We start from the raw sequence: 144,179 nt of genomic DNA, 5'->3' as shown, positions 1-144,179 counted from the left end.
ACTGGATTTCAGTTTGAATTTCCACAGTCTAGTGGATGCAGCAGAAGTGCCCTCAGGGGGCGGGGCCTCCACTGAACTGGGAGGTGGCTTGGTCTGCACGTTCCCATTAGCTGGCAGGGAACGCGAGCCCGCCCCTCTGACCCTCCGCGGGAAGGCGCATTCAGCCTGCGGACTTGGCGCCGCGCGCAGCTGACGGGAGTCCCGCCTCCTCAGGACCCGCTGGGGCTTTGGCTTCCGGGACACGCGGGCCCGAGTCCATACTGACAGCCGGGCTCCGGGACAACCCGGGGTCAAGTCCACACTAACCGAAGCCGGGTCTTCTCAGGACCCACTGGGGCTTCAGCTTTGGGACACTGTGGGGTCCAGTTCATGCTGACGGGAGCCTGGTCTCCTCAGGACCTGCCGGGAGGTGATGCCGCTGAAGGAGAAGGTGAGGAAAAGTGGGGAGAAGGTTCCTGTGCGTGGCTGACCGCTGAGGGTGTCTGTCTTCAGAGGACCCAGGAGAGGAGGGGCTTGATGTGGAAAACTGGGTCTTTGGCCCCTTTTGTGTGTGTGTAGTGTTCTTTGGCATGTGGCGTCTGGTTTTCCCAGCACCGTTCACTGAGGGGACTGTCCTTTCCCTGGTGTATGTTCTTGGCGCCTTTCTTGTGAAGGAACTGACCACATACCTGTAGGTTGATTTCTGGGCTCTCTGCTCCGTGTGCCTGTTTTTGGGACAATTCCACACTTTTTTGGGACTGTAGCTTCGTAATGAAGTGTGGAGTCGGGGAGCGAGATGCCTCCAGCCTGTTCTCCTTCCTCAGGGTCGCTTTGGCTCTTCTGGGTCCTTTGTGGCTCCACACAGATGTTAAGATTGTTTGTTCTGTTTTTATAAAATGTCATTGAAATTTTGGTGGTGGTTGCGTGTATGTGTACATTGCTTTGGGTAGCATGGCCGTTTTCACAGTATTTTCACCCATGCGCACGGGATATCTTTCCACTGATTTGTGTCTGTTCAGTTTCTTTCATCAATGTCTTAGTTTTCAGTGTGCAGGTCTTTCAAGCCCTCGGTTGAATTTATTCCTAGTTTTTTTGGGGGCTGAGATTATAAATGGAATTGTTTTCTTAATTCCTCTTTCTGATAGTTCATTATTAGTGTATAGAATCACAAATGATCCTGCAGTTTTACTGAATTCATTTTTTTAGTTCTGACAGTTTTTTTGGTGGTTTTATGTAGAAACCTAGAATTCAGAAATCCCACTGTTTTCCACTCCATCCAGGTCATCCACAGCACCCAAGACCTAGTGGCTCCTAATATTATCTCCCACGGTGCCTCTCAATACCATGTGGACAAAGTGATTAGCATCACCACTTTGCTTGAATTTGGTCTGGGTAAGTCTTGGCCTCTCTAGCAATGTTTGATGTCGTCTCTGATTTTCTGGCATGTTACTGACATGGTTGCATTGAAAGGTATTTTCTAGTAAATTTCAAATGTTTAAACTTTAAGTAACAGTACAAAGTTTTCTACATTCACACCAAATACTGCAGTGTGTTTTAGCCAAAACAGGGCCAGTCTCCCAGGGAACCAGGACATAACCCCCAAATGAGGGATAAGTATGGTCTCCACATTATAATCCTACCCACAGGACCACTTCAGCTTTCACCAGCTGCCCCAACTTTGTGGAAATGTCTTTTTCCATTATAATCCAGGTTTCTTTTTCTGGAACCATCACTGGGCTTTCCCTCATTTTAAAAACCTTCATGGATTTAAAGTGTACAAGATGAGTATGACCTCGGTGGATTTTCCTGTATGGCTTCTTTCACTTAGGATGCTTTCAGTGTTTATCCATATTGTAACATGTATCATTTTTCTTCATTGTGATTGAAAACACATAGAATTTATCATTTAAGTCATTTTAAGTATACACTTCTATAGCATTAAATACATTCACATTGTTGTAAAAACATCCTCACCACCCATCTCCAGAACTTTATCATTTTCCCCAAGTGAAACTGTAACCATTAAACACTTATTCCCCTCAACCCCTGGCAAACTTATTCTACTTTTTGTCTTTGAATTTGACTTATCTGGATACCTCATACTAGTGGAATCATAGAATGTTTGTCCCTCTGTGTCTGGCTGGTTTCACTTAGCATAATGACTTCAAGGTTCATCCACATTGCAACCTGTGTGGGAATTACCTTAGTTTTAAAGGTTGAATCATATTCCATTGTGTATATACTACACTGTACTTATGCATTCATCGGTTGAAGGACACTTGTGTTGCTTCCACCTTTTGGCTATTGTGAATAATGTTGCTGTGAATATGGGGTACAGATATCTGTTCCAGTCCTTGCTTTCTAATATTTTGGGTGTATACCCTGGAGCAGAATTGAGGGATCATATGTTAATTCCATGTTTAAGTTTTTGAGGAGCCGCCATACTGTTTTCCACAGCAGCTGCACAATTTTACTTTATTCCTTTATATGACAGAATAATGCAGCTTATGGATCTACCTTATTTTGCTTATCCATTCACCCGTTGGTGGACATTTTAATTGTTTCTACCTTGGGCTATTGTGAACAGTGCTGATATGAATATTGCTGTATGTTTTTTTGTTTGTTTGTTTGTTTGTTTTGCGGTACGCGGGCTTCTCACTGCTGCGGCCTCTCCTGTTGCGGAGCACAGGCTCCGGACGCTCAGGCTCAGTGGCCATGGCTCACGGGCCCAGCCTGTCCGCAGCATGTGGGATCCTCCCGGACCGGGGCACGAACCCGTGTCCCCTGCATCGGCAGGCGGACTCTCAACCACTGCACCACCAGGGAAGCCCATTGGTGTATAAGTTTTTATTTGAACACTGTTATCCGTTCTTTGGGTATATATCTAGGAGTGGAGTTGTTGAAACATATGATAATTACATTTTTATATTTTTGAGAAAATGCCAAAGTTTTGTACACATAGATTGCACCATTTTACATTTCCATAAGTAAAGTTTAAGGGTTCCAATCTCCCTACATTGTTGCCAACATTTGTTATTTTTATTTATTTTTAATATAACCATTCTAGTGTGTGTGAAGGGCTATCACATTGTGGTTTTAATTTGCATTTCCATCATGACTACTGATGTTTGACATCTTTTCATGTGCTTGCTGACCGTTTCTATGCCTTGTGTGGAGAACAGTCCATGCAAGTCCTTTGTGCATTTCAAAAATTGGGTTGCCCATTTACTGAGTGGTGAAAAGTTCTCGATATATTCTGGATAAAGACTCTTATTAGATATATAATGTGCCTATGTTTTCTTCCATTCTGTGGGCTGTCATTTTACTTTCTGGATAACCTCTTTTGATGTACCAAGGTTTGTAATTTTGAGGAACTCCAGATTATCTGTTTTCTTCTTTCATTGCTTGTGTTTTAGTGTCAGATCTGAGAAACTATTCCTAAATGCAAGGTCATGAATCCCTTGGTTTATTCCAGAGTACCATCATCCCTCGGTATCCACTGGGCTAGGGTTTAGGTCTGGGGTTTGAGTCAGGTCAGGGTTTAAGGGCCAGGGGTCAGGGTTTAAGGGCCAGGGGTCAGGGTTTGAGAGTCAGGGTAGAGGGTCTAGGGGTCTGGGATTAGGGTGTTAGGGTTAGAGGTTAGGGTTCCTTAGGGTTAGGGTGAGGTTTAAGCATAACTGGGCCCCATTGCCCTTCCTTTCTCTTCTCTGAGGTCTCCAGGATGGATAGGATTTGCCCAGGGTCACACATGAGTCAGGGAATTGAGCTGGACCACTGTCTTTCTACCCCGCAGTCCTGGGCGCTGAGAGAAGAATGAAATGTCTGTACTGTCTCTGAGTGTTTCACATTGAACTCGATGTCAGTCACGGGTTGTGGAGGGTGTCTGGAGTCATGCCTGGTTCCTTCCTGCCCTCCCATCTGGGAAAGGTGGTATTGGCCCTGCTCTGCCTGGGCAGGCCCAGTTCCAGCAGAGTGCCCAGACAGGAGGGTGCTCAGTGGACATGTGTGGATTAATGCAGGACTGGGTGTAGCAACCTGCCAGCCCCCTGACTACTTGAGGGCTGGTGGGGCCCTCCTGGGGCTCAGGCATCCTTTGTCCCATCTGAGTGGGTAGCAATAGACAATCAAGTCTCAGGCAGGACAGTCCTTGACCTCTGACCATTCAGGCAGGCATCTGTGGTCCTCTAGCTCAGTTCAGCCTGGGCCCTGTCAAGACCCCACGGACAATTAGTGAGCTGACCATGCTACTGAGCAATGGAACAGCTACCTGGGCAGTGTAGACATTCCTTTGAGATGTTTCAACTACCAGCATCCATGTGGTTGAGAAAAGGGCCTCCCCTTCCCAGCCTTCACAGCCTCATAGCCTGCCAAGAGAGGTAATAACCCTCTAAATATTTGAGTGTGTCCCTGACGCAACAACCATACAGCACACCATGGCCCTTTAATCCTTTGTCCTTTTAGGTGTTAGAAAATTTTCTTTAAATTATAATGGAATTTTATTAAGAATTTATGTTCATCAAGACAATCATAATAGTGTCTAAAAGCAGCCCATGGGCAGAAAAATATATTTATAGTATATTTATCTGACAAAGAACTTATACCCATGATATATTAAAAAAAACTCTTACAAATCAGTAATCTCTTGCAAATTACACAACACATAAAAAACTGTACAAAAAGAGTTGAACCCTTCACATAAGAGAATGTCCAAATGCTTACTAAATATCCAAAGATGTTGAACTTCATGGGCCACAAAGGAAATGAAAATTAAGACACCCACAATGGAAGATGATATATTTGCAATATAGTTGCATGGCACAAAACTAGTACCCAGAATATAATACAGTATTTCTGAAAAGCAAATCAGTAAGACAGACTACCCAATAGAACAATTGGCAAAAGACTTGAACAGGCTTTTCACAGCGAAGAAAATCCAAAGAACCAATAAACCAGTAAAGGTGTTCAACTTCCCCCATCATCAGGGAAATACAAATTAAAAACCACAATGAAATATTATGACATAATGACTAGGTCAAGTAAAGTCTACCAATAAAAAGTGTGTGTAATAATTTAGAACAAGTTGTTAGAAATTTTGACATTCATATTCATTAAGAATCAAAGTTATGGGAGAAACTGGGCCTCCCAATGGGAGGTTTACACTGACACTGCATTGTCTTGGAGAGCCATATGCATCCATGTGGCCTCTGGAAAGCCTGCCAATTATGGGTTCCATGGCATGGAATAATTTTTGAGCCTCCCGTTACTTCATTGCACAAGAGTTTCCTTACCACCCTAGCATTTGGTTTCTTCCCTTAGAAAAGGAGAGAGAAGAAACTGGAAAAGGAGCAGTATTGTTTTTCAGGGATGGGTAAGTTAATATGGCCAGGGAGGTGGCATAGCTCAAGGGCTCCCACCTCTTAGGGGCAGGAATGAGGTCTGTGTATGTTCTGAGGGCACATGGGCTGATCTGGGCCAGCCTCTGAGATGTGAAGGCCTGATGCCCAAGGCAGGAGACTTGAGTTTACCAACAAAAATGATCCTGCCTTTTCAACAAGTGAAAGAGCTTCTTGCAGTCTTGGGAGGACAGTAAGAGCACTGGATGAGTAGCTGTAGCCCCTGAACCTAAGTGAACCCCTTTCTTCCCTTTGTGTCAGATTCTGTGTTGTGCTGTGAGCTGTCATGGACATAGAATCTGCTGCTTTCTCCCAGCCAGCATCTGTCCTCATGTCCAAGTCTAGTGCCTCAGTTTTCCTTTGGGAATTACATCTCACCTGCTTCCAGTCCAGATAGTTCCAGAAGGATGAGCCCATGTTCCACCCAGCTCGAAGATGGGTTTACAACCCACATCTAGCCAGTCCCATTTTCCATCTTCTGGTGATGGGTCAAGGATGAGAGTGAAACCCAAGCCAGGTCAAAGGTATTCAAAACCATGACTTTTCTTAGAACCCAAGAAAAGGAGAAACTTTTTCTTGGAAAAAGAATGGTGAGTGGTTGTCAGCCTAGAATTTCTGTTGGCCCGAGGGCAGTGAGAGAGCCTGTGCCTGTGAATGGGGTCCCCCAAAGGCACTGAGCAGGACAAAGGTTTGGAGAGAAATAAGGTCACCCTGAGACAGTGTGAGACACTGGACCTGCCAGGTCCAAACACATTCTTCAACTTGCCACTTGCAAGTATTAAATTATTTCTACCCTTACAATAAATACTAATTTATTTTACTTCAATAAGTGTGTCCAGTCGCTGAGAATAAAAAAAGTCCTAGTTGAAACATCAAAATCAATAATCCCTGACCCTTCCTCAGGTGTCCTCACTGGGTAGGCGTGGCTGGGGGAGGTGAAGACACTGGGTGGGGTCATGTACTAGGGGAGCTGCCAGACATCTCTGTCCCTGCTCCTTCCCTGTCCCGGGAGAGGGAAAGCCTGGAACAATGGTAGGATAACCAGTAGGGGAAGAGGTTCCTCAGTGATTAATTGGCCTTTTTGTGTTTTCCTTAATTTAGGGACCATTTTGGTAATGTGTTTTTACAAAGAAATCCCCCTTTTCCTCTAGGTTTCCAGTTTGTTACAGTAGATTTCTCTTATTTGACGTTTACTTTTTCCTGTCTAATTTTCTACAGAATCATGACAAATAATGAACAAATACTGATACTTCACTATTAACTGAAGTTCCTATTCACGTTCCCTTTGTTATACCTTTCCTTGTTCCAGGGTCTCAAAAGACATGGGGTCATCATGTCTGTTTAGTCTCTTCTGGGCTTTGACAGTTGCTCAGACTCTCCTTGTTTCCATGACCTTGACAGTGTGGAGGAGGACTGGTCAGGTATTATATAGACTCCCGGGCACTGGGATTTGCTTGGTGTTTTTGTCGTGGTTAGACTTGGCTTTGAAAAAGCAGATCACAGAGGTGAAGTGCTTCCTCTTCACCATATATCAAGAGGACAGGCTCTTAAGGAAACTTCTCACTTATATTCTTAACTTTGGTCACCAGGCTGAGGTAGTGTTTGTCAAGTTTTCCCACAGTGAAGTGAATTTTTTCCCATGTCCATCCTGTGTGTCTTATTTAGGAGGAAGTCATAATGCAGAAGCCACACTTGAGGAGGGAGGGGTTAGCTTCACATCCTTGATGGACAGCTGAGTGTCTATATGAATTGTTTAGAAGCCTTCTGCATAGGAGATTTCTATTTAACACCATTCATCAAAAACTATGTAATTTATTTTTACCAGTTTGGACACATGAATAATTATTGTAAACTTGTTTATAATCCAGCACTACATTATCAGACTGCTTAGTTCATTCTTGCTTTGGCCGTTGAGAGCTTTTTCCATTTGCTCCTGTTTTCATTTTACATAATTTTCCTTTTGTGGGTTTTTAAAATTTTGGGTACTTCTTTACTTTCTGATATTTTAAGATTATCCTGTTTCATATATTTACTGTCTCAGTCCTAGCATCGGCCCTTTCTTCAAAGAGCCCTTGTTCCTTTCATTAGAGAATGGTATTAAAGACTTACATGTTGGAGCTAAATATGCTCAGCTGAAGGTGCATGGAATTATATGCATGTATCCCAGCCTCTGCATATACACATAATTATAAAGATTTCCATGTGGATCTATGTGTATCTCTGTTAGGCTAAAGATAGTTTATACTGATGTCTCCAACCTGATCTGTTATGACATGGATATTGTAACCTTCCTTTGTTTGTGACTTCTCACTCCAGTGGTTAAGAAACCTGGCTTCCACCATTTGTCATTAAGTTCAGTGCTTGTTCCGTTCGATTACTGATATAGTAGTTTCAGTACTGTGAGCTGCTGCTCCCCATGGTAAGGAGCTTACAGAGTCCTCTGTGTATGTCCGGCATATTTCGCCTTTGGCCTACAGAGTCCTCCCATTTCCACAGTTGACTTAGGTCAACCCATTCTGTCCCACCACCAACAGTGAGTTTTTTTCATACTTTTCTAAATCAGTTAGATTGTTTGTTACATTCTGTATGCCAGTCTTTGACACTCCCATATCCGAAGTAACTAAATTTGAATAGATTATAATTTACTTGTTGGGCTGTAAAAAAAAAAAAGTCTGTGGGTGTAGACAAATGCATAGTGACAGGTATTCACCACTAAAGTATCATATGGACTATTTCAACCACATATTCCTTAAACTGTTTACCAGTGTCAGTTTTACCTTTTCTAGAATGTCATATAAATGAGGTCATACAGTGTGTAGCACTTCAGACTGGATTCTTTTACTTAGCAATATAAGTGTTAGATTCATCTATTCTTTTTTGCACGGGTTGATGATTCATTCCTTTATATATCTGAATATTATTGCATTGCATGTATAGGAGAGGAAAAATCATTTTCCCCCTACCCTTCTGTGTTCTTCATTGAGATCCCCCTTGTAATGAAAGGGAGATGAACTGGAGAAAAACAATCAGAAGATTAATATATACCATGCATACCTCCTGTATACTTGAAAGATACCCAGGAAAACTTAGTCTGGCCCAAGCCATTACCTTAAAGGCTACCTTCAGCTAAGAACAGAAGAAAGATGTTAAGGAATGGAGGAAGCCATTTAAGGGAGGTTTTAGGCAAAGCACAGTAAACAAGGGTATGGTTGTTATGCAGATTTACATCCAGACCTATTTCATTGACAAGCTTTTTTTTTTAAATTTTAAATATTTATTTATTTGGCTGCACCAGGGGTTAGTTGTGGCATATGGGATCTAGCCCCCTGACCAGGGATCGAACTGAGGCCCCTGCATTGGGAGTGTGGAGTCTTAACCACTGGACCACCAGGGAAGTCCTGACAAGTCTTTCTTGATATTTAGTCATCATTCAATTCCTGGTCCAGAGAGGAACATACCCTTACAAATGGAGATATCCTTAATAAATGTAAATTTACCTCATAAAAGGGCATTTTCTACTTGGTTTTCAAAAATTCTCCTGGGTCTGCTCTTTCTAAAATTAATCAGTCCAAAATAATCCTTTTGTCAAAGGGACATATATTGGGGTGGTGTATTCTGCTCCCCTTGACATGGATGTGCCCTAATTTGTTTATGAATTCATCTACAGAAGGACATCCTGATATCTTTAAGCTTTTAACCATTATGAATAGAGCTGCTGTGCATTACTTGATCCTAGTTTTTGTTTGAACACAGGTTTTCAAAGCAGTTGTCTAAATACAAGAGGTACGCTTCTTGGATCCTAAGGTAAGACTATTTAGATTTGAAAAAAACTGCCAAACCATCTTCCGAGCTTGGTTGTACATGCATTCCACCAGCATCTTGAGTATATTCTTGTATGCTTTTTTAGTATCTGTTTATCTTCTTTGGTCAGGTGTGTGTTTCAATCTTTACCAAATTTTGATGGCATTGTTTGGTATAATTTGAGTACAAACCTTTTATCAGATATGTGTTTTGGAAATAGTTTCTTCCAGTTTGTGGTTTGTCTTTTGGTTTTCTGAATAAGTTCTTTCATAGAATAGAAAGTTTTAATTTTATAAAGTCCACATTATCAATTATTTTTCTTTTGTTGATTGACTTTTGGTGTTGTGTGTTTAAAACGCATCACCAAAAGAAGATGTGGCACATATATACAATGGAATATTACTCAGCCATAAAAAGAAATGAAATTGAGCTATTTGTAATGAGGTGGATGGACCTAGAGTCTGTCATACAGAGTGAAGTAAGTCAGAAAGAGAAAGACAAATACCATATGCTAACACATATATATGGAATTTAAGAAAAAAAATGTGATGAAGAACCTAGGGGTAAAACAGGAATAAAGACACAGACCTGCTTGAGAATGGACTTGAGTATATGGGGAGGGGGAAGGGTAAGCTGTGACAAAGTGAGAGAGAGGCATGGACATATATACACTACCAAATGTAAAGTAGATAGATAGTGGGAAGCAGCTGCATAGCACAGGGAGATCAGCTTGGTGCTTTGTGACCGCCTGGAGGGGTGGGATAGGGAGGGTGGGAGGGAGGGAGACACAAGAGGGAAGGGATATGGGAACAGATGTATATGTATGACTGATTCACTTTGTTATAAAGCAGAAACTAAAAAAAAAAACACATCACCAGACCCAAGGTCATGTAGATTTTCTTTTTTTAAAAAATTTATTTATTTATTTATGGCTGTGTTGGGTCTTCGTTGCTATACGTGGGCTTTCTCTAGTTGCGGCGAGTGGGGGCTACTCTTTGTTGCTGTGTGTGGGCTTCTCATTGCGGTGGCTTCTCTAATTGTGGAGCATGGGCTCTAGGTGTGCCGGCTTCAGTAGTTGTGGCACGTGGGCTCTAGAGCACAGGCTCAGTAGTTGTGGCGCACGGGCTTAGTTGCTCTGCGGCGTGTGGGATCTTCCCGAACCAGGGCTCGAACCTGTGTCCCATGCATTGGCAGGCAGATTCTTAACCACTGCACCACCAGGGAAGTCCTAGATTTTCTTTTTTCTTTTTTAAAATTATTTATTATTATTTTTTAAATCATTTATTTATTTATGGCTGCATTGGGTCTTCGCTGCTGTGCGTGGGCTTTGTCTAGTTGCAGTGAGCGGGGAGCTACTTTTTGTTGCGGTGCGCGGGCTTCTCATTGTGGTGGCTTCTCTTGTGGAGCATGGCTCTAGGCACACAGGCTTCAGTCTTTGTGGCTCGTGGGCTCTAGAGTGCAGGCTCAGTAGTCGTGGTGCACAGGTCCAGCCGCTCTGCGGCATGTGGGATCCTCCCGGACCAGGGCTTGAACCCATATCCCCTGCATTGGCAGGTAGACTCCCAACTGCTGCGCCACGAGGGAAGTCCCAGATTTTCTTTTTTCTTCTAGAATTTTTATAGTTTGGTAATTTAAACTTGTCTATGGGCACTTTTGAGAGAATTTTGGTTTACACTGTAAAGTTTGTGTCTACATTCATTTCATTACATACAGTTTCTAATTAATTGTTCCTTAACCATGTTTTGAGAAGATACAGTGAGATACTTGGCTCCATTTCAGTTTGGATTTCCAAACTTAGTACATACAGCAGAACAGCATTCGGGATGAGGCCTCTGGGTTTGTGAGTGTGGCGCTCCCGGCACTTCTCTGATGTCCCACAGTGGGCAATGAACACACCTGTCTGACCCTGGGGGCACAGGTGCATCCGGCCCACAGACTTTGCTCTGTGACAAGCTGACGGGAGCTTTGTCTCCTGTCAGGGCTTAGGTTTCTGGACCACGGGGCAGTGTCTATATTGACTGGAGCTGGCTTTTCTCAGGACCCACTGGTGAGGAGATGTCACGAGAGGAAAAGATGAGCAAGTGTGGAGCATCTTCCTGTGCAGCTGACTGCGGGGTAGGTTGGGTGCATCTTCAGGGGACTCAGGAGAGAAAGGGTTTAATGTGGAATACTGTGGGCTTTTAGTTAGTTTTATGTGCAGTGTAGATGGTGACAAGTGTCGTTCTTTGGAGTCTGGTGTCTAGTTTTCCTGGTTCTGTTTGTTGATGGCTTTGGGCAGAATAAACATTTTACTAATAGTCATTTTTCTGATGCATGAGCATGGAGTATTGTTTTCTATTGTGTCTTCAACTTCTTTATCAGTGCTTTATAGTTTCCTGATTATAGGTCTTTCATGTCCTTGGTTAAATTTATTCCTAAATAGTTTGTTCTTTTTGATGGAGTTGTAAATGGGATTGTTTTCTTAATTTTTCTTCCTGATGGTTCGTTAAGTGTATAGAAACAAAACTGATTTGTGCATATCGATTCCATATTTTGCAACTTTACTGAATTTATTTTTTTAACATTTTTTTGAATGTGAAAAATTTTAATGCTAAAATCTCACTGTTTCTACTGCATCCCAGGTAATCCGCAGGACCCAAGACTTGGTAGCTACTAATATACTCCTCTCACGGTGACTTTAAAAAATATATTTATTTTATTTATTTTTGGCTGCGTTGTGTCTTCGTTGCTGTACGCGGGCTTTCTCTAGTTGCGGGGAGCGGGGGCTACTCTTCATTGCAGTACGTGGGCTTCTCATTGCAGTGGCTTCTCTTGTTGTGATGCATGGGCTCTAGAGCGCAGGCTCAGTAGTTGTGGCCCATGGGCTTAGTTGCTCTGTGGCATGTGGGCTCTTCCCAGACCAGGGGTTGAACCCATGTTCCCTGCATTGGCAGGCGGACTCTTAACCACTGCACCACCAGGGAAGCCCCATCCACTGTGCCTCTTAATACTATGTGGACTCCTACAAAGGAAATAACAGTCACAATTTTGGTTGAACTTTGTCTGGGTAAGTCTTGGCCTCTATAACAAAGTTTGTTGACTGCCTTATCTGATTTTCTGGCATAGTACTGACATGGTTGTTTTGAAAAGTAATTTACTTTCCAGTAATTTAAAATGTACAGAAAAGTTTCAGTAATGGCAAAAGTACTCACATTTGCCACTTCACACAAAATTCTCACAAAACCATGACTAGTTTTGGAGAAGTCGTGGGATAGGGAGAGGGACACTCTCCTGAGGAATCAACACATAACCCCTAAATGAGGAAATCATGATGTCTACATTATAATTTAATACTCAGACCCACTTCAAATTTCGCCTGTTGCGCCAACTGTATGAAAATGTCTTTTTCCATCCCAATCCAGTTTTCTTTTTCTGGAACCGTTACTGAGTTTTCCCCTCATTTGGACAACCTTGATGTATTTAAAGCAGACAAGATGAGTATGGGATCTGGGTGGCCTTTTCTGTATGGCTTTTTTCACTAAGGATGCTTTTTTTTTACATCTTTATTGGAGTATAATTGCTTTACAATGGTGTGTTAGTTTCTGCTTTATAACAAAGTGAAGCAGTTATACATATACATATGTTCCCATATGTATATGTATTTCCCAGGAAATTGAGTAACACCCTGACATGGCCCAAGACATCACCTTAAATACCACCTTCATCTAAAAGGAAAAAAAAGGAAGGGTATAGTTGTTTCTGTCTACATTAATTTAATTGCATATGGTTTCCAGTTGATTGTCATATGACTAGTTTTGGACAAGTCATGGGATATTTGGCTTCATTTCAGTTTGAATTTCCAAATTTAGTGGATTCTGCAGGCTTGATACAGATTTACAAACTTGATATTAGATCAGGACATCCCATGGTGTAATTAGTATTAATGGTTTGTTCAACAATTAAATTTCTGTGTGATATGAGTTCAAAATGGAGTAATCCTGGTTAGTTTCTATCTGTTATACATTTGACCCAGGATGAAAGGACAAGAAAAATAAGGCCTACTTTATAAAAGTGTCTTCACACTAATTGATGGTATAATATCAACCTAGTTTTCTAAAAAATTATTTCATTGAAGTATAGTTGACTTACAATGCTGTGTTAATTTCTTCTGTACAGCAAAGTGATTCAGATATATATATATATATATATATATACACACACACACGTACTGTTTATTACATATATACATATGGTTTATTACAGGGTACTGAATATAGTTTCCTGTGCTGTACAGTAAGACCTTGTTGTTTATCCATCCTGTATATAATAGTTTGCATCTGCTAATCCCAAGCTCCCAATCCATCCCTCCCCCATCTTCCCCTTGACCACCACAAGTCTGTTTTCTATCTCTGTGAGTCTGTTTCTGTTTTGTAGATTCATTTGTGTCTCTTTTAGATTTCACATATTAGTGATATCATATGTTCTTTGTCGTTCTCTATCTGACTTCACTTAATATGATAATCTCTAGGTCCATCATGCAGATACAAATGACATTATTTCACTCTGTTTTATGGCTGAGCAGTATCCCATTGTATGTATTTATCACCTCTTCTTTATCCATTCATCTGTTGATGACATAGAGGTTGCTTTCATGTCTTGGCTATTGTAAATATGGCTACAGTGCATGTTTGCCTGGCTGTGTTTTTCCGATTCTGGTCTTCTTAGGTTATAGGCCCATTAGTGGATCAGCCGGATCATGATAGCTCAATTTTTACCTTTTAAACGCAGCTTCATTCTTTTCTCATTATTAGCTGTTACCAGTTTATATCCAGCCAACAGCATATAGTGGATATGCATTTCTCCACAAATCCTTCAGCATTTCTTGCTTGTAGATATTTGCTGATGGCATTTTGAATGTTGGGTGGTGATACCTTTTGGTAGTTTGGATTTGCATGCGACCAATAATTCCTGATATTGAGCTTTTATCCATGTACTTTTATTAAAAAAAAATAGAGTGAGTAAAACTTACGTCTTCAAATTATTTTCTTGAAAAATTTTAGCTGCTTTGAATTTTTTTCTGGCCATTACATATGCCAGGACACTTTTTGAGGGCAGGTGTCATTTACAAGCCATGCAATAATTATGAATATTAAGTGACCATTAGCACTGGGTTTAAAGCTGCTGTGGTGGGAAAAGGCCACAAGGCAGCAGCATTTCTCCATTCCCAAATCTGGTTACTATGGCAGAAGAGCCTTCCTAGAAGTTGTGTTCCTAGGTGGTAAATTAGAAATGAACGTGCCAGGAAAAACGTCCATAAGTTTATGTCTCATTACTTGTTGTCCGTTGTTCTATTTTTTTTTTTTTTTTTTTTTTTTTTGCGGTACGTGGTCCTCTCACTGTTGTGACCTCTCCCGTTGTGGAGCACAGGCTCCAGACAAGATGGCTCATGGGCCCAGCCGCTCTGCAGCATGTGGCATCTTCCTGGACAGGGGCACAAACCCGTGTCCCCTGCATTGGCAGGTGGACTCTCAACCACTGCGCCACCAGGGAAGCCCTAATTTAATTTTTTTAATCGGGGTAATGATTACAATATTGTTTGTTCTAGGTGTACACAATCTGGTTTATTTGCACATTATATATATATCTATTCATGTACAGATCCTCTTCCCATGTACATTATTAGAGTGTTCCGTAGACCTCCCTTGGTATATGGTCGGTCTTTTTCATAAATGTATTTAATACGTATTTGTATACGTATGGTAAACCTAATCTTAATTGATCCATTCCTCCCACCTTTCCTTTTAGATAACCATAGTTTGTTTTCTAAGTCTGTGAGTGTCTTTCTCTGTGGAAATGTGTTCATTTGTGTCAGTTGTTGGATAACACCTATAAGTGATATCACAGGATATGTATCTTTTCCTTTCTGACATACTTCATGTTCTGTGATTATCTCTAGACTCATCTATGGTGCCTCAAAGAGCAGTGTTTCATTGTTTTCCATGGCTAATATTCCACTGTGTACATGGACCACTTCTTCTTTATCCATTCACCTGTTGATGGACATTTTAGTTGCTTCCATGTCTTGGCTATTGACAATATGGACGCAGTGCAGCTGTTGCAGCCTGTGTCTTCTTGATTCTGGTCTTCTCAGGTGAGAGGCCCAGAGGTGGGCCTGCTGGATCAAATGGTAGCTAAATATTTACATTTAAATGCAACTCCTTTCTGTTCTCATTATTGGCTCTTACCACTTTACATCTCACCAGCAGCTAGATAGGACACAGTTCTCAAAAACCAATTCAGCATTTAATGTTTGTAGACATTTTGCTGATGGTCTTCCCAGTGGCGTGAGTTGACACCTTTTGTAGATTAGATTTACATGAGTCTAATAATTCCTGATGTTGAGCTTTTATTCATTTTCCTTTTTTTTAAAGAGTAAAACTTTCCCCTTCATAGGATCTTCTTGAAAAATTTGCTGTATGTTGAGGTTTTTTTGCCATTCCCTACCTCAGCACAATTTTTGAGGGCAGGTGTCCTTTACAGCCCTGAGTCCTTGTGAATGTTAAGTGACCCGTTAGCTGTGGGTTTAAAGCCGCTCTCGCGGGAAACGGCCACAAGGCGGCAGCATTTCTACATTTCCAACTCTGGGCTTTTGGGCAACAGAGCCTTCCTGGAAATCGTGTTAGTAGGCTGCAAATTAGAGAGGAATGTGCCAGGGCAAACCCCCAAGAGCTTGTATCTCTTTACTTCTTGTTTGTTATTTAAATTTAATTTTTACTTATTATCAGAGCAAATTTGATAAAAATGTTGTGTGTGTTCTAGGTGTACAGAATCTGGTTCATTATATCTATGTATCGATCAATTCATCTTTGGATCCTTTACCGTGTAGGTTATTACAGAGTGTTCAGTAGACCTCTCTTGGTATTCCATAGGTATTTTGTGATTATATATTTCATATGTATCAGTACATGTCTGTTAACCCCCATATCCTAATTCATACATTCCTTACACCTTTCCATTTGGTTAAACATAATTTGGTTTTCTGAATCCGTGCGTGTCCTTCTCTTGGAAATAATTTCATGGGTATCAATTTTTAGGTAACACCTATAAGTGATATCATAGGATATCTGTCTTTTGGTTTCTTTCTTCATTCAAGTTGGGTGATTATTGCTAGATCTTTCTATGATGTTGCCAATGGCACTGTTTCATTCTTTTCCACGGCTAATATTCCATTGTGTACATGGACCACTTCTTCTTGGTGCATTTTTCTGTTGATGGACATTTTGGTTTTTTCCAAGTCTTAGCTATGGTACATGTGGCTGAAGTGCAGGATTGCCAGCCTGTGTCTTTTTTTTTTTTTTTTTTTTTTTTTTTTTTTTTTTCTTTTTGCGGTATGCGGGCCTCTCACTGTTGTGGCCTCTCCCGTTGCGGAGCACAGGCTCCGAATGCGCAGGCCCAGCGGCCATGGCTCACGGGCCCAGCCGCTCCGCGGCATATGGGATCCTCCCAGACCGGGGCACGAACCCGTATCCCCTGCATCGGCAGGCGGACTCTCAACCACTGCGCCACCAGGGAGGCCCAGCCTGTGTCTTTTTGATTCTGGTCTACTCAGGTGATATTCGCATCAGTGGGCCTACCAGATCACATGGTAGCTCAATTTTTACCTTTAAACGCACCTCCATTCTTGGAGTTATAAGGACTTCCGGGTAAGATGGCGGAAGAGTAAGACGCAGAGATCACCTTCCTCCCCACGGATACACCAGAAATACAGCTACACGTGGAACAACTCCTACAGAACACCTACTGAACGCTGGCAGAAGACCCCAGACCTCCCAAAAGGCAAGAAACTCCTCACATACCTGGGTAGGGCAAAGCGGAGAGATTCCTGCACAGAGGATCGGTGCCGAGCGGCACTCACCCGCCCGAGAGGCTTGTCTGCTCGCCCGCCAGGGCGGGCGGCGCTGGAAGCTGAGGCTCGGGCTTCGGTCAGAGCGCAGGGAAAGGACTGGGGCTGGCGGCGAGAACTCAGCCTGAAGGGGGCTAATGAGCCACAGCTAGCCGGCAGGGAGTCCGGGAAAACTCTGGAGCTGCCGAAGAGGCAAGAGACTTTTTCTTCCCTCTTGGTTTCCTGGTGCGCGAGGAGAGGGGATTAAGAGCGCTGCTTAAAGGGGCTCCACAGACGGGCGCGAGTCACGACTGAAAGCGTGGAGCCCAGTGACGGGCGTGGGACGCTGGGGCTGCTGCTGCCGCCGCCAAGAAGCCTGTGTGCGAGCGCAGGTCACTGTCCACACCGCCCTTCCGGGAGCCTGTGCAGCCCGCCACTGCCGGGGTCCCGGGATCCAGGGGCGGCTTCCCTGGGAGAACGCACGGCGCGCCTCGGGCTGGTGCAACGTCACGCCGAACTCTGCCGCTGCAGGCTCGCCCCGCACTCCGTGCCCCTCCCTCCCGCCCGGCCTGAGTGAGCCAGAGTCCCCGAAGAGGCTGCTCCTTTAACCCTGTCCTGTCTGAGCGAAGAACAGACGCCCTCCGGCGACCTACACGCAGAGGCGGGGCCAAATCCAAAGCTGAGACCCAGGAGCTGTGAGAACAAAGAAGAGAAAGGGAAACCTCTCCCAGCAGCCTCAGAAGCAGCGGATTAAAGCTCCACAATCAACTTGATGTACCCTGCATCTGTGGAATACATGAATAGACAACAAATCATCCCAAATTGAGGAGCCAGGAGTCAGTGCTGTGCCTCTGAGGTGGGAGAGCCAACTTCAGGACACTGGTCCACAAGAGACCTCCCAGCTCCACATAATATCAAACGGCGAAAATCTTCCAGAGATCTCCATCTCAACACCAGCACCCAGCTTCACTCAACGACCAGCAAGCTACAGTGCTGGACACCCTATGCCAAACAACTAGCAAGACAGAAACACAACGCCACCCATTAGCAGAGAGGTGGCCTCAAATCATAAAAAGTCCGCAGACACCCCAAAACACACCACCAGACGTGGACCTGCCCACCAGAAAGACAAGATCCAGCCTCATTCACCAGAACACAGGCACTAGTACCTTCCACCAGGAAGCCTACACAACCCACTAAACCAACCTTAGCCACTGGGGACAGACACCAAAAACAACGGGAACTACGAACCTGCAGCCTGCAAAAAGGAGACCCCAAACACAGTAACATAAGCAAAATGAGAAGACAGAAAAACACACAGCAGGAGAAGGAACAAGATAAAAACCCACCAGACCTAACAAATGAAGACGTAATAGGCAGTCTACCTGAAAAAGAATTCAGAATAATGATGGTAAAGATGATCCAAGATTCTATTTCCCAGATCCAAAATCTTGGAAATAGAATAGACAAAATGCAAGAAACAGTTAACAAGGACCTAGAAGAACTAAAGATGAATCAAGCATCGATTAAAAACACAATACATGAAATAAAAAATACTCTAGATGGGATCAATAGCAGAATAACTGAGGCAGAAGAACGGATAAGTGAGGTGGAAGATAAAATAGTGGAAATAACTGCTGCAGAGCAAAATAAAGAAAAAAGAATGAAAAGAACAGAGGAGAGTCTCAGAGACCTCTGGGACAACATTAAACGCACCAACATTCGAATTATAGGGGTTCCAGAAGAAGAAGAGAAAAAGAAAGGGACTGAGAAAATATTTGAAGAGATTATAGTTGAAAACTTCCCTAATATGGGAAAGGAAATAGTTAATCAAGTCCAGGAAGCACAGAGAGTCCCATACAGAATAAATCTAAGGAGAAATACACCAAGACACATATTAATCAAACTGTCAAAAATTAAACACAAAGAAATCATATTAAAAGCAGCAAGGCAAAAACAACAAATAACACACAAGGGAATCCCCATCAGGATAACAGCTGATCTATCAGCAGAAACTCTACAAGCCAGAAGGGAGTGGCAGGACATAATTAAAGTGATGAAGGAGAAAAACCTGCAACCAAGATTACTCTACCCAGCAAGGATCTCATTCAGATTTGATGGAGAAATTAAAACGTTTACAGACAAGCAAAAGCTGAGAGAGTTCAGCACCACCAAACCAGCTTTACAACAAATGCTAAAGGAACTTCTCTAGGCAAGAAACACAACAGAAGGAAAAGACCTACAATAACGAACCCAAAACAATTAAGAAAATGGGAATAGGAACATACATATCGATAATTACCTTAAATGTAAATGGACTAAATGCTCCCACCAAAAGACACAGATTGGCTGAATGGATACAAAAACAAGACCCATATATATGCTGTCTACAAGAGACCCACTTCAGACCTAGAGACACATACAGACTGAAAGTAAGGGGATGGAAAAAGATATTCCATGCAAATGGAAATCAAAAGAAAGCTGGAGTAGCAATTCTCATATCAGACAAAATAGACTTTAAAATAAAGACTACTAGAAGAGACAAAGAAGGACACTACATAATGATCAAGGGATCGATCCAAGAAGAAGATATAACAATTGTAAATATTTATGCACCAAAACATAGGAGCACCTCAATACATAAGGCAAATGCTAACAGCCATAAAAGGAGAAATCGACAGTAACACAATCATAGTAGGGGACTTTAACACCCCACTTTCACCAATGGACAGATCTTCCAAAATGAAAATAAATAAGGAAACACAAGCTTTAAATGATACATTAAACAAGATGGACTTAATTGATATTTATAGGACATTCCATCCAAAAACAACAGAATACACATTTTTCTCAAGTGCTCATGGAACATTCTCCAGGATAGATCATATCTTGGGTCACAAATCAAGCCTTGGTAAATTTAAGAAAATTGAAATTGTATCAAGTGTCTTTTCTGACCACAATGCTATGAGACTAGATATCAATTACAGGAAAAGAGCTGTAAAAAATACAAACACATGGAGGCTAAACAGTACACTACTTAATAACGAAGTGATCACTGAAGAAATCAAAGAGGAAATTAAAAAATACCTAGAAACAAATGACAATGGAGACACGACGACCCAAAACCTATGGGATGCAGCAAAAGCAGTTCTAAGAGGGAAGTTTATAGCAATACAATCCCACCTTAAGAAACAGGAAACATCTCGAATAAACAACCTAACCTTGCACCTAAAGCAATTAGAGAAAGAAGAACAAAAACACCCCAAAGTTAGCAGAAGGAAAGAAATCATAAAAATCAGATCAGAAATAAATGAAAAAGAAATGAAGGAAACGATAGCAAAGATCAATAAAACTAAAAGCTGGTTCTTTGAGAAGATAAACAAAATTGATAAACCATTAGCCAGACTCATCAAGAAAAGAAGGGAGAAGACTCAAATCAATAGAATTAGAAATGGAAAAGGAGAAGTAACAACTGACACTGCAGAAATACAAAAGATCATGAGAGATTACTACAAGCAACTCTATGCCCATAAAATGGACAACCTGGAAGAGATGGACAAATTCTTAGAAATGCACAACCTGCCAAGACTGACTCAGGAAGAAATAGAAAATATGAATAGACCAATCACAAGCACTGAAATTGAAACTGTGATTAAAAATCTTCCATCAAACAAAAGCCCAGGACCAGATGGCTTCACAGGCGAATTCTATCAAACATTTAGAGAAGAGCTAACACCCATCCTTCTCAAACTCTTCCAAACAATATCAGAGGAAGGAACACTCCCAAACTCATTCTACGAGGCCACCATCACCTTGATACCAAAACCAGGCAAGGATGTCACAAAGAAAGAAAACTACAGGCCAATATCACTGATGAACATAGATGCAAAAATCCTCAACAAAATACTAGCAAACAGAATCCAACAGCACATTAAAAGGATCATACAGGGGGCCTCCCTGGTGGCGCAGTGGTTGAGAGTCCGCCTGCCGATGCAGGGGATACGGGTTCGTGCCCCGGTCTGGGGGGATCCCATATGCCGCGGAGCGGCTGGGCCCGTGAGCCATGGCCGCTGGGCCTGCGCATCCGGAGCCTGTGCTCCGCAGCGGGAGAGGCCACAAGAGTGAGAGGCCCGCATACCGCAAAAAGAAAAAAAAAAAAAAAAAAAAAAAAAAAAGGATCATACACCATGATCAAGTGGGGTTTATTCCAGGAATGCAAGGATTCTTCAATATACGCAAATCAATCAATGTGATACACCATATTAACAAGTTGAAGGAGAAAAACCATATGATCATCTCAATAGATGCAGAGAAAGCTTTCGACAAAATTCAACACCCATTTATGATAAAAACCCTGCAGAAAGTAGGCATAGAGGGATCTTTCCTCAACATCATAAAGGCCATATATGACAAACCCACAGCCAACATTGTCCTCAATGGTGAAAAACTGAAACCATTTCCACTAAGATCAGGAACAAGACAAGGCTGCCCACTCTCACCACTCTTATTCAACCTAGTTTTGGAAGTTTTAGCCACAGCAATTAGAGAAGAAAAGGAAATAAAAGGAATCCAAATTGGAAAAGAAGAAGTAAAGCTGTCACTGTTTGCAGATGACATGATACTATACATAGAGAATCCTAAAGATGCTACCGAAAAACTACTAGAACTAATCAATGAATTTGGTAAAGTAGCAGGATACAAAATTAATGTACAGAAATCTCTGGCATTCCTGTACACTAATGATGAAAAATCTGAAAATGAAATCAAGAAAACACTCCCATTTACCATTGCAACAAAAAGAATAAAATATCTAGGAATAAACCTACCTAAGGAGACAAAAGACCTGTATGCAGAAAATTATAAGACACTGATGAAAGAAATTAAAGATGATACAAATAGATGGAGAGATATACCATGCTCCTGGATTGGAAGAATCAATATTGTGAAAATGACTCTACTACCCAAAGCAATCTACAGATTCAATGCAATCCCTATCAAACTACCACTGGCATTTTTCACAGAACTAGAACAAAAAATTTCAAAATTTATTTGGAGAAACAAAAGACCCCGAATAGCCAAAGCAATCTTGAGAACGAAAAACGGAGCTGGAGGAATCAGGCTCCCTGACTTCAAACTATACTACAAAGCTACAGTAATCAAGACAGTGTGGTACTGGCATAAAAACAGAAAGATAGATCAGTGGATCAGGATAGAAAGCCCAGAGATAAACCCACGCACATATGGCCAACTTATCTTTGATAAAGGAGGCAGGAATGTACAGTGGAGAAAGGACAGCCTCTTCAATAAGTGGTGCTGGGAAAACTGGACAGGGACATGTAAAAGTTTGAGATTAGATCATTCCCTAACACCATACACAAAAATAAGCTCAAAATGGATTAAAGACTTAAATGTAAGGCCAGAAACTATCAAACTCTTAGAGGAAAACATAGGTAGAACACTCTATGACATAAATCACAGCAAGATCCTTTTGGACCCACCTCCTAGAGAAATGGAAATAAAAACAAAGATAAACAAATGGGACCTAATGAAACTTCAAAGCTTTTGCACAGCAAAGGAAACCATAAACAAGACCAAAAGACAACCCTCAGAATGGGAGAAAATATTTGCAAATGAAGCAACTGACAAAGGATTAATCTCCAAAATTTATAAACAGCTCATGCAGCTCAATAGCAAAAAAACAAACAACCCAATCCAAAAATGGGCAGAAGACTTAAATAGGCATTTCTCCAAAGAAGATATACAGACTGCCAACAAACACATGAAAGAATGCTCAACATCATTAATCATTAGAGAAATGCAAATCAAAACTACAATGAGATATCATCTCACACCAGTCAGAATGGCCATCATCAAGAAATCTAGAAACAATAAATGCTGGAGAGGGTGTGGAAAAAAGGGAACACTCTTGCACTGCTGGTGGGAATGTGAATTGGTACAGCCACTATGGAGAACAGTATGGAGGTTCCTTAAAAAACTACAAATAGAACTACCATATGACCCAGCAATCCCACTACTAGGCATATACCCTGAGAAAACCATAATTCCAAAAGAGACATGTACCAAAATGTTCATGGCAGCTCTATTCACAATAGCCCGGAGCTGGAAACAACCTAAGTGTCCATCATCGGATGAATGGATAAAGAAGATGTGGCACATATATACAATGGAATATTACTCAGCCATAAAAAGAAACGAAACTGAGCTATTTGTAATGAGGTGGATAGACCTAGAGTCTGTCATACAGAGTGAAGTAAGTCAGAAAGAGAAAGACAAATACCGTATGCTAACACATATATACGGAATTAAAAAAAAAAAAAAAAGTCATGAAGGACCTAGGGGCAAAACGGGAATAAAGACACAGACCTACTTGAGAATGGACTTGAGGATATGGGGAGGGGGAAGGGTAAGCTGTGACAAAGCGAAAGAGAGGCATGGACATATATACACTACCAAACGTAAGGTAGATAGATAGTGGGAAGCAGCCACAGAGCACAGGGAGATCAGCTCGGTGCTTTGTGACCGCCTGGAGGGGTGGGATGGGGAGGGTGGGAGGGAGGGAGATGCATGAGGGAAGGGATGTGGGAACAGATGTATATGTATGACTGATTCACTTTGTTATAAAGCAGAAACTAATTAAAAAATTAAAAAAAAATTAAAAAAAAAAGAATACATATACATATATGTGTGTGTGTGTAAAAGAACCTCATCTTGCACACCTAGAACAAACAGAACAGTGTAATCAAACGTGCTCTGATAACAAATGAAAATTAAAGTAAAAACACGAAGAATAAGTAATGAGACATAAACTTAAGGGGCTTTTTTCTGACACATTCCGTTCTAATTTACAAGCTAGGAACACGACTTCCAGAAAAGCTCTGCTGCCCTAGTAACCAGATTTCGTAATGGAGAAACGCTGCCTCCTTGTGGCCGTTTCCCACCAGAGCAGCTTTAAACCCAGTGCTAAAGGTCACTAAATATTCTCAATAATTGCAGGCCTGTAAATAACACGTGCCCTCAAAAAAGATCCTGGGGTCGAAAATCGACTAAAAAATTTAAAAACGGCAACCTTCCAAGAAGAAAATTTCAAGAGATATATACTACTCACACTATTTTTTTTTTAAAATAGAAAATATAAAGGTGTGGGAAAATGCTAAACATTAGGAATTACTAAGGACATGCAAATCCAAATTACAAAAACCTATCAGCTAACACAAGTCAGAATGGCCATCGGCAAAAATTGTGCAATGAATGCTGAAGGGGTTGTGGAGAAATGCGTACCCTCGGTGCTAAGTGGGACGTGGTAAGAGCCACTAATGAAAACACAATGGAGGTGCTTTGAAAAGGTAAACATTGAGCTTCCAGTCAATCAAGCATACCCACTGCTTTGCCTATCACCTGAGAAAATGAGAATGAAAAAGTCACAGGCTGGCAAACCTGTACTCCAGCAATATTTACCATAGCCAACACTTGGAAGCAACAAAAATGTCCATCTACAGAGGAATGCACAAAGAAGAAGTGGCCCATGTACACAATGGAATATTACTCCACTAAAAAGTATAAATTAAATTTTTAAAAAAACAAGCATAAGTAAGGCGACATCAGCTTTTGTGGGTTTATCCGGGCACATTCCGCTCTAATTTATAACAGAGCAACACCACTGTCAGGAAGGTCTGTTTCCCTAGTACCAGCATGTGGAATGTAGAAATGCTGCCACCCTCTGGCCGTTACCCGAAACAGCAGCGTTAAAACCTGTGCTAATCGTCACTTCATATGAAAAAGTACTGCAGGGCTATAAGTGAAACCAGCCCTCAAAATGTCTTGTGGGAGGTAATGGCCAAAAAATTTCAAAATGTAGCACATACTTTAAGAAAAAATTTGAAGAAGTAAGTTGTAATCACAGTTTGAAAAAAAAGGATATGCCTTAACGCTCAATTTCAACGGATTATTAGACGCATGTAAATCCAACCACAAAGAGGTATCAGCTCACACCAGTCAGAATAACCATCAGCATGAAAACTACAAACACGGAATGCTGAAGGTGTTGGGGAGAAATGCATACACTCAACTTTAAGTGGGCCGTAACCTGGAAAGAGCCACTAATGAGAACAGAATGGAGGTGCCTTTAAAAGGTAAATATTGAGCTACAATATGATCCAGCAGGCCCATTCCTGGAACTATAACCTAAGAAGACAGAATCGGAAAGACACAGGCTGGCATATCGGCATTGCAGCAGTATTACAATAGCCAATATATGGAAGCAACCAAAAAGTGCATCAACAGATGGGTGGACAAAGAAGAACTGGTACATGTACAGACGGAATATTAGCCAAGGAAAAATATGAAACAATGCAATTTGCAGCACCGTAGATGAGTGTAGAAGTAATCACATTACTTGTAGTAAGTCAGAAAGAGACACATATCCTATGATATCACATATAGTTGTTTTCTAAAAATGATACCAGTGAAGATATTTCCATAGAGGAAGGCAACCACAGATTCATTAAACAAACTTATGGTTCACCAAATGGAAAGGTGTGAGGATTGGATACATTATGATATTGGGGTTAATAGAGGTATACAGACACATGTGAAATACGTAATCACCAAAGATCCACGGAATACCAAGAGAAGACTACTCAAGATTGTGTCATAACCTACATGGGGAAAGGATCCAAAGAAGAATACATGTATGTATATGTGTAAAAGAACCACATCATGCACACCTAGAAAAAACAAAACATTGTAATCAAATTTGTTGTGGTAAAAAACAAAAATTAAATCAAAAAAACTAATAAGAAGTATTGAGACATAAACTTAAGGGGCTTTTTCCTGGCACATTCCATTCTAATTTACAACCTAAATATTCACAATCATTGCAGGCCTGTAAATGACACCTGGCATCAAAAAAAAATCCTGGGGTCGAAAATCGACCAAAAAATTCAAAAGAGGGCCATCTACCAAGAAGAAAATTTCAAGAGGTATATTGTACTCAAACTTTTTTCTTTTTTTTAATAGAAAAGAAAAGGGTGTGGAAAAATGTTGAACATTAGGAATTATTAAAGACATGCAAATCCAAATTACAAAAACCTATCAGCTTACACCAGTCAGAACGGCCATTGGCCAAAATTGTTCAAACAATGAATGCTGAAGGGGTTTTCGAGAAATGCGTACCCTTGTTGCTAAGTGGGACATGGTAAGAGCCACTAATGGAAACACAATGGAGGTGCCTTGAAAAGGTAAACACTGAGCTACCATTCAATCAAGCATACCCAGTGCTGGGGCTATCACCTGAGAAGATGAGAATCAAAAAGACACAGGTTTGCAATCCTGTACTCCAGCAATATTTACCATAGCCAACACTTGCAAGCAACGAAAATGTGCATTAACATAGGAATGCACAAAGAAGATGTGGTCAGGTACACAATGGAATATTACTCCAATAAAACATAAAAATTAAATTTCAAAAACAAACATAAGTAAGGATACATAAGCTTTTGAGTGTTTATCCGGAAACATTCCACTCTAATGTATAACCCAGAACACCACTGGCAGGAAGGTCTGTTTCCCTAGTTACCAGAGTGGGGAACGTAGAAATGCTGCCGCCCTCTGGCTGTGAACTGCCACAGCAGCTTTAAAACCTGTGCTAATGGTCACTTCATATGCACACGTATTTCAGGGCTGTAAATGAAACCTGCCCTCAAAATGTCTTGACGCACGTAAAGGGCAAAAATTTCAAAATGTGGCACATACTTTAAGAAAAGAAGTTGAACAGATAAGCTGTACTCAGAGTTTGAAAAATAAAAAGACATTCCTGAAAGCTCATTTCAAAGTATTATGAGACACATTCAAATCCAACCACAAAGAGGTATCAGCTCGCACCCCTCAGAATAACCATCAGCAAAAAAACCTACAAACAATAAATGCTGAAGGGGTTGTGGAGAAATGCATACCCTCAATTTGAAGTGGGACGTAACCTGGTAAGAGCCACTAATGGGAACAGAATGGAGGTGCCTTTAAAAGGTTAACATTGAGCTACCATAAGATTCAGCAGGCCAACTCCTGGGCCTATAACCTAAGAAGACAGAATTGGGAAAACACCGGCAGGCAAATCTGTGTTGCACAGTATTACAATAGCCAAGACATAGAAGCAACCAAAAAGTCCATCAACAATTGAGTGGACAAAGAAGAACTGGTACCTGTTCAAATGGAATATTAGCCAAGGAAAAAAATGAAACAATGCCATTTGCAGCACCCAAGGTGAGTCTAGAGGTAATCACGCAACTTGTGGTAAGACAGAAAATGAAAGACACATATCATATGATATCACCTATAGGTGTTAGCTAAAAACTGATACCAATGAAGATATTTCCACAGCAAAAGGCAAACACAGATTCATTAAACAAACTTATGGTTCAACAAATGGAGAGGTGTGAGGATTGGATACATTAGGATATTGGAGTTAACAGAGATATACAAACACATGTGGAATATATAATCACCAAAGACTTACGGAATACCAAGAGAAGACTACTCAATATTGTGTCATAACCTACATGGAAAAAGGATCCGAAGAAGAATAGATACATGTATATGTGTAAAAGAACCACATCACGCATAGCTAGAACAAATAAAACATTGTAATCAAATTCGTTGTGATAAAAAATAAAAATTGAATTTAAAAAACGAACAAGAAGTAAAGAGACATAAACTTAAGGGGCTTTTTCGTGACACATTCCATTCTAATTTACAGCCTAGGAACACGACTTCCATAAACGCTCTGCTGCCCTAGCAACCAGATTTGGGAATGGAGAAATGCTGCCGCCTTTTGGCCGTTTCCCACAGCAGCAGCTTTAAACCCAGCGCTAATGGTCACGTAATATTCAAAATAATTGCAGGCCTGTAAATGACAACTGCCATCAAAAAAAAAAAAAAAAATTCTGGCGTCATAAATCAATCAGAAAATTCAAAAGACGTCAACATTTCAAGAAGACAATTTCAACAGGCATATTTTACGCACACTTTGTCTCTTTTCTTTTTTCTGTTTGTATAAAATAAAAAAGAGGCATGGAAAAATGCTCAACATCAGGAATTAATAAAGCCATGCAAATCGAATCTACAGAAAGGTTCACCTCACAGCCATCAGAATGATCATCAGCAAAAAGTTTACAAAGAATAAATGCTGAAGGGGTTTCAGAGAACTGTGTACCCTCTGGCTGCTGGGGGATGTGAACTGGTAATAGCCAGTAGTGAGAAGAAAATGGATGTCCGTTTAAACGTAAAAATTGACGTAGAATGTGATCTGCTAGGCCCTTTGATGGGCCTATCACCTGAGAGAGCAGAAACAAAAAGACACAGGGTGGCAGTACTGCACTGCACGAACATTTCCAATAGCCAGGAATTGGCAAAAAACAAAATGTCCATCAACAGAACAACGCACAAAGAAGAAGAGGTCCATGTACATAATGGAGTATTAGCCATGGAAAAGAATGAAACAGGGCTTACCTGGTGGCGCAGTGGTTGAGAATCTGCCTGCTAATGCAGGGCACATGGGTTCGAGCCCTGGTCTTGGAGGATCCCACATGCCATGGAGCAACTAGGCCCGTGAGCCACAACTACTGAGCCTGCACGTCTGGAGCCTGTGCTCCGCAACAAGAGAGGCCGCAATAGTGAGAGGCCCACACACTGCAATGAAGAGTGGCCCCCGCTTGCCACAACTAGAGAAAGTCCTCACACAGAAACGAAGACCCAACACAGCAAAAATAAATTAATAAACTCCTACCCCCAACATCTTCTTTAAAAAAAAAAGAAAGGAAATGAATGAAACAGTGTGTTTGCACCACCATAGACAGAAATTAAGATCATCACCCAACTTGAAGTAAGAAAGAAACCAAAAGACTGATAATCCTATGACATCACTTCTAGGTGTTACCTAAAAATTGATACCCAAGAACTTATTTCCAAGAGAAGGACAGGCATGGATTCAGGAAACAAAATTATGTTTAACCAAATGGAAAGGTGTACGGAATGGATGAATTAGGATGTGGGAGTTAACAGACATGTACTAATACATATGAAATATATAATCACAAAATACCTATGGAATACCAAGAGAGGTCTACTCAACATTCTGTAATAACCTACATGGGAAAGCACCAAAGATGAATAGATAGATACATAGACATAAAAAACTGGATACTGTACACATCGAACAAGCACAACATTTTTATCTAATTTGCTCTGATAATAAATAAAAAAATTAAATTTAAAAAACAAACAAGAAGTAAGGAGATATAAGCTCTTGGGGATTTGCCCTGGCACATTCTACTCTAATTTTCAGCCTACTAACACGATTTCCAGGAAGACTCTGTTGCCCAAAAACCCAGGGTTCGAAATGTAGAAATGCTGCCAACTTGTGGCCGTTACCAGCAAGACGAGCTTTTTTTTTTTTTTTTTTTTCTTTTTGCGGTATGCGGGCCTCTCACTGTTGTGGCCTCTCCCGTTGCGGAGCACAGGCTCCGGATGCGCAGGCCCAGCGGCCATGGCTCACGGGCCCAGCCGCTCCGCGGCATATGGGATCCTCCCAGACCGGGGCACGAACCCGTATCCCCTGCATCGGCAGGCGGACTCTCAACCACTGCGCCACCAGGGAGGCCCAAGACGAGCTTTAACCCCACAGCTAATGGTCACTTAACATTCACAAGGACTCAGGGCTGTAAAGGCACTTGCCCTAAGAAAATATCCTGAGCTAGGGAATGGCCAAAAAAATTCAAAACAGGCAGGCTTCCCTGGTGGCGCAGTGGTTGAGAATCTGCCTGCTAATGCAGGGGACACGGGTTCGAGCCCTGGTCTGGGAAGATCCCACGTGCTGTGGAGCAGCTGGGCCCGTGAGCCACAACTACTGAGCCTGTGCGTCTGGAGCCTGTGCTCCGCAACAAGAGAGGCCGTGACAGTGAGAGGCCTGTGCACCGCGATGAAGAGTGGCCCCTGCTTGCCACAACTAGAGAAAGACCTTGCACAGAAACGAAGACCCAACACAGCCAAAAATAAATAAATAAATTAATTAATTAAAAGAAGGCTCAACATTAAAAAAAAATTCAGAACAGGCAAATTTTTCAAGAAGATAGTATGACGAGGTAAGTTTTACTCACTCTTTTTTTAAAAACAGGAAAATCGATAAGAGTTCAACATCAGGAATTATTAGACTCATGCAAATTTAATCTACAAAATGGATTCAGCTCACACCAGTCAACTGACCTCGAGCAAAAAGTCTACAAACAATAAGTGATGAAGGGGTTTTAGAGAACTGTGTACCCTTTAGCTGCTGGTGAGCTGTAAAGTGGTAACAGCTAGTAATAAGAACAGAAAGGAGCTGCGTTTAAAAGTAAAAATTGAGCTACCATTCGATGCATTAGGCCCACCGCTGGGCCTCTCACCTGAGAAGACCAGAATCGAGAAGACAGGCTGAAACAGCTGCACTGCAGCCATATGCACAATAGAGAAGACATGGAAGCAACCAAAATGTCCACCAACAGATGAATGGATAAAGAAGAAGTGGTCCATGTACACAATGGAATATTAGCCATGGAAAACAATGAAACACTGCTCTTTCAGGCACCATAGATGAGCCTAGAGATAATCACGGAACATGAGGTAACTCGGAAGGCAAAAGCCATATATCCTATGATATCACTTATAGGTGTTATCTAACAACTGACACTAATGTACATATTTCCACAGAGAAAGACAATTACAGACTTAGAAAACAAACTATGCTTATCTAAAAGGAAAGGTGGTGGGAATGGATAAATTAAGATTAGGGTTATCATACGTATACAAATACGAATTAAATACATATAACAAAAAGGCTGACCATATAGCAAGGGAGGTCTATGGAACACTGTAATAATTTACATGGGAAGAGGTTCTGTACATGAATAGACATAGATAGTGTCCAAATTAACCAGATTGTGTACGCCTAGGACAAAGAATAATCATTACCCCGATTTAAAAACTAAAACAAACGAACAAGAAGTAATAAGACAAACTCATAGGGGTTTTTCCTGGCACATTCCAATCTAATTTACAAACTAGGAACACGACTTCCAGAAAGGCTCTGCTACCCTAGTAACCAGATTTGGTAATGGAGAAATGCTGCCGCCTTGTGGCCGTTTCCCCAAACCGCACCTTTACACTTAGTGCTAATGGTCACTAAATATTCACAATCATTGCAGACCTGTAAATGACACCTAACCTCAAAAAAAATCCTGGGATCTAAAATCGACCAAAAAATTCATAAGAGGGCAACCGTCCAAGAAGAAAATTTCAAGAGGTATATCGTACTCACACTTTTTTTTTTTTTTTTTTAGCGGTACGCGCGCCTCTCACTGTTGTGGCCTCTCCCGTTGCGGAGCACAGGTTCCGGACGTGCAGGCTCAGCGGCCATGGCTCACGGGCCCAGCCGCTCCGCGGCATGGGGGATCTTCCCAGACCAGGGCACGAACCCGTGTCCCCTGCATCGGCAGGTGGACTCTCAACCACTGCTCCACCAGGGAAGCCCAACACACTTTTTTTTTTTAATACAAAAAAAAAGGCCTGGAAAAATGCTGAACACGAGGAATTATTAAAGATATGCAAATCCAATTTACAAAAACCTGTCAGCTAACACCAGTCAGAATAGCCATAGGCAAAAATTGTGCAAACAATGAATGCTGAAGGGGTTTTCGAGAAATGCTTACCCTTGGGAAGCAGCCGCATAGCACAGGGAGATCAGCATAGCACAGGGAGATCAGCTCCGTGCTTTGTGACCACCTGGAGGGGTGGGATAGGGAGGGTGGGAGGGAGGGAGACGCAAGAGGGAAGGGATGTGGGAACAGATGTATATGTAAAACTGATTCACTTTGTTATAAAGCAGAAACTAAAAAAAAAAAAAAAAAAAGAAAAAAAAAGAAATGCTTACCCTTGGTACTAAGTGGGACATGGTAAAAGCCACTAATGAAAACACAATGGAGGTGTTTTGCAATGTAAACATTGAGCTACCAGTCAATTAAGCATACCCACTGCTGGGCCTATCACGTGAGAAAATGAGAATCAAAAAGTCACAGGCTGGCAATCCTTCACTCCAGCAATATTTCCCATAGCCAACACTTGGATGCAACGAAAATGTCCATCAACAGAGGAATGCACAACGAAGAAGTGGTCCATGTACACAATGGAATATTACTCCACTAAAAAATATAAATTAAATTTAAAAAACAAACACAAGTAAGGAGACATAAGCTTTTGTGGGTTTATCAGGGCACATTCCACTCTAATTTATAACTGAGGAACACCACTGGTAGGAGGGCTGTTTCCCTAGGTACCAAAGTAGGGAACGTAGAAATGCTGCTGCTCTCTGGCCCTTACTTGCAACAGCAGCTTTAAAATCTGTGCTAATGGTGAGTTCATATGCAAAACTACTGCAGGGCTGTAAATGAAACCTGCCCTGAAAATGTCTTTACACAGGTAAAGGACAAAAAATGTCATAATGTGGCACATAACTTCAAGAAAACCATTTGAAGAAGTAAGCTACACTCAGAGTTTGAAAAATAAAAGGACATGCCTGAAAGCTCACTTTCAAGGGATTACAAGACACATGCAAATCCAACCACAAAGAGGTAACAGCTCGCACCCCTCAGAATAACCATCAGCCAAAAAACTACAAACAGTCAGTGCTGAAGGGGTTGTGGAGAAATGCATACCCTCAATTTGAAGTGGGACGTAACCTGGTAAGAGCCACTAATGGGAACAGAATGGAGGTGCTTTGAAAAGGTAAACATTGAGCTACTATAGGATGCAGCAGGCCCACTCCTGGGCCTATAACGTAAAAAGACAGAATTGGAAAGACACAGGCAGGCAAATCTGTACTGCAGCAGTATTACAATAGCCAAGACATGGAAGCAACCAAAAAGTCCATCAACAGATGAGTGGACAAAGAAAACTGGTACATGTACAGGTGGAATATTACCCAAGAAAGAAAATGAAACAATACCATTTGCAGCACGGTAGATGAGTCTAGAGGTAATCACGCAACTGATAGTAAGTGAGAAAGCGGAGGATACCTATCCTATGATATCACATATAGTTGTTTCCTAAATCGACCAGAAAATTCAAAAGACATCAACATTTCAAGAAGACAATTTCAACAGGCTTATGTTACACAAACTTTGTCTTTCTTTCTTTTTGTTTGTTGAAAGAAAAAGAGGCATGGTAAAATGCTCAACATCAGGAATTAATAAAGCCATTCAAATCCAATCTACAGAAACGTTCACCTCACAGCCGTCAGAATGATCATCAGCAAAAAGTTTACAAAGAATAAATGCTGAAGAGCTTTCAGAGAACTGTATACCCTCTAGTTGTTGGGGGGATGTAAACTGGTAACAGCCAGTAGCGAGAACAGAATGGATGTGTGCTTAAACGAAAAACTTGAGGTACTATGTGATCTTGTAGGCCCTTTGATGGGCCTATCACCTGACCAGAGCAGAATCAAAAAGACACAGGCTGGCAATCATGTACTGCAGGAACATTTACCATAGCCAAGACTTGGAAGACACCGAAATGTCCATCAACAGAACAACATACAAAGAAGAAGAGGCCCACGTATACAATGGAATATTAGCCATGGAAAAGAATGAAACAGTGCCGTTTGCACCACCATAGAAGGACCTTAAGATTATCACTCAACTTGAAGAAAGAAAGAAACCAAAAGACAAATATCCTATGACATCACTTCTAGGTATTACCTAAAAACTGATACCCAAGAACTTATTTCCAAGAGAAGGACACGCATGGATTAACAAAAGAAAATTATGTTTAAGCAAATGGAAAGGTGTAAGGAATGTATGAATTAGGATATGGGGGTTAACAGACATGTACTAATACATATGAAATATATAATCACAAAATACCTATGGAATACCGAGAGGTCTACTCAACACTCTGTAATAACCTACATGGGAAAGGACCCAAAGATGAATAGACAGATACATAGACATAATAAACTAAACTCTGTACACCTAGAAAAACACATTTTTATCTAATTTGCTTTAATAATAAATAAAAATTAAATTTAAATAACAAACAAGAAATAAGGAGATATAAGCTCTTGGGGATTTGCCCTGGCACATTCTACTCTAATTTTCAGCCTCCTAACACGATTTCCAAGAAGGCTCTGTTGCCCAAAAACCCAGAGTTCGAAATGTAGAAATGCTGTTGACTTGTGGCCATTTCCCGCAAGAGGGGTTTAAGCCCACAGCTAATGGTCACTTAACATTCATAAGGTCTCAGGGTTGTAAAGGACACCTGCCCTCAAAAAGTATCCTGAGCTAGGGACTGGCCAAAAAAATTCAAAACAGGCAAATTTTTCAAGGAGATAGTATGAAGAGGTAAGTTTTACTCTTTTTTTAAAAACAGGAAAATCAACAAAAGCTCAACATCAGGAATTATTAGACTCATGCAAATCTTTTCTACAAAATGGATTCAACTCACACTAGTCGACTGACCTTCAGCAAAAAGTCTATGAACAATAAATGCTAAAGGGGTTTTAGAGAACTGTGTACCCTCTAGCTGCTGGTGAGATGTAAAGTGGTAACATCCAATAATGAGAACAGAAAGGAGTTGCGTTTAAAAGTGAAAATTGAGCCACCATTCGATGCAGCAGGCCCACCACTGGGCCTCTCACCTGAGAAGACCAGAATCGAGAAGACACAGGCTGCAGCAGCTGCACTGCAGCCATATTTACAATAGCCAAGGCATGAAAACAACCAAAATGTCCACCAACAGATAAATGGATAAAGAGGAAGTGGTCCATGTACACAGTGGCATATTAGCCATGGAAAACAATGAAACACTACTCTGAGGCACCACAGATAAGCCTAGAGATAATCACAGAACATGAGGTATGTTAGAAAGCTAACGGCATATATCCTATGATATCATTTATAGGTGTTATCTAACAACTGACACAAATGAACATATTTCCACAGAGAAAGACACTCATAGACTTAGAAAACAAACTGTGCTCATCTAAAAGGAAAGGTGGGGGAATGGATAAATTAAGATTAATTTTACCATACGTATACAAATACCTATTAAATACATATAACAAAACGACCGACCATATAGCAAGGGAGGTGTATGGAACACTCTAATAATTTACATGGGAAGAGGTTCTGTACACGACTAGACATATATAATGTCTAAATAAACCAGATTGTGTACACCTAGGGCAAACAATATTCTAATCATTACCCCGATTAAAAAAAATAACGAACAAGAAGTAATCAGACATAAACTTATGGGGGGTTTTCCTGGCACATTCCATTCTAATTTACAAACTAGGAACACGACTTCCAGAAAGGCTCTGCTATCCTAATAACCAGATTTGGGAATGGAGAAATGCTGCCGCCTTGTGGCCGTTTCCCTCACAGCAGCTTTAAACGCAGTGCTAATGGTCACCAAATATTCACAATCATTGCAGGCCTGTAAATGACACCTGCTCTCAAAAAAGTCCTGGGGTCAAAAATAGACCAAAAAATTCAAAAGAAGGCAACATTCCAAGAAGACAATTTCAAGAGGTATATTGATTGGACTCACACATTTTTTCTTCTCTTTTTTTTTAAAGAAAAGGAAAAGTCCTGGAAAAATGCTGAACATTAGTAATTATTAAAGACCAGCAAATGCAAATTACAAAAATTTATCATCTCACACCAGTCAGAATGGCTATCAGCAAAATTTCTGGAAACAATGAATGCTGAAGGGGTTGTGGAGAAAGGCGTACACTCGGTTGTATGTTGGACGTGGTAAGAGCCACTAATGAAAACAGAATTCGGGTGCCTTGAAAAGGTAAACATTGAGCTACCATTCCATCTAGCATACACACTGCTGGGCTTATCACCTGAGAAGATGAGAATCAAAAAGACACAGGCTGGCAATCCTGTCCTCCAGCAATATTTACCATAGCCAACACTTGGAAGCAATGAAAATGTCCATCAACAGAGGAATGCACAACGAAGAAGTGGTCCATGTACACGATGGAGTATTACTACAATGAAAAATATAAATTAAATTTAAAACACAACATAAGTATGGAGACATAACCATTTGGGGGTTTATCTGGGCACATTCTACCCTAATTTATAACTGATGAACACCGCTGGCAGGAAGGTCTGTTTCCCTAGTTACCAGGGTGGGGAACACAGAAATGCTTCTGCCCTCTTGCCGTTACTTGCAACAGAAGCTTTAAAACCTGTGCTAAGGATCGCTTCATATGCACAAGTACTGCAGGGCTGAATATGAAACCTGCCCTCAAAATGTCTTGAGGGAAATAATGGCCAAGAAATTTCAAAATGTGGCACATACTCAAGAAAAGAATTTGAAGAGGTAAGCTCTATTCACAGTTTGAAAAAGAAAGGACATGCCTTAAAGCTAAATTTCAATGGATTATTAGGCACATGCAAATCCAACCACAAAGAGATATTAGCTCACACCAGTCAGAATAACCATCAGCAAGGAAACTACAAACAATAAATGCTGAAGGTGTTGTGGAGAAATGCATACCCTCCACTTTAAGTGGGACGTAACCTGGAAAGAGCCACTAATGAGAACAGAATGGAGGTGCCTTTAAAAGGTAAACACTGAGCTACCATATGATACAGCAGGCCCGATCCTGGGCCTATAACATAAGAAGACAGAATTGGAAAGACACAGGCAGGCAAACCTGCATTGCAGTAGTATTACAATAGCCAAGACATGGAGGCAACCAAAAAGTCCATCAAGAGGTGAGTGGACAAAGAAGAACTGGTACATGTACAGATGGAATATTAGACAAGGAAAAATATGACACAATGCCATTTGGAGCACCATAGATGATTCTAGAGGTAATCTGGCAAAGTGTACTAAGTCAGAAAGCAAAAGACACATATTCACTTACAGGTGTTAGCTAAAAATTGATACCAATGAAGATATTTCCACAAAGAAAGGCAATCACAGATTCATTAAACAAACTTATGGTTCACCAAATGGAAACGTGTGAGGATTGGATACATTAGGATATTGGGGTTAACACAGATATAGAAACACATGTGAAATATATCATCACCAAAGACCCACGGAAAACCGAGAGAAGACTACTCAACATTGTGTCATAACCTACATGGGAAAATGATCCGAAGAAGTATAGATATATGTATATTTGTAAAAGAACCACATGTTGCACACCTAGAACAAACAAAACATTTTAATCAAATTTGCTTTGATAAAAAATAAAAATTAAATTAAAAAAAGAACAAGAGGGGCTTCCCTGGTGGTGCAGTGGTTGGGAGTCTGCCTGCGAATGCAGGGGACACGGGTTCGAGCCCTGGTCTGGGAAGATCCCACATGCCGCAGAGCAACTAAGCCTGTGTGCCACAACTACTGAGCCTGTGCGTCTGGAGCCTGTGCTCCGCAACGGGAGAGGCCGCGACAGTGAGAGGCCACCGCACCACGATGAAGAGTGGCCCCCGCTTGCCGCAACTGGAGAAGGCCCTCGCACAGAAATGAAGACTCAACACAGCCAAAAATAAATAAATAATTAAAAAAAAAAAAAACGAACAAGAAGTAATGAGACCTAAACTTAAGGGGCTTTTTGCTGGCACAGTGCATTCTAATTTACAACCAGAACACGACTTCCATTAAGGCTCTGTCATCACTAATAAAGCAGCTTTATAAGCAATGTTGAAGGTAGCTTAAAAGAAGTCTAACTATTGATAGTAACAAGAAAACAAACAAAAGTAAAAATCTCACTGCAAAAAGTACACATAGAGTAAGGGTAGTAGATCTAACACTTATTAAGCTTCTGTAAAGAATAAAAAGACAACAGTAGTATGTTTTTTTAAAAATGGAGGGCCAAAATAAATCAGAAATGAAAGAGATGATGTTACAACAGACACCACAGAAATACAAAGTATCCTAAGATACACACAGGGAAACTCAGAGCTCAGACTGGACAGATCCCACTCTCCATTCCCCTGTACATGACTTACAGGAGCCTCAGGAACTGAGGAGGGGGTCCCTGAGGGGAGGCACGGGATAGAATATGTTAGGTATTAACATGACTGCATTCATCTTAAACGTGCCTGAACTACATTAACACAAGATGATTTTGTTCTGTATGTACATCGGCACCTCTAGTCAGAACTGCGGATCTTTGGCTTCACCATCGCTACTGACAGCATTAGCTTCACCTGCTTTGGACCATCTCCTATAGGATTTCTAGAACCACAAAGCATCGAAGCGTCACAGGACCCAGAGTCTGTGTGACTCCACTCAGAGTCTCAGAGTCTCAACTCCACTCAGAGACTCAGATTCTCAACAGAGACTTTACTCTTGGAGGGCACACACAAAGTAGCGTGCATATCAAGACCCAGGGGAAGGAGCAGTGACCCCATAGGAGACTGACCAGACCTACCTGCTAGTTTTAGAGGGTCTCCTGCAGAGGCGGGGTGTGGCTGTGGCTCATCGTGGGGACAACAACACTGGCAGTAGAAGTTCTGGGAAATACTCCTTGGCACAAGCCCTCCCAGTGTAGCCTTTAGCCCCACCCAGAGCAAGGTAGGCTCCAGTGCTAGGTTGCCTCAGGCCAAACAACCAACAGGGAGGGAACCCAGTCCCACTCATCAGCAGACAAGTGGATTAAAGTTTTATTGAGCTCTGCCCACCAGAGCAACACCCAGCTCTACCCACCACCAGTCCCTCCCATCAGGAAGCTTGCACAAGCCTCTAAGATAGACTCATCCACTGGAGGGCAGACAGCAGAAGCAAGAAGGACTACAATTCTGCAGCCTGTGGAAGGCAAACCACATTCACAGAAAGACAGACAAAATGAAAAGGCAGAGGACTTTACACCAGATCAAGGAACAAGATAAAACCCCAGACAAAAGACGAAATGAGGTGGAGATAGGCAACCTTCCAGAAAAAGAATGGAGGCAAAGATCAAGAAGATGCAAGAAATGCTTAACAAAGACCTAGAAGAATTAACGAACAAACACCTAGAAGAATTAAAGAACAAACAGAGATGAACAACACAATAACTCAAATGAAAAATACACTAGAAGGAATCAGTGGCAGAATAACTGTGGCAGAAGAACGGATCAGTGACCTGGAAGACAGAAAGGTGGAAATCACTGCCATGGAACAGAATAAAGAAAAAGAATGTAAATAAATGAAGACACCTTAAGAGACCTCTGGGACAAGGTTAAACGCAACAACATTCACATTTTAGGGGTCCCAGAATGAGAAGAGAGAGAGAAAGGACCAGAGAAAATACTTGAAGAGATTACAGTCGAAAACTTCCCTAGCATGGGAACGGAAATAGCCACCCAAGTCCAGGAAGCACAGAGAGTGCCGGGCAGGATAAACCAAAGGAGAAAAATGCCCATACACATAGGAATCAAAATGACAAAAATTAAAGACAATGAAAAATGATTGAAAGCAACAAGGGAAAAATGACAAATAACATACAAGGGAACTCCCATAAGGTTAACAGCTGATTTCTCAGCAGAAACTCTAGAAGCCAAAAGGGAGTGGCATGATATACTTAAAGTGATGAAAGGGAAGAACCTACAGTCAAGATTACTCTATCCAGCAAGGATCTCATTCAGATTTGATGGAGAAATCAAAAGCTTTACAGACAAGCAAAAGCTAAGAGAATTCAGCACCACGAAACCAGCTCTATAACAAAAGTTAAAGGAACCTCTCTAAGTGGGAAACAGAAGAGAAGAAAAGGACTCACCAAGACAAACCCATAACAATTAAGAAAATAGTAATAGAAACATACATATCGATAATTACCTTAAACGTGAATGGATTAAATGCTCCAACCAAAAGACACAGGTTTGCTGAATGGATGCAAAAACAAGACCCATATATATACTGCCTACAAGAGACCCATTTCAGACCTAGGGACACATACAGAGTGAAAGTGAAGGGATGGAAAAATATATTCCATGCAAATGAAAATCAAAAGAAAGCTGGAGTAGCAATACTCATATCAGATAAAAGAGACTTTAAAATAAAGAATGTTACAAGACACAAGGAAAAACACTACATCATGATCAAGGGATCAATCCAAGAAGAAGATATAACAATTATAAATATATATGGGGCTTCCCTGGTGGCGCAGTGGTTGAGGGTCCGCCTGCCAATGTAGGGAACGTGGGTTCGTGCCTTGGCCCAGGAGGATCCCACGTGCCGTGGAGAGGCTGGGCCCGTGAGCCATGCCCCCTTAACCTGCGCGTCCGGAGCCTGTGCTCCACAGCGGGAGGGGCTGCAGCGGTGAGAGGCCCGCGTACCAGAAAAAAAAATATATGTATGTATGTATGTGTGTGTGTGTGTATATATATATATATATTCCCAACATAGGAGCACCTCAATACATAAGGCAACTGCTAACAGCTATAAAAGAGGAAATCGACAGTAACAAAATAATAGCGGGGGATTTTAACACCTCACTTACACCAATGGTGATCATCCAGACAGAAAATTAATAAGGAAACATAAGCTTTAAATGACAGAAGAGACCAGATAAATTTAATTGATATTTATAGGACATTCCATCCCAAAACAGCAGATTACACGTTCTTCTCAACTGCACACAGAACATTCTCCAGGATAGATCACATCTTGGGTCACAAATAAAGCCTCCGTAAATTTAAGAAAACTGAAATCACATCAAGCAGCTGTGCCGACCACAATGCTATGAGATTAGAAATCAGTTACAGGGAAAAAAACGTAGAAAACACAAACACATGGAGGCTGAACAATACGTTACTAAATACAAGAGATCACTGAAGAAATAAAAGAGGAAATCAAAAACTACTTAGAGACAAATGACAACAAAAACACGATGATCCAAAACCTATGCGATGCAGCAAAAGCAATTCTAAGAGGGAAGTTTATAGCAATACAAGCCTACATCAAAAAACAAGAAAAATCTCAAATAAACAATCTAACCTTACACCTAGAGAAACTAAAGAAGAACAAAACCCAAAGTTAGTAGAAGGAAAGAAATCATAAAGATCAGAGCAGAAATAAATGAAATAGAAACAAAGAATACAAGAGCAAAGATCAATAAAGCTAAAAGCTGATTCTTTGAGAAGATATACAAAAATGATAAACCTTTAGCCAGACTCAAGAAAAACAGGGAGAGGACTCAAATCATTAAAATTAGAAATGAAAAAGGAGAAGTTACAACAGACACTGCAGAAATACAAACCATCACAAGAGACTATTACAAGCAACTCTATGCCAATAAAATGGACAACCTGGAAGAAATGGACAAATTCTAAGAATTCTTAGTCAGTTCCAAGACTGAACCAGGAAGAAATATAAAATATGAACAGACCAATCACAAGTAATGACATTGAAACTGTGATTAAAAATCTTCCAACAAAAGCCCAGAACCAGATGGCATCACAGGTGAATTCTATCAAACATTTAGGGAAGAGCTAACACCCAACCTTCTCAAACTCTTCAAAAAAATTTCAGGGGAAGGAACACTCCAAAACTCATTCTATAATGCCACCATCACCCTAATACGAAAACCAGACAAAGATACTACAAGAAAAGAAAATTATAGACGAATATCACTGATGAATATAAATGTAAAAATCCTCAACAAAATACTAGCAAACAGAATCGAACAACACATTAAAAGGATCATACACCATGATTAAGTGGGGTTTATCCCAGGGATGCAAGGATTCTTCAATATACACAAATCAATCAATGTGATACACCATATTAACAAATTGTAGAATAAAAACCATATAATCATTCAATAGATGCAGGAAAAGCTTTTGAGAAAATTCAACACCCATTTATATAAAAACTCTCCAGAAAGTGGGCATAGAGGGAACCTACCTCAACATAATAAAGCCCATATATGGCAAACTGACAGCAAACATCATTCTCAATGGTGAAAAACTGAAAGCATTTCCTCTAAGATCAGGAACAAGATGAGGATGTCCACTCTCGCCACTATTATTCAACATAGTTTTGGAAGTCCTAGCTGCAGCAATCAGAGAAGAAAAAGAAATAAAAGGAATACAAATTGGAAAAGAAGAAGTAAAATTGTCACTGTTTGCAGATGACATGATACCATAGATAGAGAAGCCTAAAGATGCCACCAGAAAACTACTAGAGCTAATCAATGAATTTGGTAAAGTTGCAGGATACACAATTAATGCACAGAAATCTCTTTCATTCCTTTACACTAACAATGAAAGATCAGAAAGAGAAATTAAGGAAAAAATCCCGTTACCATTGCAACAAAAAAATAAAATACATAGGAATAAACCTATCTAAGGAAGTAAAAGACCTGTACTCAGAAAACTATAAGACACTGGTGAAAGAAATCAAATATGATATAAACAGATGGAGACATATACAATGTTCCTGGATTAGAAGAATCAATATTGTGAAAATGACTACACTACCCAAAGCAAATTACAGATTCAATGCAATCCCTATCAAATTACCGGTGGCATTTTCTACAGAACTATAACAAAAAATCTTAAAATTTGTAGGGAGACACAAAAGACCCCAGATAGCCAAAGCAGTCTTGAGGGGAAAAAAAAGAGCTGGAGGAATCAGACTTCCTGACTTCAGACTATACTACAAAGCTAAAGTAATCAAGAAAATATGGTACTGGCACAAAAACAGAAATACAGATCAACAGAACAGGACAGAAAGCCCAGAGATAAACCCATGTACCTATGGTTAACTAATCTATGACAAAGGAGGCAAGGATATACAATGGAGAAAAGACAGTGTCTTCAATAAGTGGTGCTGGGAAAACTGGACAGCTACATGTAAAAGAATGAAATTAGAACACGCCTTAACACCATACACAAAAATAAACTCCAAATGGATTAGAGACCTAAATGTAAGACCAGACACTGTAAAATCTTATAGGAAAACATAAGCAGAACAATCTATGACATCAATCACAGCAAGATCCTTTTTGACCCACCTCCTAGAGAAATGGAAATAAAAACAAAAATTAAAAAATGGGACCTAATGAAACTTAAAATCTTTTGCACAGCAAGGGAAAGCATAAAAAAGATGAAAAGGCAACCCTCAGAATGGTAGAAAATTTTTTCAAATGAAGCAAATGACTAAGTATTAATGTCCAAAATTTACAAGCAACTCCTGTAGCTCAATAGCACAAAAACAAAAAACCCAATCCAAAAATGGGCAGGAGACCTATATAAACATTTCTCCAAAGAAGATATACAGGTTGCCAACAAACACATGAAAGGATGCTGAACATCACTAATCATTAGAGAAATGCAAATAAAAACTACAGTGAGGTATCACCTCACACCAGTCAGAATGGCCATCATCAAAAAATCTACAAACCATAAATGCTGGAGAGGCATTTATTGGAGAAAAGAGAACCCTCTTGCACTGCTGGTGGGAATGTAAATTGATATAGCCACTAGGGAGAATGGTATGGAGGTTCCTTAGAAACTAAAAGTAGAACTACCATAGGACCCAGCAACCCCACTACTGGGCATTTATCCTGAGAAAACCATAATTCAAAAAGAGTCATGTACCACAATGTGCATTGTAGCTCTATTTACAATACCCAGGACATGGAAGCAACCTAAGTGTCCATCGACAGATGAATGGATAAAGAAGATGTGGCACACATATACAATGGAATATTACTCAGCCATAAAAAGAAAGGAAATTGAGTTATTTGTAGTGAGGTGGATGGATCTAGAGTCTGTCCTACAGAGTGAAGTAAGTCAGAAAGAGAAAAGCAAATACCGTATGCTAACACACACATATGCAATCTAAAAAAAAAAACTTTATGAAGAAACTAGGGGCAGGAAAGGATGAAGGACACAGACGTAGAGAAAGCACTTGATGACACAGGGAGGGGGAAGGGAAAGCTGGGACAAAGTGAAAGAGTGGCATGAATATATATACACTACCAAATGTAAAATTGATAGCTACTGGGAAGCAGCCACATAGCACAGGGAGATCAGCTCGGTGCTTTGTGACCACCTAGAGGGGTGGGATAAGGGGATGAGAGGGAGGTGCAAGAAGGAGGAGATATGGTGTTATATGTATACATATAGCTGATTCACTTTTTTATACAGCAGAAACTAACACACAATTGTAAAGCAATTATACTCCAATAAAAGTGTAAAAGAAAAAAAATAAAGAAAGCCCAGAAATAAACCTACACACCTATGGTCCACTAATCTATGACAAAGGAGGCAAGGATATACAATGGAGAAAAGACAGTCTCTTCAATAAGGGGTGCTGGGAAAAATGGACAGCTACATGTAAAAGAATGAAATTAGAACACTCCCTAACACCATACACAAAAATAAACTGAAAATGCATTAGAGACCGAAATGTAAGACCAGACACTATAAAACTCTTAGAGGAAAACATAGGAAGAATACTCTTTGACATAAACCACAGCAAGATCTTTTTTGATCCACCTCCTAGAGTAATGGAATAAAAAACAAAAATAAACAAATGGGACCAGACGAAACCGGAAAGCTTTTGCAAAGCAAAAGAAACTACAAACAAGACGAGAAGACAACCCTCAGAATGGGAGAAAATATTTGCAAACGAATCAACAAAGGATTAATCTCCAATATATATAAACAGTTCATGCAGCTCAACAGTAAAAAAACAAACAACCCAGTCCAAAAATGGGCAGATGACCTAAATAGACATTTGTCCCAAGAAGACATACAGATAGCCAAGAAGCACATGAAAAGCTGCTCCATCCACATCACTAATTATTAGAGAAATATAAACCAAAACTACAGTGAGGTATCACCTCACACCAGTTAGAATGGGCATCATCAGAAAATCTACAAACAACAAATGCTGGAGACAGTGTGGAGAAAAGGGAACCCTCTTGCACTATTTGTGAGAATGTAAATTGATACAGTCACCTTGGAGAACAGTATGGAGGTTCCTTAGAAAACTAAAAATAGAATTACCATATGATCCAGCAATCCCACTAATGGGCATATACCCAGAGAAAACCATAATTCAAAGAGACACATTCACCACAATGTTCATTGCAGCACGATTTACAATAGCCAGGTCATGAAAGCAACCAAAATGCCCACAGAAAGACGAATGGATAAAGATGTGGTACATATATAAAATGGAATATTACTCAGCCATAAAAAGGAATGAAATTGGGTCATTTGTAGAGACGTGGATAGATCTAGAGACTGTCATACAGAGTGAAGTAACTCAGAAGGAGAAAAACAAATATCGTATATTAATGCATACATCTGTAACCTAGAAAAGTGGTACAGATGAACTGGTTTGCAAGGCAGAAATAGAGACACAAATGTAGAGAACAAATGTATGGACACCAAGGGGGGAAACTGGCAGGGTGGTGGTGGTGGGATGAATTGGGAGACTGGGACTGACATATACACACTTATATGTATAAAACAGATAACCAATAAGAACCTGCTGTATAAAAAAATAAAATAAAATTCAAAGTTAAAAAAATAAATAATATTAAAAAAATAAAACCGAAAAAATGTTCTTTCGTTCACATAGACGTATTTATATGAATGGATTATTTCCATGCTTGTATCTATAAATACAAAAAGAGGAATAAAACCTACCTTGAACCAAAAAAGGAAAAAAAAAAAAAAACCAGAACCCACCAGTCATACAGAGGATAACCCTACCAGGGCACTTGCTCCAGCGGTAAACAATTCTGAAGTTGGCCACAGGTGGGGAATAGTCTCCCATGCAGCCAGCAGCTCCCCCGCAAGGAGCGTCCTCATTGCAAAGCTGGGGGACCACGCCGAGGCGTCTGTGAGTAAACTTGAGCTGAGCCCCAGGACAGGTGCTGCTGAACTGTTCCCACCCTTCCCAGGTAAAACACCTGAATGTGGGCAAGGACTTGAAAGCCTAGAGGAAGGGCCGTGGAGCCACACCAGCGACAGCACGCAGGCCGACTTGGTGCCTGCAGGCCAGCCAGGATGGTCCTGGCCCTGGGCGCTCTTCTGGAAGCTTTCCACTTCCCTGCCTGAGGTACCCCTCCTGTCCCGGCCCCCACTGCTTTTTTCCCTTCCTACCTCTGCCCGGGGAGAAATTCCAGCGACAGGTACGGGTAACACATCCTCTTCTTTAGCAGGTGGCAGCCTGGAAACTCCTGCGGAAAGTCCAGAAGAACCCCACTCACACTGGGCTACCCACAAAGCCGTGGGCCCTCACTCCCTCCCACCAGCCCAGCCCCGACACTGCTGACGGGGCAGAGAATATGGCGTCAGGCACAGCTGCAGGGGCTCTTGCTGCCTGGAGGGATGTTTATATTGACCTCAACCCAGGCACACCTGGGGAGGGCTAGCCGGCAGGGTCAGCCTGCCCAGGTCAGCCAATCCTCGCCCCTCAGGGGCTCACGGTTGCAGGAAATGGGCCTTGCTGCACCGGCCAGGTCCAAAGAACAGGTGTGGGCTCCTGAGAGTCAGGATAGACAAGGGGCTGCAGCCCTGGCTTGTTTTCTAATCATTTTATCTGGCCCATGAGTGGGAGACAACTTCGAAAAGACCCTCTCCTAATGAGAAGAACCCAGGAGTCAGGGAGAGGAGGGGTGGTGGGTGGAGACAGAGGCCTGGTGCCCCGGCTGCAGTGGAAGCCTCTGGAAGACCAGGCGGAGGGAGGCCGCACAGAGTGAAGCCCAGGGTCACAGACCTGTAGGAGGTACTGCTTGTTAGGTAAAGTCCTGCTCTGAGGTGCTCTGGGTCAGCTCTGACCAACAGGTGAGCTGGGGGTGCTCTGCAGTGACGTCTATGTAAATGGTTCCTGTGTGCCCAGCCCTGCCGGGGTAACTGCCCAGGGGGGCTCCGTATCAACGGAGGGGCCTGACCACGAGAGCCCCGTGGGCTGCTGGGTACCTGCCCAGGTGAGCTCCATATCCTGGGAGTGGCTTGACCACGAGGGCCCCGTGGGCTGCTGGGTACCTGCCCAGGGGAGCTCCATGTTCTGGGAGGGGCCTGACCACGAGAGCCCCGTGGGCTGCTGGTGACCTGGTAAAGGACTTCAGGACAGTCAATGAATCCACCGAGGATATACATCCAGTAGTTCCTAATTCCTACACCCTGCTGGTCATTCTACCATCCACCAGGACATGGTATTCTGTATTAGACTTCAGTGATGCCTTCTTCTGTATTCCATTACTCCCAGAGTCACAAGAAATTTTGGCTTGTGAGTGGCAGGACACAACATACAACAAAATCAATACTGCTGGGCCGTCCTGCCCCAAGGGTTCAAAAATTCCCACACCATCTTTGGGGAAACGTTAGCTAAAGACCTAAAAGTTCTACCTCTGGAGAAGGGAACCCTCCTTCAATATGCAGACGAGGGCTTCCCTGGTGGCACAGTGGTTGAGAGTCCGCCTGCTGATGCAGGGGACGCGGGTTCGTGCCCCAGTCCGTGAAGATCCCACATGCCACAGAGCGTCTGGGCCCGTGAGCCACGGCCGCTGAGCCTGCGCGTCCTGAGCCTGTGCTCTGCAACAGGAGAGGCCACAACAGTGAGAGGCCCGTGTACTGGAAAAAAAAAAAAAAATTAACAATATGCAGACGACATTCTGATCACCAGCCCTACTAAGGAGGCCTCTGAACTACCTAGCCAATAAAGGATAGAAGGTGTCCAAGAAAAAGGCTCAAATATCACAGGCTAAGGTGACCTGCCTGGGCTTCATTCTCACAGAAGGTCGGAGAAGCCCATCCCAGGAAAGGGAAGAAGCCATTTGCAGCCTTACCCCTTCTAAAACTAGAAGACGGCTTAGGGGTTCCTGGGGAGGCCGGGGTTTGCTGCATCTGGATCCCTAACTACAGTCTAATAGCTGGGCCTCTATATGAAACACTGACATGAAAAGAGGATGATCCTTTTGAATAGAATCCAGAAGCAGCCTTTCAAGAACTAAAAGAGCAGTTAATTCAGGCCCTTGCCCTGGAACTCCCTAATTTAGCTGAACCCTTTGACCTTTACATTCCCGGCAGAAGGTGAATCGCCCTTTTAGTATTAGTGCAAAAACTGGGATCACTTGAAATGGAACAACGAAAGAATGCCCTCCAGGTAGGAGAAACTACGGCACAAAGGGCTTGGCCCGCCGCCCCATCCGGCCAGGATACTGGGGGTATCTAAAAACCTGGAAATCAGCAGCCTGCAAGGCCAGCTCCCTCCCAAGGGAAAAGGACCCCACGTGGTGATCCTAACCACCCACCATGCCCTGAAGTTGCAGGGGTCGCTCGGTGGACACACAGACCTCGAGAGAGGAGGCCCTCCAACTTCAACCTCCAGAGAGACAACCGGGGGCAACGGGCCCCAATGATGACTCATTTGACCATCACTTGACCTGGAGTTTCTCTCAGAAAACAAGAGTGTGCCCCGAAAGAGCAGACTACTGCTTGCAGGACTTACTGCACCCAGAGGGGAGCTAATAAGCTTGGCGGGGGAACCGTATATCACGCTGTCACCATAGAAAAGCCTACAGACACCGCGGTGACGGCGGCCAATGAGTCCGGCTGGACTCCTGGCTACTTCAAAAGGCCGTTGACTCAGTGGCCGTCATGGTCCTGGATCACCACCGGCCCTGGACTGTCTGGGAGTTGAGCAGGCAGGGCTCCGACACCTGGTGCTGTTTGTACGTTAATTGAGGGGCCTAATTGAAGAAAGCGCACACTACTGGTCAGAGCATCTAGGCTGGCAGAAACCGTCAGCCTAAGGTGGCCGAACAAATGTGGGGCGGGGTGAAACCTGCCCCCCCCCCAGCGTCTCTGCGCATCTCTTTCCTGGACCCTTAGAGGTCATTAGAATCTATAACACTTCCAATGCTGGTGCTCAGGCGGACAAGCAGTGAGGCAGGAGCCCTTGGGACAATCAACCTCACCTGGAGGCTGCTGGGGAGAAGTCCTGCCCCTCCCCCCGGGTATGAGGACTCCCAACTCAGCACGAAGCACTTACAGAAGAGGGGTCTGCACCCTCAGCACCCCAAGAGTGAGGAACGGGACAAAAAGCAGAGGAGGTGTTTGTCTCCGGCAAAGCCCATTCAAAATTCCTGGGAGATAAAATTAGAATCTGGGCAATAAAATAAAGTCTAACCTTTTTTTCCTTTGTGCTTTGTCTAATTTCACGTGCTCCTAGGTTTCCACATGCAGAGGTCCTACACCCGGCACTTCAGACCCGATTTCCTGTGCAGAGTGGCTGGGCCGACACCTCAGCTCGCGGGGCCCCTGCAGACTCCGCGACATAGAGCCTGAGCTCCAGCCAACCCGGCCCTCGAGAGCTCCGCCCCCTCCCTCCCGCTGCCGGGATCCCTACACAGGAGCCCCGCCCACAGCCCGCGGGGGAGTGCACGCTCTCACCTGTCCATTCTCTGATCAAAATGTAAAGTTTTCCTTTGCTTCTGAACCAAACTCAGTCTCGTTCTTTTGGCTCCAACGACACTGGGCAGGGGGACCCTTGTTGGGGTCCGCTCTGGAGGATCAGTAACAGAAATTGAGAACATTGTAACTTCAATGAACAGATGTGTGAGCCAAACTGTAATTAACATAGAGCAGTGTATAAGGCTCGGGTAAAATAAGATGTTTCTAAGACTTCCATTTGATATTTCCATCACTTTCCTATAAGCAAGTTCAGTAGAGGGGTTTGTCTTATTTGTCAGGTCAATATTAGAGAAATGACGTGATATCTTTCCAAGGACGGACATCTAATAATCTTGGCTGAAGCTTCAATCTTGTTTCGAATGCTTTTCCACTGAAAATGAGACCTCTCTTTCAGCTCCCCCATTTCCGAGAAGTATAAAACCTTATACCGTATTACCAAACGGAAAACGCGGGAGGAGGGATAAATTAACAGTTTGGGATTAACACATACACACTGCTATGTATAAAATAGATCATCAACAAGGAACTTCTGTATAACACAGGGAACAACATTCAATATTCTGTAATAACCTATAAGGGGAAATCATCTGAAAAAGAATACATATCTATATCTACATCACGTATCAATGACAGATAAAATGTAACCTAAGGGAGGCCGATGGTGAGCGCTTCTGACCCTGGAGATTTCAATCAACTAAGCTCGGACTCTGACTACTGCCTAAGGCCCTTAATGGACATACGTGTACCCATAGCTTAAAAATTTCCCAGTTTGGGGTTCGGGGAGACACTGATTTGGAAAAATCCCTGGTGTCCTCCTTACATGAAAGGGACTCTACCTACAGCTAAAACATGCCTGACACCCAGAGGATGGTACACCGTTTTGACCCGGAAGAGTTTGGAAAAGGCACCTCATCTCCTCCTCTCCTGGTAGTCGGGTTCACCCCTCCAGCCTCTTTTCTAACAAGCTCCCCACTTGCAGAATCAGCAGCTTTAACCTCCTGTTTCGAACAGTTAGAAATTTGTCCGGAGGATGAACGGGAAGAGGGGGAACCAATGAGAGACCAGCCCTAGGTGTTTGGACAGACACATGTCACTCTAATTTCCAAGCAGGAAGAAGAACTAACTAAAGTCTCAGCCTGCACCCCGGAACAAGAGCAGGGCCTGAAGCAATCCTGGGGTTTTGTGGCCAGTGCCCAAAAAAGGGACTTAAAAAATGGAGCTCAGGGGCCCTGCAATTGACAAACCTGCAGGGTTATAAATGATAACAATCTTCCAAAAATATATTGAGGTAAGGCAACGAAAAGGATTTGAGAGCAAGGCAGAATTGCAGGAAACAGTTTTCAAGAGATAGTTTGGAGTCGCCTTTAAAGCACATGAAAAGCGGCAGAACTTAGACAATGGTGCAGTTAGCCAAAAAGGGCCTATGAGTTTTTCCTGAATATATTTAGTAAAAAACGCATACGCCCTTTTTGGCCAACCAAGCAAGCGGGCAATGCAAATCAGCACTACAAAGAAGTCTCACTCGCATCTGTCAAAAGGGCCATCCTGGAAAAGTGTAAAAACCAGAAATGCAGGACAAGCCATGGAGAAAAGGGAGCCTTGTTACACTGATGGGTGGGATGTAAAATGCCAACAGCCACTCTGGAGAAGTGTATGGTGTTTCCTAAAACATCTAAAAATCAGAGCTACAGTGCATAGGGCACTTCCGCTCATGGGCGTGTATATTCGGAAAACCATAAATCGACAGGACACAGGCACCCCAAAGTTTAGGGCTGCTCGGTTTACAAGGACCTCGACTCGGGTACACCTTAAATATCCCAGGAAACAAAAAAATGGGTAGGGCTTCCCTGGTGGCGCAGTGGTTGAGAGTCCGCCTGCCGATGCAGGGGACACGGGTTCGTGCCCCGGTCTGGGAGGATCCCACATGCCGCGGAGCAGCTGGGCCCGTGAGCCATGGCTGTTGAGCCTGTGCGTCCGGAGCCTGTGCTCCGCAACAGGAGAAGCCACAACAGTGAGAGGCCCATGTAACGCAAAAAAAAAAAAAAAAAAAAAAAAAAGTGGGTAAACAAGTTGTGGTACTTATGTACAATGGAATATCACTCGAAATCAATGTCCTAAGGCCTGTAGCAGCATAATGAGTGATTTAGGTACGATGATACTAAGAGAAATAAGTCACACAGGTAACGAAACTTATAACACTTATAGATGGAATGTAAAAATCTCTACACATGAACTGTACAAAACAGAACAGAGTCACACATTTAGAAAACACACTATGGCTGCTTACGGGGAAAGATGAGGTGGGGTGATGCATAAAACAAGAGTTTGAAATTAGCACAGATACCGTTCCATCAACCAAATATGTAATAGACAAGACCTACTCACTGCTCAGTGAACAGGACTCAACACACCCTATTCACCACAGAAGAATATATCCGCGTAGTAAGAATCTTAAAAAGTATTTATTGATATCTCTCTGTAAGTGAATCAAGTGGGTGTAAAGTGGCATAAACACAGCATTGAAAATCAGCTAAACCCCATTATAAATATAAATTACAAAAAGAAAAAAGAAAAAAAAAGATAGTGAAAGAGAAATTCTTACAAAATTCGTTCAGGAGCTGTGATGCAACCTGGATTGACCACATCTAGACCCACAGCTGGAAGAGACATAAGGCTGGACACTCTTGGGTCCGACAGGATTGGTGAGGTTGGGTGAGCAAATGCAGACCCTTTAAAGTAATACTGTGCGCTACCCATTCCATGGGTCCCAAATCTCCAGGTTCAAGGGAATCTTCCGACAGCTAAAACATGCATGGGAAACCCAGAGGATGGTACACCCAGTGATCGGGAAAGGTTTCTAAAACGCACGTTATTTTTCATCTCCTGGTGCTCGGGTTTGCCATTCCAGCCGCTTTACTATCAATCTCCCCACTTGGAGAATCAGCACCTTTAACCTCCTGTTTCGTACAGTTTGCAAATTGTCCAGAGGATGAACGGGGAGAGGGGGAACCAATGAGAGACCAGCTCTAGGTGTTTGGACAGGCACATGTCACTCTAATTTCCAATCAAGAATAAGAATTAACCAAAGGCTCAGCCTGCCCCCCGGAATCAGAATAGGGTCTGAAGCAATCCTGCGGTTTTGCAGCCAGCTCACAAAAAAGCGAGTTGAAAGATGGAGCTCAGGGGCACTGCAATTCACAAACCTGTACAGTTATAAAGGACAACTATCGTCCAAAAATATATTGAGGGAAGGCAACGAAGAGGATTTGAAAGCAAGGCAGAATTGTAGGAAACAGTTTTTAAGAGGTAGATTGGAGTGGCCTTTAAAGCAAGTGAAAAGAGACAGAACTTCGACAATGATGCAGTTGACCAAAAAGGGCGTATGCATTTTTTTCCTGAATATAGTCAAGACTGAGTCCCCAGAAGGGCCCTCCTACTGCCAGGCACAGCCCAGTTTGGGTCCCTCCTCTTGCACCAGGGAGTTGCAGGTGTAGACAGTTCGAAAGAACCTCTTTCTAGGCTCTTGTAGCAAAGTCATGGCCACCAGTCAGACTGCCTCCTGGCCATCCTTCAGGGCACAGAGCACAGCAAAGGGTATCCACCCCTTCTACAGCAATGTCAGTTGGCTCACCGGCTTGGCAAGGTAAGTACCCGGGTTCCATACCCTGCCCCACATGAATGTACAGCCCCGCCTGTTCCCTACAGATAAATGCACACAAGATAAATGCAGCCCTGATGCCCTCTCCTCATCCTGTTCCTGTAGAAGGCGGTGGCAGAAATGAACCGCCTGGGCATGATGGTGGACTTGTCCCATGTCTCGGATGCTGTGGCATGGCAAGCCCTAGAAGTGTCACAGGCACCTGTCATCTTCTCCCACTCAGCGGCCCGGGGTGTGTGCAAGAACACTTGGAATGTTCCTGATGATATCCTGCAGCTTCTCGTGAGAGACTGCCCTGGCACTAATCCCTAAAGCAAGAGGTTCAAACCAGGAGCCCTTGAACCTGAGCCTCTTCTCCCTCAGTTTCCTCAAACCCCAGGTTAAATATCTTCTGCCCCCAAAACCCACGGTCCACAGCCCCTGAACTCTTGAGCCCTAGGTGGGGGTCTAGGTGGTAAGATACTACTCCAAACCCGGAAACCCAGGGCCAAGACACCACCCAGACCCGGGCTGCGGCTCCTCCATTCACACAAACCCAGAGAGGAGACGACTCTGACCTCAAGGCCAGGGCTGAACACCTTTCTCACAGGGGCCGAGAGAGTGAACAGGCAGGTGGCTGCGCTGGGAGCCAAGCTGACTGTCCACCGGTCCGCCCCTGCAGAAGAAGAACGGTGGCATCGTGATGCTGTCCTTGTCCGTGCGGGTGCTGCAGTGCAACCCGTTAGCCAACGTGTCTACTGGGGCAGGTGAGCCTCGCCCTGGGCTCTCTGAAAACTGATTTGGAGCTGAAGCTGGGTCCAAATTTGGGGAGGACTTCAGAAGAGCCCCAGTGGTTTGACCCACCTGTTGGCAATTAGGTACAGCTCCCCAAAACCCAATAATGGATGGTACACAGCACCTTGGTGCCATGTGGAACTGGAGCCATGGAATCAAAACTGTGATAATGATGGGTATCAGGGAGGCTGTCAGACACAGAGCCCGGGTGTTGCCCATCTGTGCCTCTGCAGGGGCTCCTAAAGCACACTGCCCCTACCTCTGGCCAAGGGACTGGACAGCTCCTTAGGTCTCTGGGGTCTTCACCAGTTGTACTCTTGTTGCTCTCTCATCCTCCACACCCGGGGAAAGGAGCCCCCACAGGTTCTCAAGGAGACTGGGAGGCAGGGTGAATCTTGGGTGGGAAATGGCCCAAACAGGGGGCTCTGGGGTCCACTCCAAATCTGAAGTCCAGTTCTAGAGCCAGCTGGGATCACTTCAGATCAAACCTCAGGGCCCTCTAGTTGGTACTCTCGGTGCCAGGCCATGAAGGAACTGGCCTGTTTGGCCTACAGGCTGCAAAAAGGGGAATCAACAGAGGTCAGTCATCACCCCACCCCTGCCCTGGAAGCCCCACACTGCTGCCTCTCCATTTTTCAGATCACTTCGACCACATCAGGGCAGTCATTGGATGCAAGTTCATCGGGATCGGCAGAGATTATGACGGGGCTGGCCGGTGGGTGCTTCCCTGTGGCTTGTCTCGGGCTGGCTAGGCAGCAGTGGGGCTTTCACAGCCACTGTGCCCACCACACTGTGGTCCTCATGGCCTTGACCATAGCCTCAGGTGTGCTGGCCCAAATGGTATCTCCCCTCTCCCATGGTCTGCTTCCTGGGCTCTCCTGTCTGTTTGACCCTACTCTAGGTCATCATATTTGTCTAAAACACCACACAGAGATCAACTGCCCAGCATCTGCGCCCATCCAGTGCCAGCAGACCAGACCCATGGCCCTCTGAGAAGACTCTTAGCAAGGTCTGGGCTGGGCTGACCATCTTCTCTGCCTGCGGTTGGGTCTATGCATGCAGGGGGCTCAACCCAGTTCTTAAAAAGCTTTTCTTCTCTTTATAAATGGAGACAAAAAGTGCATTCAGTGAAAGGCATAGATCTTAACAGTACAACTCAATGACTTTTGATGAATAGTCGAGGCGCTTTTGGGGTCTTCCTCTGAAGGATGAAGAGCAGGAGTGAATCATTTACTCTCTCCAAGTCTCCATTTTCCATATCTGACCAAGGCTGGGGTTCAGTGGACCCTGGACACATAGGGCTTTGGTTCTGACTCAGGACCAGGGAACAGGTCTGGGGCCCAAGAGCTGGCTGGCTGGCAGCCACACAGGTTCCCACAGGGGCTGGAGGATGTGTCCATATACCCGGTACTGATAGAGGAGTTGCTGGGGCGTGGCTGGAGTGAGGAAGAGCTCTGGGGTGTGCTTCGAGGAAAGGGGCGGCGGGTCTTCAGACAGGTGGAACAGGTGTGCTGGGCTGGGCAAAAGAGTAGCTCTGAGCAGGTGGTCTGAGCAGGTGTCCGCGGGGGTGCTGTGAGAGGTGCTGCCCGCTGACTGCCGCCTCCAGGTACGGGAGGAGGACGAGGGACAGAGTCGCTTGGAGGATGAGTTCCCAGACGAGCAGCTGGGCAGCTCTTGCTGCTCCATCCTCCCACGTCTGCATCAGAGAGAGGATCTGGCTCCAGACCAGAAACTAACCAGAGCTGCGGTTCGTGGGAATCCCATGTTGTCACCTAAGTGGTCATTCTCAAAATCTTGCCCCCACATGGGCCCAGGCCTCACAGTTATTGCTGCTTTCCCAGTCCTCACTGTTTGGTTCTGGTGATCCAGTTAATCCTGCCAGATGTCACTTTGGCAGCCACAGATACCCCACAAAGTTTCCTTGCATACGAGCACAAACATTTCCTGAAAATAAATGTTTTAGAAATGGAATCAACATGAGTGTCCATCTCCGTGGTGGGGTCTGTGGTGCAGGCTCCCAATACTGGGGTTTGGTGGGGGACCCTGCAGTTTAGACACCGGATACTAAAGGAAGACCTGTTGGCAGTGGCCTGAGGAAACCCAGGTGGCTTGCCTCAGCACTGGAAGAAGACAGTGGGTGGCTCTGGCTGCGGGAGGGTGGACCTTACTCGGTTCCCTCTGTGTAGCTCACCTCCATCCACATCCTGACCCACTGAGTACCACCTGGGGATCTTTCAGGGAATTCTGGTTCAGATGCCCAAGAAGAGAACATGCCTAGATCACAAATGATCTTTGTACCTATTTGGACACAGACCAGAATCTCAGGCTACTTAATGAGCCATGGACCTCCAATGGCTAGACTGCTCTGGATGTGGGCACACCTCCTCCCCTGTGCCTCAGGGACTTTCTCTCTAGTCAGTTCAGGCTACTTAGACAACCACCTGATCTTCCCCCAGTTCATTAATGATAATAGAAACTGCACTAATTATAGCCAAAACTGAGTTAATACATTGAGTTAATAATGAGAGGTAGGGCTTCCCTGGGGGCGCAGTGGTTAAGAATCCACCTGCCAATGCCGGGGACACGGGTTCGAGCCCTGCTCCGGGAAGATCCAACATGCCGAGGAGCAACTATGCCCGTGCGCCACAACTACTGAGCCTGTGCTCTACAGCCCATGCGCCACAACTACTGAGGCCACGTGCCGCAACGACTGAGCTCACGTGCCGCAACTACTGAAGCCCACGCACCTAGAGCCGGTGCTCCGCAACAAGAGAAGCCACCACAATGAGAAGCCTGCGCACCGTAACGAGGAGGAGCCCCCGCTCACCGCAACTAGAGAAAGCCCACGTGCAGCAACGAAGACCCAACACAGCCAAAAATAAACAAACAAATAAATAAATGAAATGAAAAAAGAAAAAAGATACAATACAGTATTGTTAACCATAGTTGCCATGCTGCACATTACATCCCAGAACGTATTTGTCTTGTAACTGGAAGTTGGTATCCTCTGACCACCCTCACCCATTTCCACCCCACCTCATCCCCATAGGTTAAAATTTTAAATAGAGAAGCCCAGATAAGCTTCAATGAGAAGATGACATCTGAGCAGAGATTTGAGTTAGCCAAGTTGGTATCTAGTGGAAGAGCGCACAGGAGAGGTAAGGGCCGGTGCAAAGACCCTGGGGCAGGAGCTTGTCTGGTGTGTTGGAAGAACAGGAAGGAGGCCACTGTGGTTGCAGCACAGAAAGGAGAAGAGGGTAACGGAAGTCAGATACACAATGGATGGAGAGCAGTGAGCAGGTAGGACACAGTGGCCGGACCCCGAATGGCCTTGTCGGACGCTCTGCGGGCTGTGTTAGCGCTTCACGGTAGGAGCCAGTGAAGGCTTTTAAGGAGAGGAGTGGCGTGACGGATCACATTCCCCATGATCACGCCGACGGCTGTATGAAAAACAGGCTGTGGGGGCCACGGTAGACACTGGCAGGTCATCAGAAGGCTCTTCTGCCACCGATGTCAGAGATGATGGTGGCTCCGGATGGAGAGATAGTAGGGGAGGTGGTGAGAAGTGGTCACATTCTAAAAATATTTTGAAGGGAGAGCAACAGGAGTAAAACGAAGAAAATCAAAATCCCACGTCCCAGAGATAACTGTTACTTCATTTATTCTAAGCAAACTCGGTCCCTCCTAAAAACCACAAAGCTTGCCAAGGATGCTCTTCTCAGAGGTACTACGTTTGTACTACTCAGCCCACTCCGGCATGCCCTCCCCCTCTGCCACTCTCCCAAAACTGCTCTGATTCAAGTCACCAATTACCTCGAAGTGGCTCAGTCTATGAGACACTGACCTGTCCTCAGTCGTGTTCTGCCAGCAGCACGTGGCACGGTGAAGCCTCCCCTCTTGCTTGATCTCTCTCCTCCCTGGGTTCGTCGACCGCACACTCTCCCAGTTTTTCTCTCTACCCCTGCTTTTCGGTCTCTTTTGCTGGTTTCACCTCCTGCCCTCACATGTTGAGATTGCTCCTCAGTCGTGGGCCCTCTTCCCTTCTAATTTCACACATCCTCCCTCACAAATTTATTCACTCCCATGGTTTAAAATATTGGCCATGATCATCTCCAAAGGCATCCCAACCTCACACCAACTGCTCAAAACACATCCCCACTCGGATGTGTTAAGGGCATCTCCTACTCCACATGTAGAAAACAAAGCCTTGATCTCCCCTCCTAAGCCTTGTCCTCTGTCTCCAATTATTTATTCAACAGACACTTACTGAATCCCTAAGATATGCCAAGCACTGCTAGGCACTAGAGACAAAAAGATGAGGCAGGAGGGTAAGGTTCAATAGAACAGAGGATTATAGAAAGGGAACTTACAAATATGTGTGAAAATAAAAGTGTGCATGGTGCTATGACGGAGCACTTACGTAAGGCTGTGGGAGTCTAGCTCAGCAGGGAAGAGACTGATGGGGGTTGAGGAGGGTCTCCCTTAAAAACTAATCTCTGTGGACTTCCCTGGTGGCGCAGCGGTTCAGAATCCGCCTGCCAGCACTATTTACAATAGCCAGGACATGAAAGCAACCTAAGTGTCCATCAACAGACGAATAGATAAAGAAGATGTGGCACATATATACAATGGAATATTACTCAGCCATAAAAAGAAACGGAATTGAGTTACTTGTAGTGAGGTGGATAGACCTAGACTCTGTCATACAGAGTGAAGTAAGTCAGAAAGAGAAAAACAAATACCATATGCTAACACATATATATGGAATCTAAAAAAAATAAGATGGTTCTGATGAACCTAGGGGCAGGACAGGAGTAACGACGCAGATGTAGAGAATGGACGTGAGGACACAGGGAGGGGGAAGGGTAAGCTGGGACGAAGTGAGAGAGTGGCATGGACATATATACACTACCAAATGTAAAATAGATAGCTAGTGGGAAGCAGCGGCGTCGCAAAGGGAGACCAGTTCAGTGCCTTGCGACCACCTAGAGGGGTGGGATCAGGAGGGTGGGAGGGAGATGCAAGAGGGAGGGGATATGGGGATATACGTATGCATATAGCTGATTCACTTTGTTATACAGCAGAAACTAACACACCATTGTAAAGCAGTTATACTCCAACCAATATACTAAAAAAAACCCCACAAGAATCCGCCTGCCAATGCAGGGGACACGGGTTTGCTCCCTGCTCCGGGAAGATCCCACATGCCTCGGAGCAACTAAGTCCGCGAGCCACCACTACTGAGCCCATGCGCCACAACTTCTGAAGCCCGTGCGCATAGAGCCCGTGTTCCGCAACAAGAGAAGCCACTGCAGTGAGAAGCCCGTGCACCGCAACGAAGAGTAGCCCCTGCTCGCCGCAACGACAGAAAGCCCAGGCGCGGCAACAAAGACCCAACGCGACCAAAAATTAATTAATTAATTAATTAAAACTTATATTAAAAAAAACAAAGAAAAAATCTCTGCTGGGAATTCCCCGGTGGTCCAGTGGTTAGGACCCTGTGCCTCCAGTTCAGGGGGCCTGGGTTCAATCCCTGGTTGGGGAACTAAGATCCTGCAAGCTGGCATCGCAGCCCAAATAAAAATGAAATAAAATAAAATATATTAAAATAAAAAAAGAAAGAATCTCTGATTCAAGGTCTAAAGGGTGAGAAGGTGTTTATCAGGCCAATATGTGGGGAGAAAATTTTTCCCATTTCAGTAAGTAGTGCCTCCATTTACCCAATTACACATCCTTAACCCACATTCCCCACATCCAATTCATCACTTACTCCTATTCGCCTCCAAGCCATCACTAACCTTCCAAATATGACTCTAACCTGCCTGCTTTACTCTATCTCCAAGGCCACCACTGTGCACAAAGCCAGTCTCATAATGAGTCTCCCCAAATCTTCTCCTGCCCGCTCCTATCCATTCTCTTACAATAGCCAGTATGGTATCTGAAAAAGGCATCTCTGCTAACACCACTTCTCTGTTTATACCCTGCAATGGCTTCCCAGCAAGTGTAGGATAAATCCCAAACAGATGAGGGACTGGAGGTTGAAAGACCAGAAGGAGGTAAGGTGTTAGGTTAGAAAGAGGGATAAAGGGTCTAGGCAAACAGCGAAAAGGGCTGAAAAGAAAATGATCGGCACTTGTACAACAGTCCTGATGCAGGCAGGAGAATGCAGGAATAGCGAAGGAATACCAATAGCCACTTTTTATTTCTGCAATGCCTTTGCAATTCCCAAAGTGCTTCACTTATAACTGTGATTCTCAAACCTAGTTGTACATTAGAATCATGTGGAGAGATTTTTAAAAGTACCAATGGCCAGGCCTCACCCCAAGCCAATTAAATCAGAATATACAGTTCACTAGGGCAGGAATTTTGTCTGTTTCATTCACTGTCCATATGAAAAGTACCTGACACATACATAGTGCTCAGAAAATATATACTGAATGAATAAATGAAGGAAGGAATGTACCACTATCACCTGAGATCCAAGGAAGAATTCTTTTCAAAACTTAGGGGTTAACCAGGCAACGTCAGTTACCATGGCAGCCCTGGGAAAATCATTACCAAGTGACACTAACACTCCCAGGGGCCTACATTTGTTTCCACAATAAGTAAACCTTTCTCATTTCTAAAGTACTATACTGTGAAATATGCATCTCAGTCACAACCAGAGGTTACTCAATGTCTGCTGTGAGTGGGAGGAAAAGAGAAGGGCCTTACACAGTACCTAAAGCAAAGACAAGAAGAAACTAGGGGCCACGGGCAGAGACAGACAGGCTCAGACAGGCTCCAATCCCTATGACATTCTGAGGTGATCACGTTGTAAGGACTCGAGCACAAGAAAGCAGCCACTAACCAGCTACCCTGTCTCAAATACTTGGAGAAAGTCAATGCAAATACATACCTATGTATTATTCTTTTCTGATCATTCTTTCAGTGTATCCCTTCTGGCTTTGTGCAAAGCGATTCTTTGTTTTGTACCTGAAAGATGAGTGGCACATGTAAATGGATGAAACATGTCAGAGCAGATATCCAACGGGCACTTCAGCTAACGAACGAGGAGCTCCGAGTTCTGGGAAAGAATCGTAAAAGTGGTGTAGAATCACAGTGTCTTAGAGCATCCTTTATATCAACTCCCCTCTATCATATCACCAATCAGTGGTCATCAGCCTATACATGAACTTTGCAGTGACAGAAAACCCAGCACTCTCTAGACAGGTCTAGGCATTTCTAGTTGCTACAGCAGTCTATATCAAATTCAGAATCGGACTCCCTGTCATGCATCAGTCCCAGTCTGCCTTCTGCAATGGTACACCCCATGGCACACCTCATCGCTTTTCCATCTGGCACATTTCTCAAACACATGAGGACAATTTTGTTCTTCCTAAAGCTCTCTTCTCCCACGTCACCCTCCTAAATCACTCCTTCCTGTGTTTATGACTCTGAGGAGCCCCCACGGTTTTCTCATCCCAAGGACATGACAAGCAATGGCATCAGTGTGCCTGCTACACATTCTGGGAAAGGCGCAGGGCCACACAAGAGTCTGGCAAATGTGACTGACAACCTGAAGGGAGAGTACATGTGAGAACCTCAGCCTCTCTTCAGTCCTCAGCCTCTATCCAAGGTTTCTCCATAGCACGCTATTGACATTTTGGGCCAGATAATTCTTTTGGGGTGGTGGGGAGGGCTGTCCTATGCCTTGTACGATATGTAGTAGCATCCTGGCCTCTACCCACTAGATGCCTGCAGCACCACCACCCTCCCACACCCCGGATGTGACAAAGAAAAATGTCTCCAGCCATTGTCAAACATCCTGGAGGAAGGGTGAGGGCAAACTCACCCTCACTCAAGAGCCACTGCTCTATCCAATGGGTGACTATACATGGGTGACTCTGTTCACCCATGAGTACTCAAACCTCTCTTCTCTGCTGGCTTAACAGGTAACTCTCCAGAAAGTCTATCGTGTATCAAAATGCTATTTGAAATTTAGTAGTATTTATCTCTATAACGGTATCTGATGAAAGTAAAACTCTTTCTCCAGATGTTAAGAACCTCCCAGGTGGTTAATCCACGTTTACCTTATCTCCTACCCCAGGCACTGGAAATTACAGAAATGATCGGACACCCATTTTCGGGATCCATTCAAGAAGTACCAGTAGTGTAAGGCTTTTTGGCAACCTGAACAACTGAATTCAAGTAAAATATTCTGCCTGACCATGGCTTTGTGAGACAAGCCACAAACCTGTAGCAGGACCCTCCTCGCTGCTATTTACGGAATTGAGGTATCTGACTGGAAAGCCGGTGGAGGTGAACTACCCAAGAAAGCAGTGGGTTCAGGATGAGAAGTTGTTAAGGGTGACAAGGGAGGGGAGAATGAACCTCAGCTGAAAAGAAAGGGGAAAAGCACCAAGAGATGAGTTCTCTTGACTTTAGAGAAGATACGCTGAAAGCCATCAGCTTGCCCTCGGGGCCCTCAGCTCTCTGGGGAGCTCTAAGGGAAGGGTGAGCCTGGACCTACGACTCCGGACTCCTGGTCTCGGCCCCCAGGCCTGACCATTCACTCAGACTCTCAATAAATACTTGTATTCAAAGACCTTACACGGGGACCACATCTGGGAGAACATCGCCGCACCCTCATAAGTCACAGGGGGAGACCCGAACTGGCCGAGCCATGACAGGAGCTGTGAGGGCGACGAAAGAGCACGGCAGGGATCGGACATCGGATCGCCAGAAGCCCTCCGCCCTCCTGGTTCGTAATGCCAGGGCCCCATCGCCGCGTATCGCCAGACCCCGGTCCTGCCTCCGCCGCGCACCCTTCCCCAAGGTTGGCCGGGGTCTGGAGTCATCATCCCCTGTTCGGACCTACAGACCTCGCCGCTGCTGAGCTCTACAGATCCCGCTCCTTCCACACAGTTCGCCGATTCCGCGGGCCTTACTGAGCCGCGCCGGCCACCGTCCGCGAGGCCTTGGCGCGCCCGTGACGTCACTGTCGTGCGCCTCTCCCGCAGCAAGGGGAGTGTGGCTCTGGCACGGCGGGTGGGGCTGTGGTCGCTCGCGGTTCAGTTGCTTCTGGCGCCTCGCCGGGACCTGACGGTCCGCGGTCCCAACGAGCCCCTGCCCGTGGTACGCATCCCGCGGGCTCTACAGCGGCGGCAGGAAGAGCGGCAGAGCGGGCAGCGGAGCCCCTCGCGGCCGGTGCTGGAGCGACCGGGGCCGCTGCTGATGTCAGCGCGGCGACCGGAGTTGAACCAACGGCACACCTCACGCTGGGCCCTTGGGAGCCCGCGCCACTCGCTTCGTGCGGCTGGAGGAATCGGCGCGCCCACGCGGACCATTTCTCCATCGAGCGTGTGCAATATGAGACTCCAGCGCTGCGGAACCTCTCGCCCAACGGCAGCTGAACGGAACTGGGTCTGGAGCTCCGCGTTCTGAGCGCACTACAAGAGGCTGCTCCCGAAGTTGTTCGGCCCACAACCGTGCAGTGGAGTATCATTCCCCCACTCCTTCGCGGCAGCCACATCCTCTGCGCCGCAGAAACCGGCAGTGGCAAAACTGTCAGCTACATGCTACCTCTCCTTCAACGGCTCTTGGGCCTGCCAAGCCTGGACCCCTGTCGTATCCCTGCTCCTCGAGGCCTGGTTCTTGTGCCTTCTCGAAAATTAGCCGAACTGGTGCGGGCCGTGGCCCAGCCCTTGGGCAGCTCCTTGGACCTCCAGGTGCGGGAGTTAGGGAGAGTCCATGGCATGAGGAGGATCAGGCTGCAACTGTCCAAACAACCTCCAGCAGATATTCTGGTGGCCACTCCGGGGGCTCTGTGGAAGGTCCTGAAAACTCAACTGATCAGCCTGGAGCCGCTCTCCTTCTTGGTGTTGGATGATGCAGACACGCTGTTGGATGAAAGCTTCCTGGAACTGGTGGATTACATCTTGGCGGGGAGCCATATAGCAGAAGGCCCAGCTGACTTAAAAGACCCCTTCAATCTCAAAGATCAGTTAGTGCTGGTGGGGGCCACATTTCCCGAAGGTGTAGGCCAGCTGCTGAGTAAAGTTGCCAGCTTAGACTCTCTAACCACCGTTACCAGTGACAAGCTCCACTGCATCATGCCTCATGTCAGACAGACATTCATGAGGCCGAAGGGAACAGAGAAGGTGACTGGGTTGGTGCAGATCCTCAGGCAGCATGACAGAGCATATAGGATTGGCCCCACAGGAACTGTTCTGGTGTTCTGTAATTGCTCCAGCACTGTGAACTGGCTGGGGTATATATTCTGGATGACCACAAAATCCAACACTTAAGACTGCAGGGACAGATGCCAGCCTCAATGAGAGCAGGCATCTTCCAGTCCTTCCAGAAGGGCTCCCGAGACATTCTTCTCTGCACAGACATTGCCTCTCGGGGCCTGGACAGCACCCAGGTGGAGCTAGTCATCAATTATGATTTCCCTCTCACCCTGCAAGACTACATCCACAGAGCAGGGAGGGTGGGCTGGGTGGGGGGCGAGGTGCCAGGCACCGTCGTCAGCTTTGTGACCCATCCCCGGGACGTGAGCCTGGCTCAGAAGATTGAACTGGCAGCTTGCCAGAGGAGAAGCCTTCCAGGACTGGGGTCCTCAGCGAGAGAGCCTTTGCACCAGCAAACCTTATTGCAGCAGGCTTATATATGATGCCATAACAGGGACCTTTCCCTCTGTGCTGGATGGGTGAGCACACTTGTCAGCAGGGTGCTCTGGGCTGCCTAGTCACCTTCTGAAGACCCGGGCTGCAGTCTGGCTTCAAAAGGTGAGTTGCTGGCCAGCACTTGAGGGTGAACTACTGCGCTTGGCTCTCTGCAGTCTTTCACGTGAAGAATAATGTCGATCTTGGCTCTGTATTATGTCGTGGTTTCTAACAATAAGCGATGTTTCTATGGGTGCCCCTTAATAACAGTTTCCACTGGGGCAGAATTCAGTAGACTCTGAGAAGATGCACACTCCAAACTACCACACTTAGGACGAAGGCTCTTTCAACTGATGTTTTAGTTTAAATTTTGTTTCCTGCCCCCAAACATCCATTAAGCCCCCAGGAGAAGGAAAAGGGGATGTGACTAGCAATAGAGAGAAACTTTCTTCACAACAATGGCCATGGCAAGCTTAGGCACTTTTGGTGAAATCTCTCTGGGAAGTACTGGCAGAGGAATAAAAGGCAAACTGACACCGAAGTATTGCTTGGTGTGCATTTCCAGGCTCTGCCTTCTTTCTCATCTCTTGGTGGCAGGTGGAGGAAGAGGAGAAAAGGTTAAACTTTTTTATAAACCGGCAGAATAAGCTTATAACATCCTCTCACTATCTCTGCATAGGTTCTAGTCTCTGCAGCATTATATAAGCTTTGCCCAAAGTAATGAACTGTTGAAAGTCAAATGTAATACTTTACCAAACAACTTAAAAATGCTTGCACACTGGAAAGGGTTAAGTTGCAGAGAACACAAGTGGACCCAGAGCAACCTTTGCCGAGAGAGAATATTGTGCTAAATGTACAGTCATAGCTCTATTCCATATGAAGAAACAGTCAGAAGGATAAAAGAACTTGGTCAAAATCACCCAAGTAAGTAGGAAAGAATCTGGTCTGTCTGTCCTAAGGGTTGTGTTCTTTAACCACCAGGCTAGCTTTTCTCAAATCTGATTCATGCATAGAATAACTATACACCTCTGCTTGCCTTGAATATTTCCTGTTTATACGTATGCCTGCTGCAGTTTTTAATATTGCCCACTTTGACTCCCAAAAGCAACCGAGAATACACAATAATGTGGTCGCTCTATCCATGGACCACTGTGGTGGGACTGCCCAGGAAGCTTATTAAAAGTGCAGCTTCCGGGCTTCCCTGGTGGCGCAGTGGTTGAGAGTCCGCCTGCCGATGCAGGGGACATGGGTTCGTGCCCCGGTCCGGGAGGATCCCGCATGCCGCTGAGTGGCTGGGCCCATGAGCCATGGCCGCTGAGCCTGTGCGTCCGGAGTCTGTGCTCCACAACGGGAGAGGCCACAACGGTGAGAGGCCCGCATACTGCAAAAAAAAAAAAAAAAAGAAAAGAAAAGTGCAGCTTCCTGAGCCCTACTCCAGATCTAGATAAGTTTTCTGAGGGTTGGCTCAAGAATCCAGGTACAAGGCTTTTTAAGTGGTTTTGTGGAACCCCCCAGGTGATTCTCTTGTTCTCTTAAGTTAATAAACCGCTTATTCTGCCTCCCCCAGATGCCCAGCCAGGTCCTGTTAAGGTAGGAGTCCCCACACCACATCAGAGGGATGCTCCCAGCCATGTAATCTCTGGAGCCTTGGAGATTCTAAATGGTCTCATGCTGGCCCACCTGCCGTGACAAACCTCCGCCAGAGCAAGCATTCCCCTTCACATTTACCTTCTACCACTCCCAAAGGCAGTCTGCTCCAATGAGGCCTGACTTCGTCTGTCCTAACGGGCACCCAGATTCAAGCAGTTTAGGGATAGAAGGTGCTGTGGTTCTCGACCAGGGTGGCCCAACCTCTAAAAGGGTAGTCCAAGCAGTCTCTACCTCCTGGGCACATCCCCTCTGCAACAGCCCTAGTAAACGAAGGTCCCATCTTTGCTTTTTCAAGGTCGGCAACAGGGAGTCCCCTCCTAAAGAAGGTTCTCTCTCATTACCACACTATCAAAGGCTGCCCCAGTTGTGGTTCCTTCCTGTGGGCCTGATCAGGCTAAGGGCAGAGTTGTCTCTTTCCTTCTCTGAGTCGGACCAAGTCGTCTTACTAACACCTCTTCACAGTGTTGACCATGTTTTTCACGGGGGCTGCTGCTGAGCCTTTATCTCATCCTTTCATGGTGGAGAGAGAGAGGATTATAATGATTTTTACTTCTAGGGGAGAGGGGAGTGTAATGATTATGTTGTCATTTTGTATTATGTCCTTTTGTCATGAATTTGTTTTGAATTTCATATTAAAATGGGCCCACCATTCCCACTTTGTGAGGTCATTCAGCACCCTCATTTTGAACGTTTAACATCTCTCTCAGTATCACTTGGAAATGTTTGAAATGGCATGAGCTTGTTCTCACATTCCTATCGGCTGTAAATCCGGTGCCCCAACATGAACGTAACCATTGAGCAGAACCCCTCTCCACTACCTGTGTAACACTGGGTAGGCCCCTTAACATCTTGGTTTTTTAAAGCCCTCAGGTGTAAAAATGTGAGGGTTGTATGAATTTATATTTGGGGCAGGACAAGGTCGAGAAGAGTGTGTCTTTCCTTTTATTCTTCCAAACTGGAATGTCTTCTCTCTCTTCCCCATGGGTCCAAATCTCACTTGTCCTTCAGGCCCACTGCCAAGGAGCCTTCCCTGATTCCCCAGTCCACACAATTCTCTGCTTCTTAGGGTCAGTGCCATACAACCTAGCTGTCTCTTAACGTTAATCTTGCCTCTCAAGCCAATTTCAGAATGTGGGTCTCTCTTGCCCTCCTGGGGCCCCTGGGGCTGTACCAGCCCACCTGCACGCCCCACGTGGGGTGTCTACTAGACTAGGGCATGGGTGGGGAAGCCCAGGTGTGAGGGGCCAGGCAGAGTACCTCTGCCTCCACCCCGCTCTCCTCCACAAAACTGCCCCTCCTCCTGAAGCCTGACCCGCAAGTCACAGGTTCCTTATTATGACCTCACTGGGTAGTGATGACCTCACAGGCCTTCTCACAGTTTCCATGGCAGCATAACTATGGAAATGTGCTGCCCTCAGAGAAACTTCCCTACCAGTTCTCCACCAGATACCAATCTCTTTGGTTGTCTGAGAGAGAATGTCTGACCGGATCGTCTATATTTACTCAAACCTGTGCTCTGTTCCCTGGCTGGGCAGTGCAGCAGGTACACCGAGACCGGGCATCTGTAGAAGAGGCATGGTGTACACACAACCTCACCTGGCTGCCACATGTTCCTGTGGGGCTTGCCCACTACGTAAACCTCAGCACTTTCCCAGCTGTAAGTAATACCAGTGACCTGGGACACCTTCAGGGTCCCACAGTGCTCACTGCTGAGGACAAGTGAAAGGTCATCCCTGAACTAGTGTTCAGGAAGCTTCTGATCTTTATAAATGTTGCCTTCCGCTTTGGGCTACAGGATGCTTCCATTCAGACCCTTTCCTGATTGGCCTCTTAGCAAAAGGCAAGTGCGTTTTTGTTGGCAGATGGTAAACGGAGCAGTTTGAGGAAGACGGCCACTCTTGAACCGCACCTTCAAACCCAGGCACCTCTGTGTTGTCATGTACACATCTATATCGGTCCCCTCAGACACATCCCATACTGAGCTGCTGAGTACTAGGGGAGAGGGTGGTGCCCTATTCATGGGAAGACCGGAAGGACCAAGGGGCGTGATGAAGCGCTAGTGAGACTGGAGGGCTGAGCAGATGGTGTCCCAGGAGGCTGGGTGGATGTGAGCCTACACTTGGTACCCAGAACCCGGTTCTGAGTCTCCTGATCACTGTGCCTCAGTATTTGGCCTTGTTCTAATCTAGATAAAAGTATCAGAGGGCTAGAGTTCAGTGTGGTTGTAACAGGCATTATAAATGGGGCCCAAGAGGGGTTGCCAAAGTGGGAGGGGTCCTTAACCAATTTATATTAGATTATCTTTTTCCAAAACTTGAAAGACGTTTCCATTAAAGCCTCAGAAGTGACACACTGCAAGAAATGTTTTCTCTGTTGTGGGAGAGATGGAGAGGATCATGATTGCAATTACTTTCGGGTTCTACTGTTTTCCCTGGAAACGGTGAAGAGACTACCTCACCTGATGCAACTGTAGGCTCTAGGAATTGCTTTTGTAGCCAGTGTCCCTTCTCTAGGGACTCATAGAGGTGATGGGCCAAGGCTGTGTTTCGGATGTCAAGTAGATTAAAGGTCTTCAGCCAGAAACTGAGAGAGACATGAGAGAGGGAAATTCTGGCAGGAGACTGTGTACAGCAGAATGACTGATCAGCTCTGCTTTTCTTTGCAGCAGCTGTGGCTCCCGTTTCTCCTCCTACACCTGGTCACTACCATATCCTCAACTGAGGGTGTGGAGAAACGCAGTTGGGCTGGCATGGGGAGACATACTGCCTGGTTGGTGGCTACCGGGCCTACGGGGATGCTCCTTTGGCCATGCCAGCAAAGGTGGAAGCCGAGAAGCCAGTCCCCAGATGTGCTCCCGAGAGAAAGCACACTCCAGAAGAGTCAGACGAAGATCTCGGTTGCTCCAGACCCCAAATCCGGCGATTGTAGCATGATGCCAGGAGGTGGACTCCACAGAATCTTGCTGGCTGAACCATTCTGAAGACAGGGCAATGGTTTAACTGCCTAAGGCAGTGAATGCCTCTTCCTGCAGTGACCCCTCCCGCCCCCCCCCCCCACTGCCCACTACCACAGATTAGAACCTGCGTCGTTCTGTCTGAGCCTTCCTCAGCCAGGAGCCTCCTTGCACACTCAATGGCCATAAGCCAGGAGCCTCAGAAAGTGAGGTTTGAAATGAGAGTCTGCCCTGAACATCCCAGGGCGGAAGCTGGCCTGGAAGAAAACCTGGCATTCCTCTGCTCAGTCCTCATGGGCCCCTTTGTGAGCTGAAGAAAGTGAAGTCTGCACTCTGCGAGCCGAGGAGGATGCAGGAGCAGATACAGGGTGCAGAGAAGCCTTAGCAGTCTACCACATGGGCTCCTGCCCTGAGCCATTGTCAGTGGCCACCACCACAAACCAGGGGGGAGCTGGGCTTTTTGAAACTGAAAGCAGCAATCTGTGGCTTCCCAAAGAGCCTCCTGCCTGGGGCCTCAGGAGGCAGGATAGAGAGGCCCAGGAAGCCCTGCTCCCTGAAGCAAGAACAGGATGGAGAGTCAAGCAGCACGCACCTTGCCCCGAGGTTCACATGCTCCTTTATTGCCAGCCCTTTCTGTCCCCAGTGGGGTCCCTTACTGCTCAATAAAATGTTTTTCTGTAACAGATTTGTAGGGTCGCCAGTGCTCAGACTTAGGTCACTACCCCTGTGCTAGGCACTCCTGCCACCCGGGAAAGGTTCCAAAGGTGGAACAGCTCCAGGGGGTGCCAGGGATCAGAGCAAAAACTTGAGAGGCTGGGGATGCAGGAGTTTGGGCACAGTCCCTAAATCATCTCAGTGGTTGAGCTTCTGTGAGAAGGCACATCCCCAGTGTGTGTGTGTGTGTTGGGGGGGAGGGGGTCCCTAGAGGAGGCAGCTAGCGGGAGGGCCTGAGGCTGGAAATGGGGAATGGCGTGCGGCCTCTGAGCAAGCACAGGCACTTAGCCCTTGAGGTTTCTGGGAAAGCTAGAGCCACAAGGGCCACGAGATAAGGCAAGTGTAGCAGCAGAACCCAGGTGCCAGGTCTTTCTTCAGAACCTACACTTCTCCACGAGGCCGGGCCTTCCACGCTGAGGTAGGAGGGATCCTGGCCAGAAGGTCAGCCAGCAGCTCTGGGACGAAGGTTGCTGCAGCGGGGGCTCTTCTGCCATGGAAGCGACTTCATTTCCTTCCACACAAATAGCCTACTGACTGAGTTCCTGCTCTGTTGAGTAAAAGGGTCGTTGACTCTCCCCAGAAGGTTGTTCAGTTCACATCCCAAAAGTCCCTCTATTCAGGCCCTGGGGAGGTGTAGCAACTCCTGAGGGCGCTCTCCTGAGGCTGGCTGACAGAAGTGGGGGAGGTTCCTGATAGTTCCCAGGTGCTGGTTCAAGTCCCCAGAGAATGGTCATGCAGGTTGGGGAGTCAAGTAGGAGGAGAGAGAAGGTTGGGGGCAGAGGGCCCCCTCCTGAATCCAGAGCTCACAAGGTTACCCCCCCATTTCCAGAAACTATCTCTTCCCCCACACCAGCCCCCATGGCCCAGTCCCGGGAAACCGGGAGCCCAGAGCACTTGTGGCCACAGAGACCCTTGCACGCAGCCCTCGGGGTGGGCGGGGCCGGCTGCAGGCAGATGGGGACGAGGTGTGCTCCTGGGAGGCCACGGGCTGCAGGTGGCCTTCTGAGAGAAGCACCCCAGCTTGGACAGGAAGGTTAGAGGCGGGGGAGAGCAACCTAGGGCGCCCCCTCGGAGCAGTGGGAGTGGGAAGAGGGGCGGGGGTGGAGGGAACCCGCGATGGGAGGCGAGTGGGCTCTCAGCAGAGGCCAGCTTAGCCCGCGGGAGCTGCCTCTGAGCAGGGGGCGGGAGGGCAGTGCCGCCCTGTGGCTGCCGGGCTTCCTGGATCCGGATCGCGGGTCTCCGCACACGGGTCAGGGTCCTGTGACTCTGTATCCCCTCCCTCACCCCGCCCCCCTCAGGAGGCCGCGCCGCTGGGTGGCCTCTGTCGACGGGCAGAACCCCATCGCCCGCCCCTCTCAGACCCACCTCTGCCCGCCTGCCTTGCCCTGCACAGCTTGTGGCCCGGGGGCCTCGAAGGTCCCCGTGCATGCAGCCAGCGGCCTCTGCTGTGCCTGCTGCTCCTGCTGAGTCTGCTGCTGCGGCCGGTAACCCGCGTGCAGACCACGCCGGGCACCTCCAGCACCCCAAGTCCGCGGGAGCGCACGCGGGCCCTGATGCGGGACTTCCCGCTTGTGGAAGGGTGGCTGCAGTGTGTGCGGGCTGCTGGGGGCCGGTGGGGGCCTAGCCTGGCCCTGAGCAGGGGAGGAGGTCCGGAGCATGCAGCGCTAGTGGGGAGGCTCCCTCACACCAACCCTGGATGTCCTCTCCATCATCTATGGATGCCCTTCCCCTTCTCTGTCATCCCCTCCCTGGCGGGAACCCCTCAGCCCAGGGCTCAGCTGCTCCTAGTATAGTCTGTGTGACAGTGTGAGGTGGGGGACCCCCAGGCTGGCCCAGGCCAGGCAATGTGTCCTGCCTGATCCCAAGACCTAAGGAGCCCACCCATTTGCCTTGACCTCCCTCCAGCCACACCAACATGCCCCTGGTCCTGAGGCAGTTTTACCACAATGGGCTACAGCATGTTAATCTGCGCAATTTCAGCCATGGCTAGACCAGCTTGGACAGGCTGAAAGACAGTCTCGTGGGTGGCCAGGTACCAAAGGGACACACAAGGTGCCACCATGGCTGCTGGGGAATGTGGGGCACTTTGGGGGCCTCAGAGACCACAGGTTACTCACATTGGAACGAAGTTACCATAGTGACCTAGAAAGTGCCATGCCATGGATGCTGGGGCCTACAGGGGTCACAGTGAGCCCACCTGACGGGCTGCCAAGTACCACAGAAAAAGCAACGCATTACATGTGACTTCTGGGCACAGTGAGTGCTGTGCCAGCTGAGGAGGCTATGAGAAGCCCAAGGAGTTCCAAAGCCCAAACTAAGCCCTGGCTTCCCTCAGTTCTGGTCAGCCTACGTCCCATGCCAGACCCACGAACGGGATGCTGGGCACCTCACCATGGAACAAATTGACCTCATCCGCCTCATGTGTGCCTCCTATTCTGAGCTGGAGCTTGTGACCTCAGTTAAAGGTAGACGGGGGACTTCCCTGGTAGTCTAGAGGTTAAGACAACACGCTTCCACTGCAGGGGGCTCGGGTTTGATCCCCGGTGGGGAAACTAAGAGCCCTCATGCTGCGCGGCATGGCCAAAAGAAGAGGTAAACAGACTGGTGGTGGTGGGTGTTAAGGACTTCAGTAAGCTACTCCTGCCTCTGAAAATGATCATCTGACCTACTTGCCCCCAGCTCTCAACAATACCCGGAAGTTGGCTTGCCTCACTGGTGTGGAGGGCGGCCACTCACTGGACAGTAGCCTCTCCATCCTGCGTACCTTCTATGCGCTGGGTGTGCGCTACGTGACACTCACCCACACCTGCTACACGCCCTGGTGAGCACCTGAATATATTCAGGAAAAAACGCATTCGCCCTTTTTGGCCAACCAAACAAGCGGGCAATGCAAATCAACACTGCAAAGAAGTCTCACTAGGCATTGGTCAAAAGGGCCATGCTGAAAAAGTGTAAAAACCAGAAACGCAGGACAAGTCAAGGAGAAAAGGGAGCTTTTTTACGCTGATGGGCGGGATGTAAATTGCCAACGGTCACTCTGGAGAAGTGTATGGTGTTTCCTAAAACATCTAAAAAACAGAGCTACAGAGCACAGGGCACTTCCACTCATGGGCTTATATCTTGAGAAAACCAAAAATCGACAGGACACAGGCACCCCAAATTTTAGGGCTGCTGTGTTCACAAAATCCTCGACTTGGGTACACCTTAAGTATCTCATGAAAGAGTAAAATGGATAAACAAGTTGTAGTACTTATGTACAATGGAATATCACTCAGCCATGAAATCAGTGTCCTAAGGCTAGTAGCAGCATAATGAGTGGATTTAGGTACGATGATTCTAAGAGAAATACGTCACACAGATAAAGAAACTTATCATAGATATCAGTTATAGACGGAATGTAAAAATCGCTACATGAACTAAATTACAAAACAGAACAGAGTCACACATTTAGAAAACACACTTATGGCTGCTTAAGGGGAAAGGTGAGGTGGGGTGATGCATAAAACAATAGTTTGAAATTAGCACAGATACCGTTCCATCAACCAAATATGTAATAGAGAAGACCTACTCATTGCTCAGTGAACTGGACTCAACACACCTTATTCACCACAGAAGAATATATCTGCATAGTAAGAATCTTAAAAAGTATTTATTGATATTTCTCGGTAAGTGAATATAGTGGGTGTAAAGGGGCACAAACACAGCATTGAAAATCAGCTAAATCCCATTATAAATACAAATTACAAAAAAAAGCAAAGATAGTGAAAGAGAGAGAAATTCTTACAAAATTCGTTCAGTGGCTGTGATGCAACCTGGATTGACCACATCTAGACCCACAGCTGGAAGAGACATAAGGCTGGACACTCTTGGGGGCGACTGGATTGGTGAGGTTGCGTGAGCAAATGCAGACCCTTTAAAGTAATACTGCGTGCTACCCATTCCATGGGTCAGAAATCTCCAGGTTCAAGGGAATCTTCCTACAGCTAAAACATGCATGGGAAACCCAGAGGATGGTACACCATATGATCGGGAAACGTTTCTAAAACGCACCTCATTTTTCATCTCGTGGTGCTCGGGTTCGCCATTCCAGCTGCTTTACCAACAGTCTCCCCACTTGGAGAATCAGCACCTTAAACTCCTGTTTCGTACAGTTTGCAATTTGTCCAGAGGTTGAACGGGTAGCGGGGGAACCAATGAGAGATCAGCTCTAGGTGTTTGGACAGACACATGTCACTCTAATTTCCAATCAGGAAGAAGAATTAACCAAAGGCTCTGCCTGCCCCCTGGAACCAGAATAGGGCCTGAAGCAATCCTGCGGTTTGGAGGCCAGCTCCCAAAAAGGCGAGTTGAAAAATGGATCTCAGAGGCACTAAAATTCACAAACCTGCAGGATAATAAATGATAACTTTCGTACCTTATTGAGGTAAGGCAACGAAGAGGATTTGAAAACAAGGCAGAATTGCAGGAAACCGTTTTCAAGAGGTAGATCGGAGTCGCCTTTAAAGCACATGAAAAATGGCAGAACTTCGACAATGATGCAGTTGGCCAAAAAGGGCGTACGTTTTTTTTTCCTGAATATATTCAGGAAAAAACGCGTAGGCCCTTTTTGGCCAACCAAGCAAGTGGGCAATGCAAATCAGCACTACAAAGAAGTCTCACTTCGCATCGTTCAAAAGGGGTTTTACCATGTTTGAAATTCCAATATTTTAGCCTGACACGTTTTTGGATTTTAGAAAAAAATATATTTTAAATGAGACAAAAAGTCTTTTTTATGACCCAAAAAGACAGCAATAGTTTTATATTTTTATCTATTTCACTTGCACACAAAAGTCTCATGGGGTTATGTAAAGCAGTCCTGTTGGATGCTGTGCATGGTGCAAATATGGATTAAAGCTTTGGAATCTTAAGCTTCACTCACCTGAAACTTTTAAATTAGGATGCAAGCAATCCTTTCCAACATGTGAACAGAGAAAGACACTGTCTTTATTTTATTTGTCAGGTAATTAATCTGTCTTTTGCCCCAAGGAGAGAAACACCTGGCACTTCTTTTTTTTTTTTTTTTTTTTTTTTTTGCGGTAGGCGGGCCTCTCACTGTTGTGGCCTCTCCCCCTGCAGGGCACAGGCTCCGGACGCGCAGGCTCAGCAGCCATGGCTCACGGGCCCAGCCGCTCCGCGGCATGTGGGATCTTCCCAGACCGGGGCACGAACCCGTGTCCCCTGCATCGGCAGGCGGACTCTCAACCACTGCGCCACCAGGGAAGCCCACACCTGGCACTTCTATCAATGTGTTGTACAAAAATCTTTGAACACAGAGTGCAAGCAGAGGCTGATACAAGATGTGAAAGAAAAAAAAAAAGAGAGAGACCCCTGTGGCATTTTCTCCTAACTTATTGCAATCTCCCATTTAAAATGTGGGAATAATCAATCTTCTGAGGAAAAAGGCCCAAGGAAGCTTTTTGCTTTTGTGGAATAATGCAATGCCTAAAGATTTCATGAGGCAAGAAGAATTAATGAGAATGACCATGAGAAATCAAGAAAAGTCAGATCCATGGATGAAGTGATGTTTACCTCTGTGAATCAATGAGAAGTAGGAGCAAATGAAAAGAAAGCTGAATACAACATTTTCTGAATAAATGTAACCTTTCAGCTGTCATAGACAAATTAATGCTCACTATGATACAACATATTTATTTCAGAAAGTTAACTTAAATTTAAAGCTTATCAATTAGTTTTATTGAAGAAACGAAAGCATATTTGTGGATTAGAATATATGTGTTCTGCAACAGATAAGAAGATTATATAAATAAATAGAAATAAGACTAAATAGAGGAAAATAACAAATTAGATGCTATTAACATTAAAAACTGACACTCATCTAAAGAAAGAGGAGAGACAGAAAGAGAGAAAAACTTATATCAAGTATATATTTAAAACTCCTAAATAAGAAGTCTTCAGATGTTAAAAAAAAAAAAGTCTTCAATAAGAAGATAATGTAATAGCAAAGATGGGAAAAATATACCAAAAGATATTTCAAGAAAGAGAGTACAGAACGTTAAGTAAACATATCAAAAGATGCTTGGCTTCTTAGTAGTCAATTAAATGCAAAAAAGTCATACCTGGAATTATCACTCACCAACCAGAAAGTTCAAATGAAAATGACAGGTATTATCAAGTTTGACAGGAATGTGTGTAATCCTTGAATCTCATTCACTGCTGCTGAGGATGAAAAATCATACAAATGTTTTGAAAATATTTAGAAATATCTAAAAAGATAAACAGATGAAAGCTATGAGTCAAAAATTTTACTACTACATGTATATTGAACAATAATTTATACACATACCACCAAAGCTCAAGTTCTAGTATGTATATACCAGTGCAATTCTCAATAGACCCAAACTGAAAATCACTCATATTGTAATACATTTTGGAAAAAATTAATTAATAGTTAAATATTTACACTATGGAATCCTATGCAACAGTGTCAGTGCATGACGACAACAACAGGCAACCATATAGGCGTATTCATAAACAACATAAAATAAAAAAGCCCAAGCCAAAAGTGATTTTACTGTGCCATTACATTTATATAAAATACAAAATACAGGTAAAGTGATCTTTTTGTTAGATACCAGAACAATATTAAACCTTAAGGGGAATCACTAGAATTGGACAAGGGGGGCTCTGAGTATCTGGCAATTTTCTGTGTCTGTATCTAGAAGCTATGTATAGAGTGTATGCAGATTCTGAATTTTCTGAAATTTGTCATTTCCTTACAAACCATGCATATTTTTAGTTGTTTTTTTATACATAACAAAAAGTAAAAATGATAGACTAGGGAAGGTAATTATATTAGCACTTTAATATCCATGCTTTTCAAGGTGGAAGTGAAAGGTATTAAATACTTGACATTGTGATTACTTCTTAAAAGTAAGGTGAAAATTTCAGATTAATAAATAAGACATACTTCTTCATATATCATCCTCAAAGAGGAGGGGTAGAAAGGAGTATTATTATTTTTTATTTAATATAGAACAGTTAAGATAGAAAATAATGAAAACAGACTAGGTTTAAAAAAGAGCACACTGGACTTCCCTGGTAGCTCAGTGGGTAAGAATTTGCCTGCCAATGCAGGGGACAGGGGTTCAATCCCTGGTCTGGGAAGATCCCACAGGCTGTAGAGGAACTAAGCCTGTGTGCCACGACTACTTGGCCTGCATTCTAGAGCCTGCAAGCAACAACTACTGAGCCTGCGTGACACAACTACTGAAGTCCATGCACCTAGAGCCCATACTCCACAAGAAGAGAAACCACAGCAAGGAGAAACCCATGCACCACAATGATGAGTAGCCCCTGCTCAACACAACTAGAGAAACCCTGTGCAGCATCGAAGACCCAACACAACCATAAATAAATAAAATTAAGTATTGTGACTGATGAGATGACTCACTCATGTGGCTGTAAGTAAGAGGCCTCAGCTCCTTGCCACATGAATCTCTCTTAGGGCTGCTTGAGTGTCCTCATGACATGGCAGCTGGCTTACCCTAGGATGAGTGATCTAGCAGAAACCAAAGCAGAAGCTCCAATATCTTTTATACCTTTGGAAGTTGCACTTTGTCATTTCTGCAATGTCTTATTAGTTAAAACATCAGCCCTTTTCAACTGTGAGGAGGCACACAGGTGATGACTGGGAGATAATTAGGGTATGATTAGGGCCTTCTTGGAGGCTGGCTACCAAGGTGGCTGACTCACCGAACACTGAAATTTGTTTTCTTCACTGATGGAGAGAAAATGGTGAGTGAATCTCATTGGTGTTCTTTGAGATGTACCAAAGCTAGCTCTTGCTCTCACCCCCAGCTGTGTGGCTGAGAGGGTCTTGGTGCTCCAGCCAGGTGTCAGGCCTGTGCCTCTGAGTTGGGAGAGCAGAGTTCAGAATATTGGTCTACCAGAGCCCTTGGGCACCTTGTAATATCAAAACGGCGAAAGCCTCCAAGAGATATCCGTCTCAATGCTAAGACCCAGCTCCACTCAAAGACCAGTAAGATCCCGTGCTGGACATCCAATGCCAAACAACTAGCAAGACTGGAATGCAGGCCCACCAATTATCAGAGAGGCTGCCTAAAATCATAATAGGTCACAGACACCCCAAAACACAACACCGGATGTGGACCTGCCCAACAGAAAGACAAGATCCAGACAAATCCACCAGAACACAGGCACCAGTCCTCTCCACCAGAAAGCATACACAACCCACTGAACCAACCTTAGCCACTGGGGGCAGACACCAAAAACAATAGGAACTACGAATCTTCAGCCTGCGTAAAGGAGACCTCAAACACCGTCCACAAAGCCAAATGAGAAGACAGAGAAACACAGAGCAGATGAAGGAACAAGGTAAAAACCCACCAGACCAAACAAATGTAGAGGAAATAGGCAGTCTACCTGAAAAAGAATTCAGAGTAATGATACTAAATATGATCCCAAATCTTGGAACTGGAATGGAGAATATACAAGACATGTTTAACAAGGACCTAGAAGAACTAAAGAGCAAACAAACAATGATGAACAACACAGTAAATGGAATTAAAAATTTTCTAGAAGGAAACAATAGCAGAATAACTGAGGCAGAAGAATGGATAAATGACCTGGAAGATAAAATAGTGGAAATAACTACCACAGAGCAGAATAAAGAAAAAAGAATGAAAAGAATTGAGGACAATCTGAGACACTTCTGGGACAATGTTAAACACACCAACATTCGAATATAGGGGTCACAGAAGTAGAAGAGAAAAATAAAGAGACAGAGAAAATATTTGAAGAGATTATAGTTGAAAACTTCGCTAATATGTGAAAGGAAATCGTTAATCAAGTCCAGGAAGTGCAGAGAGTCCCATACAAGATACACCCAAGGAGAAACATGCCAAAACATATATTAATCAAACTATCAAAAATTAAATGCAAAGAAATAATATTAAAAGCAGCAAGGGAAAAACAACAAATAACATACAAGGGAATCCCCATAAGGTTAACAGCTGATCTTTCAGCAGAAATTCTGCAAGCCAGAAGGGACAGGCAGGACATATTTAAAGTGAAGAAAGGGGAAAAGCTACAACCAAGATTACTCTACCCAGCAAGGATCTCATTCAGATGCAACAGAGAAATTAAAACCTTTACAGACAAGCAAAATCTAAGAGAATGCAGCACCACCAAACCAGCTTTACAACAAATGCTAAAGGAACTTCTCTAGGCAGGAAACACAAGAGAAGGAAAAGATGTACAATAACAAACCCAAAACAATTGAGAAAATGGTAATAAGAACATACATATCAATAATTACCTTAAATGTAAATGGATTAAATGCTCCAACCAAAAGACATAGACTGGCTGAATGGATCTGAAAACACGACCGGTATATATGCGGTCTACAAGAGACCCACTTCAGACCTAGGGACACATACAGACTGAAAGTGAGGGGATGGAATAAAATATTCCATGCAAATGGAAATCAGAAGAAAGCTAGAGTAGCAATTTTCATATCAGAAAAAAGAGACTTTAAAATAAAGACTATTACAGGAGACAAAGAAGGACACTACATAATCATCAAGGGATCAACCTAAGAAGAAGACATAACAATTGTACATATTTATGCACCCAATATAGAAGCACCTCCATACATAAGGAAAAGGCTAACAGCCATAAAAGGGGAAATCGAAGGTAACACAATCATAGTAGGGGACTTTAACACCCCTCTTTCACCAATGAACAGATCATCCAAAATGAAAATAAATAAGGAAACACAAGCTTTAAATGATACATTAAACAAGATGGACTTAATTGATATTTATAGGACATTCCATCCAAAAACAACAGAATACACTCTTTCTCAAGTGTTTGAGGAACATTCTTCAGGATAGATCATATCTTGGGTCACAAATCAAGCATTGATAAATTTAAGAAAATTGAAATTGTATCATGTATCTTTTCCGACAACGCTATCAGAATAGATATCAATTACAGGAAAAAATCTGTAAAAGAATACAACCACATGGACACTAAACAATACACTACTTTATAACCAAGAGATCACTGAAGAAACCAAAGAGGAAATTAAAAAATACCTAGAAACAAATGGCAATGAAAACATGACGACCCCAAACCTATGGGATGCAGCAAAAGCAGTTCTAAGAGGGAAGTTTATAGCAATACAATCCTGCCTCACAAAACAAGAAACATCTCAAATAAACAAGCTAAACTTACACCTAAAGCAATTAGAGAAAGAAAGAAAAAAAAAAACCCAAAGTCAGCAGAGGAAAGAAATCATAACGGTCAGATCAGAAATACATGAAAAAGAAATGAAGGAAACAGCAAAGATCAAAAAAACTAAAAGCTGATTCTTTGAGAAGATAAACAAAAGTGATAAAACCATTAGCCAGAGTCATCAAGAAAAAAAGCGAGAAGACTCAAATCAATAAAATCACAAATGAAAAAGGAGAAGTAACAACTGACACTGCAGAAATACAAAGGATTATAAGAGGTTACTGCAAGCAACTATATGCCAGTAAAATGGACAACCTGGAAGAAATGGACAAATTCTTAGAAAAGCACAAACTTCCAAGAGTGAACCAGGAAGAAATAGAAACTATAAACAAACCAATCCAAAGCACTGAAATTGAGACTGTCATTAAAATCTTCCAACAAACAAAAGCCCAGGACCAGATGGCTTCAAAGGCAAATTCTATCAAATATTTAGAGAAGAGTTAACACCTAACCTTCTCAAACTCTTCCAAAATATAGCAGAGGGAGGAACACTCCCAAACTTATTCTATGAGACCACCATCTCCCTGATACCAAAGCCAGACAAAGATGTCACAAATAATGAAAACTACAGGCCAATATTACTGATGAACATACATGCAAAAATTCTCAGCAAAATACTAGCAAAAAGAATCCAACAGCACATTAAAAGGACCATACACCATAATCAAGCTGGGTTTATCCCAGTGACGCAAGGATTCTTCAATACATGCAAATCAATGTGATACACCATATTAAAAAACCTGAAGGATAAAAACCATATGATCATCCTCAATACATGCAGAAAATGCTTTCAACAATATTAAACAGCCATTTATGATAAACCTCTAGAAAGTAGGCATAGAGGGAACTTTCCTCAACATAGTAAAGGCCATATATGACAAACCCACAGTCATCATTGTTCTCAATGGTGAAAAAGTGAAACCATTTCCACTAAGATCAGGAACAAGACAACGTTGCCCACTCTCACCACTATTATTCAACACACTTTTGGAATTTTTACCTACAACAATCAGATAAGAAAAAGAAATAAAAGGAATCCAACTCGGAAAAGAAGAAGTTAAGCTGTCACTGTTTGCCACTAGATGACATGATACTATATATAGAGAATCCTAAAGGTGCTACCAGAAACCTACTAGAGTTAATCAATGAAGTTTGTAAGGCTGCAGGATACAAAATTAATGTACAGATATCCCTTTCATTCCCATACACTAAAGATGAAAAGTCTGAAAGAGAAATTAAGGAAACACTCCCATTTACCCATGCAACAAAAGGAATAAAATACCTAGGAATAAACCTACCTAAGGAGACAAAAGACTTTTACTCAGAAAACTATAAGACACTGATGAAACAAATCAAAGATGACACAAACAGGTGGAGAGATATACCATGTTCTTGGATTGGAAGAATCAACACTGTGAAATGACTATACTACACAAAGCAATCTATAGATTCAATGCAATCCCTATCAAAATACCAATGGCATTTTTCAGAAAACTACCACAAAATATTTCCCAATTTGTATGGAAACACAAAAGACCCTGAACAGCCAAAGCAATCTTGAGAAGAAAAACAGAGCTGGAGTAATCAGAATCCCTGACTTCAGACTATACTACAAAGCTACAGTAATCAACACAGTATGGTACTGGCACAAAAACAGAAATATATATCAATGGAACAGGAAAGCCCAGAGATAAACCCAGACACATATGGTCACCTTATTTTTGATAAAGGAGGCAAGAATATAGAATGGAGAAATCATGGCCTCTTCAATAAGTGGTGCTGGAAAAACTGGACAGCTACAGGTAAAAGAATTAAATTAAAAGACTCCCTAACACCATACACAAAAATAAACTCAAAATGGATAAAAGACTTAATGTAAAGCCAGACACTATAAAATTCTTAGAGGAAAACATAGGCAGAACACTCTATGACATCAATCACAGCAAGATCCTTTTTGACCCACCTCCTAGAGAAATGGAAATAAAAATAAAAATAAAAACATGGGACCTAATGAGACTTAAAAGCTTTTGCACAGCAAAGGAAAACGTAAACAAGATGAAAAGACAACCCCCAGAATGGGAGAAAATATTTGCCAATGAAGCAACTGACAAAGGATTAATCTCCAAACTTTACAAGCACCCCCTGCAGCTCAATATCAAAGAAACAAACAAGCCAATCCAAAATGGGCAGAAGACCTATTAGACATTTCTCCAAAGAAGATATACAGATTGCCAGGAAACACATGAAAGAATGCTCAACATCACTGATCATTAGAGAATTGCAAATCAAAATTACAATGAGGTATCATCCCACACAGGTAAGAATGGCCATCATTCAAAAAATCTACAAACAATAAATGCTGCAGAGGTGTGGAGAAAAGGGAACCCTCTTGCACCGTTGGTGGGAATGTAAATTGATACACAGACACTATGGAGAACAGTATGGAGGTTCCTTAAAAAACTAAAAATAGAGCTACCATATGACACAGCAATCCCACTACTGGGCATATACCTGGAGAAAACCATAATTCAAAAAGAATCATGTTCCACAATGTTCATTGCAACTCTATTTGCAATAGCCAGGACATGGAAGCAACCTAAGTGTCCATCAACTGATGAATGGATAAAAAAGATTTTGCACATCTTCAATATAAAATGGAATATTATCAGCCATAAAAAGAAATTAAATTGAGTTATTTATAGTGAGGCGGATGGACCTAGAGTCTGTCATACAGAGTGAAGTAAGTCAGAAAGACAAAAACAAATACTGTATGCTAACACATATATATGGAATCTAAAAAAAGAAAAAAAAATGGTTGGGAAGAAACTACGGGCAGGACAGGAATACAGACGCAGACGTAGAGAATGGACTTGAGGACATGGGGAGGGGGAAGGGTAAGCTGGGACGAAGTGAGAGAGTGGCATTAACTTATATATACTACCAAATGTAAAACAGATAGCTAGTAGGAAACAGCTGCATAGCATGGGGAGATCAGCTCAGTGCTTTGTGACCACTTAGACGGGTGGGAAACGGAGGGTGGGAGGGAGATGCAAGAGGGAGGAGAAATCGGGATATATTTATATGTATAGCTGATTCACTCTGTTATACAGCAGAAACTAACACACCATTGTAAAGCAATTATAGTCCAATAAAGATGCTAAAAATAAATAAATAAATAAATAAATAATTTATACCTCCCCCAAATTAAGTTTTTTTAAAAATAAATAAATAGGGCTTCCCTGGTGGCGCAGTGGTTGAGAGTCCGCCTGCCGATGCAGGGGACGCGGGTTCGTGCCCCGGCCTGGGAAGATCCCACATGCCACGGAGCGGCTAGGCCCGTGAGCCATGGCTGCTGAGCCTGCACGTCTGGAGCCTGTGCTCCGCAACGGGAGAGGCCACAACATTGAGAAGCCCGCGTACCGCAAAAAACAAACAAACAAACAAACAAACAAACAAATAAAAAAGGGTACTCAATAACATGGTAACTCTAAACCTAAGTATTTTCAATACTACAGCAAAGGTAAATGGATTAATGTCTCCTATTAAAGTGTAATTTTTTATATTATGTGCAACTAAAATTTTTTCCCAATATACAGGTAAAATAAAATAATTACTTTAGAAAGGTGAAAACATTCCATGTATTTAAAAACAGTAAAACGATAAGCATATGATATGCATCTTAGATAAAGTAGTGTTTAATTTCAGAACAATTTGTCATTATTGTAACTAGTACTATTATCCCAATTTCTTAAAAATATTTCAATACTTTTTCTATTTGAAAAAATACTTTAATATTTTTTTCTTTGCTCTTTTGTGGTCTAATACATGGTAAGTATTTAGCTGCTAACATAACTTAAAAATATATGTTAGGGCTTCCCTGGTGGCGCAGTGGTTGGGAGTCCGCCTGCCGATGCAGGGGACACGGGTTCGTGCCCCGGTCCGGGAGGATCCCGCATGCCTCGGAGCGGCTGTGCCCGTGAGCCATGGCCGCTGAGCCTGCGCGTCCGGAGCCTGTGCTCCGCTGCGGGAGAGGCCACAACAGTGAGAGGCCCGCGTACCACAAAAAAAAAAAAAAAAAAAAAAATATGTTGTTTTTTACAGCCAAACAAAACTGAATCAAGAAGAAATAGATAACTTGAACAGACTGATCACTACAAGCAAAATAGAAACTGTAATTTACAAAAACTCCCTACCAACGAAAATCCAGGATCAGATGGTTTCACAGGCAAATTCTACCAAATATACAAAGCAAAACTTACACTGATTCTTCTCAAACTCTTCGAAAAGATTGAAGATTAAGGAATACATCCAATGACATTCTATGAAGCCACCATCACCCTGATATCAAAACCAGATGGGGGGGGGACTTCCCTGGTGGCACAGTGGTTAAGAATCCATCTGCCAATGCAGGGGACATAGTTTCCAAGCCCTGGTCCGGGAAGATCTCACATGCCGTGGAGCAACTAAGCCTGTGTGCCACAACTACTGAGCCTGTGCTCTACAGCCCACGAGCCATAACTACTGAGCCTGATAGCCACAACTACTGAAGCCCACGCACCTAGAGCCCATGCTCTGCAAAAAAGAAGCCAGTGCAGTGAACAGCCCGCACACCACAACGAAGAGTAACCCATACTCGCCACAACTAGAGAGAGCCCGTTCACAGCAACAAACACCCAATGCATCCAAAAATAAATAAATAAAGAAATTTACTGAAAAATAAAAAAACACAGATGGGGACTTTTCTGGTGGTCCTGCAGTTAAGATTTTGCCTTCCAGTGCAGGGGGTGTGGGTTCAATGCCTAGTGGTGGAGCTAAGATCCCACATGCCTCACAAATAAGAAACCAAAACATAAAACAGAAGCAATACTGTAACAAATTCAATAAAGACTTAAAAAAAACAACAACACAGAGAAAGACACTAGCAAAAAAGAAAATTGCAGGCCAATATCTCTGATAAATATGGATGCAAAAATTCTCAACTGAATATTAGAAAACCGAATCTGACAGCACATAAGAGGATCATACACCATGATCGAATCTGATTCACCCCCGTGTCACAAAGTTGTTTCAACATATGCAAATCAATCAACACGATACACTCCATCAACAAAGGAAAAACACAAAACAAATGATCATCTCAATAGATGCCGAAAAAGCATTTGAGAAACTTCAACATCCATTCATGATAAAAACGCTTACTAAAATGGGTATAAAGGAAACATCTCAACATAATAAAAGCTATTTATGACAAACCCACAGCCAATATAATATTCAATGCTCATGACAAAATATCAAAGAAGCACGGAAAAGTGATGGAGGAGATGGAGAAACTTCTCAGTGTGCAGGTGCAGGATCAACATCAGCGCTAAATCCTGCTCAGCTTATGGTGATTCAAGAGAAAGCTAAAAGCCTTTGTGAAGACTTGAAGAAGAAACACGGGGAAGAATCAGAGGGCATATTTTTTAATGCCAGCCATGGCTGTTTTCATCGGTTCAAGAGTAGAGGCAACCTCAACAAGGTAAAAGTAAGTGGACAGGCAGCAGGTGCAGATAGGGTAGCTGTCCAGGAACTTCCTGAAACACTTTGAGAAATTATTGATAATGGTGTGCATTTACCCAACCAGGTGTTTAATGTGGATGAGACACAACTGCACTGGAAGAGGATGCCAGACCGAAGCTACATCAGTAAGAAGGAAAAGTTGATGCCGGGCTGTAAAGCAGCAACAGACAGGCTAACTGTTGTTTGGTGGCAATTCTTCCAGTGATATGAAGCTGAAGCCTCTCTTAGTCCATCATTCAGAGAACCCAAGAACCCTTAAAAACATAGCCAATGACTCTCTTCCTATTGTGTGGAAGTGTAACCCCAAATCCTGGATTACACAGCCACGTTCCAGGACTGGTTTTGCCAACACTTTATCCCAGATATAGAGAAATATTGCTCGGAGAAGGACGTCCCAGAAAAACATTCTTTTGCTGCTCAACAATGCTCTGGGCCACCCCCCATTCATGGATGACTTTTCCCAACGTCAAAGTAGTGCATCTGTCATTGCTCATCCATCCTATGGACCAGGAAGTTATAGCGACTTTCAAGAAATATTATTTATGTCACACTTTTTGTCAGGCAGTAAAGGTAAGTGAGAAATCAGGAAGAACCTAGGGACAATTTTGGAAGGACTATAACATCTACAAGGCCATAAAAAACATTGACTTTGCATGGTGTGAGTGTATGTTGGTCACCATGAATGGGGTTTGGAAGAAACTTTGCCCACAGTTTGTTCATGATGTTTGTGGATTTGAGAAGGCAGATCAGAAGTCTGAAAAGGTCTTCAGCAACGTAGTGACCCTCAGCGAGAAGCTGGAGCTAGATCTGCAAGAGGACGATTTCACTGAACTCCTTGCTGTGCAACATGAGGAGCTTACTGATGGAATTGGAGGCGCAGAGAAAGGATGAAGAGGGACAGGAGGAAGAAGAAGTAACTGAAGAACTGAAGAGATTCACGACACAGAAAATGCCAAGGGCATCTTCTAAATTGGAGGAGGCACTGTTAGTTTCTGAGGCACAGGGCTCGAACCTACAATGGTACCCAAAGGTGGCAGCAGCCATTCAGAAGGCAAACCAGTGCTACCGTGTCATCATCTATGATGAGAAGAAACGAGCTACGACCCAGACATCAATGGGTCAGTTTTTCAAGAGTGTAGATAGAATTAAATCCAGCAAGGAACCAGAACCTGTGTCATCAATGTCAGGTATGAGTGAAATTGGAGCTTGCCCCCTGTCTCCCACTGCTGATAATCCTTCACCTCTACCATCTCCCACCTCCTCTCCCTCCTCCAATCAGTAACTCTTCTCACCTGTTCCCTCGATGCCAGCCCCAGTATCCCAGCTGTTGTACTGTATTACTGTACTTTTCAAGTTACTGTACTGTAAGACTAAAAATGTCTTCTTTGTTTTTGTGTTTGTTTCTTATATACTGTTTGTGTGAAAAGTATTATAAACCTATTATGGTACAATACCATATAGCCGACTGTGTAACCTGGGTACCTCGGCTAACTTTGTTGGACTTACAAACAAATTGGACTTACAAACGCACTCTTGGAACAGAACTTGTTCATACGTAGCGGACTTACAGTAAAAGCAAAAAAGAAACAGGAACTAATCAAACTTATAAGCTTTTGCACAGCAAAGGAAACCATAATCAAAATTAAAATACAACCTATGGGCTGGGAGAAAATATTAGCAAATCATGAGACTGACAATGGCTTAATTTACAAACTATAAAAACAGCTCCTACAACTCAATAACAATATAACAAATAACTCAATGGAAAAATGGGTAGAAGACCTAAATAAACATTTCTCTAAAGAAGACATACAGATAGCCAATAGGCACATGAAAAGATGCTAATCATCACTAATTATTAGAGAAATGCAAATCCAAATTACAATGAGGTATCACTTCACACTGATCAGAATGGCCATCATTAAAAAAAATCTACAATTAACAAATGCTGGATGGGGTATGGAGAAAAGGGAACCCCTCAGCACTGTTGGTGGCCATGTAAGTTGGTGCAGCCACTATGGAAAACAGTATGGAGGTTCCGCAAAAAAACTATAAAGAGAGTTGCCATATGATCTAGCAATCCCACTTCTGGACATATATCTAGACAAAATTATAATTCCAAAAAATATATAAAACCCTATGTTCATAGAAGCACTATTTATAATAGCCAAGACATGGAAACAACCTAAATGTTCATTAAAAAATGAATGTATAAAGAAAGTGTGGTATACGTATACAATAGATATTACTCAGACATAAAAAAGAATGAAATAATGCCATTTGCAGCAACATGGATGGATATAGAGATAATGATACTAACTGAGGTAAGTCATAAAGAGAAAGACAAATACCATATAATATCACTTACATGTGGAATCGAAAACAGGACACAAATGAACATGTCAGCAAAACAGAAACAAACACACAGATATAGAAAACAGAGTTGTGGTTGCCACGGAGACAGTGATGGAAAGATTGGGAGTTTTGGAATAGCAGAAGCAAACTATTCTACATAGGATGGACAAGCCACAAAGACCTACTGTACAGGAGAGGAAACTATATTAAGTATCCTGTGATAAACCATAATGGAAAAGAATATATATATATGACTGAATCACTTTGCTGCACAGCAGAAATTAATACAATAATGTATAAAGGCTGCAGAGGGTGTGGAGAAAAGGGAACCCTCCTGCACTGTTGGTGGGAATGTAAACTGATACAGCCACTATGGAGAACAATATGGAGGTTCCTTAAAAGCTAAAAATAGAACTACCATATGACCCAGCAATCCCACTACTGAGCATATACCCGGAGAACACCATAATTCAAAAAGATACATGTATCACAATATTCACTGTAGCACTATTTACAATAGCCAGGACATAGAACCAACCTAAATGTCCATCGACAGATGAATATAGAAAGAAGATAATGGCCTATATATATAATGGAGTATTACTCAGCCATAAAAAGGAATAAAATTGAGTTATTTGTAGTGAGGTGGTTGGACCTAGAGTCTGTCATACAGAGTGAAGTACGTCAGAAAGAGAAAAACAAATACTGTATGTGAACACATATATATGGAATTCAGAAAAATGGTACTGACGAACCTAGTGACAGGGCAGGAATAAAGACACAGATGTAGAGAACGGACTTCAGGACACAGGGCTGAAGGGGACACAGGGACGTAGTGAGAGAGTAGCACTGACATATATACACTACCAAATGGAAAAGAGCTAGTGGTAAGCTGCCGCATAGCACAGGGAGATCAGCTCGGTGCTTTATGTCCCCCACAGGGGTGGGATAGGGAGTCTGGGAGGGAGCCTCAAGACGGGGGGATATGGGGATATATGTATACATATAGGGGATTCACTTTGTTGTAAAGCAGAAACTAATACAGTGTTATAAAGCAATTATACTCTAATAAACATGTATTTTAAAATACCACAACGTTGTAAATCAACTACACTAGAAAATATTTCTTAAGTGAAAAAGATTTTTTGAATGTATGCTTTATTGTGTGTGTGTACCACAGGTTCAATATATATGAATTATGTCAAATTGATTACATTGTTTTTCAAAATAAAGAATTTTTGATATTCTACATCAGCTGCATAATATAAATGCAGAAAAACTATATTATTTTTTTCTAAAGTTCAGAAATACCCATTTTGCTCATTCGGTATACTATAAACCACTAACTGTTAAAAAGGGATTCATGACCTCTTTCTTCCAAAAAAATATTTCTGCACTCACACAAGTTTAATAGAATGTTCCACCATGAACTGGCTTCCCACCTTAGAGACACGAGATTTGCATCCTGAAATCTCTTTCTTGCAAAAATGTCCAATTAGCATCCTAGCATTACAGAAAAGAAATGCTTTTTGCCAGATCTCAAATTACATACAACTTTATCACGACATCATGCATGTTTTTTTCCACACACACAGACTGCATTTTATTTTTACAAGAGAAAAATCAACTGACACCAAACATTGTAAATGGATGACCACAGCAAAAGCAACAATGATAGTAATTACCAAACATGAAACATACTCATACTATTGTCATAATATTCACATTCATTCCAGGAATCCTCCACAGCTCCTTTATTTTGCAGTGAAAGACACCATGTTTTTTGTTTTTTGTTTTTTTTTTGCAGTACGCGGGCCTATCAGTGTTGTGGGCTCTCCCATTGTGGAGCATAGGCTCCGGACGTGCAGGCTCAGCGGCCATGGCTCACGGGCCTAGCCGCTTCGTGGCATGTGGGATCTTCCCGGACCGGGGCACGAACCCGTGTCCCCTGCATCGGCAGGCGGACTCTCAACCACTGCACCACCAGGGAAGCCTGACATCATATATATTTAAATTATCAGCACTCACCTGAGATCTTCAAAAATCAACAAAAACATAATTTTGTGCTCTCTTTCATTTATTCTGGTTCTAAGTGGTCATTTCTAAACGAAAGTATTTAAGTATGTTAACGTCATCTTATAACATCATATTTCAAATGACTACCGTCTCTCCAAAGATGCAATATGAGGAACTCATAATTAGGCTCTCCAAAGTTTTACTCTTTGAATCTGTATTACACTTCTGCTGAACTTCACACTGTTCATTATTCTCTGAGAATATTCTTTTTCTTGTATGCCCATCTCACATGCTCTTTCATTTCATGAAGTTTTTTCCTACAATTTTATGCCTAGTTTATTTCTGAGAAAATGCATTATTCCAGATTGATAATTATAGACACAAAGACTTCTATATAATTCCCTGAGAGTTTCAAAAACTCCTTCTTCTTTTTTTTAAATACCTAGATTCTGAAGCTCTCCACAAAGCATTACTAAAATTGCATTTACATAGTATTACATATTAATCACACATTAATGCATTTACAATTGTATTATGCTTTATTGCTAATTTTGGAGCATAAACGTAGCTGTCTTATTTACCACCCTCTTGGAAATCACTTTAATATTTGCACTTAGGACTTGAAAGAGAATGGATAAATAAAAACCTGAAGAATATGCAAATACAATTTATATATTTCTCATAAAATTAGGTGATTATCTAACCTTTATCCAGAAAAAAGAAGAGCCCACATACTCTGCAGTCATGATACTCGAGAATGTGTGGTCTTCCAGCAGGAAAACATGCAGTAATCCACGTGGCAGAGTTAACCTGTGACCAGCTGGGGTTAGTGTCCTATGCATTCCTTACATGCAACATATCAGGAGTGGCCAAAGTGAATTTGTCAGTTGTGGCAATAAGTATAATGAAGATTTGTAGCAGGTCATGCTCATATATGCAGCACAGGTACAATCAACATTTTGCTCAATTCTGGTAGATCTAAATCTGTATCTGTTACTTTGTCTTTAACGAGGAAATGTCAGAACTGACTTACCAAAAAAAAGTGTTTTGTTTGTTTGTTTTAATTACAGTCACGGTGAGTAAGACATAGCTCAGAACAACTAATGTGACTTAGTGATTCTCTCATCAGGAAATGCAGTTTCTACTTCCCTGTTTATTCTCCACATCTTGTAGTAAGTTAAGTTTCAGTGAAAGATGAATCTACAGGGTGAAAAGAAAAGAAAACTTACATGTGTTGATAAGATCATTCTGACAGGTTTTACCACGTATGTCAGTGTTTCTGGTGATGGACACAAGCTAGAGCTCCCTACTGTGACATTTTCACTGATGTCATTCCCCTTGATCCTCAATTTGAAAGTGGATAAAAATGTTTTCTATGTTTTCTTCTTTAAGAAATTAAATAAAGAATGCTGTCTAGACATGATCCTCTAATGACTTTCAGTCAGTGGTCATCAAGAGAAGAAAAGCACAGAATCTCATCCCCACAGAAGGGTGACATTCAGTCAGGTAAGAAAATTCTCCCCAAAATCAGAGCTTCATCTTTAACATTCAATCAAAGGCTTTCACAGGTGCTTCATACTCTGCACTCAGCCTTACCATATGGGATTGGCTCTGAGAATCTCACACCAGATGACTGACAAACATGTCATAGTACAGTGATCTGGGACCAGATCCTGCCTCTCTTAATGATCTCCCGCAGGGACATTGCAATATTCTAGGATATTTCCTGGAGCCCTCTACTCTATACAGGTACACTTCCAAGTAGAAACAGAAGCTTTGATTCTCACTGGGACCCCTGCTCTGTCCAACCAACCTCTCTAGAAATATGATGTTCTAATCTCTCCTGATTAGAACATTGCACGGTCTCTCACTGTGCTAATTTAGTAAAGGTAAAAGAGAAACAAGAAAGAGCAAACTATGCAGGGAGCAATATATAAGATTCCTTTAATGTATTTATCTGATATACACAAACATTGAGAAATATAGATTCATTTCATAACGGTCAAGAAAAGAGGAGGAGGAACCTCCATGCCAACAGTATATATAAATTGGAATCAATCCTGCATAAGCTCCAGCTAAAGCTTAGCTATGAAGTACTAACTCTTCTCATAAAGAAGCAATAGTTCTCCATCATTTGAAGCACACTGAGGACTCAGACAGCTGGACGCTGAGGGTGTAGTCTCCTCACTCGAATTCTGTACCTGCATCACAGAGCAATGAAATATTCCCAAAGAATTATTAAGGATGAGGTGGGGAGCCGAAATAAAAAAGATGAAACCACAGTCTGCCCTACCATCCATTCTGCTGGATATTACCACCATCTTGGCCCAGTATGACCTTCCCACTTTTCTCTGGGCCTCCCTACTTCCCACCTCCATCCTCTCATTATATCTTACCTACACTTGGAAACGACTCTAGTTTTTCCACTTATCTTCATCAACAAGCAATCCAAATAGCAACTGTGTATATAACTCCTTAGAAACCTCAGGTATGACTCATTTGAACGGATCCTGGGTCACACCTACCTCCTGATCTTGGAGAGTCTCCCAGAGAGTCCAGAGGCAACTACAGCACAGCCTCAGGGACATAGACACTGGCAGCAGCCACTTGGGGGAGCTCCTTCTACCTCGTGGCCACTGGTACCAGCAAGCATAATTTCAGAGTCCTCCCTCTATCTTTTTAGCCTCAGGGTCTAGCCCTACCCATTTCCACCAGACTATAGACACAAGTACTAGGATGCTGCAGGCCAAGCAACTAACTGAGCAGGGGCATAGCCCCATCCACCAGCAAACAGGCTGCTTTCAGACCCTCTCAATGCACAGCTGCCGCTGGACATGGGCCCAGCAACCAAAAGCCCCAGGCCCAGCCTCCACACCTAAGTGGAGAGGCACCAGCCCCAGAGTCCTTGGCCCCTCTGACAAGTGAGCCTGCTCTGGCCTTGGAATCAGTCTCACCGTCGGCAGGTGATTACTGCACAGGGAGTGGATGGAGCTTGGACCTACCCAACAGCAAATCTGCTCTAGCAGTGGGATCAGCCTCATACACCAACAGGCACACACCAGCTCCAGTAATACCACAGCCCAGCAGCCTGTGTGACCAGAACACTCACTTGCAGGCCACAAGCAGCCATGGACTCACTTGGGTCTTGACCCTGCCCATCAGAATGACAGCACAAGATTAGGGATACCCCAGACCCTGCAGACAGCTGTGTCAGGAACAGTGATCCAACACCAACTCTGAGACTCCTGGGCCCTGCAGCCAGAACTCAGGACCTGTGTCTTCCTCCCAGTAGCCAGCATCACCGCAGTGACTGGGCACTAGCCCTGATATCACCTGGACTGCAATTCTACCCATAAGTGAACCAGCACTAGATTTGGTGTCCCACAGAGTCGTGCAGCCAACTGCCTTATGATTTAGCCTCACCAAGCAGCACAGACAGCCTCCATACAAGGCAGAGTCTGTCAAACAAGCAGTCTGGGGGCAGCCAAGCCTACCAGACCACCCACAGTAGTCAGCCCACCACAATAGAAGAGCCCAAGTAGCCAACATAGGGGCTACACCTAGAACATATAGTTCTAGTGACCAGGGGACAGTGGGCTTCAGGGACACATAGGACCTCTCCTACAAAAGGCCACTTCTAGAAGGTCAGGAAATGTAACGAACATACTACATACATAGCAATAAAAACAGCAAGTTAAGAAAAATGAGGTGACACTGAAACACGATCCAAATGAAGGAACAAGATAAGAACTCAGAAGAAGATCTAAGTGAAGTGGAGGTAGCCAATCTCCTCAAAAAATAGTTCAAGGTAATGACTATAAAGATGATCAAAGAACTCAGGAGAAGAATGGACGACCAGAGCAAGAAGGAAGAATTTTTTTAAAAAGAGTTAGAGCACTAAAGAACAACAAAACAGAGATGAGGAATACAATAACTGAAATGAAAAATACACTAAAAGGAAACTACTGTAGACTAAATGACAGAGGAATGAATCAGAAAACTGATGGACAGAGTACTGGCAATCACTGAAGATGAACTGTAAAACAATAGATTAAAATGAAATGAAGAAAGTTGAACAGACATGTGAAACATCAAGTGTACTAATATTTGCATTATACTGGTCCCAGAAGCAAAAAGGAAAGAGAAAGCAGTGTAGAGCATACCTGAAGACATAAGAGCTGAAAACTTCCATAACCTGGGAAAGAAAACAGACATCCAAGTCCAGTAAAAACAGTAAGGCCAAAACAGGATCAACCCAAAGAGGACCACACCAAGACTCATTGTAATTAAAATGGCAAAAAAATAAAGATAAAAAGACACTATTAAAAGGAGCAAAGGAAAAGCAACAACTTACAAACATGGAACTTGCATTAAGTTATCAGCTGACTTTTCAGGATAACCTCTGCATGCCAGAAGGGAGTGGCATGGTATATTTAAAGTCATGAAAGGGAAAAGCCTATAACCAAAAATACTCTACCCAGCAAGGCTCTCCTTCAGATTTGATGGTGAGATCTAAAGTTTTACAGAGAAGCAAAACTAAAAGAGCACAGCATCGCCAAACCAGCTTTATGAGAAATCTTAAAGGGGCTTTTCTCAGTGAAAAAGAAAAGGCCATGACTGAAACATAAAAATTAGAAAAGGAAACTTACTAACGGAAAAACCTCATTGGATAAGGCAAATATTCAACAAAGGAGGTAAATCAACCACGTACACAGCTAATAGGAAGGATGAAAGAAAACAGTAATAAAATCATCTATATTCACAATAAGAAGTTAAGGGACACACAAAACAAGTAGATGTAAAATATAAGGTCAAATTCAGTAACTGTGGGGGAGCAGAGTAACAATGCAGGGTTGTTAGTGTCCACGTGAAACTAAGAGCTCAGCAACTTAAATAATCACACACACACACACACACACACACACACACACAAACTGAAAGAAATCCAAACATCATATTAAAGGTAGTCCTCACATCACAGATGAATAAAAGGGGAAAAAAGGAACAGTGAAGAAATTAAAGAGGGATTCTAAAAATACCCAAGAGAAATGAAAATGAACACACAGTGATCCAAAATCTATGGGACACAGCCAACGCAGTTCACAGGGGGAAGTTATAGTGATACAAGCTTATTCTTAGGAAACAAGAAAAATATCAAATAAACAACCTAACATTACACCTGAAGGAATTAGAAAAAGAAGAAAAAAACAAAACTCAAAGATGTCAGAAAGAAAAAAATTAAGAAAACAATACCATATGCAATCACACTAAAAATAATAAGATACCTAAGAACAAACACACCTAAGCAGGTAAAAGACATGTACTCAGAAATGTATCAGCCATTGGTGAAAGAAGTTGAAGGCAACAGAAAAAGATGAGAAAATATAGCAGGTGCATGGACTGGAAGAATTAATACTGTTAAAATAACCATACTGCCAAAGACAATCTACAGATTTAATGCAATCCCTATCAGAATACCAAAGCATTTTCACAGAACTTGAAAAAGTAATTTTAAAATTTGTATAGAAACACAAAGACCCCAAATAGCCAAACAATCTTGAGAAAGAACAGAGCTGGAGGCATCAGGCACCTTTACTTCAGATTATACTGCAAAGCGACAGTAATCAAAGAGAATCGAACTGGAGCAAAAACAGACACAAAGATCACTGGAATAGAATAGAGATCCCAGAAATAAGCCCACACACGTATATTTAATTGATTTATGACAAAGCAGGCAATATGGAGAAAGAACTGTCTCTTCAATAAGTGGTACTAGGAAAACTGGTCAGCTACATGGAAAAGACTAAAATTAGAGTATTTTAGCACACCGTATATAAAATTAATGCAAAACTGAATAAAGACCTAAATGTAGGACCATAAAACCCCGAGAGGAAAATACAGAACATTCTTCAACATAAATGATAGCAACAGTTTTGCGTTCAGTCTACTAAGGCAAATGAAACAAAAGCAAAAATAAACAAATGGGACTTCACTAAACTTAAAAGATTTTGCACAGCAAAGGAAACCAAAGACAAAATGAAAAGACAACCTGCTGAAGGAGAGACAATATTTGCACATGATAAGAGGTTAACACCAAAAAGATGACCAAGCAAGGGTTCATATCTAAACTACAGAAACAGCACATACAACTCAATATCAGAACTGCACCCAAAATATTTTTTTAAAAAATGAGAAGACTTAAATAGACATTTTTCCAAGGAAAAAATGCAGATAGACAGCCAGAATGCACAAAGATGCTAAACATAGCTAATCGGCAATAAAATGCAAATCAAAACTATGAGATATATCACCTCAATCTTGTCAGAATGGCTGTCATCAAAAAGGTCACAAATAACAAAGGTTAGTGAGGATGTGGAGAAAGGGAAACTCTTGTAAACTCTTGATGTAAATGTGAAGTAGTGCAGCTACTGTGGAAAGAAGAATGGAGGTTCCACAAAAAACTAAAAATAGAACTACCATAATATCCAGCAATTTCCCTCTTGGGTATATCAGAAGAAAACAAAAACACTATTTAAAAAAAAAATAACTGCACACCAATGTTCATAACAGTGTTATTTGCCATAGCCAAGATATAGAGTCAAACTAAGTGTTCATCAATAGGTTAGGGGATAAAAAAATGATATTTATGATGACTTCAGCAAAAAATGAAATGTTGCTATTTGCAAGAACATGGATGGACTTGGAGGGTATTATGCTTAGTAAAATAAGCCGCAGAGAAAACAAGCCTGGTAGGTTATCACTTACACGTGGCATCTAAAACATTGAATACAACAACAACAACAATGAAACAGACTCACAGATTAAAGAACAGACTAGTGGTTACCAGCAGGGAGAGACAGGGTGGAGGAGCAAAATAGTGGTAGGAGATTCTGAGGAAGAATCCACTATGTATAAAATCAATAATCTACAGTGACGTTCTGTATAGCATGGGGAATAGAGACACTCTTTTATAATAAGTATAAATGGAGAAGAACCTAAACATTTATGAATCACTATGTTGTACCTCTGAAACTAATATAATAATGTAAATTAACTATAGATCAATAAAATATAAAGTAAGAAACAATAAAGGAGAGAGATTATTAGATAGAAATCAATTAAATAAACACAAGTTTTGGAAATCAAGGAATTAAAAAACAACATGTAAGACAACATTGGCCTTTAAAGTGTATGATCTATTCATTTAAAAGAAATCATTTAAGTGGTGAAAAATGGTACCCATTCTCACAATTTTGTATATCTAGGATAAATTATTATCTACAAAAATATGTTAGGAATATTCACTCAAAAAGAAAGAGAAAATTTGGATTAACCCATTTTAGTATACAAATTTAATATCAAAGTCTCTATGTAACATTGATGTGAATAAGTTCTGTTAGCCACTTCTAGTTTCTTTGTGATGTAAAATCTTTTAAAGCATAAAAATCAGCCTTTCTACATCATTCCATTAGACATACATAGAAGTTAAAAGAAATGAGAAGACAGAAAAATCAACCAGGAAGGCGAATTTACTGAGAAACAGCCATTCGTTCTCCCTCCTCCTTTGCTTTTCCTCCTTTTCCAGGTCTCTTTCGGTTCCAATCAAGAGAAGTCTTGAGAATTCTGAGAATATTTCTTTGAGGGCTTCAAACCACCATACCTACGTCCTCTGCCACAACTACACACACGGGAACAAAAATAAACCTCTGCTATCTACTCGTGTAGGAGAGATTCATGCAAAATAAACTCCTACATGGAGACCAACAGGTGGGTTTTCTACCTGTTCTTTATAATGTCCTTCCATTATAGTAAATCCCACACATTATGAGGCAGAAGGGGTTATGTGAGCTCTTCCTTGAAGTCAAAAACCTTGCATTCATTTCAAGTACCTGGTGATCATAGGGTAAAGCCAGGGAAGGTGCCATCGCCCTCGGTGGGGGGCGGTGAATGGGCTTCCGCAACCATGCACCTCCTGATGAACAGATTCTGAAGAAACAAAGGGCGGTCACACCGCAGCCAGCCTGTCAGACTGTCGGGCCACTGGGCAACCCCACCAGTCTGGAAGTGCCCCATAAGTTGCTCAAAGCAAAACTCTGCCCCCCCGTGAAGCCAGGCAATTTGGGCCAGAGAGTCAGAGGAGACCGGTAATCAACTCCTCCTCTCTGCTCACCTCCTTGGGGTTACAGCAACCGCATCTCCAAACCCAACTCTGATCCTGGAGTGCCAAGGTGGGAGCGCAGGTGGGCTCTACCGGTGCTTCAGCGCCTTCTGGGAAGCCCCCTAGTTTGAATATGATTTGAGTTTGATCCTGAGAAACCATCAGAACTTCCCACCAGAGATAAATGAGGAGATTCTGGCCTTTATTAGTGCGTACGGTGAACCCGGTCGTCCTGGCTGTACTTGCCAACCCTCCTATTTTACGCACCTATGTTTATCCACCTTCCTCCCTGTGAGTACCTTTCACTAACCCTGAGCTCAGACTCCTGACCTATTACAGTGACTTTTTCAGTCTTTCTTTAAAAATGTACAGGTAGGGCTTCTCTGGTGGCGCAGTGGTTGAGAGTCCGCCTGCAATGCGGGGGACACAGGTTCATGCCCCAGTACGGGAGGATCCCACATGCCGCGGAGCGTCTAGGCCTATGAGCCATGGCCGCTGAGCCTGTGCGTCCGGAGCCTGTGCTCCACGACGGGAGAAACCACAACAGTGAGCGGCCCGCGTACCGCAAAAAAAAAAAAAAAAAAAGGACAGGTAATAAAATGAATTTAACCTAGAAGCAGCAGCTCAGTAAGGGAAATAAAATCGTCAGAAGTTATCTAATCACAGCCACAGCCATCCAGGGCCCTGTCTTATCTGCTGGGGCATAAGAATGGGACCTTCCTAAACTTGAAGGGCATCCAATCAGATAAGTTGATTACGCTCACCTCTGGCTCTTGGAGGGACTGCTAGGCAGTCTACCCAGTGTATACTGACTGCAAAACACGGTCATGGTTTTGAAACACCTATGCTCCAGGAAAGATTTTTGTGGTTCATGGGGAAGGTTTCTTTTTGACATCAAGCAAAAAATAAGTCACCAAGCCCTTTGAGCACAGGGCTTCTTAAGAGGGAAGTAGAAGGAAGGAATGGGCAGAAAACATGATCTCCTCGGAAGTGCAGGGCGTTTTTCCAAAAGAGTAGGATTTAGTCTCAGTTTAAGGAGAACACCTTTAAATAGCTGGGACAGCTCCAAACTGCAGTTTAGGGAACGAGTGCTCCAAAAGAACAGTGCTTTACAAGTCCTGGCCAGGCAGCAAGAGGATGAAGAGTTGGTTTTGCATAGTTTTGAACGCAGGAGTAAAGAAACCGAGGCATCTCTGACTAAAAGGGCCTGAGATCCTATGGCATCAGTGGGTCAGTCAGTTGCAGGGAGCAGGGGGTGTGGGGGGCGATATTTCTCTCTCAACATCTCCCAGGGCAGCCACCCCTCCCAACCCCACCCCCCTACTCCCTTCACCCTTCCTCCCTCCACTGTTGGGTCCCCAGGGACAGCACTTCTTAAGCTGGAGCGCTCAAGCACCATCTCTGCAGTCTGGATTCTTCTGGAGCCTGGCAAGTTCTGGGACAGGAAGCCAGGTCTGCAAGGCCGCTGGGGTGCAGTCAGCCCTGGAGGTCTGGAGGGGAAATGGAGCCCTGAAGCCCACCCACGTCCTTGAAGCCGAGGGAGGAACACATCCTTCTAACAGTACTTCTCAGGGGTCAGCATGCTCCCCACCCAACAGTGATCCATACTCACTTGAGGCAACAAGGACTGCCTCTAACTGGCCCCCTCGATTGTGCCTTAAGGGTCCTCGCACATGTGTGATAGCGCTGGCCCTGGATCTCTTTAGTCAGCCTAGGCCAGTGCTGCCGGGGTCCCTCCAGTCCCATCCCCCAGCCCCTCCCTCTGGGACTGTATCTAATAGAAGAAAGAGCACAGAGGAATTGGCTAAATCAAGGGACCTGGGAGCCTGGGTATGAGTTTGAAGACTGAGAACCTAAGGCACAATTACATATTATTGGAGACTCTTGTGGGGTGTGTGGGGTGAGGTTAGGAGGCTGAGAGGCTGAGTCGACCTGGTGAGTCCAGCCCCAGGACACCACACAGCCCCGTCCCCCCTTCCCTGCCATCAGACAAGGGGTGCCGCAACTCCAGCCGGGACTCTGCACTTCCCCCTCCCTGATTCTCCTCCAGAAGAGCAGGTGGTCCCGCTCTGAGGGCAGCGGCAAGACAACGGACCAAGTCCCCCCCGCACTAAGGCACTACTGGAAGCTCTTCCTGCACAGCAGTGCTGGCTTGGAGCAAACCGGAGCAGCGCCAAAGTTGGTCTCGTCCTGCAGCGGAGGGACGCAGGGTTTAAGTCAGCTGCCCTGGCTTTAAAGCAATCAGCCCCCCCTTTAGGTCAGGTGACCCGACTTTAAATCACTGTGTGCCCCTCAAGCCTGCAACTTCAAAAGTTGGGAACTTCACTTTGATCCCAGCACCTCACATAGCTGAATGCACACTAGTCACCCCCAAGCCTGGCTTAGAGGCAGGATATAAGGTAAGGGGATGGGCGTGCACTCATGGTGATGAGGGTGTACTTCATGTACCAGAAGGGTCTAGGCACTCTGGGGTACAGCTAGCAGTGCACGATACAGCAGCTCCCTGGCAAAGCTGGTGAGGCCCAGGGAGAGCAGACACACCCATGCGTGCAGAGGTTCCAGGACGGGAGCTGGGGCACAGCCAGCCAGGAGGGTGTGAAAGTGGAGGATCTGAGCCTTTTGTGAAAGGCAGACACAGAGGATGGATGAGAAACAAAGACCAGATGAAATATGGATTTGAAAAACACACCCTGCTCTTGAAATTGGGGTGGGGGGGCACCCCAGACTTGAGACTTCTTACTCCCCAGTACCTAGTGCTTTGGCCTTTGCCCAATTACTTATAAAATTTACTGATAATATCTAACCCATAGAATACTGCATTTGTAGTGCTATTGCATGTTAATGTTTCTATAGTGGAAAAATCTTTTCTACAAGAAACAGGTACACTATCTGAAATCAATTAAAACCCCTCTTTATAAAGTACTATATTGGACTTCCCTGGTGGTGCAGTGGTTAAGAATATGCCTGCCAACGCAGGGGACATGGGTTCGAGCCCTGGTCAGGGAAGATCTCACATGCTGCGGAGCAGCTATGCCCATGCGCCACAACTAGTGAACCTGCAGGCCACAACTATTGAAGCCCGTGTGCCTAGAGCCGGTGTTCCACAACAAGCGCAGCAAGAGAAGCCACTGCAATGAGAAGCCCGCGCACCACAACAAAGAGTAGCCCCCGCTCGCCGCAACTGGAGAAAGACCGCGCACAGCAACGAAGACCCAACACAGCCAAAAATTAATTAATTAATTAATTAATTTTATAAAGTACTATATCCTTCTGTACAACTTCTCTGGGAAGCACAGAGATGGCGTGGGAGAGTGAGAAAGACCAATATTTAGTGCACATCTCTCATGCAGGTGCTCTGCTGGCTCAGATACATTTATCCCCACTTTACAAAGGAGGAAATAAGCTCAGAGAGGTTTAGTAATTTTCCCAAAGCCAAACAGCTATTGAGTGGCAGAACCAAGATCTGAACCAAGTCTGTTACCTCCAAAGCCTAAGTCCTCATCACAACAAAACTCAATTAATATTTACATTTATCGAATTACATTGCAGCCTGGGGAGTTCTTGGCACAATCCTGAATAAGAGTGAGAAAGAAAGAAATAGCATTATTCCTACAGTCAACCAAAATTTTTGGAGCAGCGGCTAGATGCCTGGTCCTTTTTGGGGTTCAGCAGTGATCACGACAGGAAAAGTCGTGCTTTCATGAACCATGTAGTGGGGAGGAGAGACGGGTGCAACTTGGGTGAGGGATTTCACCTTGCTGGGCCTCTGTTTTCTCATCTGGAAAATGGGATGGGTGTTCCTCATTTTCTGGGATTGTCCGGCTGGACATTCTCTGATTCCATAAGAAGCATTTGTTTTCCTGTTTCTTTAAAATTCATTCAAGCCATGAGCCGTGATGCATGTTGTTAGCGGCTCCCCAAATCACTCTTCCCCACCCTTTTCCTGTGATCAGGTCTTTCCCGAAACATGACTCACAATCAGTCAAGTCACAGAACCTAAGGGGCACCCAGCAGAAAAATTCCAACCCTTGCTTCTCAGGAGCTCTGTGGTCTACCTGCCAGGTAAACTTAACTCACCTGGAACAAGGTGGCCATCCCTGGTTTCACATCAACATGATCTCAGGCACAAACCTCCTTTTTTTCCATTTGGTCTTTAAGTTACTTGTTGAAACAACTGTACAAATATGACAAAGGTATAAAATCAGGCATCTTCTGCCCCTAGCGCTTACTAATACATGATGTTCTGCCACTTTAAGGATAAAGATAGAACATTTCAACATTCTGCTGCCCTCATTATTTGTCATTTTTGTTGATATTTCTATTGAATACATCTTTCAAAATTTTAACAATGGAACATTTATTTAGGTTGCTCCAGACCCAGCCTTTAGTGGTAAGGGGTTTTTTGTTATATTTCTATTATGTTTCCTTTAAAGACCATTATCCTATTTAAATGGATTAAGTCAATTCTATAGGCATGTATCTTATGATATTCATGAAATGCATCCATAGAGGGCAGTAGTACAATTGATCACACTTGAGAACCTCTAGTAGCACAGTTAAGTGTACATATTATCTATGTGTAAACCAAAGTACATGCCGAGTGAGATTCTCCTACCCTTTTCACTCTGTGCCCCTCAAGCCGGTGAGAAATGGAATATTTCTTGCCATCTCAGTAAACAAAGGATATCACAGTCATCAGCCCTTGCAGCCCTCCAGTGTGAGCCGCGAGCCCTGAGGATCTCAGGATATGCAAATACAGAATGCAGGCCCCAGAGCGCTGAGGTGCATATGAAAGGAAGGAATTCAGGGAGCCCAGCCTCTGGCATCTCCGCAAAGAAAAGCGCTGCATTCCTCACGTTGGGAGAGCCGGTTTTCCTTAGTTAACAATCACCTGCTGATGGTCCCCATTACCTGCGCCAGTGCCCTGCCCTGTCCCCTCCCCCCGGTCCTTTAGCTCAGGGAGGAAGGAGGGCAGAGGGACTCCGCTGAATAAGGGGCCTGCGAGCCTCGGGAGGAGTTTTTAGCCGCCTTCCCCGCAGTCGGGGGGAGGCGCGCTGACGCTGCAGCCGGGCCCTGCGCCTCCCTTGCCCCGTTGCCCCTCAGGACACTCAGGCCGACCCCCTCCCCACGCCCCACTGGGCCCCGCGAGCCAGGCCGAGGGCAGGGGCGAGAGGAGGGACCGAAGTTCCCGGGACCAGACGCTGGGGGCCGCCCTTTCTGCACAGCAGCGGCGGGTGGCAGCGAACCCCTGCCCCTCAGAAGCTGGTCTTGCCCTGCCGCCAGGGCACCGTACCAGGCGGAGGGTCGGCGCCCACTTACCCGGCCCGCCGTCCGCACGACTGTCGCGGCTTCGGCCTCCGGGGCCCCTCCAGAGCCGGCAGCGTCAGTGAGGCCGCCCTCGCCGCGGGCTCCGGGGCAGTTCCGTGAAGGCGGAGGGAAGAGACCCCGAGCCGGGAGCTCCAGCTCTGCGGAAACGCGGGCTCCGTTCTGGGCGCAGCGGGTGGGACCGCTCTGCCCCGAGGCCTTCTGGGAGGGACGGAGGCGCCGGGGGAGGGAGCCGCCAGGAGCGCAGGGCCCAGTCGGGGGTCCTGGAGGGGCGGCCCGGCCTGAGGGCCCCGCCCACTGTGACCGCAGCCCAGGCATTTTTCCTGGAGTCCTACACTACAAAGTTAGAAAGATACACGGTCTATAGTAAATATTCACAAATGATTGTTGCTGCTGTGCTTACTATCCTATTAAAGGTGTAAAATCCATAAAACACTTTAAGTTCAAAATTAAATATGAATTTTTACCTTTCTAATTATGTCTCTGCTATTCACAATTGTCGTTAATGAATCAGAGACTGTGGCATCACTAGTTAAAAGTGAGCTTGTTAAAAAAATAGAACTCAGGCCCACCGGACCTACTGAATCACAATCTGAACTTTTACAATCTCCCCAGTGTACTTGTGTACCCATGAATAGTTGAAAGGTACATTTCTACCTCGACACGTCTTTTCTGTCTGAGAAATACACACATTTTATCCAATTTGATATTAAAAAAACACTCAAAAATGCATATGCCTGTGTTGAAACCATCATTTTATCATTTTTTTTCCAGATAAGTATAGTCTCTATACTGGTTTTGTGGATCACATGCCACACTCTTTTCTTGTAGTTAGAAATAAGATAGAGAAACTTACTTTGTAAAAAAAAAAAAATATATATATATATATATATATATATATATATATATATATATAAGTGGGTAATTGAAGACACTTCTAAATTAAAACCAGTTCTCTTAACTTGCTCTTTTCTTCTTGGGTCACATGAACTCTTCCTGTGGCCACACGGTATGTATACTTTTAATTTCAGGGACTGCTGACATTCCAGGATATAGCCATAGTTTTCTCTCAAGAGGACAGGCAATGCCTGGACCAAGATCAGTGGGAACTGTCCAGGTATGTGATGTTAGACAAGTATAGGAACCTGCTCTCCTCGGGTGAGGATACCTTCCTTCCAGAATTCCTTATCCAACCACAGGGTTTAGAGTCCTTCATTTGTAGAATGTCTCCTGGAATCTTCTGCTTCCTACAATAGGGTTCCAGATTGCAACGTTTCAGGAAAGATTGGGAGTTTGTGGGTATAATTTATCTTATTCTTTTAACATTGCAGCCTCCCTCAGCCGCATAGCACAGGGAGACCAGCTCAGTGCTTTGTGACCACCTAGAGGGGTGGGATAGGGAGGGTGGGAGGGAGGGAGATGCAAGAGGGAAGAAATATGGGAACATATGCTTATGTATAACTGACTCACTTTGTTATAAAGCAGAAAATAACACATCATTGTAAAGGAATTATACTCCAATAAAGATGTTAAAAAATAATAAAAATAATAATAAAAATAATAAAAAAATAATAAAAATAATAAATTGCAGCCTCCCTTTTAATATACTTTGTAACTGCTTGGGCTGTGTCTATATGAACTGTGTACTATATGCTTCTGTCACAGTCCTTACAATATTTTATTGTCTTATTTTCTGTAACAATTCTCCATGGATTCTTTGGGCTTAAGATATACTAAAAGGGAGACTGCGATTCTGGGACTTCCCTGGTGATGAAGTGGTTAAGAATTCGCCTGCCAATGCAGGGGACACGGGTTCGATCCCTGGTCTGGGAAGATCCCACTTGCCACAGAGCAACTAAGCCAGTGGGCTACAACTACTGAGCCTGTGTACCACAACTACTGAAGCTGGTGCGCCTTGGGCCCGTGTGCCATTTATTTTTTGGAGAAGCAACCACCTCTGAGTGATCAAAATTTAGACCAACTAGTCAAAATGCTTTATCACCTGTTCTAAAACACTGATCAACAGAACAAGTTTTACTAGGGATAACAGTGTAATTGTATTCTGGAGTTCATAGCGGCAATATGGTTTATGACCTTGATGCTGGATCACGACATTTCAATGGTATAACTGCTTTTAATTGTTCAACGATTAAAGTCTCACGTGATCTGAGTTCAGACTGGAGTCATCCTGGTTGCTTTCTGTCTATTGCAGATTTCTGCCAGTAGGAAAGGACAAGAGCATTACGGCTTACTTTACAAAATGTCTGGAAACTAAATGATGATATAATCTACATTCAATTAATTTATACATACCCTACTGTAGAACCATGTTTGTTAAGGTGGCAGAGCCCGGTAATTATGTAAAACTGAAACCTTTATCTGCACTGGTTCAAGTCCTCTTCCTGAGAATATGTTTATAATCAACATTCTTTCACAAATGACCCAATTTAATTCACCATAGCATTCCTCATATTAATTAAATGGAAAATCCTAGGCTACATACAAATCCAGAAAGGGCCAACAATCCTCAGCCCCCATGGATGATTACAAACCATTGCTGAGGCATACAAATTACTTATTAAAGAATCGCTATGTCCATCAACATCATCAATTTATATATTATTGCCCCAATGCTAACCTTAACCCTGGCTCTCAAAACATGAATTCCTCTTCCCATATCTTACCCACTAATTAATATAAATGTTGGCATATTATTTATATTAGCCATATCACACTTAGCCATTTATTCCATTCTCAGATCTGGATGAGCTTCACATTCAAAATACTCACTCACTGGAGCCCTAGGGACAGTAGCAGACACAATCCCATATGAAGTAATGTAGCAGTTATTCTATTCTCAGTCTTACTGATAAATGGATCATTTACACTTTCAACAGTAATTATTACACGAGAACGCCTATGACTAGTTTTCTCCTGACCCCTACCCAGAATTTATCTCCGCGGTAGCAGAAATCCAATGAAGCCCCACTTGATTTAACAGAAGTAGAATCAAAACCTGTATATGTCTTCAATGTAGAAAATGTAGCAGGCCCATTCACCCCGTCCTTCCTAGAGAATATGTTAATTTCCTTATAATAAACGTTTCCACAACAATCTACTTTTAGGAGCATTCGACAATCCTTAGGTGCCAGAATTATAGATTCTTTCATCTTGTGAATATAGTTTTTTTTAAAAAATAATTTTTTATAGTTTTACTGCCTTTAAACAAAATGTACTCCATTGCTGTGGAATATTCCTTCATAGGAGCGTGCATGGTTCATTTCTGCATCTGCTTGTGATGGTCTTCAGGTTCTTTCAGGTTTGGCTCCTGTGGCTGCAGAGTCCATGTCCGTGTGTCCTGGTGCAGGGCTGGGGGGGTTGTGTTCAGCTGGGAGGAACACTGTGGGTCTGTGTGCACGGACTTCACTCTCTGAGGCCCGATTGTTTCAGAAGTGGTTGCACCCCCCGCTGCGCACCAGGCTTTCCATTGCTCCACATCCTGCTGATATTTGATACTGTGTCTTCATGTCTGCCACTCTGGTAGGTGTGTGCACAGTAGTTTTCTTACGGTTTTAATCCCTCGGTCGTTAGTGAAGTTGTGCATCTTGTGTTATTCACTGACTACTTCCTGTTGTTTTTTTAAAAAGTTTTAAAAATTGTGGTCCAATACACAAAACATAAACTTTATTATCTTAACCGTTTTTAAGTGCACATTTCAGGGTCCAGAAGTAATTCGCACTGTTGTGCAAACCTGACCGCCATCGTCCTCCAGAATTTTTTCATCCTGCAAAATTGAAACAGTCCCCATTAAACACTCAGTCACCATTGTCCCTCCCTCAGCCCCTGGCACTCACCATCCTACTTTCTGTCTCTTTGTTTCCGACTGTTCTAGGGGCCTTGTATGAATGGATCAAGCACTGTTTGTTTGTTTGTGTCTAGCTTACATCACTGAGCATTAATGCCCTCAAGGTTCATCCCTGCTGCAGCCTGTGTCAGAACTGCCTTCCCTTTTAGGCTGAATAACATTCCCTTGTATTGATGGACCATGTTTTTCTTCTCCATTCATCCATTAGTGGACACATGTACTATCTACATTCATTTCTCCTGTCATAATATTTGTGGAATAACGTCAGAAAGTCCTATGAATCAAAAGTCATTTGCGGGCCTCCCTGGTGGCGCAGTGGTTGAGAGTCCGCCTGCCGATGCAGGGGATACGGGTTCGTGCCCCGATCTGGGAGGATCCCATATGCCGCGGAGCGGCTGGGCCCGTGAGCCATGGCCGCTGGGCCTGTGCATCCGGAGCCTGTGCTCCGCAACGGGAGAGGCCACAACAGTGAGAGGCCCGCATACCGCAAAAAGAAAAAAAAAAAAAAAGTCATTTGCCATTAACTTTTTCCTTAAACTTTTTATTGTGAAAAACATCAAAGCTAAGAAAAGGGAAAAATACATGTCAGCTTCACTTGTGTTCAGGACTTAATGCTTTACGGACTCACTTTATGGATTCACTTTATTCCCTGTGTGTGTGCTATGTACATGCGTGTGCATGTGCCTGTTTGCATACCTATGCTGTGCATGTGCATAGGTATGTGCACTTGCACACGTTCGTTAGTGTGCACTTGCTCACGTTAGTGTGTGCATGGGCATATGCGTGCATGTGTGTTCATATGCTAGTGTGTGAATATATTTGTGCTGTGCACCTACATATGTTTGTGTGTGTGCTGTGCCTGCCTGTGTGCACAACTGTGTGTTTGCTGGAACCACTTGCAGATATATCCACACGCAGCTGCTCTAACAATCCTGCGTAGCCACGTAAAGGTCACAGATCTCAGGGATTTAAATGGATGGAGCAGGATGTCCTGACACAGAGTCTGTCTTCCAATGACTGTCACGGTCTCAGTAACATGCTTCACACCTTCTTTAAGCCCCATTCAGGGTGCAGTTTAGACCCCCATTACATTCAGTCACCTGCCCCAGGTCCCCTAAAGCTACAATGTCACAGTTGGAGAGTCCGGCCAAGGCTGGGGATGCCCCTCCTGTTGGCCTGGCCTCCAGGCCCTGCACTTGGCTCCTGTGTTCCCATCTCTCAGCCAGGCCCCGACTTGGATGGGGCCGCCACCTCTTTCCTCACAGTGTCCCATCGCCCAGTCAAGGGGGTTCATTCTCCCAAAGTCAGCATCAGGAGTGGGGGCGTGACAGTCCCCACTGGGTCTCCTTCATGTGAGACCTTGTCCTTTTGAAAGAGCAGGCGCCCTGCCCTCGGGGGTGGGGGCTGGGGGGTGACATGCGGCCCACGATGGGCAGGCGGGTCACCAGGTGGGGCGAGCCAGTGTGCAAGGAGCTCCGCGGTGGGTTCTCCTCTCCAACAGCTTCTGTGCCCCTACCTCTCCCCGTGACTCCCCTCGAAGACAGCGCGGTGCCCGGGACGGGAGCCATGGGAGCCGTCAGCCACCGCCCCCTCTACACACACCCACACACACACGCACACACACACACACACGCACATGCACATGCACACGCTGCAGGGAAGCAGGACCTGAGTGCAGGGCTCTCAGCGGCCCTGAGCGCCCCGCCAGGAATTGGCCAGTGGAATGGACAGACCGGATCTCCCAGCCCGGACCATGCAGGACTGTCCTGCCTGGGTTCCAGTGTGGCTGCCTCCTTCTGGAAGCCTGGGAGGCTGGAATCAGGCCACTTCTTGTCTGTCCTGGCAGCAGACGGGGCTGCACTCTCAGAAGTTCATGGCTCACCCATGGATCCTGACCATCAGGTGGCCAAAGAAACTGGTAACATTTCTGTTTTGCCTGTTGAAATGTTTAATGACAAAGATTTTGTTCAGTTTCCTGATGTGCGTGTCCAAAGATGAGAGACCCATGTGTGTGATCTGTACCTCCTATGAGATCAGCCCTAAGCTAGTTTAAACATGGTCAAGTTCTGTCTACACGGTAGATTTAGACCTCTGCATGTCCTTTCTACTGATTATGTTCAGAGCTGACCATGTGTTGTCTATAAGAAGAAGATTTAGGCCTGACCATGTTCTGTGTATGCTAGGACTATGGGAACCTGGGTAGAAACCCGGCCTGGCCTCAGGACTGGGAAGCTCCGTGCCTGCATCTGAAGGTGAGTGCTTAAATGTCTGGGGTCTGGAACTGAGGTGGGCTTCTCTAAGTAACAGCCTCTCTTCTGAGTGTGGTTACTTGGTCCTCCCAAGGGTCAGTGCTGTGATCGGGGCCTTAGTCTTAATCCCTGTAAGGTTTCCCTGGGGCTTGTGGAGAATCCACAGGAGGGCTACCTGGCAATAATTCCAATTCACCAGCACGTGCATGGTGCGTAGGGAGGCAGGTTTAGCTGGTGAATTGATTGCAGGGCACGCAGATCGGGCAAAAGCCCGATGGGTAACAGCTGAGGCTGCTGCTGAGCTCTCCTTCCAGTCTACCGTCCCTACTCAGAAGCGTCCAGAGCTGCCCCTCTGCTTTCAGCCCTGCTGTCCTGTGAGTTATCTCAACAAGCATGTGAGACAAGAAAGGACTGAGCCTGCCAGAACCAAGTAGTGTGCTCAACTTCAGCATGAAAGCTTTAAAAACAAGTAAAATCAACAGAATCAAACTGAAAAGAGGAGGACTTCTCTGGTACAAGTGTGGGGAGAGGAGATCCACCTGCCACATTTTCCCATCCCAGGAGGCCCCAGGAACACAGCTTGTTTCCACATGAGGGGATCCACCAGCAGAGCCATGGTGTCCTGACCAAGGGGACATGTCACCCCAGGTGCAGGGTCTGGGGAGGTGAGGTCATCCTGGAGACTGTGCACGTGTGACCCCAGTTGGGGGAGTCTGGGGAGGGCGGTTCACCCTGGGACTGTGGACATGTGACTCAGGTGGAGAGGTCTGGGTAGGAGGGGTCACCTGTTGAGAGAGAACGTGTGACTTTAGGTGCAGGGTCTAGGGAGGTGGGGTCACCGTGGTGAGTGTGGACGTGCGACCCCAGGTAAAGGGTGTGGGGACTGTGTGGCTCTCACCACATCTGCATGGGTCAGGATCACATGTACGGGGAGAGCCCATATGTGCTCTTTGCCTGCAGTGTGTCTTTTCCCCTTTGAGATTTCCAAGCTCTGCATTAAGGGTGTTGACCTGATTAACCTGTGGTACCTTTTCTTCTCTTAGTCTTCTCACGTTCATGTGAGGTCAGGCATGTTTGAGTGGGTTGCTGCTCTGTGTTCTGGTGAGTGACAATGCTTGGTGGTATCATATTAATAACATATCATATCATATGTCTAATCTATGGGGGTCACCACTGCCTGGGTCCCCCTGGACAGAGGTCAGGTGAGCACAGACTAACCCCCACTAAGAATGGTCTTCCATGTGCCATGTGAGGGTACCGTGATGGCCCCTAAGGTAGGGGACTGTGTCTGGGCCTCCGACATCTGTGATGAAGGGGAGTCGAAATGGAATCACAGTGAACAAGACATTATTTTAAGAATTTATTTTAAGTGAAATAAAACACACGTCACATACCCTTTACCATCTTCACCATTTTAAGTGCACGTTTCTGAGGCATCAGATCTATTCACTTTCTCGTGGAGCCATCACCACCATTCCTAGGACTTTTCATCTTGCAAAACCAAAATTCCACAACCACGAACGTCTCACTCCCCATTCTCTCCCACTGCCCCTGGCACCGATATCCACTTCAGTCCCTGAGTTGTGGACTCCAGGGCACCCACTGGAGTGGAATCCTGCAGTGTTTGCTGAGGGGTCACTTTGGAAGAGCTGACTTTCAGCCTGAAGCTCTGCCTGTTTGCATCTGAAGAATCTGCATTTAAGGAGAGGGTATATGAGGAAGGGGCTGTATGAGGGACAAAGGTGTCTAGGGTACAGATGAGCCAGGACCTGACCAGCTGCCTGTTGGGTCCTCTGGATCCATCTCTTGGTCTGTGCCTCATCTGCATCATCACTGTTCCCGCTGGCACCCCTGGGGTGTTGTCTGAGTGAGATTCCCCTGGTGCCCCTGCTCTCCTCCCCTCCTCCTGCTGGTTGGGGAGGAAACTGCTTGCTGTGGGGTCTGTACTCCTGAGGCAGGAAGGACCCTGCAGCGTGGACCTGCAGAGTGTGGGTGTGGTCCCAAGAGCATGGGACCCACATAGGACACAACATTGGGGCGTGACAAGTGCTAGGGTTGCCTTATCACTGACGCCAAGATCCTGCTCGGGAGGGCGTGGTGGGTGGCCTGGGATCCCAGAGGCCCCATTCCTATCCTGGAGCTTGGAGGGTGCATCCCCATGGGCTCCAGATTCACCCCATATCTCAGCCATATCCCTCTGTCCTGTCTTTGACCTCAGGAAAACGACCTCTACTGATCATTGTCCACAACATAGGCCTGGTCCTGTCGGTATTAGGATTCTTTAATTTAGGCATCCTGGGATAGCAGCTCTTTTTAGGCCTGAGAAGGAACAGCTCAGGAGTATACAACAATTTCAGATGAAACTAATATTCAATGACTATCTCTATAGTGCTAGGTTGTTGACTTCTATTAATCACTATTCTCCTGGTTTTAGCTCTGATGTGGGGATTACAGAGCAGTCAACATTTAAATCTTCTTAATCTGTGTATTTGTAGCATCAGTATCATTACTGACCCATAGTTTTTATGCTTTGGGAAGAGTTATTGATTTCATGTATCATGTAAAGGATTCACAATGATGATAGAGCAGCTAAGATTACAATAATGGCTGGTAAAATGTTCAAATTTTCTCTACCTGTGCATCTATTGGACATATATGAGTTAGTTTAATTGTCAATATTAGTGAAATAATATAGAGGACTAGAGAACTTCTTTTAAAAATCACTATTAATGTGTGTGATGAAAATGTAAAAGTTCTTCCATAATTGGTGATGTTGTATCTTGAGAGCTTAGATGAAATTGATATGCCTTTGTGATATACACTATTTTAGCCTATAATTTCACTTTGAAAATTTTACATCACTTTTTACTTTTATCTCATTTATTGAGAAAGACATAATTGTTATGCTGTTGGCTTCAAACTGCTTGAAAAGGACTTGAGTCCTACCTTATTTTACATTTACATAGGTAGGACTTCAAATATAGGATATGGTGGAGGGCATCCGTGCAACCATTCTAGGTTAGGAGCAGCAGTTTCCACTGCTGAGACTTCTCGTTTGGACACAAATGGTTTTCACAGTATGAAGATTATTAGCATTACTGCTGCTACTGAGACGAATGAGCCTAAAGACAAAATATTTCATGTTGTGTGTGCCTCAGAGGAATATAGTAACCTCCCTGAGAGGCCAAGAAAGTGCTGCAGGAAGTCATATTTACTACTACAAATATACCTGTGAAGTGAGTTTTGCTACTGCTGAGTTAACTGTGTAACCTGAGAATAGTGGGAATCAGTGTAGGAAGCCTCCTATAATAGTGAAGACTGCTCCCATGGACACTACGTCATGGAAGTGTGCTACTACATAGTATGTATCCTGGAGGACAATGTCTGGGGATGAGTTGGCTAAGATGATTCCTGTCAAACCACCTACTGTAAAAAGGAAAATAAAGCCTAAAACTCATAATAGAGTGGGATCTCATATAATATTACCTCCGTGAAGAGTTGCTAATCAGGGACTTCCCTGGTGATGCAGTGGTAAAGAATTGGCCTGCCAATATAGGTGAAATGGGTTTGATCCCCGGTCCAGGAAGATTCCACATGCCGCGGAGCAAAAAGCCCGTGCGCCACAACTACTGAGCCTGACCTCTAGAGCCCGTGAGCCACAACTACTGAAGGCCACATGCCTAGAGCCTGTGCTCTGCAACAAGAGAAGCCACCGCCATGAGAAGCCTGCGCATGGCGACGAAGAGTAGCTCCCGCTCACCGCAACAAGAGAAAGCCGGTGCGCAGCAACAAGACCCAACGCAGCCAAAAATAAAAAAATAAAAAAATTAAATAAAGAGTTTCTAGTCGGCTAGATACTTTTACTCCTGTAGGGATAGAAGTAATTATGGTAGCTGATGCAAAGTGTGCTCCTGAGTCGACAGCTACCCTTATGGTAAATATGAGATGGGCCCACGAGAGAAATCCTAAAAGGCCAGTGGACATGACTCATAATATCCCAAATAGCTGAAAGGCAGTTTTTGTCCTAAATCGTATGTAATGATATGTGAAATTATAACAAACCCTGGTAGGCCATGAATACACACTTCAGGGTGAGCAAAGAATCAAACTAGGTGTTGCTATAAGATTCGGTTTCCTCCTGCAGAGTCAAAGAATGTAGTGTTGAGATTTCTATCTCTTAACAGTGTGGCAATTCTGGTTGCTTGGACTGAGAGTGGTAATTATAGTAATATGGCTATAGTTAGGGAAGAGGAAACAAATAATGGTGTTTGGTATTGGGATTTGACTGCTGGTTTTGGATTAAAGACTATAGTAATACAAGAAATAGCACGAAGAATTGAAGAGACACCTGCTAAAGGTAAGGAGGAAATGGTTAGGTCGACAGAGGCTCCTGCGTGGGCCAGATTGCAGGCTAGAGCTGAATATACAGTTCCACTTGTACCAGAACCAGCTTCTACTATTGGTAATATGAGTAGGAGTAAGAATGATGGGGGAAGTAGTCAAAAGTTTACATGATTTATTTGGGGAAATGCTACCTCAGGTATCCCAGTTATTAGTGGCCCAAGTCAGTTTCTGAACCCTGCAGTATAATGGGTACAACTATAAAGAAAATTATTACAAGTGCAGGGACTGTTATGACTACGTTAAAGATTTGGGCATCTCCAAGTAGCGCTCCAGGTTAACATAGCTCAGCCAGGATTAATATCCTCAAGGCGCTGCCTGCTACTCCAGCTCAAGCACCAAATAGTAAATATAAAACACCAATATCTTTGTGATTTGTTGAAAATAATCAGCAGTGTATGAACAGAGGTAAAATGACTTGAGCTCGCATTAGACTGTAAACGTAAAGACAGAGATGGAGCCCTCTGCTCTTGTCCCGTTTAGCTGTGGATCTAGATGGGGTCAATGCAGGTTTCATCACAGCCCCTGAACAAATTTTGTAACAGTTTCTCCTTGGTTTTTTTTTTTTGTAATTTATTTTTATAATGGGGTATAGCTGATTTTCAATGCTGCTGCACATCCACTTGATTCACTTACAGAGAGACATCCATAAATTCTTTTTCAGATTCTTACCAGTCGTATATATTCTTTTATGGTGACTAGAGTGTGCCCAGTCTAGTTTTTTGAGCTATAGAGTAGGTCTTGTCAATTACCTATTTGGTCTTTGGAACCCTATCTGTGCTAATTTCAACCCTCTGGTTTATGCCTCACCCCACCCCACCTTTCCCCTTTAGCAGCCTTAAGTTTGTTTTCTTTTTTTTTTTTTTCTTTTTTCTTTTTTTTCTTTTTTAAGTTTGTTTTCTAAATGTGTGACTCTCTTTTGTAATTTAGTTCATGTGTAGCCATTTTTAGATTCCACCTATAAGTGATATCTTATGCTAAGTGTCTTTTTGTGTCTGACTTATGTCACTTAGAATGATTGTACCTAAGTTCACCTGAGTTGCTGCAACTGGCCTTATTTCATTGATCTCATGGCTGAGTAATATTCCATTGTACATAAGTACCATATCATCTTTATCCATTTTTTCCTTCCAAGGACATTTATATTGTTTCTAAGTCGAGGCTCCTGCAAAAGGGCTGCACTAATAGTTGAAGTGCCTGTGTCTTATGGATTTATGGTTATCCCGAGATATACACCCAGGAGTGGAAGTGCTGTATGCTCTGTAGCTCTATTTTTTTTAATTAATTAATTTTTTTGGCCTGTGTTAGGTCTTTGTTATAGCACGTGGGCTTTCTGTAGTTGCAGCAAGTTGGGGCTACTCTTCGTTGAAGTGCATGGGCTTCTCATTTCAGTGGCTTCTCTTCTTGCAGAGCATGGGCTCTAGGCTTTGGGCTTCAGTAGTTGTGGCTCACGGGCTCTAGAGCACAGGCTCAGTAGTTGTGGTGCACGGGCTTAGTTGCTCCGCAGCATGTGTTATTTTTCTGGACCAGGGCTCGAACCCATGTCCTCTGCATTGGCAGTTGGATTCTTAACCACCGCGCCCCCAGGCAAGTCCCTATAGCTCTGTCTGTATTTCTGGCATGGTATGACATGGCTGTTTTGATAAGTACTTTATTTTCTAGTAAATTTCAAGTGTATAAAAAACTTTAAATAGCAGTATAAAGTTTTCCACATTCACAAAATACTCCAGTTTGTTTTACCCTGTGAGAGTAGGAGGGCCACTCTCCCAGGGAACGAGCACATAACCCCAAAATGAGGAATAATTATGGTTTCCACATTATAATCCTATCTACAGACCTGCTTCAACTTTCACCAGCTGCCCCCGCTTTGTGGAAATGTATTTTTCTATTCGAATCCAGTTTTCTTTTCTTGGAACCATCACTGGGGCTTTTCCTCACTTTAAAAACCTTGCTGGGTTTAAAGTGTACAAGATGAGCATGATCTGGGTGGTTTTTCTGTATGGCTTCTTTCACTTAGGATGTTTTCAGTGTTTATCCACATTGTAACATTGATCATTATTTCATTCATTTTTTCCATTGTGATTAAAAACACATAACATTTACTATTTAAATCATTTTTTAAAAACTTTTAAAAAAATTATTTTATTTTATTTTCTATTTTTTGGCTGTGTCGGGTCTTTGTTGCTGCACGCAGGCTTTCTCTAGTTGCGGCGAGCGGGGCTACTCTTCGTTGCTGTGTGCAGGCTTCTCATTGCGGTGGCTTCTCTTGTTACGGAGCACGGGCTCTAGGCGCACAGGTTTCAGTAGTTGTGGCACGAGGGCTCAGTAGCTGTGGCTCACGGGCTTAGTTGCTCTGCGGCATGTGGGATCTTCCAGGACCAGCGCTTGAACCCGTGTCCCCTGCGTTGGCAGGTAGATTCTTAACCACTGTGCCATGGGGAAAGCCCCATTTAAACCATTTGTAAGTACACAGTTCTGTGGCATTAACTACATTCACATTGCTGTAAAAATATCCTCACCATCCATCTCCAGAGCTTTATCTTCCCCATGTGAAACCGTAACCATTAAACACGAACTCATCTCAACCCCTGGCAACCTTATTCTACTTTGTCTTTGAGTTTGACTTATCTGGATACCTCATACTAGTGGAATCATAGAATATTTGTCCTTTTTGTGTCTGGCTGGTTGCACTTAGCATAATGACTTCAAGGTTCATCCACATTGTAGCATGTGTGAGAATTACCTTAGTTTTAAAGGTTGAATCATATTCCATTGTGTATATACTACACTGTACTTATCCATTCATCTGTTGAAGGATGTGTTGTGTTGCTTCCACCTTTTGGCTATTGTGAATAATGTTGTTATGAATATGGGGTACAAATGTCTGTTCCAGCCTTTGCTTTCTAATATTCTGGGTGTACACCCTGGAGTGGAATCAAGGGATCACATCCATGTGTTTTAGGAGCCACCATACAGTTTTCCACAGCGGCTGTATAATTTTACTTTATTCCTTTATATGACAGAATAATGTAGCTTATGAATCTACCTTATTTTGCTTATCCGTTTACCTGCTGATGGACATTTAAATCTTTTCTACCCTGGGCTATTGTGAACAGTGCTGCTATGAATAATTGGTGTACAAGTTTTTGTTTGAATGCCTGTTTTCCATTTTTTTGGTATATATCTAGGAGTGGAGTTGTTGAACCACATGGTAATTATATTTTATATTTTTAAGTAAATGGTAAAGGTTTGTACGCATAGACTGCACCATTGTGCATCTCCACAAGTAACTTTTAAGGGTTCCAATTTCTCTGCATTGCTGCCAACATTTGTTATTTTTATTTATATATTTTAAAATTGATTTTAAAGTTTATTTTTGTTCTAGTGTGTGTGAAGGGGCATCACACTGTGGCTTTCATTTGCATTTTCATCATGACTACTAACATTTGACATCTTTCCATGTCCTTGTTGACCGTTTGTATGTCTTGCCTGGAGAGCAGTCCATGCAGCCATTTGTCTGTTTCAAAAATTTTATTGTTTGTCTTTTTGTTGATGAGTTGGAAAAGTCCTGGGTATATTCTAGGTAAAGAGTCTTATCAGATATAGAATGTGCCAATATTGTCTTCCATTCTGTGGGCTGTCTTCTTCCTTTCTGGATAGCCTCTTTTGATGCACAAAGGTTTGTAATTTTGAGGAAAGCCAATTTATCTATTTTTTTCTTTCATTTCTTATGCTTTACTGTCAAATCTAAGAAACCATTGGTAAATTCATGGTCAGGAAGATTTAATTCCTTGGTTTATTTGAGAGTTCATACAGTCATCCCTCGGTACCCACTAGGCCAGGCTTTAGGCCTAGGTTTGAGTCAGTGTGAGGGTTCAGGGGTCATGGTTTAGGGTTAGGGGTCATTGTTGGAGAGTCCTGGTAGAGGGCTGTGGCTAAAGGGTCAGGGGTTAGAGTTTAGGGGTCGGGGCAAGGGTCTAGGGGTCTGGGGCTAGGGTTGTTAGGCGGTTACGGTTAGAGGTTAGGGTTATTAGGGTAAAGGTTAGAGTTAGGTTTAAGCACAATTGGCCCTCATTGCCCTCCCCTCTCTTTCTCTCTGAAGCCTCCAGAATGGATAGGACTTGCCCAGGGTCAAACAGGAGTCAGGGAGCTGAGGTCAATAACTGTTTTTCTGGCCTCCCTTCCCCCAGTCCTGGGCTCTGAGAGAAGAATGAAATGTCTGTTCTTGGCTCGGACTGTTTCTTATCCAACTCAACCTCTGTCAAGGATTGGGGAGGGTGTCAGAAGTCATGTATGGTTTCCTTCTGCTCTCCTACCTGGGAAGGGTGATGCTGGCCCTACTCTGCCTGGGCAGCCCCAGGTTCCAGCACAGCCAAGACAGGAGGGCACTCAGCGGACACGTGTGGATTTATACAGGACTGGGGGCAGTGACCTGCCAGCCCCCAGATGCCGCCTTCTTAAGGGCTGGTGGGGCCCTCCTGGCCCTGGAGGCATCCTTTGTTCCATCTGAATGGGCATGAATAGATGATCAAGTCTCAGGCAGGACAGCCTTTGACCTCTGACTATCCAGGCAGGCATCTGTGGTCCTCTAGCTCAGTCCAGCCTGGGCATTGTCAGGCCCTCATGTACAGTTACGGAGCTGACCATGATGCTGGGCAATTCAAGAGCTACCTGGGCAGTGTAGACATTTCTTTGAGAAGTTTCAACTACTAACATGCATGTGGCTGAGAAAAAGGCCTCCCGCTCATAGCCTCATAGGCTGCCAAGAGAAGTAATAATCCTCTAAACATTGGAGTGTGTCCCTGACACAACACCCATACAGCAGACCATGGCCCTGCAATCCTTTGTCTTTTCAGTCGTTAGAAACTTTTGACATGCATATTCATTAAGAATCAAAGATATGGGAGCACCTGGACCTCCCAGTGGGAGGTTTACACTGACACTGCCATTGTCTTGGAGAGCCATATGCATCCATGTGGCCTCTGGAAGCCTGCCAATTATGGGTTCCATGGCAGGGAATAATTCTTGAGCCTCCCGTTACTTCATTGCACAAGAGTTTCCTTACCACCCTAGCATTTGGTTTCTTCCCTTAGAAAAGGAGAGAGAAGAAACTGGAAAAGGAGCAGTATTGTTTTTCAGGGATGGGTAGTTAATATGGCCAGGGAGATGGCATAACTCACGGGCTCCCACATCTCAGGGGCAGGAATGAGGTCTGTGGGTCTTCTGAGGGCACATGGGCTGTTCTGGGCCAGCCTCTGAGATGTGAGGACCTGATGCCCAAGGAAAGAGACTTGAGTTTACCACCACCAATGATCCTGACTTTTCAGCAAGTGAAAGAACTTCTTGCAGTCTTGGGAGGGACAGTAAGAGCACTGGATACATAGCTGCAGCCCCTGACCCTAAGTGAACCCCTTTTTTCCTTTTGTGTCAGATTCTGTGCTGTGCAGTGAGCTGTCATTGACTTAGAATCTGTTGCTTTCTCCCAGCGAACATCTGTTCTCAGGCCCAAGTGCCTCAGTTTTCCTTTGGGAATTACATCTCACCTGCTTCCAGTCCAAACAGTTGCAGAAGGATGACCCCATGTTCCACCCAGCTCGAAGAAGGGTTTACAACCCACATCTAGCCAGTCCCATTTTCCATCTTCTGGTGTTGGGTCAATGATGAGAATGCAACCCAAGCCAGATCAAAGGCATTTAAAACCATGACTGTTTGGAATCCAAGAAAAGGAGAAACTCTTTCTCGGAAAATGGATGGTGAGTGGTTGTCAGCCTAGAACTGCTGTTGGCCCAAGGGCAGTGAGAGAGCCTGTGCCTGTGAATGGGGTCCCCCAAAGGCACTGAGCGGGGCAAAGGTTTGGAGAGAAGAAAGATCACACTGAGACAGTGTGAGCCGCTGGACCTGCCAGGTCCAAACCCATTCTTCAACTTGTCACTTGCAAGTATTAATGTATTTCTACCCTTACAATAAATACTAATTTATTTTACTTCCGTAAGTGTGTCCAGTCACTGGGAAAAGAAAAAGTCCTGGTTGATACATCTGAGTCAATAATCCCTGATCCTTCCTCAGGTGTCCTCACTGGGTAGGCGTGGCTGGGGGAGGTGAAGACACTGGGTGGGGTCATATACTAGGGGAGCTGCCAGACATCTCTGTCCCTGCTCCTTCCCTGTCCCAGGAGGGGGAAACCCTGGAAGAGTGATAGGATAACCAGTAGAGGAAGAGGTTCCTCAGTGATTAATTGGCCTTTTTGTGTTTTCCTTAATTTAGGGACCATTTTGGTAATGTGTTTTTACAAAGAAATCCCCCTTTTCCTCTAGGTTTCCAGTTTGTTACAGTAGGTTTCTCTTATTTGATGTTTACTTTTTCCTGTCTAATTTTCTACAGAATCATGACAAATAATGAACAAATACTGATACTTTACTATTAACAGAAGTCCTTATTCACGTTCCTTTGTTATACCTTTCCTTGTTCCAGTGTCTCAAAGGACATGGGGTCATCATGTCTGTTTAGTCTCTTCTGGGCTTTGACAGTTGCTCAGACTCTCCTTGTTTCCATGACCTTGACAGTGTGGAGGAGGACTGGTCAGGTATTTTATAGACTGCCGGGCACTGGGATTTGCTTGGTGTTTTTGTCGTGGTTAGACTTGGCTTTGAAAAAGCAGATCACAGAGGTGAAGTGCTTCCTCTTCACTATATATCAAGAGGACAGGCTCTTAAGGAAACTTCTCACTTATATTCTTAACTTTGGTCACCTAGCTGAAGTAGTGTTTGTCAAGTCTTCCCACAGGTTAATTTTTTTCCCATGTCCATCCTGTGTGTCTTATTTAGGAGGAAGTCATAATGCAGAAGCCACACTTGAGGAGGGAGGGGTTAGCTTCACATCCTTGATGGACAGCTGAGTGTCTATATGAATTGTTTAGAAGCTTTGTGCATAGGAGATTTCTATTTAACACCATTCATCGAAAACTATGTAATTTATTTTTACCAGTTTGGACACGTGAATGATTACTGTAAACTTTTGGTTATAATCCAGCACTACATTATTAGACTGCTTAGTTCATTCTTGCTTTGGCTGTTGAGAGCTTTTTCCATTTGCTCCTGTTTTCATTTTACATAATTTTTCTTTTGTGGGTTTTTAAAATTTTGGGTACTTCTTTACTTTCTGATATTTTAAGATTACGCTGCTTCATATATTTACTGTCTCAGTCCTAGCATCAGCCCTTTCTTCAAAGAGCCCTTGTTCCTTTTATTAGATAATGGTATTAAAAACTTACATGTGGGAGCTAAATATGCTCAGCTGACAGTACATAGAAGTACATGCATGTATCCCAGCCTATGCATATACACATAATTATAAAGATATCCATATGGAACTATGTGTAGGCTAAAGATAGTTTATACCGATGTCTCCAACCGGATCTGTTATGACATGGATATCGTAACCTTCTCCCTTTGTTTGACTGTAACATCCCACTCCAGTGGTAAGAAACCTGGCTTCCACCATTTGTCATTTATTAAATTCAGTGCTTGTTCCATTAGATTACTGATATAGTAGTTTCAGTACTGTTAGCTACTACCCCTCATGGGAAAGAACTTAGAGTCCACTGTGTATGCATGGCACATTTTGTCTTTGGCCTACAGATTCTGTACATTTCCAAAGTTAACTTAGGTCAGCCCATTTGTCCCACTACCAACAGTGAGTTTTTCCATACATTTCTGAATCAGTTAGATTCTTTGGTACATTCTGTATTCCAGTCTTTGACACTCCCATATCCTAAGTAGCTAAGTTTGAATAGATTGTAAATTACTTGTTGGGTTGTAAAAATCTGTGGGTGTAGACAAATGCATAGTGACAGGTATTCACCACTAAAGTATCATATGGACTATTTCAACCACATATTCCTTAAACTGTTTACCAGTGTCAGTTTTACCTTTTCTAGAATGTCATATAAATGAGGTCATACAGTGTGTAGCACTTCAGACTGGATTCTTTCACTTAGCAATGTAAGTGTTAGTTGCATCTATATCTATATATATATATTTGCACGGGTTGATGATCCATTCCTTTACATCTTTGAATACTATTGCACTGCATGTATATGAGAGGAACAATAATTTTCCCTCTACACTTCTATGTTCTTTATTGAGATCTCCCTTGTAATGAAAAAGAGACGAACTGGAGAAAACAATCAGAAGTTTAATATATACCATGCGTACCTCCTGTATACTTGAAAGATACCCAGGAAAACTGAGTCACTCCCTGAAATGGCCCAAGCCATTACCTTAAATGCTATCTTCTGCTGAGAACAAAAGAAAGATGTTAGGGAATGGAGGAAGCCATTTAAGGGATGTTATTAGTCAAAGCCCAGTAAACAAGGGTATGGTTGTTACACAGATTTACATCCAGGCCTATTTCATTGACAAGCTTTTTTTTTTTTTTAAACATTTATTTATTTGGCTGCACTGGGTCTTAGTTGCAGCCTGTGTAATCTTTAGTGGCGGCATGCAGGCCCTTAATTGCAGCATGTGGGATCTAGTTCCCTGACCAGGGATTGAACCCTGGTCCCCTGCATTGGGAGTGTGGAGTCTTAACCACTGGACCAGCAGGGAAGTCCCAACAAACTTTTCTTGATATTTAGTCATCATTCAATTCCTGGTCCAAAGAAGGACATACGCTTACAAATGGAGATATCCTTAATAAATGGAAATTTACCTCCTAAAAGGGCATTTTCTACTTTATTTATTTATTTGCGGTACATGGGCCTCTCACTGTTGTGGCCTCTCCCGTTGCGGAGCACAGGCTCTGGACGTGCAGGCTCAGTGGCCATGGCTCATGGGCCCAACCACTCCGCAGCATGTGGGATCTTCCCACACTAGGGCACGAACCCGTGTCCCCTGCATCGGCAGGCAGACTCTCAACCACTGTGCCACCAGGGAAGCCATCTACTTGGTTTTGAAAGATTCTCCTGGGTCTGCTGTTTCTTAAATTAACCAGTCCAAAATAATCCTTTTGTCAAATGGGCATATTTTGGGGTGGTGTATTCTGCTCCCCTTGACATGTATGTGCCCTAATTTGCTTATGAATTCATCTACAGAAGGACATCCTGATAGCTTAAGTTTTTAGCCATTATGAATAGAGCTGCTGTGCATTACTTGATGCTAGTTTTGGTTTGAACACAGTTTTTCAAAGCAGTTGTCTAAATGCAAGAGGTACACTTCTTGGATCCTAAGGTGAGACTTTTTAGATTTGGAAGAAACTGCCAAACTGTCTTCCAAAGTTGGTTGTACATGCATTCCACCAGTATCTTGAGTATATTCTTGTATGCTTATTTACTGCCTGTTTATCTTCCTGGGCTAGGTGTGTGTTTCAATCTTTACTAAATTTTAATGGCGTTGTTGGCATAATTTGAGTACAAATCCTTTATCAGATACGTGTTTTGGAAATAGTTTCTTGCAGTTTGTGGTTTGTCTTCCTGTTTTCTGAATAAGGTCACCAGACCCAAAATCATGTAGATTATCTTTTTTGTCTAGCATTTTTATAGTTTGGTAATTTAAATTTGTCTATGGGCAATTTTGAGTGAATTTTGGTTTAAGTTGTAATGTTTGTGTCTACATTCATTTCATTACATATGGTTTGTAATTACTTGCTCCTTAACCAATTTTAGAGAAGATACAGTGAGACACTTGGCTCCATTTCAGTTTGGATTTCCAAACTTAGTATATATAGCAGAACTGCCTTCCGGATGAGGCCTCTGGGTTTGTGAGTGCGGCACTCCCGGCACTTTTCTCACGTGCCACAGGGGGCGCCAAACCAACCTGTCTGACCCTGGGGGCACAGGTGCACCCTGCCCACAGACTTTGCTCTGTGACAAGCAGACGGGAGCTCTGTCTCCTGTCAGGGCTTAGGTTTCTGGAACATGAGGCATTGTCCACACTGACAGGGGCTGGGTTTTCTCAGGAGCCACTGGTGAGGAGACTCCGCAAGAGGAAAAAATGAGCAAGTGTGGAGAATCTTCCTGTGCAACTGACTGCTGGCTGGGTGGGTGCATCTTCAGGGGACTCAGGAGAGAAAGAGTTTAATGTGGAATACTGTGTGCTTTTAGTTAGCTTTATATGCAGTGTAGATGGTGACCACTGTCGTTCTTTGGAGTCCGGTGTCTAGTTTTCCAGGCACTGGTTGTTGATGGCTTTAGGTAGAATAAACATTTTTTAAAAACTTTATTGGAGTATAATTGCTTTACAATGGTGTGTTAGTTTCTGCTTTATAACAAAGTGAATCGGTAAAACATACACATATGTTCCCATATCTCTTCCCTCTTGCGTCTCCCTCCCTCCCACCCTCCCTATCCCACCCCTCTAGGTGGTCACAAAGCACCAAGCTGATCTCCCTGTGCTACGCGGCTGCTTCCCACTAGCTATCTATTTTACGTTTGGTAGTGTATATATGTCCAAGCCACTCTCTAACTTTGTCACAGCTTACCCTTCCCCCTCCCCATATCCTCAAGTCCATTCTCTAGTAGGTCTGTGTCTTTATTCCTGTCTTAACCCTAGGTTCTCCATGACATTTTTTCCTTAAATTCCATATATATGTGTCAGCATATGGTATTTGTCTTTCCCTTTCTGACTTACTTCACTCTGTATGACAGACTCTAGCTCCATCCACCTCATTACAAATAGCTCAATTTCGTTTCTTTTGGGGGCTGAGTAATATTCCATTGTATATATGAGCCACATCTTCTTTATCCATTCATCTGATCATGGACACTTAGGTTGATTCCATCTCCTGGCTATGGTAAATAGAGCTGCAATGAACATTTTGGTACATGACTCTTTTTGAATTATGGTTTTCTCAGGGTATATGCCCAGTAGTTGGATTGCTGGGTCATATGGTAGTTCTATTTGTAGTTATTTAAGGAACCTCCATACTGCTCGCCATAGTGGCTGTACCAATTCACATTCCCACCAGCAGTGCGAGAGTGTTCATTTTTCTCCACATCCTCTCCAACATTTATTGTTTCTAGATTTTTTGATGATGGCCATTCTGACTGGCGTGAGGTGATATCTCATTCTAGTTTTGATTTGCATTTCTCTAATGATTAATGCTGTTGAGCATTTTTTCATGTGTTTGTTGGCAGTCTGTATATCTTCTTTGGTGAAATGTCTAGGTCTACTGCCCATTTTTGGATTGGGTTGTTACTTTTTTTGTTATTGAACTGCATGAGCTGCTTGTAAATTTTGGAGATTAATCCTTTGTCAGTTGCTTCATTTGCAAATATTTTCTCCCATTCTGAGGGTTGTCTTTTCATCTTGTTTATGGTTTCCTTTGCTGTGCAAAAGCTTTGAAGTTTCATTAGGTCCCATTTGTTTGTTTTTGTTTTTATTTCCATTTCTCTAGGAGGTGGGTCAGATAGGATCTTGATGTGATTTATGTCATAGAGTGTTCTGCCTATGTTTTCCACTAAGAGTTTGATAGTGTCTGGCCTTACATTTAGGTCTTTAGTCCATTTTGAGCTTACTTTTGTGTATGGTGTTAGGGAGTGATCTAATCTCCTACTTTTACACGTACCTGTCCAGTTTTCCCAGCACCACTTATTGAAGAGGCTGTCCTTTCTCCACTGTACATTCCTGCCACTTTATCAAAGATAAGGTGACCATATGTGCGTGGGTTGGTTATTATAGGTCTTTTCCTTCTCTTGTGTTTCTTGCCTAGAGAAGATCCTTTAGCATTTGTTGTAAAGCTGGTTTGGTGGTGCTGAACTCTCTCAGCTTTTGCTTGTCTGTGAAGGTTTTAATTTCTCCATCCAATCTGAATGAGATCCTTGCTGGGTAGAGTAATCTTGGCTGTAGGTTGTTCTCCTTCATCACTTTAAATATGTCCTGCCAGTCCCTTCTGGCTTGCAGAGTTTCTGCTGAAAGATCAGCTGTTAACCTTATGGGGATTCCCTTGTGTGTTATTTGTTGTTTTTCCCTTGCTGCTTTTAATATGTTTTCTTTGCATTTAATTTTTGACAGTTTGATTAATATGTGTCTTGGCATGTTTCTCCTTGGCTTTATCCTGTATGGTACTCTCTGTGCTTCCTGGACTTGATTAACTATTTCCTTTCCCATATTAGGGAAGTTTTCAACTATAATCTCTTCAAATATTTTCTCAGTCCCTTTCTTTTTCTCTTCTTCTTCTGGAACACCTATAATTCGAATGTTGGTGCGTTTAATGTTGTCCCAGAGGTCTCTGAGACTGTCCTCAGTTCTTTTCATTCTTTTTTCTCTATTCTGCTCTGAAGTAGTTATTTCCACTATTTTATCTTCCAGGTCACTTATCCGTTCTTCTGCCTCAGTTATTCTGCTATTGATCCCTTCTAGAGTATTTTTAATTTCATTTATTGTGGTGTTCATCGTTGCTTGTTTCATCTTTCGTTCTTCTAGGTCCTTGTCAAATGTTTCTTGCATTTTCTCTATTCTATTTCCAAGATGTTGGGTCATCTTTACTATCATTATTCTGAATTCTTTTTCAGGGAGACTGCCTATTTCCTCTTCATTTGTTAGGTCTGGTGGGTTTTCATCTTGCTCCTTCATCTGCTGTGTGTTTTTCTGTCTTCTCATTTTGCTTCTCTTACTGTGTTTGGGGGGGGGGTCTCCTTTTTGCAGGCTGCAGGTTCGTAGTTCCCGTCGTTTTTGGTGTCTGTCCCCAGTGGCTAAAGTTGGTTCAGTGGGTTGTGTAGGCTTCCTGGTGGAGGGTGCCTGTGTTCTGGTGGATGAGGCTGGATCTTGTCTTTCTGGTGGGCAGGTCCACGTCTGGTGGTGTGTTTTGGGGTGTCTTGGACTTATTATGATTTTAGGCAGCCTCTCTGCTAATGGGTGGGGTTGTGTTCCTGTCTTGCTAGTTGTTTGGCATAGGGAGTCCAGCACTGTAGCTTGCTGGTCATTGAGATAAGCTGGGTGTTGGTGTTGAGATGGAGATCTCTGGGAGGTTTTCGCCGTTGGATATTGCGTGGAGCTCGGAGGTCTCTTTTGGACCCGTGTCCTGAAGTTGGCTCTCCCACCTCAGAGGCACAGCACTGACTCCTGGCTGCAGCACCAAGAGCCTTTCATCCACACGGCTCAGAATAAAAGGGAGAAAAAGGAGAAAGAAAGAAAGAATGGAAGAAAGAAAGAGGATAAAATAAAATAAAGTAAGGTCAAATAAAATAAAGTTATTAAAATAAAGAATTATTAAGAAAAAAATTTTTTAAGTAAGAAAAACAAAAACCAAAAAAAAAAAAAAACGGGCGGATAGAACCCTAGGACAAATGGTGAAAGCAAAGGTATACAGACAAAATCTCACACAGAAGCATACACGTACACACTCACAAAAAGAGGAAAAGGGGAAAAAAATCATAAATCTTGCTCTCAAAGTCCACCTCCTCAATTTGGGATGATTCGTTGTCTATTCAGGTATTCCAGAGATGCAGGGTACATCAAGTTGATTGCGGAGCTTTAATCCGCTGCTTCTGAGGCTGCTGGGAGAGATTCCCCTTTGTCTTCTTCGTTCGCACAGCTCCCGGGGCTCAGCTTTGGATTCGGCCCCGCCTCTGCGTGTAGGTCGCCGGAGGACGTCTGTTCTTCGCTCAGACAGGACGGGGTTAAAGGAGCCGCTGATTCGGGCGCTCTGGCTCCCTCAGGCCGCGGGGGAGGGAGGGGCACGGAGGCGGGGCGAGCGTGCGTCGGCGGAGGCCGGCGTGACGTTGCGTCAGCACGAGGCGCGCCCGTGCGTTCTCCCGGGGATGTTGTCTGTGGAGCCCGGGACCGTGGCGGTGGCGGGCAGCACAGGCTCCCGGGAGGGGAGGTGTGGAGAGTGACCTGCGGTCGCACACGGGCTTCTTGGTGGCGGCAGCAGCAGCCCCAGCGTCCCACGCCCGTCTCTGGGGTCCGCGCTTTCAGGCGCGCCTCGCGCCCGTCTCTGGAGCCTCCTTTCAGCAGCGCTCTGAATCCCCTCTCCTCACGCACCAGGAAACAAAGAGGGAAGGAAAAGTCTCTTGCCTCTTCGGCAGCTCCAGACTTTTCCCCGGACTCCCTCCCGGCCGGCCGTGGCGCACTAATTCCCTTCAGGCTGTGTTCACGCCGCCAGCGCGCTCTGACTGAAGCCCGAGCCTCAGCTCCCAGCCCCGCCCGCCCCGGCGGGTGAGGAGACAAGCCTCTCGGGCTGGTGAGTGGCGGTCGGCACCGGTCCTCTGTGCGGGAATCTCTCTGCTTGGCCCTCCGTACCCCTGTGGCTGCGGTCTCCTCCGCGGCTCCGAAGCTTTCCCCCTCCGCCACCCGCAGTCTCCGCCCGCGAAGGGGCTCCTAGTGTGTGGAAACCGTTTGTCCTTCACGGCTCCCTCCCACTGGTGCAGGTCCCGGCCCTATCCTTTTGTCTCCGTTTATTCTGTTTTCTTTTGCCCTACCCAGGTACGTGGGGAGTTTCTTTTTTTTTTTTTTTTCGGTGCACGGGCCTCTCACTGTTGTGGCCTCTCCCGTGGCGGAGCACAGGCTCCGGACGCGCAGGCTCAGCGGCCATGGCTCACGGGCCTAGCCGCTCCGCGGCATGTGGGATCTTCCCGGCCCGGGGCACGAACCCGTGAACCACTGCGCCACCGGGGAAGCCCCGTGGGGAGTTTCTCGCCTTTTGGGAGGTCTGAGGTCTTCTGCCAGCGTTCAGTAGGTGTTCTGTAGTGGTGGTTCCACGTGTAGCTGTATTTCTGATGTATCTGTGGAGAGGAAGGTGATCTGCGTGTCTTACTCTTCCGCCATCTTCCCCCTCTCCCAAACATTTTAATAATAGTAATTTTTCTGACGCATGAGCATGGAATATTGTTTCCTATTGTGCCTTCAGTTTCTTTACCAGTGCTTTATAGTTTTCTGAGTATAGGTCTTTCGTGTCCTTGGTTAAATTTATTGCTAAATAGTTCGTTCTTTTGGATGGAATTGTAAATGGGATTGTTTTCTTAATGTTTCTTGCTGGTGGTTCATTATTAGTGTATAGAAACGAAACTGATGTGTGTATATTGAGTGCATATTTTGCAACTTTACTGCATTTATTTTTTAACATATTTTTTGAAGTAATGTGAAAAATTGCAATACTAAAATCTCACCGTTTCTACTGCCCCCCAGGTGATCCACAGGACCCACGACATGGTAGCTACTAATACACTCTTCCCACGGTGCCTCTTAATCCCGTGCGGACTCCTACAAGGGAAATAAGTATCACAACTTTGGTTGAACGTGGTCTGGGTAAGTCTTGGCCTCTATAAGAAAAATTTGATGTCTGTCTTCTCTGATTTTCTGGCATGATCCTGACATGGTTGTCTAGAAAAGTAATTTACTTTCCAGCAATTTAAAATGTACAGAAAAGTTGCAATAATGTCAAAAAGTACTCACATTTGCCACTTGACACAAAATGCTCAGTGTGTTTTGCCCAAGGCACCAGCACATAACCCCTAAATGAAGAAATCCTGATGTCCACGTTATAATTTAATACTCAGCCCCACTTCAACCTTCACCTACTGTCCGAACGGTATGAAAATGTCTTTTTCCATCCTGATCCAGTTTTCTTTTTCTGGAACCATGACTGAGTTTCTCCCTCATTTGGACAACCTTGATGGATTTGAAGCAGACAAGATGAGTATGGTATCTAGGGGGCCTTTTCTGTATGGCTTTTTTCACCAAGAATGTTTTTAACGTTCATTTTTGTAACAAATATCAGCGCTACACTTTTTTTTTTCATTGTCATTAAAAATACAAAACACGACTTTAGCATTTAATTCACTTTATGTATACAGTTTTGTGGTATTAACTACCTTCATTTAGTTGCACAAACAAGTTAACTAACATGTGTACCTCCTGTGTGCATGGCAGATACCCAGGAAATGGAGTAACACCCTGAAACGGCCCAAGACATCACCTTAAGTACCGTCTTCATCTAAAAGGGAAAAAAAGGAAGGCTATAGTTGTTTCTGTCTACATTCATTTGATTGTATATGGTTTCCAATTGATGTTGTATAACTAGTTGTGGAGAAGTCATGGGATAGGTGGCTTCATTTCAGTTTGAATTTCCAAATTTAGTGGATTCTGCAGGCTTGTTACAAGGTTTACAAACTTCATATTGGATCAGGACATCCCCTGGTGTAACTGGTATTCATGGTTTGTTCAACAGTTAAAGTTCTGTGTGATATGAGTTCATCCGGGAGTAATCCAGGTTAGTTTCTGTGATACATTTGTCCCAGGATGAAAGGACAAGAGAACTAAGACCTAATTTATAAAAGTGCCTTCAAACTAATTGATACTGAAGTATAGTTAACCTACAATGTTGTGTTAATTTCTGCTGCACAGCAAAGTGATTCGTAATATACGTACATACATATATACATATTTTTCATATTCTTTTCCATTATGGTTCATTACAGGGTATTGAATACAGTTCCCTGTGCTGTACAGGAAGACCTTACGTATCCATCCTATATCTAATAATTTGCATCTACTAATACCAAACTCCCAATCCATCCCTCTCCCCTGTCTTCCCCTTGACAACCACAAGTCTGTTTTCTATATTTGTGAGTCTGTTTTTGTTCTGTAGATAGGTTCATTTGGGTCTCATTTTATAATCCACATATAAGTGATATCATATGGTATTTGTTGTTCTCTGTCTGACTGACTTCACTTTGTATGATAATCTCTAGGTCCATCCATGTAGCTGCAAATGGCATTATTTCATTCTGTTTTATGGCTGAGTAATGTTCCGTTGTATATATGTACCACATCTTCTATATCCATTCATCTGCTGAGGGACATTCAGGTTGCTTCCACGTCTTGGCTATTGTGAATAGTGCTGCTGTGAATGCTGGGGTGCGTGTATCTTTTCGAATTATAGTTTTGTCTGGATATGTGCCCAGGAGTGGGATTGCTGGGTCATATGGTAATTCTAGTTTTAGTTTTTGAGGAACCTCCATGCTGTTTTCCATAGTGGCTGCATCAATTTACATTCCCACCAGTAGTGTAGTAGGGTTCCCTTTTCTCCACACCCCTTCCAGCATTTCTTTCTAGACATTTTAATGATGGCCATTCTGACCACTATGAGGTGATAACTCGCTGTAGTTTTGATTTGCGTTCTCTAATAATTAGCGATGTGGAACATCTTTTCATGTGCCTGTTGGCTATCTGTATGTCTTTGGAGAAATGTCTGTTTAGACCTTCTGCTTATTTTTTGATTTTTTTTTCTTTTTTGAGCTGTATGAGCCGTTTGTATATTTTAGAATTAAGACCTTGTTGGTCGCATCATTTGCAGGTATTTTCTCCCAAACAGTTAGCACAGGTAGTGGAACAACTGGATACCCACATGCAGAAGAGTAAAGTTGGACCCTTACCTCCCCCCACCCCATATACAAAATCAACACAAAATGGACCAAAGGCCTAGGTGCAAGAGCCAAAATTATAAAACTCGTAAAAGAAAACATGAGAGTAAATCTTCACGACCTTGGATTTGGTCATGATATCTTAGATCTACCGAGAGCACAAGCAACAAAAGACAAAATAGATGAATTAGACTTCCTCAAAATGAAAAGGAGTTGTGTGTAAAAGGAGCAAGGAATAAGATAAGCCACCATCCAAAATGGCGCAGGATGTTTGCAGACCATGTATCTGATAAAGGACTGTATGTAGCCCACCGGCCAAGCCCCCGGTTGTCCAGTGGAGTGTCTGTGCGGCCCCTCCCGTCCTCGGTGATCAGGGAATTTCAGGCCCCACGGCACCCGAGGGGTGGTCACTGGTCATCCTCGGCACCCTCAAGGAGTGAGTGAGTGCTGGATGGTGTTGAGCCCCGATGCACTCCCATTACTGCCCTCAAAGGCTGAAGCCTTCAGCATGCCTCCAGAAGGACACAGAGTATTTGCAAGTCTTTGAGAGCCAAGAGAACAGTCTTCACTTTTCTGAAAAGGGCATCTTACTATCTCACAGCATGACCATTTTCAATCTGGCTCTCGGGGTGCCCTCCCACCTTCTTTATTTCTCTGAGAGTGGCCATGGTGGTTTGGCTGTCCCCAGTCCCCACACCAGGTGACAAGGCCAGTGGGGCCAGATCCTGGTGGTCCTTAGCTTCGTTGGAGATTAACCCAGACCCTCGGCCTGCGATTGAACGGGGATGCCCCTGCTTCTCCCCATCACCGATTCTCATCTCCTCCTCTATCTCTTTTCCTCTTGCTTTTCAGTGTCAGATTTACCTGATGGTCACCACTCACAGCTCCCTCAGAGCCCAGAGATTCCTCCTTGAAGGAAAGGTTCTGGAAAATCAGAGGGATAAATAAAGGATGCAGCTGATTTCCGCCTTGTGCTGACACCCAAGGGGGTGAGGTGAGTGAGTGTTTTCTCATTAGAATTTTAAATCCTCCAAGTAATAGATCATTGGGGGTGGGGGGCATCCAGTGTTTTCCTGCTCATTCTCATAGTGTCATTCCTGAATTTTTATGTGGTAAGTAATTTATATTATTTATCAGTAATTTGATTATTGATATAATCAAATTATTATCAAATTATCCTGAGGGGGATATCCATTTAAAAAATGTTAGAGGTAACTCCAAGGGATTTACAGCAAACAAGGACACAGAACCCGTTCTCCAGACACTGGCTGAGAGATTCCTACCCTGAGCCGCAGTCCCCTGGAGGGCGGAGTGGCCATGACTCTCCTCCCACAGGTGAGCCTACACAGGCACATCCCACGTGGGACCACTGCATCGCAGAATCTTAGAGTGGCCAATGGCAGGCCGCTGGCCAGAGATGCGGACAAGAGAAAACTGCCCAGCAGCCTGGGACAACCCCGGGGTGAGGCCTTAGGAAGGGCCAGTGTCAGAGCCTCAGAGATAACTTGAAGAGAGTTCAGGCTGTTAAGGACATCGTCAGAGATGCACTTAGGGACATATTCAGGGCCTTAGTTGTGGACAGGATCAGGGCATTATTTAGTGACAGCTGAGACTATAGGGGAGAGCATCAGGGCCTAAGTTAGGGACAGTGTCAGTGCTTCAGTTAGAGATAACGTGAGAGCCTTAGCTAGACACAGTTCGGGCTGTTACTTAGGGATCTCTTCAGGGCCTTAGAGCCAGCATCGTGGCCATAATTAGAACCAGTGTGGGGGCGTTAGGTAGGGCCCAAACTGCGGTGTTAGTTAGGGAAAGAGGTCATTAGTTACGGACAGCGTCAGGGTTTTAGGTAGGGACAGCGGCAAGTCCTTAGTTAAGAAGAGTGTCAGGGCCTCACTTAGGGGCAGCGTCAGGATGTTAGGGAGAGTCGGGACATGAGAATTTCAGATTCTGAGGTAGAGACGGCATCCGGGCCTTAGTTAGGAAGAGGGTCAGGGCCTTGGTGAGGGACAGGGTCAGGACAACGGTGAGGGACATCTAAGACTATTAGGGACATCGTCAAGGCCTTAGACTGGGCCAGCATCAGGGCTGTGGTGTCGACCAGTGTCAGGGCATTAATGAGGGACAAAATGAGGGTGTTAGTTAGGAAAAGAGTCAGGTCATTAGTTACAGCCAGTTTTAGGGCCTCAGGTAGAATGGGCATCAGGGCCTCAGTTAGGTTCAGCATCAGGACGTTAGTTAGGGCCAGCAACGGGGCCTTAGTTAGGGACAGTGTTGTCAGGCCCTCAGAGATCACTTGAGGGCCTTCGTAAGAGACAGTTCAGGCCGTTAGTTAGGGACACTTCAGTGACTTTCTTGGGGGTATATTCAGGGCCTTAGTAATAGAATCAGGGTGTTATTTTGTCACCGCTTAGGCACTAAAGGACAGCATCAAAGCCTCAGGGAGGGTGTCAGCGTGCTGGGGATAGTGTTAGGGACTTTGTAAGTTATAGCTTAGGCCATTAGCTAGGGACAGTGTCAGGGGCATATTAAGGGCAGTGTCAGAGACTTCATGAGGGACATCTTCAGGGCCTTAGTTATGGACAGGACCAGGTCCATACTTGGGACCAGTGTCAGGGCCTTCTGTAGAAACAGCGTCATCCAGGTGTGAATGTCCATGTTGCCTTGCAAAGATACTTTCTAGGAATTGAAAGCAATGAGGAATGAACAAGTAGCAACAAGGTGCAGGATTTTGCCAAAGAATCATTTTTTTTTAACATCTTTATTGGAGTCTAATTGCTTTACAATGGTGTGTTAGTTTCTGCTCTATAACAAAGTGAATCAGTTATACGTATACATATGTCCCCATATCTCTTCCCTCTTGCGTCTCCCTCGCTCCCACCCTCCCTATCCCACCCCTCTAGGTGGTCACAAAGCACCAAGCTGATCTCCCTGTGCTGCGCGGCTGCTTCCCACTAGCTATCTATTTTACGTTTGGTAGTGTGTATATGTCCAAGCCACTCTCTCACTTTGTCACAGCTTACCCTTCCCCCTCCCCACATCCTCAAGTCCATTCTCTAGTAGGTCTGTGTCTTTATTCCTGTCTTAACCCTAGGTTCTTCATGACATTTTTTCCGTTAAATTCCATATATATGTGTCAGCATACGGTATTTGTCTTTCTCTTTCTGACTGACTTCACTCTGTATGACAGACTCTAGCTCCATCCACCTCATTACAAATAGCTCAATTTCGTTTCTTTTTGTGGCTGAGTAATATTCCATTGTATATATGTGCCACGTCTTCTTTATCCATTCATCCGATGATGGACACTTAGGTTGTTTCCATCTCCGGGCTATTGTAAATAGAGCTGCAGTGAACATTTTGGTACATGACTCTTTTTGAATTATGGTTTTCTCAGGGTATATGCCCAGTAGTTGGATTGCTGGGTCATATGGTAGTTCTATTTGTAGTTATTTAAGGAACCTCCATACTGCTCGCCATAGTGGCTCTACCAATTCACATTCCCACCAGCAGTGCGAGAGTGTTCATTTTTCTCCACATCCTCTCCAACATTTATTGTTTCTAGATTTTTTGATGATGGCCATTCTGACTGGCGTGAGGTGATATCTCATTCTAGTTTTGATTTGCATTTCTCTAATGATTAATGATGTTGAGCATTCTTTCATGTGTTTGTTGGCGGTCTGTATATCTTCTTTGGTGAAATGTCTAGGTCTTCTGCCCATTATTGGATTGGGTTGTTTGTTTTTTTGTTATTGAGCTGCATGAGCTGCTTGTAAATTTTGGAGATTAATCCTTTGACAGTTGCTTCATTTGCAAATATTTTCTCCCATTCTGAGGGTTGTCTTTTCATCTTGTTTATGGTTTCCTTTGCTGTGCAAAAGCTTTGAAGTTTCATTAGGTCCCATTTGTTTGTTTTTGTTTTTATTTCCATTTCTCTAGGCGGTGGGTCAGAAAGGATCTTGATGTGATTTATGTCATAGAGTGTTCTGCCTATGTTTTTCCCCTAAGAGTTTGATAGTGTCTGGCCTTACATTTAGGTCTTTAGTCCATTTTGAGCTTATTTTTGTGTATGGTGTTAGGGAGTGATCTAATCTCCTACTTTTACATGTACCTGTCCAGTTTTCCCAGCACCACTTATTGAAGAGGCTGTCCTTTCTCCACTGTACATTCCTGCCACTTTATCAAAGATAAGGTGACCATATGTGCGTGGGTTGGTTATTATAGGTCTTTTCCTTCTCTTGTGTTTCTTGCCTAGAGAAGATCCTTTAGCATTTGTTGTAAAGCTGGTTTGGTGGTGCTGAACTCTCTCAGCTTTTGCTTGTCTGTGAAGGTTTTAATTTCTCCATCCAATCTGAATGAGATCCTTGCTGGGTAGAGTAATCTTGGCTGTAGGTTGTTCTCCTTCATCACTTTAAATATGTCCTGCCAGTCCCTTCTGGCTTGCAGAGTTTCTGCTGAAAGATCAGCTGTTAACCTTATGGGGATCCCCTTGTGTGTTATTTGTTGTTTTTCCCTTGCTGCTTTTAATATGTTTTCTTTGCATTTAATTTTTGACAGTTTGATTAATATGTGTCTTGGCATGTTTCTCCTTGGCTTTATCCTGTATGGTACTCTCTGTGCTTCCTGGACTTGATTAACTATTTCCTTTCCCATATTAGGGAAGTTTTCAACTATAATCTCTTCAAATATTTTCTCAGTCCCTTTCTTTTTCTCTTCTTCTTCTGGAACACCTATAATTCGAATGTTGGTGCGTTTAATGTTGTCCCAGAGGTCTCTGAGACTGTCCTCAGTTCTTTTCATTCTTTTTTCTCTATTCTGCTCTGAAGTAGTTATTTCCACTATTTTATCTTCCAGGTCACTTATCCGGTCTTCTGCCTCAGTTATTCTGCTATTGATCCCTTCTAGAGTATTTTTAATTTCATTTATTGTGGTGTTCATTGTTGCTTGTTTCATCTTTAGTTCTTCTAGGTTCTTGTTAAATGTTTCTTGCATTTTCTCTATTCTATTTCCAAGATGTTGGATCATCTTTACTATCATTATTCTGAATTCTTTTTCAGGGAGACTGCCTATTTCCTCTTCATTTGTTAGGTCTGGTGGGTTTTCATCTTGCTCCTTCATCTGCTGTGTGTTTTTCTGTCTTCTCATTTTGCTTCTCTTACTGTGTTTGGGGGGGGTCTCCTTTTTGCAGGCTGCAGGTTCGTAGTTCCCGTCGTTTTTGGTGTCTGTCCCCAGTGGCTAAAGTTGGTTCAGTGGGTTGTGTAGGCTTCCTGGTGGAGGGTGCCTGTGTTCCGGTGGATGAGGCTGGATCTTGTCTTTCTGGTGGGCAGGTCCACGTCTGGTGGTGTGTTTTGGGGTGTCTTGGACTTATTATGATTTTAGGCAGCCTCTCTGCTGATGGGTGGGGTTGTGTTCCTGTCTTGCTAGTTGTTTGGCATAGGGAGTCCAGCACTGTAGCTTGCTGGTCATTGAGATAAGCTGGGTGTTGGTGTTGAGATGGAGATCTCTGGGAGATTTTCGCCGTTGGATATTGCGTGGAGCTCGGAGGTCTCTTTTGGACCCGTGTCCTGAAGTTGGCTCTCCCACCTCAGAGGCACAGCACTGACTCCTGGCTGCAGCACCAAGAGCCTTTCATCCACACGGCTCAGAATAAAAGGGAGAAAAAGGAGAAAGAAAGAAAGAATGGAAGAAAGAAAGAGGATAAAATAAAATAAAGTAAGGTCAAATAAAATAAAGTTATTAAAATAAAGAATTATTAAGAAAAAAATTTTTTAAGTAAAAAAAACAAAAACCCCCGAAAAACGGACGGATAGAACCCTAGGACAAATGGTGAAAGCAAAGGTATACAGACAAAATCTCACACAGAAGCATACACGTACACACTCACAAGAAGAGGAAAAGGGGAAAAAAATCATAAATCTTGCTCTCAAAGTCCACCTCCTCAATTTGGGATGATTCGTTGTCTATTCAGGTATTCCACAGACGCAGGGTACATCAAGTTGATTGCGGAGCTTTAATCCGCTGCTTCTGAGGCTGCTGGGAGAGATTCCCCTTTGCCTTCTTCGTTCGCACAGCTCCCGGGGCTCAGCTTTGGATTCGGCCCCGCCTCTGCGTGTAGGTCGCCGGAGGACGTCTGTTCTTCGCTCAGACAGGACGGGGTTAAAGGAGCCGCTGATTCGGGCGCTCTGGCTCCCTCAGGCCGCGGGGGAGGGAGGGGCACGGAGGCGGGGCGAGCGTGCGTCGGCGGAGGCCGGCGTGACGTTGCGTCAGCACGAGGCGCGCCCGTGCGTTCTCCCGGGGATGTTGTCTGTGGAGCCCGGGACCGTGGCGGTGGCGGGCAGCACAGGCTCCCGGGAGGGGAGGTGTGGAGAGTGACCTGCGGTCGCACACGGGCTTCTTGGTGGCGGCAGCAGCAGCCCCAGCGTCCCACGCCCGTCTCTGGGGTCCGCGCTTTCAGGCGCGCCTCGCGCCCGTCTCTGGAGCCTCCTTTCAGCAGCGCTCTGAATCCCCTCTCCTCACGCACCAGGAAACAAAGAGGGAAGGAAAAGTCTCTTGCCTCTTCGGCAGCTCCAGACTTTTCCCCGGACTCCCTCCCGGCCGGCCTTGGCGCACTAACTCCCTTCAGGCTGTGTTCACGCCGCCAGCGCGCCCTGACTGAAGCCCGAGCCTCAGCTCCCAGCCCCGCCCGCCCCGGCGGGTGAGGAGACAAGCCTCTCGGGCTGGTGAGTGGCGGTCGGCACCGGTCCTCTGTGCGGGAATCTCTCTGCTTGGCCCTCCGTACCCCTGTGGCTGCGGTCTCCTCCGCGGCTCCGAAGCTTTCCCCCTCCGCCACCCGCAGTCTCCGCCCGCGAAGGGGCTCCTAGTGTGTGGAAACCGTTTCTCCTTCACGGCTCCCTCCCACTGGTGCAGGTCCCGGCCCTATCCTTTTGTCTCCGTTTATTCTGTTTTCTTTTGCCCTACCCAGGTACGTGGGGAGTTTCTTTCTTTCTTTTTTTTTTTTTTTCTTCTTCGGTACGCGGGCCTCTCACTGTTGTGGCCTCTCCCGTGGCGGAGCACAGGCTCCGGACGCGCAGGCTCAGTGGCCATGGCTCACGGGCCTAGCCGCTCCGCGGCATGTGGGACCTTCCCGGCCCGGGGCACGAACCCGTGTCCCCTGCATCGGCAGGCGGACTCTCAACCACTGCGCCACCGGGGAAGCCCCGTGGGGAGTTTCTTGCCTTTTGGGAGGTCTGAGGTCTTCTGCCAGCGTTCAGTAGGTGTTCTGTAGGGGTGGTTCCCCGTGTAGGTGTATTTCTGATGTACCTGTGGAGAGGAAGGTGATCTGCGTGTCTTACTCTTCCGCCATCTTCCCCCTCTCCCAAACATTTTAATAATAGTAATTTTTCTGACGCATGAGCAATGATTATTGTTTCCTATTGTGTCTTCAGTTTCTTTACCAGTGCTTTATAGTTTTCTGAGTATAGGTCTTTCGTGTCCTTGGTTAAGTTCATTGCTAAATAGTTCGTCCTTTTGGATGGAATAGTAAATGGGATTGTTTTCTTAATGTTTCTTGCTGGTGGTTCATTATTAGTGTATAGAAACGAAACTGATGTGTGTATATTGAGTGCATATTTTGCAACTTTACTGCATTTATTTTTTAACATATTTTTTGAAGTAATGTGAAAAATTGCAATACTAAAATCTCACCGTTTCTACTGCCCCCCAGGTGATCCACAGGACCCACGACATGGTAGCTACTAATATACTCTTCCCACGGTGCCTCTTAATCCCATGCGGACTCCTACAAGGGAAATAAGTATCACAACTTTGGTTGAACGTGGTCTGGGTAAGTCTTGGCCTCTGTAAGAAAAATTTGATGTCTGTCTTCTCTGATTTTCTGGCATGATCCTGACATGGTTGTCTAGAAAAGTAATTTACTTTCCAGCAATTTAAAATGTACAGAAAAGTTGCAATAATGTCAAAAAGTACTCACATTTGCCACTTGACACAAAATGCTCAGTGTGTTTTGCCCAAGGCACCAGCACATAACCCCTAAATGAAGAAATCCTGATGTCCACGTTATAATTTAATACTCAGCCCCACTTCAACCTTCACCTACTGTCCGAACGGTATGAAAATGTCTTTTTCCATCCTGATCCAGTTTTCTTTTTCTGGAACCATGACTGAGTTTCTCCCTCATTTGGACAACCTTGATGGATTTGAAGCAGACAAGATGAGTATGGGATCTAGGGGGCCTTTTCTGTATGGCTTTTTTCACTAAGAATGTTTTTAACGTTCATTTTTGTAACAAATATCAGCGCTACAGTTTTTTTTTTCATTGTCATTAAAAATACAAAACACGACTTTAGCATTTAATTCACTTTATGTATACAGTTTTGTGGTATTAACTACCTTCATTTAGTTGCACAAACAAGTTAACTAACATGTGTACCTCCTGTGTGCATGGCAGATACCCAGGAAATGGAGTAACACCCTGAAACGGCCCAAGACATCACCTTAAATACCGTCTTCATCTAAAAGGGAAAAAAAGGAAGGCTATAGTTGTTTCTGTCTACATTCATTTGATTGTATATGGTTTCCAATTGATGTTGTATAACTAGTTGTGGAGAAGTCATGGGATAGGTAGCTTCATTTCAGTTTGAATTTCCAAATTTAGTGGATTCTGCAGGCTTGTTACAAGGTTTACAAACTTCATATTGGATCAGGACATCCCCTGGTGTAACTGGTATTCACGGTTTGTTCAACAGTTAAAGTTCTGTGTGATATGAGTTCATCCGGGAGTAATCCAGGTTAGTTTCTGTGATACATTTGTCCCAGGATGAAAGGACAAGAGAACGAAGACCTAATTTATAAAAGTGCCTTCAAACTAATTGATACTGAAGTATAGTTAACCTACAATGTTGTGTTAATTTCTGCTGCACAGCAAAGTGATTCATATATACGTACATACATATATACATATTTTTCATATTCTTTTCCATTATGGTTCATTACAGGGTATTGAATACAGTTCCCTGTGCTGTACAGGAAGACCTTACGTATCCATCCTATATCTAATAATTTGCATCTACTAATACCAAACTCCCAATCCATCCCTCTCCCCTGTCTTCCCCTTGACAACCACAAGTCTGTTTTCTATATTTGTGAGTCTGTGTTTGCTCTGTAGATAGGTTCATTTGGGTCTCATTTTATAATCCACATATAAGTGATATCATATGGTATTTGTTGTTCTCTGTCTGACTGACTTCACTTTGTATGATAATCTCTAGGTCCATCCATGTAGCTGCAAATGGCATTATTTCATTCTGTTTTATGGCTGAGTAATGTTCCGTTGTATATATGTACCACATCTTCTATATCCATTCATCTGCTGAGGGACATTCAGGTTGCTTCCACGTCTTGGCTATTGTGAATAGTGCTGCTGTGAATGCTGGGGTGCGTGTATCTTTTCGAATTATAGTTCTGTCTGGATATGTGCCCAGGAGTGGGATTGCTGGGTCATATGGTAATTCTAGTTTTAGTTTTTGAGGAACCTCCATACTGTTTTCCATAGTGGCTGCATCAATTTACATTCCCACCAGTAGTGTGTGTAGTAGGGTTCCCTTTTCTCCACACCCCTTCCAGCATTTCTTTCTAGACATTTTAATGATGGCCATTCTGACCACTATGAGGTGATAACTCGCTGTAGTTTTGATTTGCGTTCTCTAATAATTAGCGATGTGGAGCATCTTTTCATGTGCCTGTTGGCTATCTGTATGTCTTTGGAGAAATGTCTGTTTAGACCTTCTGCTTATTTTTTGATTTTTTTTTCTTTTTTGAGCTGTATGAGCCGTTTGTATATTTCAGAATTAAGACCTTGTTGGTCGCATCATTTGCAGGTATTTTCTCCCGAACAGTTAGCACAGGTAGTGGAACAACTGGATACCCACATGCAGAAGAGTAAAGTTGGACCCTTACCTCCCCCCACCCCACATACAAAATCAACACAAAGTGGACCAAAGGCCTAGGTGCAAGAGCCAAAATTATAAAACTCGTAGAAGAAAACATGAGAGTAAATCTTCACGACCTTGGATTTGGTCATGATATCTTAGATCTACCGAGAGCACAAGCAACAAGGGACAAAATAGATGAATTAGACTTCCTCAAAATGAAAAGGAGTTGTGTGTAAAAGGAGCAAGGAATAAGATAATCCACCATCCAAAATGGCGCAGGATGTTTGCAAACCATGTATCTGATAAAGGACTGTATGTAGCCCACCGGCCAAGCCCCCGGTGGTCCAGTGGAGTGTCTGTGCGGCCCCTCCCGTCCTCGGTGATCAGGGAATTTCAGGCCCCACGGCACCCGAGGGGTGGTCACTGGTCATCCTCGGCACCCTCGAGTGAGTGAGTGCTGGATGGTGTTGAGCCCCGATGCACTCCTATTACTGCCCTCAAAGGCTGAAGCCTTCAGCATGCCTCCAGAAGGACACAGAGTATTTGCAAGTCTTTGAGAGCCAAGAGAACAGTCTTCACTTTTCTGAAAAGGGCATCTTACTATCTCACAGCATGACCATTTTCAGTCTGGCTCTCGGGGTGCCCTCCCACCTTCTTTATTTCTCTGAGAGTGGCCATGGTGGTTTGGCTGTCCCCAGTCCCCACACCAGGTGACAAGGCCAGTGGGGCCAGATCCTGGTGGTCCTTAGCTTCGTTGGAGATTAACCCAGACCCTCGGCCTGCGATTGAACGGGGATGCCCCTGCTTCTCCCCATCACCGATTCTCATCTCCTCCTCTATCTCTTTTCCTCTTGCTTTTCAGTGTCAGATTTACCGGATGGTCACCACTCACAGCTCCCGCAGAGCCCAGAGATTTCTCCTTGAAGGAAAGGTTCTGGAAAATCAGAGGGATAAATAAAGGATGCAGCTGATTTCCGCCTTGTGCTGACACCCAAGGGGGTGAGGAGAGTGAGTGTTTTCTCATTAGAATTTTAAATCCTCCAAGTAATAGATCATTGGGGGTGGGGGGCATCCAGTGTTTTCCTGCTCATTCTCATAATGTCATTCCTGAATTTTTATGTGGTAAGTAATTTATATTATTTATCAGTAATTTGATTATTGATATAATCAAATTATTATCAAATTATCCTGAGGGGGATATCCATTTAAAAAATGTTAGAGGTAACTCCAAGGGATTTACAACAAACAAGGACACAGAACCCGTTCTCCAGACACTGGCTGAGAGATGCCTACCCTGAGCCGCAGTCCCCTGGAGGGCGGAGTGGCCATGACTCTCCTCCCACAGGTGAGCCTACACAGGCACATCCCACGTGGGACCACTGCATCGCAGAATCTTAGAGTGGCCAATGGCAGGCCGCTGGCCGGAGATGCGGACAAGAGAAAACTGCCCAGCAGCCTGGGACAACCCCGGGGTGAGGCCTTAGGAAGGGCCAGTGTCAGAGCCTCAGAGATAACTTGAAGACAGTTCAGGCTGTTAAGGACATCGTCAGAGATGCACTTAGGGACATATTCAGGGCCTTAGTTGTGGACAGGATCAGGGCATTATTTAGTGACAGCTGAGACTATAGGGGAGAGCATCAGGGCCTGATACTGTCCCTAACAAAGTCCGTAACCCTATGCCTGACTGAGGCCCTGACAGTGTACCTAACAGAAGGCCCGGACGCCAGTCCTAACCAAGACCCTGACACTGTCCCTAACAAAGGCTCTGATGGTAGTGCTAACCAAGGCCCTGACACAGTCCCAAAGTAGGGCCTGAGACTATGGCTAACTCAGGCCATGACACGATACCTAACCAAGGCTCTGATGCTAATCCTATCTCAGGCCCTGACACTGTCCCTAACTAAGGCCCTGACACTACTGCAAGCTCAGGTCCTGATACGATACCTAATGAAGGCTCTGATGCTAATCCTAACCAAGGCTCTGATGCTAGTCCTAAGTAAGGCCCTGACACTGTCCTAATTTATGCCCTGACACTACACTGAACACAGACCCTGACACTGTTCCTAAGAGAGGCAATGATTCTATTCCTAACTCAGTCTCTGACACTACTACAAGCTCAGGCCCTCACACGATACCTAATGAAGGCTCTGATGCTAATCCTAACTAAGTCTCTGACACTAATCCTAAATAAGGCCTTGACTGTACTCCTAACTAAGCCCCTGACACTGACCCTAACTAAGGCCTTGACACTACTCCTAAATCAGGCCCCGACACGATAATGAAGAAAGGCTCTGATGCTCGTTGAAAGTAAGGCCCTGACACTGTACGTAACTAAGGCCTTGACACTACTACTAACTCAGGCTGTGATACTGTCCCTAACTAAGGCTCTGACAGTGTCCCTAACTAAGGGCCTGACTCTCGTCCCAACTCTGGCCCTGCCATTATACATAAGAAAGGCTCTGACTCTTGTACTAACTGAGGCCTTGACACTGACCCTCACTAAGGTGATGACACTACTTCTAACTCAGGCCGTGAAATTAATCCTAATGAAGTCTCTGATGCTAACCCTAACTAAGGCCCTGACACTGTTCCTTACTAATGCCTTGAAACTATTCCTAACTAAGGCCCTAGCCGTAGCCCTAGCCCCAGCCCCAGCCCAAACCCCAGCCCCAGCCCCTGATCCTACGGAGGCCTTTATGCTCCTCCTAGGCCTTGCCCTGACACTGGT

General features: G+C 44.0%; 1 long non-coding RNA gene and 1 pseudogene across 5 annotated transcripts; one reads left to right on the top strand and one right to left on the bottom strand.

Moving 5' to 3' along the window:
* Positions 1-34,962: 34,962 nt before the first annotated feature.
* LOC308606132 lies at positions 34,963-103,875 on the bottom strand. 4 transcript variants are annotated; one of them, XR_014013774.1, is made up of 5 exons: positions 103,646-103,875; positions 60,854-60,930; positions 49,503-49,614; positions 46,209-46,285; positions 34,965-36,133 (listed from the first exon to the last, which is right to left on the bottom strand). It is a non-coding gene; the product is annotated as an uncharacterized lncRNA (long non-coding RNA). The 4 variants fall into 4 exon arrangements; XR_014013775.1 differs by lacking the exon at positions 34,965-36,133 and adding an exon at positions 41,373-42,136; XR_014013776.1 differs by lacking the exon at positions 49,503-49,614 and having other exon boundaries at positions 34,963-36,133; positions 103,646-103,872.
* On the top strand, positions 62,621-69,914 carry LOC308606002 (putative ATP-dependent RNA helicase DDX28; annotated as a pseudogene). The gene is made up of 3 exons (XR_014017930.1): positions 62,621-62,773; positions 62,818-64,727; positions 68,920-69,914. The product of XR_014017930.1 is annotated as a putative ATP-dependent RNA helicase DDX28 (transcript).
* Positions 103,876-144,179: the final 40,304 nt, after the last annotated feature.

The sequence above is a fragment of the Mesoplodon bidens genome (genome assembly GCF_964165515.1).
Source record: "Mesoplodon bidens genome assembly, chromosome: 18".
NCBI lineage: Eukaryota > Metazoa > Chordata > Mammalia > Artiodactyla > Ziphiidae > Mesoplodon > Mesoplodon bidens.
This window is presented reverse-complemented; position numbering and strand designations above follow the sequence as displayed.